Source organism: Fundulus heteroclitus, chromosome 8 (assembly GCF_011125445.2).
Source record: "Fundulus heteroclitus isolate FHET01 chromosome 8, MU-UCD_Fhet_4.1, whole genome shotgun sequence".
Lineage (NCBI taxonomy): Eukaryota > Metazoa > Chordata > Actinopteri > Cyprinodontiformes > Fundulidae > Fundulus > Fundulus heteroclitus.
Window position 1 is genome coordinate 20,672,780 of NC_046368.1, and position 102,035 is coordinate 20,774,814.

General features: G+C 39.9%; 1 protein-coding gene across 1 annotated transcript; it reads left to right on the forward strand.

The window, feature by feature from the left end:
• The first annotated feature begins 27,610 nt into the window (after nt 1-27,610).
• itga1 (integrin, alpha 1) lies at nt 27,611-95,576 on the forward strand. The gene is made up of 30 exons (XM_012879782.3): nt 27,611-27,932; nt 53,729-53,849; nt 57,683-57,792; nt 62,061-62,149; nt 63,258-63,372; nt 68,021-68,154; nt 68,489-68,637; nt 69,419-69,569; nt 69,746-69,920; nt 70,847-70,920; nt 72,817-72,955; nt 73,782-73,927; nt 75,808-75,951; nt 76,039-76,296; nt 76,472-76,596; nt 82,930-83,099; nt 83,221-83,375; nt 85,687-85,797; nt 88,929-89,005; nt 89,272-89,401; nt 89,495-89,572; nt 89,669-89,745; nt 89,869-89,958; nt 91,008-91,107; nt 92,530-92,646; nt 92,733-92,813; nt 92,890-92,994; nt 93,123-93,215; nt 93,329-93,442; nt 94,650-95,576. The coding sequence occupies exons 1-30, from the start codon at nt 27,884-27,886 to the stop codon at nt 94,704-94,706; spliced, it is 3,534 nt and encodes a 1,177-aa protein (XP_012735236.2). The 5' UTR covers nt 27,611-27,883; the 3' UTR covers nt 94,707-95,576.
• The last annotated feature ends 6,459 nt before the right edge of the window (nt 95,577-102,035 follow it).

Sequence of the window (102,035 nt, forward strand, 5' to 3'; positions counted from 1 at the left end):
TTAGCTGTTATATACCTTAAAATAATCAGTATATCTAACTGATTGTTTTAGAAATATATACCTCGCTCTATTTGTACCTTAGCTTTTCAGGTAAATATACTCTAACATTTTAGCTATATATGCCTTAACTTAAAATATACATACCCTAAACTTTAGCTTTATGTGTCCTTAATTTTCTGTTATATATAAACTTTTGCATTTCAGGAATGTAAGCCTCAAACTGTCTGATATGTAAACCTTAGAAATTCAGCAGTAGACACCTCAAATGTTTAACTATGGAAATATACACAAGATTAGACCTCGATGGAAAAACTGCCCAATCATCATTTCGTCTTTATAATGTTAGTTTATTGAAATGCTTTTATCCCCATTCTGCCTGAGGGGAAAAAAGTGATCATGTGTTTTTAAAATGAACAAAGCAAAGATATTTTAGCCTGACATGAAAATATGTTATTTATATATGGACTGTAATTTGTGTCGTTATTATTATTGTAATTTGATTAAGTTGGACTTTGTGTTGACAGGTTTTGCCCGTTGACCATTTTCCTGACGCATTGAAGCAACTTTACAAATGTTTTCAGCTCTCCGCGTCTGCAGCAGTCTTTCCCAGCAGCACCTTCCACCCACCACATTCACACCCAAAAAACATCCATTATTTCTCATATAACCTGAAAACGAGCCCGAGGTTTCAGCCCAATCTCTGAAAGTGGAGCTTTGTGGGATTTTTTATTTATTATTTTACAACTGTGGTTAATGGAGGCAATGTGTGCGTTCACAATAACAAAGCCACTAATGAACTTTCTATTGGCTGTATTCCTGTGGTCTTTGAATGCAGATTTCATTTATTACACGTAATGAGAACACACTGCATCGTTAAACAGAAGGTTGACTATAAAAATGATGTAAACAGTACTCAAATCGTTTTGCTTGGTATAATTACAGCAATCAATTGAATGCCCACAACCTAACCAATGGTGATCAAATCCTGATTGTAGTACATTTGAAATGAATTATGTGTTTTGCATTATAGAGAATGGTTAAGTAACCTCGTCATTCATTTGACTTCCAGTGCCTTAAAAATGTATACACACCCTTAAGCTTTTTTTTTGTGTTATCATGTTGAAATGCAACCTTCAATGCACTCAATAACATAAAGTTGTGGACGATAACGAAGTGGAAGGAAATGATACACGCCATTCAAAATTCTTCAACAAGTGAAAGCCATGCTGAAGAATAAAAGTGTGACTGTATCCAGCTTCCTCTTCTCTGATCCCCCCCCCCCCCAAACCATAAATAAAAAATCCATTATAAAAAGTTGCCTTCAAAGATCACCTAATAAGGTAATAGAGTTCATCTGCGGGTGATTTAATGCGAGTATAAAAACAGATCTTGTCTGAAGGCCTCAGAAGTTGGTTAGAGCATTAGTGAACAAACAGTTGCATATTATTGTGTTACAATTGCCCAGTCAAAGACCAGAACCAAAACCGGACAGAGGATCTGTTGTAAAACTTGAAAATTGATTATCACGGTTGGTCTCCATGCAGACTGACTGGGTTGGAAAATAACGTAATCCCTCTTCCACACACACTTGAACACCAGTTTATGTTCAATTTAATGAAATCCCATTACGTTTCATTGAAGTTTGGGGTTGGAGCGTGACACAATTTAAAATGTTATGGGTGCGCAGATAATTTTGCAAGGCACCAAAGCTCCTTGAAGACAACTCTTAACCCGCCAGGAGGAGCCTGCGACGTAACAACCAGGCCGCTCTTGTGACATGAAAGAGTGTCTCGGAAAGTCCTAGGAGAGACGAATCCTCCAGACGTTTGGAAATATGCTTTGTGTAAACAATAATCTCTACTGCCATCACAGCCAAGACAGTTGTTCGGTGCTGACCATCTATGTAGAATAGTTGCACACAGTCCAAGAGGAGAGAAGCCCAAGTGTTCAGGGATTAAGTCGGGGCAAAACAGTCTCATGGAAAGCTCATGTTAGAGGTTTTAAAGAGGAATAAATATGAGAGGCATAAGGCTTCAATGACTGTATTTTAAAGTCAATATCTAGATTACATTTTAATTTGGTGATGCTAACATGTACAGAAATTAATTTAAAAAGCACATTTTTTTAAAACAGATTCATTTTAGACAGGACATAAATGTTTCTTGACGCATCGGCCAATCATCTGCTGCCCCACTGACACTGTTAATAAACCTCTGGGGCGCTGTGAGGCCCTGACGCCCATCTACGGTTTGCAACGCGGGAGAACAAAACATCTGTATTTTTCACTTTGTCCATTTTGGCTCAGGGATCTCGGAGTTCTGGTCCTGACACGGGGCCCGGATCACTCCCCGGAGCCTTCAAGGAAGCCTCACTCAATCCCATATTGGAGCCATTTCCTGTCTCCGGAGTGGGCAAAAAGGGACGACCCTCGGTGACCCTCTCGTATAAACGTGCACGAGCGCGCTCCCATGCACACATATGGAGACGCTTTTAACACTAGCATTACCAGGGTTTTAGACCTCCCCCCTGAAGTCCCGAAAGAGGGTCAAAAGACCCTGAGTCCAAACTGACGACTCTGGTGGCTCAAATTAGCATCCCTTGTTCAATTGTAAATAGGGCCATTGCCTGAGGAATCAGCAAGGGGGGAGGAGAGCCGAACTCACAAAAGCATTCTTCTGTACTGTCAGGCCAGAAGGTACGTATGAATAGTCCATGTTGGGGGTGGGTGCGATCTATGATGGAGGCAGCTCTACAGTAGAAAACTAACTAAATTAGCAACACGGGTTGGCGTTCAAAGTTACTGCAGGGCTATCATTGGATGGGGTTAAATAATAATAATAATAAAAAAGACACATTTTACTGTAGGCAACCCGTGTTTTCCTTACAAGTTTTCCTTGAAAATTAAGGAGCTGTTTGCTGATTTCATACATCAGAACACCCAAGAAAACAACTTTTATTTCATTAGATTATAATTGCACAGCATTTAACAAGGTCCCCTTTTTTTACTCTGACCAGTTTCCCTGTATCTAATGAATATAGCATCCCCCAAAGAATAAAAGCAACCAACACTATCACTTTACAACTATTACCCTGCAGTGTGGATAAAACTAAATACTATAATAATAAACAATTGTTTGTTATTAGCAAAGTGCAGCATTTTTGGGATACAAAATCTCTAAAACCATCGTGTATGGTTTATTATGTATGTATGTATGTAATCAACTAGCTGCGTGGGAGTCAGGGTAGGAAAAAAAAGCCTACTCTGTTCTACCATCACAAACAAGGTAGTTCTGAAAATTATTTTAAAGAAGGAGATGTTTGTCTGAGTGATACCCTGTCAGTTTAGGCTGATGACCATGTCCTGGTCATGTCTAAGTATGCCCCTCTCTTTCCGATTTCAATCGAACAATAACAAGCTTATTGTTTCAATCGAACAGTAAGTTTTGTGTTGACTAGAATTTAGTAATTAAGCAATTTTTTTTAATCTAGGATTGTCAGGCCCTGAATACAAATGCAGTCCACACTTTTTCAGATTTGCCTTTGAAAACCACTTTTTAAACCACAGATCCTTTTCTATTCACATTACAATTATGCACTAATTTGTACGAGTCAATGTCATAAAATACCAATGAAATACACTGATGTTTGTAATCATAATTTAACAAAATGCATAACAGTTCAAGTAGTACGAATACCAAATTGTCCAAATTGCCATTGCCTCTTATACCTTTGTATATTTCTCATGCTGGAATTTCAGTCCTCTTGACTTAGAAACAAATACTTCTGGTCATTGCTCCCAGCTGTACCTGGCAGTTAGTAGGCAGTTAAGCTTCCCCCTTCCTTTGGTGCACCAGTAATGGCCTTATTTACAGAACAAAAGCACCGATTCACAACTGCTTATAGGATGCTAATTAAAATCCTTCAGGTCAGTCGACCCGTCTCTGGGCTCCAAAGGTAGAAATGTTAAATGACCCTTCTCTGGTAATTCTAGTGTTAAGAGAACACCCCCCCCCAGTGAGAACAAGGGAAGTCGCTCACACTTGAACTGCAGTAAGTGAATTATTAAATCTCTCGGCTGCCTGGTGCACAATACCTCACAAGAGAATAATGGCTGAGAAAATATAATTACATTTAATGACTTGTGATATGGAAAGGCTTCAGTGTTTGTTTGAATACTGAGTAAAAGCAGAAACATCTTTTCCTTTTTTTTTTGGATCATGCAGGGTCTTGAAAATAAATATCCTATCAATTTTAGCACAATTTGTTAGCACTGTTAGAAACCAGAGAGGACATGAGGCCTCAATGTATGGGAATTATTAAGGAACACAAGGTCACATCTGGAGAGTTCTCAGTGAATGCTATTGTTTTTCTGTTGTGGGCTTCCGCAAACTCAAGTAGTGAGTGAAACAGAAGCTCAAATGACAAGACAATTATGATAGCACTACTCCCAAGGCGCTGGCCTTCTGCCCCGATGGCTTAAAAAGAAATAAAGTGGTGAGGGAAGAATAAAGTTGTGACAGAGTTGAAAATGAACGGTGGAAAAGGCCTGCTTGAATAGTCCAGCTCCTCTGCACAATGACGGGAAGTTCAGTGTTTTTGCTCCATTCATAGTGACGCGAACAATGAACATAACAGTGAGCTAATCTACAGCCTGTGATGCAGCTGACAAAAGGTTAACCTTACTGCACAGCATAGACTTGAATAAATGTACTATATAAATCTATTGATTAAGAAAGACTTATATAGTACAATGAGATTAGTCAGAAACGTAGAACGAGAAAGTTGAAATAAGAAATTTTAGCATGTTTGAACGATCTTGTTAGGCAGCTTTTACGCATGAGACAAAAAAATTTAAGTAATTTATTTGCAAGCCTCTACAGATTTACAGACGAGAACAAGGGAGCTCAGCCCCAAAGTTTATTTACTCGTGTATCACATGATCCGTCTCTGCACCAGCATAGGGCTCTGAAAATCCTGCGTCAACATTTTCAGCTCACCACGGAGCACCAATAAAATACATAACAAATTAACATTGGGCAACTTTTCACTAGAACAATTATGTCATTATCCTAAGGATGTGGGGACCAAAAATAAACCCTAAAGAAATTGGTCATAGCCTGTTAGTTGCAACTTCACAAAACAAAACAAAACAACGCCAGAACCAGAGTGGAAAAAAAAAAAAAAGAAGATTGTTGGAGTCAGTTGGATAAATTGTATTGGACAGTTATGCAGCTGCACAATATAGGTAACACATATCCATCCATCCATCCATCCATCCATCCATCCATCCATCCATCCATCCATCCATCCATCCATCCATCCATCCATCCATCCATCCATCCATCCATCCATCCATCCATCCATCCATCCATCCATCCATCCATCCATCCATCCATCCATCCAAAGATAATGAAACAATTAGTTGTAAAAATGGTTTTATACACATTCTATTAAAGAAATTAAAGTCAAAAAACATCCAATAATCAGTGGAAAATGTCTTATTGTCATCACAGCCGTCAAACCTTTATAATTGCTGAATCACTTTTTTCATGTCACTTCACAGTGAACAGTGACACTGGTGGTAGATGATTAAGACTTGAACACTATCGGGTGTTTCCAAGAAGAACGCACCAAAACAAGGAACATTTAGGTCTGCCTGCTTTGTCGGATAAAGGCAAGGCAAGGCAAGTTTATTTATATAGTAAGAAGACGATTCAATGCGCTGAAGCATGCCAGCCTTAATCTTCTGGAGTGGTCCTCAGCTGCCAAGAAGAGTGGTCAAATGATGCCAAAGGCTGTATAATTATTCTACACAGATAACAAAAAAAAATGGTTTCAATTAAATGATTAAAAGTCCTTGACACAAGGAAAGAATGTAAATTCCCTCCTTGAACAAACGGTCTAATTGATTAATAATTAACTTCCACCAGGTGTTTTAGATACACACACACACACACACACACACACACACACACACACACACACACACACACAAACACGCATCCAGTTCCGATTAAATGTAGGTGTTGTTTTGCGAAACAAATAGCATCTCCCTCTTAATATGTGGTCAGACCAACCTGTTCTCAAAGTTTTTCTTGTAAAACTGAAACTGAAATTGTACTTTTCTTTCTTCTTGCGCAGCATCCGTATCTGTGTGTTCCTCCCTTTCCCCTTGCTCTGCCGAGTCAATTTCTGCAGGATGTCTTAACAATAGGAAACCTCCAGGGCTTCTGAAACTTAGCTAAAAAAAAAACAAACAGAACGCGGTCAGACTCATGACCTCATGCAAATGCACACACACACACATGCAAAGAAAAAGTCAGCACTTAGCTGCCCATTTACTTGTACATCAAAAGGAAGCCTTCATTTTTTTTTAAAAGGACAACAACGTCTTGACAGGTGACTCGCCTGGTCCAATCAGGCTGTTCGTTAGCGGGTTCAGGGAATAGACGATGAATAAGCACATTTAGTTCTTCGATCACGGCAGGGAAATATAGAGCTTCTTCAGGCTCTGTTTTCTGTTTTTTTGTTGACCTTAATGAAAGTCATGGAGGTCAGCCTAAATACACACCAAGCTATAAAGGAGGCCAGGTAACATTTGTTTTTATTTTATTTTGTAGCACTATTTGACAGTAGGCCAACAGGAAATAGGCTTAGGGGGAAATGGGAGGGGGGGGGGGGGGTATTTCGAAATCCGGACGGCTGCATCAAGGACTGAGGCCTCTGTACATGGGTTGCACACACTACGCCATGTGCTGCCACCACGCCCCAAGGACAAGTCAGAAGCAGCCCCCAGCTCTCGAGGGATGAGTTGAACTTTTTTTTTTCTAGTTTTATTTCTGTAAATTCCCTTTAGTTAAAAATAGCAAATTTGGTATCCACAGAATATCCAATATTAAAGCAATATTATTTAAGTGGAGTTTGTAAAAACTGAATAAACTCCTCCCCAAGGGGATGGGTTAAATGCAGAAAGCAAATTTCATTGTAATGTATGCTTCAATGACAATAAAGGCAATATTACTATTACTATTACTAAAGCATGATTAGATATGAGCATGATATGTTCAGAATAATGTCCTGGGGGCTTAAAAAACTTTTATTTAATTACCTTATGTGGCAAACTTCAACACAGCATTAACCAAGTTAATCATCTGTCATAGACCCCTCCAAAAAGTTGGGAACCCAGAAAGTAAATGAAAAAAGTAAAGCCCACTGAACTTAACGCAGTGGAGCCAGTGCCATATTGTGGAGCTGCCTTACTGCTTCTGGTAATGCAGCCACTGTATACAGTTGTGGTCAGAAACTCATCATTTGCATGATAGTTAAATGACTCTTTTTTTTTAACTGTGGGATAATTACAAGTTTTCTCCTGAGGCTGAGTTTTTAAAAGTACAAATACATCTGGATCAAATGTATTGGTCCAGATATGTGATGTTTTCACTTGATACAATTTAATGTTTGTTACTGGTCTCACAACCAGAGACCGTTTCGATGGGTTTATGGTGTTTTTATGGTTTCATGATGTAAAGCACTTTGAACCGCCTTGCTGCTGATATGTGCTATACAAATAAACTTGACTGGACTTAACCACTCAATTCTAGCAAGGCACCTTAGCACACAAAGAATTAAACTAAACTAAACTAAATTTATAAAATTAGAGACCCATCCACTAACAAATTAACATTTGATCAAGAAACGATTCAAGCTGTCTTTAAAAACTTCTGTAAATCGCTGTATTTCCCACCTGCTGATACAAATCAGAATTCAAAACTACTTCCAACAATAGACATAAACTTGAGCAAAACATTAACATCTCCAACGACTAAGAAGGAATTGGAAAAAGCTATTATTGAATTCCAGGCTAATAAAAGCCCTAAGAGTGGTGGCCCCCCAAATGGGTGGTATAAGGTTTTTAAAGAGGAAGTCTCCTCTCTGCTGTTGGAGGTCTTTTACCTGAACATGTAAGAACGCTACTATCCTGCCCTCGTTCAGGCCGTCATCTTGTAATTCCAAAAGAAGGAAGAAACAAAGATTGCTGTGAATTATATCGACCAGTTTCAGTACTCTATATTGATAACAACTTAATACTTCAATAATGGCTAAGAGAATGGAAACATTATAATCCTATTTAATAACTGAGAACCAGATAGAATTCATAAAAAGACATCAGACCCAGGATAATTTTATGAGGACTATGCAAATTATAGATACAGTCAACAAACATAAAAAAATAGGTACTGTCTTGTTCAGCCTGAATGCTGAAAAGACTTTTGACAGAATGAATTGGAACTTCTTTCTATTCTCTGTGATGGAGAGGATGGGTTTTAGTAGCCAATTCATAAGCAACGTAGAAGCAAGGAACCAAATGCCAGACTAAAGATTAACAGCACCCCATCGGACAGATTTAATCTGGATAGAGGCACTATAGGCAAGGCTGTTCCTTAAACCCCTTACTCTATGTTTTGTTTGTTGAATTGTTTGCCCTAAGAAATCAGACAAAAATAATTAAATTAAAAGATTAATGACCGCACGACAAGAATACACAATACAAATATGCGCTGATGACATCATCACATACATCCAAAACCCCGATTCATCTCGTCCTAAACATTTTACAAACCTCTATGAATTTGGCCAGAAGTCTGGTTACAAACGTAATATTACAAAAACCCAGGTACTCTTCGTCAGCTACACTCCAAATAAATATATATATATTTTAAAGTACAAATTAAAATGGGATATGTAAGCTATAAAAATATTTAGGAGTCAGGATTGTTAAAGATCTGGACAATCTGTCCAAGGCAAACTACACAAATATCAACCTTCACTAGCTCCAGGATTTGGATGGAAGAATTTGATATATTTTATTACATTCTATGTTAAAAGCAAGCAAATGAAAGCAAAAATAATGTTTGAGAGAATGTGGTCACATTAATCCCAATCACCTACATTTCTTTTGGTCATGTGATAAATTACAACCGTTCTGGTTGGATATTATTGGGCCAATAGATGGACTTCTTCAGTGTAAAGTCCCTAGGGAAGTTTTATAACCTTGTTCTGATTCCAGACAGTACGATTTTAAAAAAAAGAGGATATCTATAGCTTTAAGATAATGATGGAGGCTGTGATAAAAAGGTTTTCACCAAAAAAATGTCTTAAAAGAGCATCACCGCAAGTAAAACAATGGCTGGAAAAGAATGGAGGAGTTTTAAAAAAACGGAGAGACTGACTGCAAATGAAAAATGGATGCCTTTAAACAGAACTAGAGGAGATTGAAAACTATTTAAATACCTTAATGTGATGGATTTTAATGTGTGAGAATTGCCACCCCAATTTTTTTTTTTATGTTTTATCACTGTTTCATCATATTTTTGGTTGACAAAAAGACAAAATAAAGAGTATTAAAACGAATACAAATACATGTTCCAGATTAAAAACTCCTAACAAAATCACACATCATAAGAAACATACAATACAACATTATTATATAATTTTTTTAAATTAAAAATATAAATTTTAATGAATGCTTTAAGCACAAGTACCAGAAAGGTATCTGGAAATTTCACTGCAGATGATGGCAGCAGCAAATCCCGACCAGATGACTTTTTGTGCAGCTCTTTAGTCGTGGTCAAAGGCCAAACAATGTTCTGCCTGAAACATGAGGTATACAGCTGAAAAAGTCAAAGTAAATGGGAACACGAAGAGGGGGCTCCCAGACCTTATGATCTCAGTCATCATCTGGTTGCACGGTGGGAGGGGAAGCATGGCACGGTCAAACACAAAACACGCCCACACGCTTATATAGTATATCCCCACTGAGGAGCACAGAATATACCTGTGGAGTCGTGACCCCCTCAGGGCCAGAAATGTAGCGTTTGTTGACAGAGTTCATCCCAGCGGGCATTTCTTTTAGACCAGGGCCAAGCACATCAAAACTTAACTTTCACACAGTTATGACATCACAATGAATAAACAAAATCCAACACTGCCAACAGTGTCAAAGCCCCTTGCCCTGTAGATCGTGACACAATATTCTTCTCAGACTACCGCAGAGTCTCCAGTTTTACCGATTCTAGTTGATGTCATATTCCTGATGTGGGTGCATCCACCTATGTCTGCTCTGACATTAAACTAGTGAACCGACTTGTCAATTAAAGTCAGTGAAAACTAGGCAGGTAAAATAACATGCAATGAAGTTTCTGCAAAAATCCGTCAACTAAATCTTATGACAGTAAGAAAATCTCATAGTTGTAAGTAAGTAATCCAAAGGTGTGTTACTAGAAAAAAAAAGTAAAAATAATTTACAGATGCTTGTTTATTTATTTAATATGAATTTCTCCATTTCTGTCCACCAGGTAATGCAATCTGGCCATTTTACACAAGAGCGAAGTTGCCTAATTAGTAGAAAAAGCTTTGGCAATGCATGGTTTAATTCTAAAAAACGAAATTCTGGTATCAGACAATCAAATTTTATTTATTTTTTTGCTGGTTTTATTTATTAGTATTAATTTAAAAAAAACTAAATCTGTTTGCATCAAACCCTGAAATGTAAAACAAGACAAGACAAAACAAAACAAAACGAGAAATTCAAAGTTGTATTGAATGTATATAAGCATAATATGAACCTTAAAGCCAAAAACTTGACAACTGTCAAGGAAAACAAAAACAACTCAAAACAAGGAAAACACAACAGCAAAATGTTTGACAAAAAATTCTTATTGAAGGCATCTTATTATTTTATAAACTACTTTGAGCATAAAATATGATGATTCAATATTGATAAGATGACACAACATTTTTGCTAAATAAAACAGAGCTGTTTAAGAGACACAAGAGTTTTACCTTCATGAATTTCATTTTGATCAAATTTTTCACTCACTGCTGTAAAACATCGGTTTTAAGTCTGATGGCCTCTGCTTGGTTGCTAGTTTTTTTCCATCTTGATTGTTGCATCATGCATTGACCTTGTAAAGGGCCATAAGATGACATGGGTTGTGAACTGGCACTACATAAATAAACTGAATTGAATTGCATTGTGGCCATAAAAGAGAGTAAGAAGTAAACTTCTTTGCTGCCACATATTATTTTATAAAGTTACTATATTAAAAACTCTAATTTGGCAATTGGTATTTTCCCATTTGAGCTTTTTACTGGAATGAAAGTTACAAATGGAAAGAGAAGTTTGTATCTCTTTTGACAACAAAGTAATCTATTTTTATGTTTAAGTAATAAATCAAGATATTATTTTGACAGGGACCGCCAGCAAACTCATCTGAACAAGGTAATCCAAGAAAATGCCCCCCCCCCCCCTTTTCTCTTTCTTTTCCCTTATCCTAAAAATCTCAATTGAGCTTTAGAATCTCGGTCACTATGATCCACATTGAGCTCACGTATGAAAGACTGTGAAAGTCCATCTAATTGACTAAATAGATGGGATATTGTATCTTCTTTCCTTTGCAACCACAGGGTCGCACACATGAGTTTAACAACAACTTTCATTCGACATTTTGTGCAGGTCTGGTCTTTTCCGATTTCAGATGATTTCTATGATTCATTGTCAGGCCCGACTTTAGTGTTTTTACTGAAATCTGATTATAAAAGTCCCAGTGATTAATAAAGTTGTTTAGGGCTAGGCACCGATGCATTTCAGAACACTTTAAAGCTATTTTTGATGGAACATCTCTAATAGAAGCACCAGACAGCCATGGTTTTAGTTAATTTCCAGACCTGCATGCAAGTAAACTATCAGGAAGCAAAAGAAACATTTTTTGATCAGTTTATTGAAAATAATGATGCTGTATTCATAATGTCATCTCAGACTTTGGTTCCAGGAAGCATTGGTAAGAAGGAAAAGAGGCTGGAGGAGAAGACTGACTGATGAATGGAATAAAGGTGTGTATGTTGGCTTCCTGGTTTAATGTTGGCTCAGAGGGGATGACGACGGATCTGGAACGGCTGAAGGGTCCCTGTGGGGCAAGTTGAGTTCTGGTGGCGAGGTTTTCCAGGACGTGTTGGAAGACGGGCAGGCAGAGATGGTGGATGGTGGGCCGAGGGAGCTGCTGGGTAACCGTAGAAGTGAGTTTCCAGGTAGGTATCTTGCAGATTGTTTGGTTAGGTGTGCAGAGTTTCTCTAGGGGCAACAGGACTGATCCTTGGAAAAACACAGAGGAAAGGCAAGGTATGTCTCATAGAGTTTACCCAGGGGACTACCACTGGACTACCACTCAGGCTTGACACTCCGGCGCCAAATGGCTCACAGGCTCCTTACATTCAGACTGTTTGATGATCTAAATGAGGATCAGATTTGATCCTCATCTGAAGCAGTCCGCTCGGTTCCACCCTCCAGGTGGAAAGCCTCAGTAGAAAAAAAAAAACAAAACACTGAACACACCTACAATAAAACCAAGAAGCATGACAGACTGATCCAAATGCACCAAAACAGTTTGGAAAAATGGAAGAAGGAACAGTGTTGTGAAAAATTGACCCTAACTGGTAATGAAGACCTATTTGGAAAAAAAAAGAGTACTCATTTGAATGTGAACTGAGAGCTTCTCCTAGGACTTACTTATACGGTTGATTTGGTCCTTCAAGGCTTTTTATGCTCTAGTGGTCTTACTATTTATTAGTAGCTCAACAGGAAGAAGGGTAGAGAAATAAGGGGATGACATGCAATAAATAGCCCAGGGCCACGATTTGCACCGAGGAAGTCGTGGGGAGAGAGAGAGAGCAGGGCGCTTGCCTTCTAGAAAGGCCTCAAGGTTCCTGGTTCAAATCCCACAAACTACCACGCTGGGTCCCTGAGCAAGGTCCCTTAGGCCCAGAATGCTCCCCAGTGACAGCCCACTGCTCTCTAAAGGATGGCTTAAATGCAGAGGACACATTTCATTGGAATGTATGTTGCAATAACACTAAAGGAGATTATTCTAAAAAAAAAAAAAAAAGAAAGGCTGTGTTAAGGACTGTAGTCTTTGCATATGGTGCACATGATTTTCAACTGAGTGCCCTAACGTGGTCTTTATGTCAAATCACCAGTCGCCAGAGGACTTGAAGTCCTTGAAAGACTTGGAAATTACTGATAGTAGGTAAATAAATCAAAATAAAAAAAAAACGCTCTGCTTATCACCAGAGTAAAGTGTGGAGCACACAAGAAAGTCTTACAGTGTTTGTGTTCATATGGTCATACATAACTTTTCTGGATATATAAAATGTTTATGTGTATTCATTTCTGTTTAACGTCTGAGAATTTAATAAATGAATGTCAAACAATGACTGTAACTGGCTCTTGGTCTGTTTGGTATCAGCACTGTGATTTGCCCCACCTTTGCTGCCTGCACTTCCCCAGCCAGCCTGATTCAATCCACCTGCTCACAATCATCTCCTCCTCCTGGATGTATTTAGCCAGTCTGTCGTTGTTGGTTTGTCTTCATTTCTACCTGCAAGCTTTCCCTTTTCTCCAAGCCTTCCAGCCTTTTCAGTGACTTTTTGACCCATTTTGTGTCGTTGACGCTGCCTCCGCCCGGTGTTTTTTGTTACCTCTGCTCTTTTGACTGATTCCCTGTGTACCGACCTTTGGACCGCTATTAAGCCACTGAATTTTTTGGGAACTGTCTAAGTTGTCATTTGAGTTGAGTTCCCAGTTTCTTGTCACAAGCACATGCTCGTCATATACGTTAACATGGCTTCTCCCTAAATCAGGAAACTCGTTCATTTATTGTCACTGTGACAGTATTTGCGTACCTTGTCTTCAGTGTGGTGTTGTCGGTGTGTATGCTCTTTAGTTGCTTATCTTCAGTCTCCCTGTAGGAAGGTGCAACATCATCTCCAGCTGGCATGAGGAATATTATCTTCTGGTCCAAACCCTGACTGATGATGGCTGTATTATTTCTTCATTCCATCATTTCATGGCAGTGGTGGCAAAATGTCAATTTTATGATCTTGAACATGCTGCATCAGGTAGATCATCACCAAATCTTCCCAGGACATATTTGTCTTCACTTTTCATTCGTGGCAGTGCTTTCAGGAGATTTATAAAGTACAAAAGCCCTTAATAATCAAGCTCCATCATATATCAGAGCTCTGATTACCCCGTATGTTCCTAACAGAGCACTTAGGTTACCGGAGGATATCAGGATCTAATTTTCTCACTCTATAGAGTTCTACTGTTCTTCAATTATGCATTATGTGTTGTCATTTCTGCTTTAACTTTCTGTTCTCTCTCTTTTTCTTCATAGTAGGTACATCTGGTCTGGCATTCTGTTATCTGAGACATCATCCAGAGAAGACGGCTCACCCGCTACTACCATCTAATGTAGAACAGATTACTAGATCAATGTGTGCTTCTGTGCTTTTTTTTGTCTCTCTTGTTGTGTCTCTGTTCTGTCTTCTGTAACCCCCAGGCAGTCGAGGCAGATGACCGTTCATACTGAGCCCGGTTCTGCCGGAGGTTTTTCCTTCCCGTTAATGGGGAGTTTTTCTTCCCACTGTCGCTTCATGCTTGCTCAGTATTAGGGATTGCAGCAAAGCCATGTACAATGCAGACGACTCTCCCTGTAGCTCTACGCTTCCCCAGGAGTGAATGCTGCTTGTCGGGACTTTGATGCAATCAACTGGTTTCCTTATATAGGACATTTTTTGACCAATCTGTATAATCTGACCCAATCTGTATAATATGATTGAACTTCACTTTGTAAATTGCTTTGAGATGACATGTTTCATGATTTGGCGCTATATAAACAAAATTGAATTGAATTGAATTGAATTGAATTGAATTGAATTGAATTTGTGTAATTGAAGCATGAGAAGCTGCTCCTCGTATTGATCGTATCAGGATGCTTCACTGTTGGCACCACAATGAAACTTTTTGGCATCATAAACAATTGACTTTGTTGACCTGAGCTGCTTTCTGTCCTTGTTTAAAGCACATGCAGCTTGAAACATGGACCAGGCACAGCACTTTCTTAAACTGTGAGCATAACTTTCAGATTCCCCTCCCTCCCGACACCACCAGCCTCCAGTTGTCCATCCTGTCTTTGCGTCAGAAGTCATGCCAATAAATGACCGCACTCTGAGAAGAATAAGATATAATGGCTGAGAGACATGCCAAGAATGTCAGGATGGAAGCATATGTGCACGTGCAGTTTTGCATGTCTACGCACAAAAAAAAAAGCCTTGTTAAGTTGCTCGAGATTTGCTGTGAGTTGATGCAGCATTAAAGTAGCACTGTGGGTTATGTCTGGGTCTGTACTGGTGCATGGATGTCCAAAAATGCACCGGCGAACTAAACACGACATGGCGTGAAATGTCACACCAGTCACCGAGTGCAGTCACATGTACAGAAAATATGATCAACACAAAGGTTATTGCTCGACAAAAGATCCTCACAATGCTGCCGTTTCCTTGTTGAAGCGCCTGCCAAGAAGCACAGCAGCTCTGTTTTGGCACGCAGCAATCTGAATACAAACCAGTGAAGCCCCACCAAATTTCCTGCAGAGTGACAACTGGGTCTGGGGACGCACTTTGATGGAGATCCCATTCCTGTTATTGTTGGGTAAAAAGATCCAGAAACATAATTGCTTTTAACTTTTGACTCAGTTTTCATCACAATCACACTTCTCATAACATCCCGCTGTATCCATGTTAGCAAAAACTGGCTGTACAAAAGTCGTATGAACAAATCTGCTGCATCAATGACATCTTCAGGATTTGCCTGGAAAAAAAACGCAGCGTGGGATAAAGTTAGAATCCATAAAGTCAGCTTCCAGTGATGCAGAAGAGGCCATGTATGTACAGAGTGTGCAAAGGTTAACGAGATTCAGAGCAAGCAAGCGTGTGCAAGTAACTGTGGTCACCTCATACTCTGTTCCTCTAGAGCTTCTTAGTTCCTGCTTTTTGTTTCTAAATAAAATTATAGGTGTACCAGAAACAGTAATTTCTGTGGCTACTCATTGCAATCTGTTGACGAAGTGTTATGAAAAATTGATTTTATGTCGGAAAATCTATGCAATGTATAGCCCCAATTTGTCTTGAGTTTCTTGAAGTTGCTTTCAGCAAGTGTGAAACCTAAACCCATAACAATAGCTACGGTTGTCGGCATGTGGCCTCAGGACCATTGTGGGTATCCCGTATCGCGCTCAGGGACCTTGGCAGCACATAATGACAATGTAAAAGGAAATCATTCAAAAAGCGATTTTAGACTTAGACAACTTTATTTGTCATTTTGTATGCACAGAGTGTGTACAGAGCGAAATCTTGTTGCATACAGCTTGTAAATTGCAGTAAAAGTGAGTTACAGTATAAGGTGCAGCAGTGATTCAAAAGTAAACAATTTAAATGTAGACAATGCAGGAGAAGTCACAGTGTACAGGTGAGTATTTTTAAATCCATTTGTATGTGCAGAATTGATTGTGCAGAGGGCATTTGTGCTTTTTTCTTTCTTTTATTGGTTCTTACGTTTTATTCAGTGTGTCAAGAAGTTTAAATATCTTTCTCAATAATCATTGGATATTTCTTTATCAACAATTAGCGCAGCAAACCCCTTCTTATAACTGCTTAGCTGCTTTTTGCATGTTGAGAATTTATCTTTGATGAGCTCCACGTCTTTGAGGCTGGACGGCCTCTCCGCCATCACCCTAATCTTTAGCTGCCTCCACAGCGCCGCCAGCAAAATGTTAATATAACTTCCAGTCAGAATGAACATGTTGGTAAAATCAAACGGACCTAAATCTGCCAGAGTTATGACTATCTTCACAATATTATTAAACCAGATGGAAAGGAAGTTTGAAGTTTTATTATATGTTTTCAGATGTGTTTAGTGGGGCATGAAGTGGTTCATGGAAGCATTGCTTTGTGCTCTCTTGTGTTTCTTTGCTCCAAAACCCTCTGCTTTGTGATGAGCTGTGTCTCTTTCTTCCCTCAGGCGGTGGACGCAAGCCGTTGCAGACATTATTATTTTTTATTTTATTTTTCTTTCATCATATGAAGTATCCCGGGGCCCAGGTCCTATGTCCTTAGCTTTGCTTTTTCTTTCCCCATGGAAAGCGCTCAAGTGTCTACTCCTTTGTTTTTTTTTTCTACTCCTTTGTGTCCTCTCATACAGAACCTGTTTCTGGTGGTGGAAGTCTCTTTTTGTTTAAAGGCAGGGGTTCCTCTCCACTGTCACCACCAATGCAATCGGCTGGGGTTACTGTAATAACTTTTTTTTAATAATTGCTACAATATAAAAAGCTAAATTTCACTGTAATGTATTATGTTTAGAGCTGAATGTAAATGTCAATTTCAACTGAAGGAGATGTTTTATAATTAGAAATTGAATTCACCAATTTGTCTTATAATATAGGAAAAACATTTGTTATGAATAGGTGCTATATCAATAAACTAAACTGAACTGAATTGAATAGACCAGCCAAACAAAATAAGCCATTCTTTCCCATCACACCATTTATTATTGAACAATCAATTTCTATCGTGTCAAAGACTGATGATGCAATTTTGTGAATAAGTAAGCACTGATTAAAATCTTTTTTAAGCAATTTTAATCTTTTAAAGCAATTTTGACGTCATTATTCTACTTTAGTTTAATGAAGTTCATATGAGCAGAGGTGACTTTTAAGCACAGGTATGAAGCTGCATGTGTCCAAACCCGTGGGATATTTTAGGGCTGTGTTGTCTGACAGAGATGCAATAAGCATCACTGTAACGGCTGGAAGTGACTCCCGCTGTGTCTGTGTCAGAGACAGAGAGCCAGTTATTGGGGTGTAACTGAAACTTGCTTGTTGTTGACAGAGTCAGAGGGTCCTGACCTTGTGTTGGCCCTGTGTGAAGTAAAGCTCAGAGTCCTGGCTAACACGCAGGGAGAGGAGATTGATTGAGATTGATTGATGCCCTCATATGGGAGACAATTGTTTTTCTCTGCCCAGGGAGGTCACTTTGAAGATACTCATATGATCCTATTTGGGTGTCAGAGCTTCAGTCGGATGCATAACCCTGTTCAGATTGGTCTTGTTCTCAGATCATCTTAATGTGTTGAAGTGGTTCAACTTTGAGGAGTTACTTTTCCAAGAGAAAAATATTATATTTACGTCAATGTTTCAATAGAGAACTGATGCAGGACAGCTAAAAGTTAGCTGCATTTTGCTTTAAAATGTATAATTAATTGAGTGAGATTTTAGGATGAGAGGAACCCAGAGAGAACACAGTAAGCACAGGGATAACATACAAACTCCGTTCAGAAAGGCCCTGGCTGGTTTCCAAACTCAGGACCTTCTCACCACCAGAAACAGGCTCAATCATGCAGCCATCAAAATGATGAATGCTTCTCTATATTTCTTAACAACTAAAGAAGTGAAGATTGTTTTAAGCAGCCTTTACTCTTAAAACCACTTAATTCAATTTTGTAACCAATGGCCTTCAGGAGTCACCTAATCAGAAAAAAAAAAAAAAAATTTTTTTTCCCAGTGTCCTGTCTGGCAATGTGGCAATAAGATGCCACAAAGAGCTCATCAGATTTGACTTTCACAAGTGGACAAGATAAAAGGAAGAGAATGATAAAACAATTTTTGAAAAAAAAAAAACATGTACTTTGTTTAATTGAAAATATGCAGTTCCTATATTGTCCACGAGGGGCGCTGTGTTTTAATTAGCAGATTAAGCTTCAGGTGTGGAAAAATTCAAATAATTTCTTAATTTTTATCTGTTTGATGTATTTTGTCATGCAGGACAGTGTTTTTAAGTTCCAAAAAATGTGAATAAATGTTTTTCAACATTGTACAATCACTGTCATCAGTTCTTATGCATAATGCACAAGTAAATGTTTAACTGAGTAAAAGTATTGTTGAAATTGCACATACTTTTCTTAAAAACGCTGAGGTTATTCATAATATATTGTGTAAAAGTGAAATTAACTTAATATAAAAATCAATAACAAGTCCACATTTATTAGTTCTATTTAATCTTTCAATGAGTTAACTCGTGTGGCCCTCTTGAGATCAGATTGAGCTGTATGCGGCCCCTCAACCAAAATGAGTTTGACACCCCTGCCTTAATCTGACATGTGTTACAGAGAGAACACCAATGAGCAGCCAAGAGGCCCGTGGTGACCCTGGGGGAGTTGTAGAGACCCACAGCTCAAGTAGAATCTGACACTGTGTAGTTGTGTGCTCCGCACGTTATTACTGGACAAAGCCATTGCTAAACCAAAGACATAATAATTCCCTTTTAATGTTTACCACATACTATTCACTTGACCAAGCAAGCATGTGGAAGAAGTCATTCTGGTCAGATAAAACAACAATGAAACAAAATACTATGTGCAACAAAAAAATAATAAAAAAATCTCCTATGGTAAACCATTGTGGTGGGAGCTTCATGCTGTGGGGATGGTTTGTTTCTGCAGGGGAAGGGAAGTTGGTCAATGTTAGATAGGATGGACGAAGCTAAATACAGGGCAGTCCTGGATGCAAAGCAGTTTTAATGTCTGCAAAAAACTTGTGACTGTGGTGAAGGTTAACCTTCCAGCAGGACAACGGCCTGAAACATGAAGCCAGAATATCCACGTGTAAATAGCCAGTCCAGACCTAAAGACAATTGGAATTTGATGCCTCCTATCTAATCTGAGTGAGCTTGAACGATTTGAACAACAGGCAATATTATAAGTCTGTAGATAGAAATATATGCTGAAAGGCTTGCAGCTTGTTCTGTTAGTTCAGAAAATTAACTATTGGCTTCTCAGATATTTTTTATTTATTGTAAAAGATTAAGTCAACTATGTTTCCTTCCCCAGATGACTGAGCAGTTATTTCCTATCTACAAAAGTTAAACGAATCGAAAACAAAAAGGCCAGACAGTGAACGCCGAAGAGGAACAAATATTTAGACATTATTTCCATTTGCTCATCTCTGTCTGGTTAGTGTCGGAGTTGAGAACAAAGTCAAAAGCTGTTCTCATCAAATAGTAATCAGAACGGCAGGGCCTGCTTTCTTTCACCCCGAGCTGCCACACACCATAGCCCTTTTCCCTGAAGTTCATCCTTTGGCGGTGGTATTGCTAAGTCATGCCTGCAAGTTGTGCTTTTAGGAAAGGAAGCTCGGCACTGCAGCATGAGAAACTCGTCTTATATCTCTATTCCGGTGCCATTTGTGTTTTTTTTTTAAGATTAGCCATGTTGAAGTAAAAGGCATTTTCTGCAGCTGCTCAGAACCAACATCCTTATAGTGTTATACAAGAGTTCCTCTGCAAAAAACTAAGAGCTGTTACCTCTTTGAACCCTAAAAATGCTTTTCATCAGCTTTATTCACTATATGTGGTTTGTTTATCAGTGGGCAGAAAACTTCTCAGAAATTCCTAATGAGCATTTCGGATTTCTAAGCACACACACATACAAAAAAAACAAACATCTTATTCACATGTAAATAACAGCAAGGAAGGATTGATGCAGGAATTAATGTACTTTATGATACTTTTCCACATTTTGAAATGAAAATGCATTTTGGTTTCATGTGTTGGTGCGCAACCATTGTTGGGGAGGCTTCATATTTTAACTACATAGTGACAAAAAAATACGTTAAAGCTTACAGTAAATATTTGGTATAATTTTTTATTCTGGCTCCAACATTTTTTCTTGTTTGGACACCGAAATCACTATCCGACTGAATTATAACTGCTGTATTTACTCTAGTTTTATCTTTGTTTACGTCTTTACGATCCCCCGAGAAACCAACCTTGCTCTCAATGGAATTAAAGGAACAAAGTCTCATTCCACTCTTTGCTATTTAGTTGGAAAGATTGCAAAAACCTCTTTGATGGGTGATGGGTTAAAAGCAGAGAACAAATTTCGTTGTAATGTATGTTTCAATGTATGTTGCAATGATAATAAAGATGATATTACTATTACTATTACTATTTACTCTTTGATCCTAGACAGTTAAATATACCACTTTTTGCCCACTCGTTTCTAAGCTGTGTCTTTTAGTTGAGTCCTGCCTCAGTGTTTGCAGTTTTCTGCCATATCTATGTTTGCTTGTGTTCAGCTGATGAAAGCAACAGCTGGTGCAGCTATGTCTTGAAAATAATGAGTCGGAATGGTCGTTAATGCTCCATGGAAGACGGCAGAACATTATATTTGGCAAAAAAAAAGTTGCCAGTGCTTTGAACGTTATCACGTGTTGTCCCTTAACAACCACGAGCTTCAATGTATTTCATTGGGATGTTTTGTAATAGAGGAACACAAATCGGCACACTGATGTGAAATGGAAGGGAAAATGGTACGAGGTTTTAGAAAACTGTGATAGACTGGTGACCTGTCCAGGGCATACCCCGCCTCTCGCCCATTGACAGCTGGAGATAGGCACCAGCACACTTCACGACCCCAGCAGGGATAGGCGTGTTAGAAAATGGATGGATGGATGGATGGATGGATGGATGGATGGATGGATGGATGGATGGATGGATGGATGGATGGATGGATGGTTTTAGAAAACCCTTCACAGAAATAGTTATTTCTCTAGCACCTACTAGCATCTAGAGACGGATATTTTTTACCCATCTCGCAAAACAGTCGGTCTTGATAGAGAACACCCGTAAAAGTCAGTTTTTCAAAATAAAATGTATGCCAAAGGAAAACATCTGCACAGCATGGTGCTGCCATCACCGTAGGTTTACACTGGTGGTTGTGATGTAGACCCTGTGCACACAACAACTAGTTTTCTTGTGCTTCTACTGTTCAACGGCGCCTTCTCTGAAAAAGGCCTCCAGAGTGGAAGAGTTTGAAAGCATCCCGGTCCCCGTTGTCGTGTACACAGGACAAAACTGCATCTGGCTGTGTGGGGAGGCCCTGACAAATGCACTGTGTGACTGCAATTAGTAGAAATTAAGCAGGGAGGGTTAGTATGCATGTGGTTGAGCCTCAAATACAGTTCTGCCCACTAGTAGTGTGACAAGGAAATTAACCTGTTTTTAGCGTCGCTAATCGTGTGTTGTGCACGGACAATAACAAAACGTCATGTAGATCTGTTGACCGAAATGGAAAAACAGTTCACACCTAGTGTCTTGCATGCCAGCCAAAATGTTACTTTTAGTCTCCTCTAATCAGAGCATCTTCTTCCATGTCTGCTTCGCCCCTTGTGACAAACTGAAAAGGGGATATTTTTAAACATGTAATTTGATTGATTAGGAGCCAGTTCTCATTTACAGAAAGAGCAAAAGCATCAGTATGGGGAAAAGAGTGCTGAATACAAATTAGTAGTATGTATTTTTATTCCATGTAACATTTTCTTTTCAATTCACAATTAAGCACTTGCCTCGGCCAACTCATTCGGGGCAGAACATCTCATCTCATGTTGTTTCGGCCAAGTGTGACGTGCCTTTCCTCTACCAGTTCCTGTGTGTTCAGCCAGCTGGACTCGTCCGATAAAGTTGCCTGTGTCTGCGTGCTGCGCAAGTCTGCCTGTTTCCCCGTGAGTTCCAGCTGTCCGTTCTGGTGGTTCCCTGGTCCACATCGCCTGTTCTGGTCTGTTGCACCTGCATCTTCTGGTCTCCTGCTCATCCCTGCCCGCCTGCACCTTCAGACATAACTCATCTCTCTAGTCTGGTTCTGCTTGCCTGCTTCACCTGCCGCTACTGATCCCCTTCAATAAACCATTTAAATCGTAACTATGTGTTTGGCTGAATACCGGGTTCCCCAGCGTCATCCATTACAGCACTACTTTGTGGTGGTCTATCACAAAATCCCAATGAAATCCATTATATAAATACAATACACATTGACCTTGGCCACCCATCCATTTAAAAAAAAAAGTTGGGTTCTTTGCTGCCAAAAATTGTGTAAAAGATTAAAAGGGAATGAATGCTTCTGCAAGTCAGTCAGTGGCTCCATAACATTGTTTGACATGAACTGGTAACATTCTCCTTTAAGGGGAAAATGTGTGAAGATGTACTGCTAAATATGTTTTAAAATACCTCGCTATCAGTTCTGCATCAGACATCAAGCCAGTGAACACCAAACTTAGTATATATTTACTCTGAGCTGTCACTAACACAGCTGCACTGTCCCCCTGTATACACTGCACATTTCTCAGATCATCTCTGTATATGGCCTCCTCTGAAACAGAGGCATTGTTTCTACAAGAAGTTTGAGTTTAGCATCATTCAGTGAATTCATTATTAAATAAAATAATCATTTTATTTCCATTTACAGTAATTTACTGCATCTAGGAAGAGCAGTTTCCTTTGACGAGCTGTGTGGAAGCGATTTAAAAAAAAAAGGCAGTACGAAGCATGACTGCATGATACGAACCTCCATTTAAAGAAAGCATAGCTGAAACTGAAAGAAGAAACTTTAGAGGCTGGTATCTGTCAAGTCTTAATGCTCTCTTCCTGTCTCTCTGCATAGAGGAAGTTAAAAAGATAGAGAGAAAAATACATTAGCATAGACTCCCACTGCCGATATGCAGCTAGGTAAAAAAAAGAAAGCCAGGGCAACAAGGGGGGGAAACCATGTAGGAGGTAAAATTGAAAACATTGATTATCATCAGGACGGTGTTCTATACGTTGTTACCAGAGGAGCAAATCAAATGAGTAAGCCGAGGTGTGTTAAGAGGATGAGGAAAGGGTGGGTGGATGGGTGGGGAGGGAGGGAGTATTTTGTGCTTTGAAAGTAATCAGAGTCTTCCTGCGTCTCAGCCAGGGATGTCTGAGGGGGCTGAGGAGGACAGGAAAGACTCCTGTAAACTGTCTCATTTGTTGGGTGTTTCTGAGATCCTGTCTCAAGCAGACGTGCTTCTTTGTTTACATTAAAAACCAGCGCATGTTGTGTTTGCTGTTCACACCTGATGCATAATCTTTATACATTCTGCCGTTTTATATTTCTGGAAAACAAAGGGTGCATTGTATTGCTGTGGGATTGTTCATTTTTTTTCCCTATGCGTCAAAAGATCATAATATTTAGTCACAAGCGTTGGGATTGGTGACTTTGTTGATAGTAGTCATAGAAAAGATACAGGAGTGAAGGTGTGTGTGAGTACACTGTGTGGTTTTAATACGCTGTGATCACCTTAAAATACTTCTGCTGTGAACCTGATTTTTGGCTTTTGATGTTGTGTGTGTATGTTTTTATGCTTTTAACTTACTTTCTTAATCTATTCTTGTTCTAATGTACAGCACTTTGACTTTGCCCACACCTGCATTTAAAAACAGTGTTATAGAAATAAAGCTGATTCAATTAATTTTTATCTATATAGCGCCAATTTGCAACACATGTAATCTCAAGGCACTTTACAAAGTCAATTTCAATCAAATCATACAGACAAATTGGTCAAAAAGTTTCCTGTCTGGGGAAACCCAGCAGATTGCATCAATTCTTGACAAACTATTCACTCCTCCTGAAAGAGCGTAGAGCCACAGTGGACAGTCGTCTGCACTGTCCATGGCTTTGCAGCAATCCCTCATGACGAGCATGCATGGAACGACAGTGGAGAGAAAAACTCTCCACTGTTGAGTGGAGAAAAACTCTCCACTGTTGCTATATATTATTTATAAGAAAGTAATATATATTATAAGACAATACTAAAGATAACACTTGTTTCATCAGATGTTGCTGTGTAAAATCATCTTTAAAGCTGACACTTGTGACACTGTCAAAATATCATAAGTAGATCTTCTGCATTCACAGTCACAGATGTTCAGGATCTGATATTCCCATGAAATTCAATTTGAAATGAATGTGAGTCATTTTTGACCCACTTATGGAAGCTTACAGTAGTAATGCAAAAAACAAAGAATTTTGTCAGATCAATGAGAGGTAAGTTGAAATTTCAAATGGCATGGTTTCAATAACACATTTAATAGGAATAGCGTAATTATGAAATTAAAACAATTTATGTTTAAAAGACACTGAATGATAACAACATCACTGGATATGAACAACTTCAGACTAAGAGCTCTTTGACTAAGGGTTATAGGATCCTTTAATAGCAGTATATTTGGTGTCTGCATAATTATTCTCAAACGGCTGAGAGTTGATTGGCAGCAAGCAAAGTAAACACTGGTCATTCTAAAGCTGCAAAGATTGGACTAAGCTGAGAAGAGGAGTTGAAATAAGCTAAATCTGGTTCAAATTCCCTCAGTGAATTTAAACCACCCTATGATAAAGAAGCTTTATTATAGGATTATGGAAAAACTGAGCTCCTATCTGTGGGTCCTTGTTATTGAATCTCTGCAATCCGTGGAAATCTTCGGGACAGCTGTTGTATGCATTATAAGATAACACTACAAGTAAATGAATGATAATCAAGGATCCAATCCCATATGTTGTAAACGGATCTTCTTCGCCAGTATCCCTGTTATTATCCTTTAATAATCTGACTGATTTTAGGGAATTCTCTCTAACTCCTAACAGGAATGTGAAACCATATGCCTGGAGAGTTGATAAGTTTACAGCTTGTTGATTTTCAAATAATGTGCAAAAGTTCTGCACAAAAAAATACAAAACAACCCAGCCCTATAGATGTACAATGCCTTGCAAAAGTAATTGCACACCTTGAACTTTTGTCTCTTACACAAGTATTTTACTGGGATTTTATGCAAAAGACCAACAGAAAGTAGCACATAAATGTAAATTAGAAGGAAATTAATGCTGACAAGTACCTGTACACCTACCTATCCTTCCCTGTTGTTCTGATTAAATCTGCAAGTGATCCAGGGTATATCTCCTATGTCAATACCTGCTTTGCACATCTGGAGGCAGAATTTTTCTCTCAGTTTTCTTTGCCAAAATGCTTAAGTTGGATTGGACAGAGAGCTTCTATAAACACCAATTTACAAGTCATCTAGTGCTGGTCTGATTGTCCATTTGACACACCTGTGCAGCTCCACCCCGTTCACATTAGTCTTCACCAGATCCACCTGTATGTCTGACTATATAACCAGCTCTCAGACCAGTCACTAGTGCCAGATTATTTTGAGCCATCGGTAAATTAAATCCAGCGTCCTGAATCCGATCTGCCTGTTTCCTGATCTGTTTCTGTCTTCTGACCCTCTGAGCCTGCAAAGCCCGTCAGACCCGATAATTGTGCTGTGTGGATTTCTGACCTGTTTCTGTGCCCTGACTACCCACGGATTCTGCTTTGGACTGGTTTTGGATTTCCGATCACCCGGCTCTGACTCTGGACCTGCTCTCGTATTTGGACTCTGGTAATTCTACCTGATCATCCCACCTGACTCTGCTTTCTCGGTTCTGACCCTGTGCCTGCCTATCGACCACTGAGCACCTGCCAGTCCCAGGAATAAAACCCTAAGAGCTTCCCTGACCGGACTACAGATCGCATTAAGGCATCTCCAGCAACACACCCCACCAAGAGGAGCCTGCACTCACCATCCCAGCCAGCTCCTGGAGTATGAGAGTGGTTCCTATCCCTGATGCTGGCGATTCACCTGCAGCTGTTAACTCCTCAATAAACTGTTTTCTTACATTACCTGATTTTTTTTCTGGCTCAATTCTGGTTCCTCTGTTTCTGTTCATTACACACTCAGCTTATATTGCGCCCAATCCCGATGTTCTCCTTGCAGGTGGTGGGTCTACATATAGAGAAGGGAGCAGTGGAGGTGGCTTGGGCATCTGATCACGAGGCCCCTTGGGCGCCTGCCTTTGGGGGTTTGCCGGGAACATCCCGTTGTGAGGTGACCCCGTGGAAGAACTGGCTGAAGAGACGATGTATCCAGTCTGGTAACACCTTGGGATCCAATGAGCTGGTGGATGACGCTGGGGAGAGGGATGTCTGGTTTTCTCTCCCAGACCTGTTGCCCCCTGACCCAATCTAGGATAGGCAGAAGAGGATGGGTGGATATTTAATAAAATCCCAATAAAACCCTTCAATTTTTTTTCTGCAACTTACTGTATTTAAATTATTAGGACCTTTCTGCAAACGGTTAACTGAAACATATTTGAAGACAGCTTTGCTGCAGCCATGTAGAATTTAAGTTGCTAGTGAAATCAAATAGGAAATTTTCTTTTTACAAAATACTGAGTCTTGATTAGAGGAGAAAATACAAAAATAGGTATCCATGGCAAGTTTCCTCTGTCTACAAAGTACAGCTTGCAGTGTAAAGTGATTTATGCTTCAGATGAGTGATAAGAAACCTATCTCAACAGGTCCACGATAAAATGCTGAGTTTTCAGACCTCGTTTTGATATATTATAGCTGGGTGACCCCAAACCTCAAAAGCAACATAGAACTGGTGAGTGAGCACGGATCCCTGGGGGATATTTCCCCCTGGATGGTTGAGTGGCATGCCAGAGAGCAATTTCACTCATTTTATGTTGCAGCAGTGTTGTTTTTTTATGTGTTCTTATTAGATTTTCACTTTTTTCACTTTAATTTGCTAATCATAAAATCATGTTTTCCTTTTCAATTACAATCATTTAGAATTTAGCCACATTTTCAGGCGCCGTTCCTCAATAGCACACCGGTCATAAAGCAATGACTGCTTTGCGTCTCCAGACAGCCCCGGCGGTGACGCACAAGTTGCCCTCCCGCTTCTATTATATCCAGGTCTGTCTTCTCTGACCTGTGGCTAAATTGTGGATTTGTTCCAAGATTACATTGTGCAGCTGCTGTTTCTTCTTCTTCTCGGGAGGCAGACCAACCAAACTCCAAAGCGCCTCTGCGAGTGAGAGAAACAAACTCTAAACCCACGCCCCTCCTGCTATTTCCAGAACCGCTGTGCCGAGCGGACGCGGACAAGAGAAGCAGCATCTTCTTGTCAGCTCGAACAAGGGACCTGACTCTTGAAAGCCGAGGTGCAGGGCAAACCTCATGGACTCCTGTTAGTGCTTTAACAGTTTTCGCTTCTTGGAGGATCTGTGGAGGGAAACAACGAGGCGTGGTGCGCCAGGATGCTGCGGCTCAGTCCGATTTTCACTTTGACAGCAGCGGCGGTTGTTGGTGAGTAACGCCTGGAAGGGAGGAGCGGGGCATTTTTGACTGGGAAACGCATGAAATAACGTGACAGGTGGGAAAGATCGCACATGGCTGCAGCGGACCGAAGCGAACATCTTGCGGACTGAAGGAGTCTTATATGTGTGTGCCATTCTCTTTGCGCGCACTCCCACTGAGTGGTTCAAGCGCAGAGCAAACTATGCCGGTTTATTCTGCCTCTGTTGTCCAAATGCGATTATTCCGAGAGCAGCTGGGTCTTTTGACTATACAGTACAGAGGCAAATCAGTTATCACACCTTGAATTTAGACTCTGGACAAGTTCCAAACTGCTCAGGTGGGAGAATCTCTCCACAAGACAGCTAATAGTTATGAGCTATACAGACCTGGCTTCTAGAAATGTGGAAGAGTGCCCAGAATTTAGTCACTTTTGAAAGAAATTCTCAAGAAATTCTGTCAGCAGTTGCTCATTGGGCATGTGTGTGTGTGTGTGTGTGTGTGTGTGTGTGTGTGTGTGTGTGTGTGTGGGGGGGGGGGGGGGGGGGTATGACTCAAACTTCTTGTATGATTTCTTCTGTGGAAGAAGGCGATCCGGTCAAGTGGGAGCAAAATGGGGCTTTTGTAGCCACATTAAAAATGCCATGCACATCAGCAAGATCAAATCATCACCACGGCAAAGCATGGTGGTGGTAGAGTAAAGCTGGGGGGGGGGGGGGGGTTAGAAGATTTTCTTGAAAGGTAGCTGTTCAGAGTTGAGGGGGAAATTAATGCCTGGACGAAAGAAGCTAAATAGAGGGCAATCCGACAAGAAAATCTGTTAAAAGTGGCAAATGGGCTCCAAGAAACCCAAATTATCACAGTTTGTATTGCAGTAAAATGTGGTTCTGCTGGCATTGATCCACAATACAAATGTGTTTGTCACATTGAAAAAATTGTTTATAAAACTATAATAGTCTTTCCGTCTCACAATAGGGTTAGTGTTTACCAAGTCACTTCTTGTCCTAAAAACTACATAAATAAATGCCCAGACTCTCATTGACTGTAACTCGATGTGATTGGCTTTGGGGCGTTCTCTGTCTCAGATTCAGAGCAGCAGCCGTTACTAAGCTCTAGGTCATGTCTAAGTTTTTAAAACTCAGAGCAGGGTTGCTTGTAGCGCAAATAAGGACGCTGGCCCTTTAATTCTTGGATTCCTTTGCTTTCATGTGATACTGGCTTGTGATGGTCATTAGAGAATTGAGTTAAGGATACATGTGTGTTTGTGACTGTGAAGGGATCAGTCAAAGATCACATAGCAAATAACTTGTGTCACATTCAGATGGATGATTAATTAGGAATCCACACATGCCACCTTCTTTATGTATTACTCTTTTAGCTATCTGTGAATGAATTGAGTGACTTGAGTTCTGTTGTTCACTTTTAAGACATGACTCAGTTGGATGCATGGTGCACCGGTTCTTTTTGACACCAGGTATGCTCTCTATTTTGCCTTATATTTCTCAATCCATGCTGTTTTATAATAATAAAGGTACAAATATTTACCTAGGAACACTTTACTTTATTAAAAAGCCAAATGTGCTTTTAGTTTTGGTCACACGTTTACATGCTGTCATTGTCAGCATTTATGACAATTTATGAAGCATTCTTTTAGGGGTGGTATGATTAAATTACACACAACTTTGATTTATTGCATATTTTCTCTAATCCAACAAGTGGTCAAATTATAAATGCAAGCTCATTTGATCTACCTTTAAAAGTTGCAGCTCAGCTTTACAGACCATCAGCATGATGCTAACCAATATCCCTTTCTCTTGGGGAGACGGTTTGGGTCAGAAGGCTGAAACAATGGGGTGGTATAAACAGGACTTTGATCCTAAACACACATTAAAAATGAGTTTGTAATGGATAAATCAGATTAACATTAAGCAGTTCATTTTAACTGATGTAATAGATTCTTCCATGGCCTGCACACTGGTGCAGTTGGCAGCTCTGTTACCCTGTAGCAAGAAGGTCCTGGGCTCAAACCCTGGCATGCATGGGGTTTGTATGTTCTCTTTGTGCATGTATGGATTCTCTCTGGGTACTCTGGCATCTTCCCAGAGTCTAAAAACATAACTGTTAGGTTAATTTATCTCTCTAAATTGCCCTAAGATATGACTGTGTGTGTGTGTGCATGCATGGTTGTTTGTCCTCTGTGTCTGCGTTGCTCTTTGATGGACTGGTGACCTGTCCAGGGTGTACCGTGCCTCTTGCCCCATGAATGCTGGGAATAGGCACATATCCCCACACATCCCACCCACTGAGCTATATAATACACTGGAGTGCTAATCACCGTCTGTTTGAACGAGTCACTTTGAAGCCACCAGCCGCCATATTGGTACTCCCTATTTCCCCCCAGTAACTAAGGAATATGTGCGCTACAGCATCGAATAACGAGGATTTTCTCATGTTCAGGGGGGGGGCTTAAAACTTTTAAAATGTCAAATGCCATATAGTTTTATGTTATGTTCTAAAAATATCAAGTACTGAAAAAGTCATGTGCTGAAATATTTTGCATTTTATTCATTTAAATATATATGTTTAACATTTATAAATATATAAATAACAATATACAAAAACATATATTTACATATGTGTATACATATATATACATATATACATATACACATACTTATATATACATATATATATCTAATATGAATAACATGTAAAATATTTCAGCACCTAATTTTCTAGTAGTTGATAGTGTTAGTACATCCACTGACTGTAGAATTACCTGTGAAACGTTTTCACTCAGCCAGAAAACTGCTTGTTGTTGCAACCAAATCCTATGGGATTCTGTGAGAGTAGGGAGGAGCAAGATGGCGGCCAGTGACTTCAGTTTTTCGGCAAAATCAGCACTCCAGTGTATTATATAGCTCAGTGATCCCACCCCACTCATCGCATCTCTGCATGGATAAGTGGATATAGATAATGGATGGATTTTTTCTTGAAAAGGGTATTAGAAATTAAACATTGTTAAAAGTCAGAATCAAGAAGTTAATAAACTCCAGAAATTCGATATTTGACAGAGCATCTGTATAATTTAATGTCTTAAAATGTCTGTTTCCTGTCCCACAGTTTTTTTTTGTTTTTCTTTTTTTTGTCACTATGAGGGCTTGTTTCGCTTTGCAGCAGATATATTTTTAGCTTTCATGTATGACGCGTGTTAAGTTCAGAAGCTTCAAGAAGTTACTCAGAATTTGGTGCATACTATACACGTTGAACAGGATGCATTTAGATCACATCTTACAAGTTAAAGGCAGATGGTATGTCCTGGTTTTCAGGTTACTGCTGGTTGCCTAATGCAAATACTATTTTCTAACCAGTCTTGTTGCAATGCTTGGGTAGTTTACTCAAGCATTGGTTATTGCTTATTGGTTCACTCTTGGTTCACACATTATTGAAGAAAAAAAGATGGAGCCACAATTGTTTAGCGAACTAGTGTTGCATTCTCCAGGTGTCTCTTGTGTGTTTTCTCCATTCTCCTTTTGTTTATGTTCTCTAAGGTGTTGCCTTACTAATTCATTTTGTTGAGTTTCTTTGTTTATTCTTTTTATGTTCTTTGTACATTTCCCCTGTGGTTTGCTAGACACTGTGCCTCAGTTCAGCTGTATTCTTGTTAATTAGTCTCCCTCCCTCAGCTCCCCTGCCTTCATTCTGCCTCAGCTGCTCCAAATATTCTCCGATTAGGTCTTCTGGCTTTTTTGTCATCCTCCACCTCTACCTCAGAATGTAAGCTCACTGGTTCTATTTGTTCTTCACTGGATTCTTCCATTACCGGGTCTTTTGCTCCCTTACACTGCTTCTTCTTCCATGACCTGGTCTCCCCTCTGAAAGGTTTTCCATTTTTCATGCCAAAGTACTCTGTTTTCACGTCAGTCAGTTTCTGCTCATGGGTCCTTTTTTCGACCACAGAAATTAACAACTGGATTGTTTGGGCCTTTTAACATAAATCATCTATTGACAAGCAGATCGCTATGAGGTTTTACAGTTGAGTGGACTTTCTTTTGATGGCCTGGGATGTCCAATTTACCTTAAATCAACTTAATAAAAAAAATCTTGTTTGTACCCACTTGAAGGCAGAATCTGCAGAATTCACAGTAGAGCTAATGTGAGATAGGCCAATTGAAACAGATTTAATCTATATCCATAAAACAACTATTGTAAGAATTTGTCTTACAATAGTCTGATCTAAACATCTGAATGTACAGTAGCTTTTTTATATAACAACAAGGTCCTAATTGTAGCTAGTCTGTCTCTAGAAAGCTCAGTACTGGCCCATATCCCATCATTCATAGCCCTGCAGTTCAAGTATAATGTGAGCTCTCTGAATATATGACCTCAGGCTATATGACCACTGGCATATGGAGCGTCGGGTTTGAGATCATGACCTTAAATTCTCACACTTTACAAGCTAGATTCATAACTGTTAATGGTTTAACTTTTGCTTTAGCATACTAACAATTAACACCTTTGAGCTTCTTGGTATTCCTGTCAGACTTTGTGAAAGCTGAATCTATTTTAGTATGCTGCATGTCTCACAGAAATGTATTATAATGGGATGTTTGTCTTTGGGATGAAAGAAGCAGCCAAGTGACGTTTAGAAGCCTATACAATGAACATCATTTTTTTTTCTTGTGAAACCTCAAAAAGCAGTACACTATACGGTACACAGACCCACTGAATAAATTAGAATATTATTGATAAGTTGTATTTTATTTTACGTTATATAGATTTATTACCCACAAACGGATGTTTTTAAGCCCTGATTTCTGTTAATTATGAAAATTTTCCGTTTATAGCTGATGCAAACATTATTAGAGTATTTCATTACTCTAAAAATACACATTTATGATACAGAAATGTGGGATTAATAACACTTGATGTTTATTACCTGCTTAAATGTTGTTATTAGGAAGAGATGCTTTTAGTCTTACAAGAAAGCTTTACTGAAATGCAGATTTTAATTTAATGAATAAGACTGTAGGCTTCTTGACCTGTAAAGATTTACCAAGGTCTTTTCTAGCTCAGCTTGCCAGATGTTCATCTTTTGTTCTGTAGCAGCATGTTTGATTTAAACACAGAGAGAAAAGGTGAAAGGTTAGCCGAGACCATCCAAATTTAGAAAACACAGAAATCTCTCGGAGGACTGGAATGTTTCTTTTCCTTGTAGATTCTCGCTTGAATCTGGGAATTTGTCTTTTTCACATATATCCACTGAGCACATGGACTACTGCAGCAGACAGCTGGAGAGGAGGGTTATTTCACTGAAAGCTGCGAGGTCAGGGGATGGAGCTCTTCAGACATTAAAGCTTTAGATTGAATTTATGAGCTTGGCGAGACTTTTTGTGAACCCAGCCATCTCAGTCATTAGCAGTATGTCTTTGCATCCCCCCCCCCCTCCTCCTCCTTGTGGTGACCGTATCTTTCATTAGAGTGAGCTCTCTGCCTGGGTTGCAGTGCTCCGCACTAATCTGAGAGAGTCTGCCTGCCGGTGCCAGCAGACAGATTCCCTGGACGACTGAATAATTAGGTCATTCAATGCCAACTTATCTAACTCTTCCAGGTTATATCATTCATTGTCAAGGTATGGCGCAAAAGCCTTTTCATGATCATGGGACATTTTAGTATTCAAAAGCTCACAGCTCAAGCTACATTTTGCATGGCTTTTGCGATCCAGTGCATATTTAATATAGAGTGAATGTATGTGTCAAACTTATCTTGCTTTATCTCTATTGCACTGCATTCTTTGGACCTGAGAGGAGAGGAAGCGTCTGGCTGGTTATCAGCGGTGCATTAGGGTGAATGCTGAGAAAAACCATTAAGAGTGATCGGTATTATACTGTACACTGCTTTGGAAAGATATCAATTAACCTTGCATTCTTTCTTTTTTTTTTTTTTTTTAAAGATGCCGCTATTTTAAAACAATATATTTAACTATTTTGTAATGGGATTTTGTGTGTTACAAATAAAAATCAGAAAAACTGTCAGATATTTGTATTCAGTCAGCACGTTGGAGAAGGAGCTTTTGCTGCAGTGACAGTCTTTTAAGGGGTATGTCCCACAGGCTTTAAACATTTTGAGACTGAAAGTTTCAGGTTTAATGGAGAACCTCTGTGCACGTCAATGCTCAGTTGGATTTTGGAGTCTGGACTTTGACTAGGTTATTATGTCACACACAACTCCACATCCCCTCTTCATGTTGCTGTCTTGTTCACTAACTTGCTTTAAAGTGAGGATGGTGGGTTCAGCATAACGTGGAATATTAGCTTTCCACCACTCATAGCATTTTGTGTGTTGGCCAAAAGGTTCGGTTTGAACTCTCAGCTGATCAGACCACATTCTTCTGTATCTGCTTTTTGTATATTTTACAAATAGGACTTCTCATAACTTTCCTTCAACAGTGGTTATCTTCTTGCAAGCCTTACATAAAGTTCAGATTTGTAGAGAACATGACTAATAGGGCTCCTGTTGACAGATTATCCCACCTGAGCCGTGGATCTCTGCCGTTCATCCAAAGTTACATTGGGACTGTTCTGCAGTTGTGTTTAAATTGAGGTAAAGTTACAGAGAGAATAAATCATATGAGATTTTTAAGGGCAGTAGTTGCACTGGATTTTATCTGAGACTTAAAATTGATGTGCATTTTTACTTTATGTTACAATTAGAAACTAATCTGTGCTTTGCCTGTCACATAAAATCCCCATAGAACAAATTCAAGTTTGCATTTGTAATGTTACAGCACCTTTACATAAACTGGAAAGTTATTCTAAGTGGTATGAAATGTCTCTATTGATATCTTTGTGTCCTATTTCTCAACATTCTGAACACAAGACAAGATTTTAAACCTTTTATGTCTTAATGTATTATCATCGCGTCTTTGGCAGTTATGCTGTAAATAATCCCGACTTTATATTAAAAAAGAGATTGTTCTACAACAAACTTTTTGTTTCTGACAGGCAAATCCATTCATTCAAACTCAGTACAAGCCAACTTTATTTGTAAAAGCACTGTGAAAACAGCAGGCACTGACCAAAGTGCTAAACAAAATGAATTATTAAAATAAATAAAAAATGTTGAAATACAGAACAAATAAGATAATCATTAAAAACAGAAATACATAATCAAAATAAAAGTAGCAACAATGTTGTCATTGTTGAAATACAGCACTGACAAGAAGAGAAAAACTTATTAACATTTCATATTAGTTTGAAAGGTCAAAACAACAAACAACCAGGATGAAGAAATCTTGTAACAACTAGAATAAAATACAATCGTTCGCTAAATCTTTGCTAAGACACAGACATGCTCAGCAGATCTCGCATGTTTCAGCCTTGCACTGATGTCTCAAGCACGATTTCCTATTTTTGTAGAAGTGCAACCTTTTCACAGAAAGAGTGCTGTTCACACTTCATGGCTTATACTTCAGAGTTTACGCGCTCAGTATAGTGCAGACCACAACACACTGATGATGAGGTAATGTTGTCAGGGTGCAGATGGTTTAATGGAATAAAAGGTGTTTCAGTCATACATGTGCATCACACGCCTAAACATTTGAGAAAAAAGGTTCACCTTGTGTGGTGCAATGATATTCATCAGTTCTGTCATTTGTTGTAGGTCCTTTTCAATCAGATACCCCAAATAAAAATTCTGTGAACCCAGTGAGAAGACACCTAGTTAGTACATAGAATATACCAGCTTGTAAGTGAGGTTTCATAGAGAACATTAGAGAACAAACAGCATCATGAAGACCAATTTTTTTAAGAAGGGTGAGGTTATACAACATCCCAAGGTCCCAAAATGAAGAGGTAAAAGCAAAAACAAATGGCACAACTATAAACCTACAAAGACATCATCACCCACCTAAACTGACGGGCCAAGTGATGAGAGCATTAATTAGAGACTCTGGAGGAGCCGCAGAGATCCGTAGCTCAGATGGGAGAAAATATTCATTTTACACTCTTTAAATATTACCTTTATGAAAGAGTGGCAGGAAGAAAGCCGTTATTGAAAGCATGGGCGTAGGTTTGTATAGGGACCATAGGGACATGTCCCTACCAATAATTCGATGTGAATAACATGTTTATAATTTACAATACATCGTTGTTACAGCAGTCGCTTATTTTCCTCTCGCAGCTCCGCTGCTTGGCGGCTGCTGCTGCTGCAGCTCCGTCTGCTAGCCTGCGTGTCCAGTCGGTCTTTCCTGTCGCTTTAACTTAGCAGCGCACGTAACTGTGCTGTGTGCTGTTTAACTCCACTCTCATTGGTTGTTTTGCCTTAAGTCCCGCCTTCTCTCTCCCTGATTGGTTGTTTTCTAGTGCGTGCATGTGCGTGCATGCTTGCAGCGCGAAATTTAAATTTAATTCACACTAGAATACTGCGGTTACTACAACGATTAAAAAAAATATATTATCCACGCTATAACACGCGATAGAAGAAGCAGGAGAGAGTAGTTTTCATTTGTGGAACTTAAGAAATGTAAGTAACCAATGTTAGCATCTTAAAATAATATTTAATTCTGAAGTATAATACATTTTATCAACAAAAATATTCAGTGTCAGGCAGGAGTTCTGAAGACTGCTGGAAAAATCGACAAGCAAAGAATGTAAGCTTTCAAAAAATCCCTTTAAGGCGGTTCAGATATAAATAGCAGGTGTTATTAGTTTTATAGAGTATAACAATACGAGATGGTGCCTAAACATTGCTATTTTTTGTTTAGAAAGCATAATTAGGGTTCAACATAATAATAGTGCTATTTAATTATTTCTACTTTTGGAAATAGGATAAAGTACAAACAGAGGAACACATTGGTTTGATTTTACATAGATTTCCACACAGTCCATAAGTAAATTAGTACAAATATTAGTGTCCGGTAAAAATGCTTGAATCTGGCTGTTTATTTTGGAGATTATTACATTACGGATAAGATAGTGTTATATTTTCTTTTAATAATTGTTAAAAGCGATTTTATATTTGAATAAACTTAGGCTCATGCTTAGTGTTGTGATTGTAGATGATGCCACCAAAAATGAAAAGAGACATAAGGAGCTATTTTAACACTCAGACAGTAAGTATCATAGGATGATATAAAAGGTTGTGTTACATTTAATCCTTTAATACTAAAAACACACTTGTATAATAGTAACATTATATGATTATAGGAAACACAGATATCCAGTAATAATGATGCAGGGCAGCTTGGATGTGAAGCAGCTGGCCCTTCAGTGCTTCAGGTGATGTCTAATTTATTTTAATTACAAATTAAGGAGCAGCTTTTTATTTATATACAATATATATAGTGCTTATAAAATTTGTATTAATGTAGCAAAAAATACTGCTTTTCTCTTTAAACGAAATGTCCCCTGATGCTCATGTCAAGTATAAAAAAATAGGGGCATGCATACTGCGTAGGACCAATGACATCAAACCAATGAAACTTGAGACCAGTAGTGTCCCTACCAAAGTTGAAATCAAACCTACGCCCATGATTGAAAGTGGTCCATGATATCCTGTTTGCTACAAATGATGTAGGGGAGACGCGGCATACAAGTAAATTAAGGTGCTCTGGACAGATGAGACCAAAATATGAAACTTTTTTTCACATACGTCCAAAATGCCATGCAGATCACACTGGACACACAATTTAAATTGTGAAAGGTGGTGGTGGCAGTAGCAAGGTGTGAGGATGCTTTTCTTCAAAAGGGATAGAGAAGCTGGTTAGATTTGATCTGAAAACAGAAAAAAGAGCTAAGACCGAAGCAAAAGCTCAACTTCTAACAGGATAATGACAATAAACGTACGGCTGGTGGTAGAAAGGAGCAGTTTTCATTTGTTAGAATAACCAAAGTCCAGGACTTGACCTTTACTTTCCACTTTCGTCTCAATTCAATTTGACTGAGTTTCATCTATTTTGCAAAGAAGATTGAGCAAACATGTCTATCTTTAGATCCGTAACTGCAGCCAAAGGTGGTTCTGCAAAGTATTGACTCCAGGAAGGCTGAATACAAGTGCTCGGAAAATTTTATTTTTTTGTAAAGAAAAAAGAAAACGAAAAAAGCACATTTCTGAATCCATTTCCCTTCGCTTCACAACTTTGTGCTACTTTTTGTTGGTCAATCACATAAAATCCTATTAAAGTTAATGTTTGTGGTTGTAATTCAACAAAATTTGAAAAAAAGTCCATGGGTATTTATACTTTTGCAAGGTACTCCATCTCGCTTGTTGTACAAGTATATCCTGTCGACATCTTTGCCGATGTTTAACTGTTGTCTTTACTGTGCAAGTTATAATTTAGGCTAGTTACAAAAGGCTCGTATTACAAATAGAAAATACACTCAGACCTGTTGCTAAAATAATTTGACAGTTTTAATTCTGCAACTTGCCTTTTATCTTTTAGAGGATTTGGATTTTCACTTAGCTATTCTTTCTATAAGGCTTTGTTTATGAAATGAAACAAACTTGAGCCTTTCATGGGATGCAAAAGGCAATGTCTAAGTGCTTCTTTCTCTTTGCAAAGAAATACAATTTTAAATGTTCAAACGCAATGAAAAGTTGCAGACCAATAAGTGCGCTTACATGAGATGCATGCATAGAATAACCCAATTTGTATGTTATGTGTCTTTTTAAAGGCAGATCAACCTTTTAATTTTCCTAAGTGATACTTATCAGAGTAGAATCACATGAAAACCCTTCTGATAATGAGATGATTGTGGAGTACGGGTGCACGTAGAGTTGAACGATGCTGGAAAAGGGCTAATTCGGCATACGGTTGCCTGCTGTGGATAAACAAAACAAAGGAGCATATATTGAATGAATGCACCGTTAGTCTTAAGGAAGATTCAAACCATCTTAGCCCAAAGCTTTTGAAACCCACAAAGCTCACCCGCATGACTCAGTTTCACACTCTGCTGCTTGAAAAAAAACGGCTGCGGATGTGCATCTGAAGCGACGACGTTACCGACCCTGCGGTCTGTGCAGGATGTGGCGTGCAAGAAGCCCATGGGAGGTGAGAGATGCTAACAGTATGCTAGGGCTGATACAAGATCTACAGTTTCAGGCTCAAATCAAAAGTGACAGCAGTGCAGATTTTAATCTTTGTGATTTTATTTAACATTATTGATGTTTGGGACAAATTAAAGAGTTTTAAAATAATCAAATGCCTTTATTAGAATGCACACAGAATAAAACCAATAGAGATAGGACGCTGGACCACAGCAGGGGAGGTTTAAGGCAAAGTGGTTTAACCACCAAACCACTTCTGTCTATCTTTTTTTAACACTTAACCATGGCTGTTGTTGGGTTAATGTATACATGAAGGTTATTACACTTTGACTTTTTTACAAAATTCCAATTTGCAAAGTCAGGAATGGAGGAGCAGCTTTTCTTTTCTTTTTTTTTTTTTACCACTGTTTTTTACCACTGTCTCATCTATTGGTTTAAACCCTCTTAATTAGTGGAGACTTTTTATGTGAAAAACCTGCGACCTGTTGTAAGCATATTCTAGCTTCAAGTACCTCCCAAGCATGTAATCCGGGGCTTTTTAACCTTCTAAGTCTCAGCATGCCTGGTTGTTTGCCCTGTTTATCTCTTTGTGGGATGGACGATCTGTTTATGGTCTCACCTCGACAGCTGGGATAAACTCCTGCCCTCTTGCAGTCCTGAAAAGGATAAAAGCTGACACCGAAAGCTGGTTAGAAATGTTTGCTACTCGGTCGTTGCACAAACAAGTTATAAATAAAAAAAGGCAAAAATAAATCTGCACCTTTAAAATAAATAAAACATGCAATCTTTCACAAACTGCATCAGTATGTCCACACTTTGAATCATACACAGGATGCGCAGTTGTGGATGACTCAGTCCTTCAAATTAGATTGCTTTACGTATTTATTGTGGATATTTTAAACTGGACTGTGTTGAAAATGCCTCCCCCACCCACCTCCCGCCCCAGATTTCATGTAATTCATTGACTCTAATTAGTCTGGATAGTGTTACAAAAGCATTTCTAAGGCTTTGAGACTCCACTGAACCAAACTGGGAGCCATTAACCACAACTGGGGGAAACGTGGTGAATCTTCCCACCAAAATCACTGTCAAAACAAAGCATGAACTGATAAGGCAAGAGCTTAAGAACATCACATTAAGGAATTAATAAAAACACAAAAGAGAGACACTGATAGATAGCGTTGAAAGAGAAAGTTATCGGCTGCGTTAAAATTCTCACATGTAAAAAGTCTGAAAGCGTAATCATCCCATAAGCAGCCTTTACATTCAAACAGGAACCAACAACCCCCCCACCCCCAAGCATGTTTGAAGTCACTCTGATATCTGGAATAAATGTGCAAAACAACCGTGAAGCATAACACTTTGCCTCATCTTACAAAGGTCTTAACCTGCAAATGGGGTCAGGCCGAAGCCATGCAGAAGGACACTAACAGACACTCAGCACGTGCATGTGTTTTCACGACTCATTGCCAATCATCACCTCCTCTCCGTATGTTACAAATACAACCAACTCAGGAGCATCCTTTCAGCTGCTCTGAGCGGTGGTTTAATCGTTCCCATCTTGAAACGAGGACACAAGAAAACATCCTCCTCCAAAAATTATATTTTACAGTGGATCCTAACTTTTAAAATCTGGATGGCGAAGGTAATCTCTTACTTCCAGGAATCTGTGCCTATCTGTTCAGTCATGCCAGCATGCAAAGTGTTAGCACTGAGCTATTTTTTTTTGGTCACATGACCTTTGGCACGGCACAGTTGTTGTGAGGAATCAGGCGCAAAGAGGCGGGATGTGGGGGGGGGGCAAGAGAGACACAGAGGCAAAGGGTGAGCAGAGGGTGCTGGGAGGGGTAAACTACGGCTGTAGATGATAGAGGGCTGCAGAAGAAGTCCATTTTAGAAAATGTTGTGTTGGGAGGAGATTTCTTTATCTTGAGTGCTAACAAAACAATAGATGTGCAGAAATTATTATTTTTTTTACAAAAAGACAACCACTGCTTCTGGTATTTAGATAGAAGGTGTTGGCTGCTTTTCTTTTCTCTGCAGCTTCTTTTGGTTTAGTCATAAAATCTCATGAACAAATGTTGGTATACATACCACAGCTAAGACAAATGTGCGTTTCAGTCCTTTGACAAACTCTTCTCGTTTCCCGGTAGTGATGTTAATTTCAAAATTTCTTCTAAGTGATGCAGTTTGTGATAAAGGGGTTTTCTTTTTTTTTAACAGTGGTTAAATCTAAAGCCATTTCCTTTTCCCTTTTTGCTAGAGTGCCCAAGCCAGGACCCTATAGCGTTATTCATGCCAAACACACACCCTTGTTTTAAGTACTTACTGAGGACCTTGCCTTGACTTCCATTGCATTCATTTTCAACCCATTCTTTGGCCTTACCCTAACACCAACCCTAAACCTAACCATTACCAGTATATACCTAAGTTTAACTCTAACCTAAACTTAATATACCACCCAGAAGTGAAGACCAGAAGAAGGTCCTCTCTTTACTTTAGGGTTGTCACTTTGGTGGTAAAATACAAAATATGTTTTTACTCAGCAGAATTACAAGCACGCACGCACGCACACACGCACGCACGCACACACACTTTATTCCCACAGGGGGGTCTCAGTACCCGCTAGGTGTTGATAGCCTTAGATCCTAGATATATGTGTTTGTGAGAGTTTTTGCTGCCAGATCAGGTCTGCATCTGTGGGCCAGGCCTGTCCGGACCTCCGCCTCTCCATTTTTCTCTCCCATGCCAGCAGCGATCCGGAGCTATCCATCAAACTGGCACTGAACAGGGAGCTGCCGAGCTGCAGCGTCTGCTGGGAGCAGTGTGTTCACATTAACTTCTCCGACAAGAGGCCAAAAGGACCAGCTGGTCAGGATGGACTCCTTCGAAACATGATTTTAAATGGAATTCAATAAAATGCTTAAATCTATGAGAGGTTCCACTAAGATTCAGCTTCTAATTATCATGATATCAGCATTTTTGTCCAACATTGAAAAGTGGAGTGAAATATTTCGCAAGTTTGTGGTAGAAATGCCAAAAAGACATTGTCAAATCGCTGTAAATAACAGCTGATAAAAAACAGATAATAATTGTTCATTTGGGCTGTCCTGACATTGTTCACATTGAAGAGTTAAAAGCCTCTCTTAGATCGTATTCTTAATCTGCAACCTGTATACGTTCTTTATACTTCACTAGAAAGGTATTTAAGTGAACGTGGGGGTTGAAGTCGATCCACACTTCTCATCCACCTTTGTAGGTAGTTGGAGCTTTAAGATTTATGACAGGATTGCATGTGATGTACTAGATCAATAAAAAACAGCAAAACCACCGCCATGCATTTTATAATCTTCTTGTGTCCATCTTGCCCTAAAAAATATATTGATCAGCTGAATCCCATCTAGATTATAACACGTTGCTGTTGTTGCACACAAAGCTTGGTTTTGTGCTAAACATTGAATGGCTTTGGACAGGATGCATGAGGAAAACAACACAAGGCATATATGGATAATTTAAGTTTAGTTAAAATGCCTAACACTCTTTCATGCATATTGCTAAAATAAATGCTGCCGAGTAGTAGCTACACCCTAGTAGTAGCTGCACCATCTGCTACCATGACTCCAGCTGCATGCTGTGAAAGCACACAGCCTGCGATCTCTCCATATTAGCTTGTATTGTGTGGATGACTCAAGGAATTCATAAAGGGGGATTAATACTGCTGACACCAGACCTGAAATTTGTTTTATGTGGACTAAAATAAACATTTTTGTTGATTCGCTTGAAATATCCACTGCCCATGACAGTGTTAGCTTTCAAAAATGTCTTTTGTTTTTATTATAAAGCTTGAAAACTTTTCTATTTGCTAACATTAGCTATTGCACGTTCTGCTAAACACAAAATGAATAGATGCTTCTAAAAGTTTGGTTATTGTTATGATCCACTTACGATCATAATATAACATTGTTCGCAAGGATTGTAATGCTTTTGAGAAGCCCTTCAGTGAGATTTAAAAATGTAAAACCCAAAGAGTTGTGACTTTCCTTCAACAAATGTGCTTGTTTCACTGAGAGAGGGATTCATGCCTTCCTGTCACTGGTGCACTGAAGAACTTTTATCTTTTGATCTTCTCTGCAATAAACTCCATAAATCAAGGCAATTTCATTCTGAAAAAGCGGGTATAAACAATGGATGGATGTATGTTTTTTTTTTCCTTCTAACAGATCACATGGTGATACAGTTTTACTCACCCAACATATTTTTTTTTTTATAAAATAAGAAGTCTAAAATAGCATTGAACAAAACTGAAAAAAGCCAATATTTCATGATTCATGCCTCTCAAAGTTGAATGTGGTTTTATAACACAACAACATTTTTATATAGAGTAACTAGAAAAAAAGAGAAGCCCTTAATAAGCATATAAGGTTCTTCTGTATCTCTTATTGACTAAGACTATAGAACAGACGAGAATATCTTTACTGTCACTGATACAAAAATAATGAAAAACGATTGGGCACTTCTCAGTAGCAGGGTGGAAAACTAAAAATAACAATAGTCTAAAAGAAAAAAGAACATATATATAAATATACAATGTGATGTAGAGCCAGGAATCAACATTAAAATCAAATGTAAAGTGCAGTCAGCTATGTACATTACACAAGTTAAATGGACCAGAGTTTATTGCTGCTTACGTCTGCTGTGGGTAGAGGCTATTGCTTAGTCTAGTGTTTTTTTTTTGTCCTGAGTGATCTTAAGTGTCGATCGGAAGTGAGGGTGGAAAAAGGGAGTGTCCAGGGTGCAAGGGGTCATTGATAATCCTGTTGACCTCCTGCTGGAGTCTTTTTGTGTGAAAATGGTCTCTAGCTCTACTGTCCTCACCACCTGGTGGAGTGTGTTCCTTTGAAAACTTATCTATCATCCAAGAAGCTAGCTCCAAGCTGCTAAAGTTAATGACTCAGATACCCGAGTTATCGGGGAAACCTATGGCTCCTTGATCCGCTGAAAATGACCACCTGATGGACTTCTTTAATCCGTTTGTAGATTTTTCTACAAAATGTTTAGTAAAGACATACCCTCAACGTCTCTAGAGTTTGACAGGGCCTAAGAACTTGCATTAGCATTGAAGTATAAAGTCCTTCTGGCTGAACATTGGTTGGTGTATGTTCCTTTCCTGTTATGCTGCCAAGACGGCTTCTGTTTATGTTAGTTTGCTTCCTAGTGCCGTCCTTCCTGCTTTTGAGAAATCTTTCAGTAACAGTAGAATGACACAAAACTTAAAGAGTTATAACTATCCTTAATCTGTGTGCTTCTGTGTGAGTGTGTTTCACAGAAGGAGGAAACAGTCTTGCAGGATCCATTCCTGACTTTCATCAATATATTCTACTGTGTACATATAGATATGTGTGTGTGTGTGTGTGTGTGTTCAACTTTTGTGTAAGCAAGGCTCTAAGTTCCTATATACTATGAAAGAATGGGATGGAAACTGAACAAAATATGAATATTTAATTATAATATTGTTAGCTTCACCATAAAGAAAAATAAAGACAACAGTTTTGATCTGGATATTTCTTCTTTTCAGTTTTAATGCCTTACAAAACATTCATTTTTGGTTCTAGTAATTCCATCGAACTTCTAACACAAGACCATGAATATGCATTGTTCTTTTAACTATTTGCAAACGCAGCACCTTTTTCTAGAAATGCCAAGAGAAACAGGGGTCATTCACTCTTGACTTTCCTGCCTCTGACCTTAACAGCAGACTGCAAGATAACCCCTGGTATCGTGGCAATAATGATAATTTAGCCGTCATTCGTGGTCAGTCCGGATCCCCGCAGTGTGGGAAGTGGGAGTCTGGGTGAGAGCCTCGGTTTACTTTTAGTTATTAAAAATTGCCTTAAAAATAACTAAATAAACTCAACTGTGCAATCCAAATATACTGTTACATTTCCTGCTTCAAAAACTTTTTGTTTGTTTTTGAAGCAGGAAATTTTTTTCTTTCATGTAAGAATTGCTGTATAGAGATCAAACAGCTCAACATAAAATTGTTCTATCAATCTGATCTTTTCATCCTTTTCAATTAGCTCTGTTTCCTTTTTATTTGCTTTTATTGGCTTACAGTAAATGTCACTAAAAATGGAAAAGAGCTAATCATTTCCAGCTGATTTTCTCACACTCTTTCCCCATAAGATGCAAGATTGTCTTGCATGATGCTTATTGATTCTGGAAGGAGGTCGGCCTTTGAACCCCTGTCAGCGTGTATTTTTAGCCTGACGCAACCCTGTAGTGCTCGTTCTTCCAGCTGCTCCATCAGCTTTAAAGCTGTTTTGCTCAGCAGATTTGGACAAACAGACAGTACGTACAGTATGTCTGCTGAAGGGGTGTGGTTAGGAGATTTCCAGCCACCCCCTACGTTGTTGGAGGAAGAGATTCTTGCAGGGATGAAAGCTTTGACAGACATCAGGGGGTGGAGGTGGGGGGTGATGATGTCATCCTGTAGGGCTGCATGTTTTCTGCACTGGTGGGAAAACAAAGCTCCAGAGAGTACATCTGGATATTTCACAGCGTAATCTGACACCAGCAGGCATGTTCTAGTCAATATAGGAAGGGACACAATTTCGTATATGATGGAACGGGGTGGTGAATGGAGAGGAGAAAAAAAAACTGAATGAACGATGATGAATGTTCTTGGGGGACGCAGGGACGGTCAAATGAATTAATGATTGGACGGGGGAGAGGAAACAGTCTGAGGAGGCTGACGGTAATGATTTTGGCCTGGCCAGAAAACCGACCGGAGGGGCCACCTGTGATGTCTGCCCAGGCTGAATTATTTCAGAGACCTCTTACGGAGTTGATGTAAAGTCCTACACAGATGTTTCAGATTACAAAAAAAAACAGTCCTTATGATCATGATGTCCTTGTCGGTTATTTTCAGGATGGAGAGCTAAATATGGCCAAATTTTATCCGGTACTTCCTTTAAGATTTACTGCAAATAGGTGTCACGAGTTGGTTATTGAGCCCGAATTTAGCCACACACAGAGTTTTGCCTTTAACAGTTTTATTGAAGTTTGTGGAGTATGGATGAGGAGAACCAGAGTTCTGTACCAGACTGAATGAGGGGGAGATGACAGCTGGAGAAGGCAGACGTGAGGGAACACAGACAGGTAGGCAGACACAGGCGAAGCTGGAGGACTGCAAGCCGACACGAGGAAGGGAAGAGCAGCTGGCTTGAGGTGGAGGAAGGACTGAGGAGTCCTTAAGTAGGTTGACTGATAGGTGAATAGAGTCCGGGTTGATTAGTGACGGCGGGTGGAGAAGATCTACGGTGAGTGGAATCAAGGCTGAATGGGAGACCTATTTACCGTGCCGCCAATATAATATCCAAGCCAAATAACCAGAGTAAATACCAAGTGCAATTTTGAGAGACAACTGGTTTCCGAATCTAGTAATTACCCCCTTAGGCTTTATAACACCAACTAAGTATTTTAAATCACTCGGGAGGAGTATTACACGCTTGGGTTAAATACTGATGGTCGCACTTGCTGTGCCTATTGCACAGAATATTACACCATACCTTATTATACCCATTAAACAGCTGAAGTTTTTATTGTTAAGAAGGCAATGCCCTGCCTCCACTCAGGAAGACATTTTTTTTGTATCCCCACTTCATGTAGTTTTATGGAAATGCGTGACAAACAACAAAAGTCCGACTTCACAGGCTCTCTCCAAAAGGGCAGGGATTGTATGTTGATGCCTGGGTAATGATGGATGCAGACGTCCCACAGATCAGCGTTGTTGCTAAATGCCCACTGTGTAAAAAACACAGGCAGCACCAGCTTCTGCTGCTCTGGTAATGGTTTTCTGCTGTGCAGAAACATAGAGAGGTTTACAGAGCTGCTGCTGCTGCTGCTGTTGCTGCTGTTTCCACTCATACTGTCAGCCTGGGTTATTTATCCTGTCCTCCTTTGCTCGGAGACATTTGCTCTGAAACTCAGAATTCAGCCCCTTGTTCACAAGTGCATGCAAAGATACGAACACACCCACATTCATAACCCCTCGTGTCAACCGTACACCCACGCCTTGTGAATTTGCCCGGACGCTGAGTCCCGAGTCGGCGTCCACAGGAGAAAATGAAGTGGATGTGAGAAGGACTAAAACCTATGCAACTCAGCATAATTATTCCCAGAGTGGTTACATCAGAAATCACTAACGCTATTGTTAAAAAAATAATAAAAAAGAAAACACGAAGAAACTGTGGAGTGGAGAAGCACTTGGGAAAGTATGAGAAGGAAGATAAGCAGGGGAGAACCAATAAAGATAAAAGAATAAAGGAGGAAATCTGTAGCATATTTCAGCGTTATAAGTTTCATGGCTTGAAGCTGACCCTGACCATGCCAGACGTCTCTCTCTCTCTCTCTCTCTCTCTCTCTCTCTCTCTCTCTCTCTCTCTCTCTCTCTCTTGCCAGGACTGTCTGCTGCTAAATGCCAGCAGATGGTAAAGAGAGGTTCCAGGTCCCACCCAACCCCCTTCTGACATTTCTCTTCCGTGGACACTGTCTTGTTTGGGCCCTGATCTGACTATCCCCCCCCCCCCCCCATTTGACTGTTTTGGGTGACGTCTGCTCACACCTTTCATTATCACAGCTAATAAAAGGTCAGGTTTTAGGGTGCCTGATGACTCTGTTTCTCAAAGGTGCTGATTTGTGTTAAGCTTTAAAGCTGTTTATAGCTGGTTGGATATGCTGCAAACGAGCAGGTGCCAGTTGGGCGTTAGCTTTTTTTTACGTTGCTGATTCAGACTTTGAAGCCTACAGGTGCTGAGCAGGGTGACTTTTATGACAGGTGGGAAGTATTAACAGGCCGACGGGTGCCGACCTGTGCATACCACATGGGACTGTGGCTGCCAGGCCTGATGTACAACAGAGTTGTTTAGGGCTGAATTTGAGTTAATACTGACTGTAAGAAGGCAAAGGTCTACAGAACATAAGGTCTTTATTTTTTTTTTGTTGGTAAGTGGGGCTGAAAACCATACTGAGCTCAATCTTGGTGACATGGAGCTTGACTGAAAGCAGAATCCTTGTTACACGTATTCTCCCAGCTACACAAGAACAATAAACATAGCACACATTAGTGCTGTGGCTGCTTAAGTCGCCTGTGTATACTCAAGGTGCCTTTGATTGCAATACTTGCTATGAGATTCTAATGATCAGGCGCTACAGAATTGACTAGAAGATAAAATATGCTTTGAACCGCGTTAATTGCAGAAACATTACACTAATGTTTCTGCCTGTTCAGGCTGGGGGACTGATTAACCAGTTTTTCAGTGCAACTGTTTGTAATTGATATATACCATAGCTCCACACGCCTCTATGTAACGCTGCAGAAGCACAGCGATGTTTAGTTAAATGTAATGTTCCCATCATTCTAAAGCCGGCATGAAAATGACATCATCATGTTGCATTGCTACATTTTTTTTTCTCTGTTTACACGGTCACAACCAAAGACCCTATAATACCAATTCTGGGCCTAGCAGGTGCCCATAAATTTGAACTAAAACAATATTTATAATGAAAAAGTTTCTGAATGTGGGTAAAGCAGTTCATTGAAGTCTTGATTGTATATGCGATCAGCTCATATGACAGAACTCCGACTCCTCTAAGTTAAAAATCACATATGTGCATCTGTTATTTCATCCAGTTTCAGAAATGTTCTCTCCTTTTTTACGTGGTGTCAGCATGTTGAGATCTAGGTTCATGCAGCATGATGCTCTCCTGTGACGCAATCATAACTGCTTACGTTTTCAGTCTTGATGGTTGAAACACAGACTTTTAGTTTGTGGTGCAATACTTGCATCTGATACCAGATCCTGTCCTTGTGGGGAAACTTTTCGAGTTTCTTTTTGACGTGAAGCACCACTGACCTAATCCCTTTTAGTTAACATCAGACGCTTTCTCACGAATCGAGAACTGATTTATTTCCCTGCAGAAATTGCTCTGCTGAAATGCCTTTATTAAACAGACATATTGCTCTAAATTCAAAGAAAGTAACTAAAAATGTCCTAAAAATTAAATGAATGGACATTTCTTTTCAAATCAAGAACATTTTTTTCTTACAAAAGAATTACAAGACAAGTAACCACCATCCTCTCAGCATCAAGAATATCTGTACAAACCAAGCAGGCCAAGTGTGATTAGCATGGGACTCATTTTACATTTTCTTCCTACGCTCAAGCCTAATCTAGTTTATAGCCTGGGAAAACAAATTGACTGGCAGCTAATAAGAATTGTACGAAACAAAGAAGTTGTGATTCACACATTGGAATAACAAAAAAACGCAACTGCAAGGTCTTCTGAGTAATCGACAAATTACCCTTAAAGAAAAAGTGGAACTGACGCTAGCGGAAACCGATTTATAGATACAATGGAAACGGAGCAACTAAACTGCAAGACATGAAAACGAACAAGACAATGTCATTATCAAAACAAGTTAGGTAAGAACAACAGGATTGCATTTTCATCCATCCATCCATCCATCCATCCATCCATCCATCCATCCATCCATCCATCCATCCATCCATCCATCCATCCATCCATCCATCCATCCATCCATCCATCCATCCATCCATCCAATAATCCACTAACTGTGATCGGAATGAGGGGGTACTAGGTTCAGGAAGGAAACATGGACATCCCTCTCCCCAGAAACCCTCTCCAGCTCTTTCGGAGGGATCCCATTGTGTTCCCATCATTAGAATGGATATACATTTTCAACAGGATGTTCTGGCTCTGTCCTGGGATCTTCTCACAGTGCGTGGCGAGAGTAAAGTTTGAGATAAATTCAGAATCTGCCTTCCAGAGATATTGAAGGCACATTTTTTTATCTGCCCCGCGATGGACTGGCGACCTGTCCAGGGTGTACCCCGCCTCTTACCCATTGACAGCTGGAGATAGGCACCAGCAACTCTAGTGACCCCAGCAGGGATAAGCGTGTCGGAAAATGGATGGATTTCTTTATCTTTAATATTTGTGCAAAGTTTATGGAAATGAGTCAGTTTCTGAGAGAAAAGATTTCAGACCAACCGATACAGAGACCTATAGAACAGCAATTGCGGTATCAGAACTATATTTGCTTCAAAGACCATTTCCATCTTCAAATAGCCTTTTGGGGAAAGGAAGCTGGGGTATTGGATACTTGGGAAGAGGTTGGAGTAACTTTCAACAAAAGCTGGTTCTAATTTGATTGGACATAGTCAGGTGGCACCAAGGATGGCAAAAGGAAAAAGGATGACGCCTGAAGTGTGTCAGTCGACAGAGGACATTTTTCTGTAATTTACTTTTTAGGACCGTTTGACTCCGATTTGTACTTGAGCTCAGTGATTCAATTAAAGAAAAAACCTGACTTGCCTGGGGTCATTTTAAATCAGCTAGATTAGCCTTGAGTCTTGTAATATCCATTTGTGTATGTGTGTGCCTTTAGAGTTTAGGGGATCTCCATAATTAAGTTAATAGGGAGAGGAAATGGAGCTTCTCTGGGAGAGCGTCACAGAGGAAGAGCAGATAGGATGCAGGATAGAAACCGTGGAGGAAATTAATCTGGGCAGAGATTCCTTCATGTCTCTTCCTAAAAACCAAGAATGGAGAAACTGCAATTTTACATGAAATCTTTGTGATCGAGAGATTTACACATGACTGATGCCAGTGTTTTTCCAACCTTTCTGGTTGTAAACTAGGGAGGCCGTATCCCAGTAATTAAATATAATTTAGGCCACGGAGTCGCCTTGGACCATGAAGAGAGGTCATGGTTCAAGGAGACTCAGCATGCAAAGATTTGTGTTTGGATCATTCTCCCTGTCTGTTTGCAACACCTAAAATCGTTCTCACTTAAAAAATACTACGTACACCATACTCTCTGATTCCAATTTCTAACAACGATCTAAATTAAAATCAAGAACACATTTAGACATTTGTTTGATATGAATGGATACGCATTGTTTTTCGCTCGCTGTGACAAAACGAATAAGAAATTACTCACATATATTCGGGCAGCTGAATATCACCATTTTATCTTAAAGGATATCCTTTAGGATGAACTTGGATCTGTGAGCCAAGTTTCGCCACAATCCTAACATGCTCCAGTTGCGTGGCTTCCTTTCGGCTGCACATAATTGATGTTAACTCAAACACCGTCAGCTCTGGACGGCATTTATTCAGTTTGATTAGCTCAGACTCGGATCAATCACTCATTGTTCTGGCATTAAATCTCATGACTCAAAAAATAAAGCTACAGTGGAACCTCTGAATTCAAATTAAATTCGGTCAAACAGGTTATTTGTATCTTAAAACGTTTGCATATGGAAACAGGGTTCCCTGTTGAAATCAGTGGAAAGCGACCTAATTCCATCCAACATGCAAACCCTACCCACACATCCTCCTGCACTCTATCAATCTAAATCACAGAATCCTTCAACACAATAGTCAACAATCTTGTATAAAAACGTTTCTAGAAGCAAGTGAAATATTGAAACAACAAATTAAAAAAGACAGTGATGGAGATAGTTGAGAGGTATCAGACCTCCTCCTTCTGCCTTTTGCTGACTTTGTAGCATGCACTAGAAAAGGGGAAATTCAACACAGGGCACACAGGAAGCAGTGACTCATGAACCCTTGTTGGCAAAAGAAGTTCTTGTTTCACCAGAGGGTTCAGCAGGTTGTCTCATGCACTTCAGCCATCCAGCACATTGTTGAATAAAAAGGAATAAACACATTTGGAGGGTAAAATTCTTGTTCAAGACCTGGTTTCTGAGGGTTTTACTGTATAATTTTGGGATGGGGGGTGCTCTGGGATTATAGGGGTTCTGGGGTAACTTTTAAAGGCTATCTGACTCTTTTATAACCAAACCAAGAGCTGTGTCCTCATACTCAGCTTAATATTAAGCTTGTTCTCTGTTGGACTGCACCACTAAATATGGGACTTGTAACAAGGATCTGTGCTGGTGGACTCCAGATCCTTGTTGCAAGTCCCATTTGTGATCATCATTGAAAGGATTTCGAGGCATAGTCAAAAAGAGGAGGATGTTTGGGGACCTCGGCGTCTCATCATTGTTGTTTTTTTTTTGTAGATAACGAGTGCGTCTTTAAACTGTGACCTTAATGTATGCACCGGAGGGGGTTGTATCCAAAGTAGTGAATCTGTAAGCTGAGAGGGGTGAGAAATCTATTTAGGACGCCCGCTTTTGGAGGTTTTACACCATAATGGGAGGCTTGATGGATTGAGTAGTTGTCTTGCAATCAGAAGGTTGATTCCAGCTTCCCCTTGTCACATGTCGATGTGCCCCTGGGCAAGGCACTTAACCCCAAATTGCCTACTGAGCTGCGTATTGGTGTATGTATGTTAGTGAGAGCGACTGAGGTGAATGTGTCTCTAGTGTACAGCGCTTTGAGCGGTCAGTATGACTGGAAAAGCGCTATATAAGTTCAGTCCATTTACCATAATGCACAGGGAGGAGACACTGTGGCAGACCTACAACTTGCCGGGAGGACTATGTCTCCATCCTTTTGGCCCAGTGAATACCTTGGGATCCTCCAGAACACACCTCAAAGAGGGAGAGAGGTGGATATCTGGCTCTTCATCCTCAATCTCTTATTTCCATGACTTCATTTTGGATTAGATAGAGACATTTAATTGTTGGAATAGTTTTGTAGTGGATTAAAACTTTCAGACTCTGCAAAAGTTACCCCCAAATTACTTAACGGTTTGACTTCAAAAGCAATATTGTTTCTTGTCATCTTTTAAAGAGATCCTATCTTTAATGCAATGCAGACAAAACAGATAGTTCCTTTAAAAGGGATTTGATTTGTTTTATTAAGCTAAGATTTATTTTTAGATTTCAGTCCAGGATAAATTGGCGGATCAACTGACCAAACGACCACCATCATCATCATCAAACTGCTGAAAGACTTGTAATTGGCCTGACCCAGACATCACATCACTCTTTTCTCTGATGTTTGGGTCAAACGCATAAACAACAAAGGATACCCATCAAAGGACAAACAGCTGCTTGTTTTTGTGTCTCTGTGTAATGTGGTCCATGTTTTCACGTTCTGCTTGTAATCCCTCTGTTCTTCCTGCTTTTTCACAAGTTTCAGAATTTAATCAATTATCCTGGAGGAATTCACTGGCATAGCGAGTATAAAGAGTGTCATTGTAGCAGGGGCCCAAAGAGACATAGAGGGATTTATATAGAGCTTCTGTGATATGTTCAGATGGAGCCAGACAGAGCCGAGTGCAGAGAATAAGTCATTGTCCCTTACGTCCGCCTGAACTCTGACCAATCTGCTTCACTCTGGTGTATGAAATTCCTCCAGTGTCCTCCAGAATGATTCAATGTGGACATATGTGTGTGTGTGTGTGTGTGGCTTTTAGCCTCACTATCCCTATCTCACAATTTGTTTGCTGCCATGTCCCGAACATCTAAATTGTTTTGAATTACTCCAAGATAATATTTTAGTGTTTGCTTTTCATTTCCGAGTTGCATCTTGTGTGATTTAGAAACATGTCCTGTGACTGTTTATTGTTCTCTGAACGGTAAAAAAAAAACAAAAAAACTCATGCACACTTCTCCTGTTTCTGGATTTCAGTCAGTTTATTTAATATAAACTCACTCCGGAGAGCTCTGCAGTAGACTGAAATAACCAATTATGTCCTTCAGCTGTAAACAGTCTTATTAGGTCTGACCTTTTGTCTTCCTTTTTTTTTCCTGTCCTTGCAGGGCTGCTGACTTGTGTGCTGTCCTTCAACGTGGACCAGAAGAATAGCTTGTCCTTTAGCGGCCCGCTGGATGACATGTTTGGCTACACTGTCCAGCAGTTTGAGAACAACGAGGGAAAATGGTAGGCTTGGTTTTTGGTAACCTTTGATTCAGGTCAAGGTATCTCCAGTGTTCAGACAAACTCCATGCATGCAACCCTGAGTGTCTAGATCTCCTCGTTAGGGTAATTATAATAATCTTGTCATGAAGCACATTCAGTCAAAGGCAATGCTTTGCGTATTTGGTTCAGCTTTGCTGCTCTAACAAGTCTCTTTCATAGACGTTCTCCATTGCAAGCATCCTACGAGTCTGAATGAGGGACCTCTTTAGTTAATGTAGCCATGCTAAAACACCTTTTTTGACAAACTAATATGACTTCCAGTTTCTCAGTAAAATCTCTGTGACATGCATTTTTTTAATCTACAACAGAACTAAAGCCGTAAAGCCATGATGTTTATAGACTGGTTTAGCGTCTTTAAAGGTGCATAGTGCAGGTTTTGATGTTTAATACTATTTTATTTCCCATACATGCCTTTACAATTGCCTGATGTATAAAATTACTTTCCCTCTATTTTACCTCAGTTGCCTCTATAGGCTCCATTAGTCAGTGTAATGCAGACAGGATATAGAACGCTGGATTAAACTCACCGGTGGCTTGTAATAATCTGGCACTAGTGACTGGTCTGAGGGCTGGTTATATAGTCAGTGGGGCAGGTGGATCTGATGAGAGTTGATGAGAGACGGGGTGGAGATGAACAGGTGTGTCAGATGATAATCAGACCAGCACTAGTGCCGAGATCATGACAGTCAGTTCATGAGAGAGTAATTTGGGTCGTATTGTCTGGGTGTGCGCGTGGGTATGCACGCTCTCATTCACCTGGCTACTTTGTTGAGTGTCCGCCGTGATCGATGCATCAGTGGGAGAACACGGGCTAACTTCAAAATGTATAGCTTTCTTACCTCAGAAGACATCGTGCCTCCAAACAAAAAACCTGTGCAGTCATAGGATCAGATGCTTTTCCTCTTCTGCATTTCAACTTGTCGCCAGAGGGGGCAGACGCTATAACCATATTACAAACTTTGGATACCCTACGGCAGCCTGTGTGTTTTTTTCAAACATATTTGAGCTTATGGACTTTTAATAGTGTTTTGAACAGTATTGAGTACCTTTCACTTTTTCTGTAAAATCTAATAAAAATGCAATTTATTGTGAGCAATTTATTGGGAATCCCCCCATAGCATTGTGTGAGATTTGAAGAGAATCCTGAGGCCTTCAGAAGGAAGGCTGTAGCTGTTTACAAGTCTGGTAAGGGATTTAAAAAGATCCAAAAATTATTTGAAGTCAACCATTCAATTGTACTACAACTAATCTTCAGGTGGAGAACATTCAACACAACTGCTGACAAGCCCAAGTCTGGCTGCCCAAGTAAATGCAACTGTAAACGCAGATTGGAAGAGGTTAAAATAATTATCCAAAACCCTTAAAATATCAGCAGTGGACTTGGTATTGATCTTCAAGAAGCATGTTTGCATCTGAAAACCATATGAAGTTTGCAAGTCTGAAGCTACTGACTCTGCATAAAGCTGGTGATCTCTGTGCATTATGTGCCACAGCATCTATAACTTTGCAGATGAGGTCACATGTGGTCTTGGATGTGATTGGAACATCTTGATTTAATGATGTGATAGGTATATTTATGCAAAATAGTATTGAATACAGTTACTGTGTGATATTTAGATGCAAAATTGTGAGGAACTTTATATACTTCTTATCACTTTTATTGCCGTCACAATAGATGATGCAATAACATGTAGTCTGTATCGCCCATTAGTAGCAAAATACAAGCAGTTGCTGGTAATTAAACTTTACCAACAAACTATAAAACATACTCTTTTAGACTAAGACAAACAATGAGTCTGAGTCTTTTTATATTGTTTTGTTTTTTTAAACCACTGACTCAGAAGTTAATCTTTTTTTCTTTTTGAACAGATACCAAATCTGTAATAAATTATCGTTAACAAACAACAGCACTGATGGTCCCAATTATGCCTGTTAGCCTTATTGTTTATCTGTTGATTTTAATCTGGTTATTGTATTTCTTTTTGAAAAACTTAAAGGGATCTGCACACAATTCTCAGGGGTAGCGTATTATTTTACCAGGGTATTGCCTTAGTGTAATTAAATTCACCTCTGGAACAGTTAAGTCCGTAAAATACTCTCATTAACGTGTAAAAAGGAGTGAGAGGGAGCTCCCCAGCTGCTGCTGTAATAGAGATTCTGGCCTTTATTGGCCAAAACCGTAAAATGCTCATTAGAGTGTCTTCACCACCAGCCTGTAAATACACTCAAAGCAAGCATCCCTGCTAGATTAACCTGTGACCACACTTTTAAAATCTTGTTAATACTCATCAGAGTGTTGTAAATGGCTCCTTGTTTCCACGGCTCGTCTTTAGTTACACCAGGCTTTAATGGTTCATTTTGCTTCTCGCCAACCTGTCGCAAAGCCACATCTGATTCACCATCAGATCTGCTGTACATGGTGCTGTTGTGCAACACTGAGCTTGCTAAAGCTCATGTGATATAAATTACTGTAATTCCCTCACTGTTAATCTGTGGAGTCAGCTATGACTGCAAAAGCATCATATTTTTGGTACTGGACCAGTGGGGGGAAAGAATCAGCCAAAGTCCAAGTGAAAAGAAGTTGAACCTGAGAGAAAAAGCGGGGGTAAAGCGAAGACGTGAGAGACGCTGGATGATTGAGACGAGAACTACAAACACGTAGAAGAGTACTGTGTTTAACAAACTCCATAATCACACAGTGATTTAACGCAAATATTGCCATGACTGGGAGGCTACTAACGAGCTCCAGATGTATCCACCAGTTCTCCACCCTCAGTGGTGTCGAAAACTAAATCATCTGCACAAATAAAGGATGACGGGGCATGATCATCATTCAAGTTTGCTCCAGCTTTGGTTCGCCATGGGTTTCATATTGTTCAAGAGTGGTGCAATAAATCTACGAAAAATGTTACGTTGTTGAGCCGACCACAAACGTTGCAAGATAATGTCTCCCTATGCAGAAACTCGTTTTGCAATTTTTGTGGAGAAATTGTATGTCGTCAAATTAACTTCAGCTGCTGAAAAAAAAATAACAACCTGACTAAAAAGATTGTCAGTTTTGATGGGATAATCGTTTCCTCAATTTGTGTTGACAGCTGGACTAAAAGAATACCTGTTGAGTGGTCTAATTCATTATGTCATGGTGTTTCTCACAAGCAGCTGATGGCGGTCTGAGTCCCTTGTTGTTGCGCTCCGTTCCAGCTTTTAAATGACCCCATTAAAGCTGAGGAATGTTAATAGGCCTAAGTGTTCAGGGGAAGGCAGATGACCGCCTGTTTTTAGCATCAGTTTACTGATTGGCTGGCAGGATTTCATGTAACACACACATACACCCGGATGGTTGACACAGTTGGGCACACTGACCTTAAGGACCTAAAACAGGCCCGCAGACAAAGCAACACAGCTCCAGTCAGCAAACAGCTGCAACGCTGTAACTGAATTTAGCGATCGCAGAACTAAATGGATTTTATTTATTTTTTGTTAGCTTAATGGGATAATAGAGCTAATTAATGTAAGTCATGTAATGTAATCATGGTAAGCTCTAACAGATTTCCCAGTCAACCCAACCCTAATATTTACGGTTAATTTAACAATAAAGCTAAACTATATGCAGATTTAAATCGTTGATAGCGGTGGACCTCACAGTCGCTCCTTCCAACCTGCCAACTCTTGATTGCTGTAATCATACGTGTGTTCTGCTTGTTAACATAACTGTAACAACCATCAAGGTTTTGCCGCAGGTTTTGGCCGCAGGTTCGTCCAGCAGCGTAAAACTCTTCATTCCCTCTCCTCAGGGTTCTGATCGGATCGCCTCATTCGGGCCAGCCAGCGAAAAGGACCGGAGACGTTTACAAATGTCCTGTTGGACGGAACAACAACACCTGCATCAAGCTGGAGCTCCCAAGTAAGAATAAAATATGTGTGTGTCTGGGTTAGGGATGGGTTGCAAAGTATACCAAGGTTTATAAAGTTAAAGCCTCAGCGCTCCTAAAATGTTGCCATCACACTTTTCCTTACGTTGAAAGTTTAAATGAGATCTAAGAGAAAGAGCCTTAATGAGGTATTTCTCAGGATTTGTAGAGCATAGACTAACACATGATGGCCCCTCCTCCACCTATTGCTGTGCACTGCTTGTCAGTGGGATGAAAGAACCCTGCAAAAAAGTTTCTTGCTAGCAGGGCAGTAAAATTGTTTGGAAAAAAAAACTAAATAAGCAAGAGAAAACTAAATAACAGCTACCCATCACTATTATTAAAGGTATGCAGTTTTGAAACCGCAGTTGTTAATATTCTATGCATAAATCACGTATACCTGAAAACTTAGTCAGCCTAGTCAATGTATGCATTTTTTATTTAATTTCATGTGTACAGACTAGGAATGCATCGAATAATACCAGCTGATACCGGGTAGTCCATATTTGCACCAACATGCTGTGTATTAATTTTTTACTGTGGGCTTGAAGTGGTCAAGCCGACAGTATAAACTGTGGGTAAAGCAGGTCACGTGACAGGTCACATGACAAGACAGGAATTGAACTTTGTTGTAAAGGATAAAAAAAAAAACAAATTACAAATGAAAACTCAGATTTCTTAGCTCAAAAAAATAACGTGCACTCGAACACAATTTAGCAAGCGCTCAGCTTGCTAAATTAAGTCATGATTATTAAAAGTTGTCTACGTAAATTGTTGCCGCATGGTTTACAGGGTGATGTGGCAACAACAACCGCTATCAAGACTTGACCCCGGTCAGGGAGTCTAAAACTTAATGTTTAAACTGTCCCGATCTGATTATAAGTAATGGATCAGATTTCCCATGAAGACATGCCAATTAGAAAAAGGAAAACTGCTGCATTTTCACCCAAAGTTGTTATACTATCAATACTGGTCCAAGCCTAGCATGGTTGTATGTTTATATTGATTATAATGAAGTAAATTAAGGGGTTATTACATGAGTTGCCATACGGTTAAAAACATCATTATATGGGGGGGAGGGGGGTGGGTGGGTTGGATCTGGAAATAGCTTGAGTGAGCCTATTAACGTTTGGATAAAATAATAATAACAAAAAAAGAAAAAGAGTCAAGCTATAAACTAACATGAGCTTCAGGGCTTTTCCCTGTTTCCTCTCATTATCCCTTGTTCATCAAACAATGTCCACTACTCCTTACTGAGGATACAAATCTGTAAACAAAAAAAAAAAAAAATTAGGAAAGGCAGTAACATTTTTTAGCAATCGATGCAACGCTCGTTAACTAACTGACACTTAATCATATAGCTCCTAGATATGGGAGACTATAATGCAGTCTGCTTAGAGTAACTGTTCCTCTTATTTGGTATCTGCTGGAGGATGCTGCTTCTTGTTAACAGGAAGACAGACAATAAACAATGTTTTAATGTTTCATCCTTCCAATTTATCCTAATTATGCAGATAAGCAAAACACATCTGCTACTCAGCCCACAGGAAAAGCCTTTCCAAGTTGTCCATCCTTGTGCTGACATGACAACCAAAACATGATTTACACAGCAGATATGCAACTCTCTGGTTAGGGATGAATATCTGTAACACAATATAACCTAGAAGGATCTAACAACATGAAACAAGTAACCTGCAGGAGTTTGGGGTGCAGGTGGTGCTCGGGCCAGGATTAGTCTTCTGGTCATGATTAGCCTTGTCCATAAGGTGCCTGGGTTCATCCACAGTGGTTTGAGTGGTCAGTATGACTGGAAAAGTGCTTATAAGTTCAGTCTATTTTCCATTTTACCATTATCCTTAAGGAGAAGGTGACGAGCTGCGCATTGAAATTGGTCACTGAAGTGGCTCAGGTCTGTGATCGGACTGTGCCTTTGGCTTTGGATGTCTTTTTGGCATTTGCCCCTCGGAGGAGACCCGATATCAGACCCTCATCCTGAAACACTAAAGGGCCAATATATATATTGTTTTGGGATCCCCTAGAACAGGGACCACCAACATTTGAAACAGAGAGCTACTTTATTGGTACTGTTTCATACGAAGGGCTATGTACTGCCTGTACTGACCTTTGAACTAAAGAGTCAGAGCTCACCTTTGCTTCGTGTAATGTAAACAAGTTTTTTATGCTTTTAAATCTATGTAAATACAAGTATGATTAAACAGGAAGAGAAACTTAATAAAATAGCATTTTAAATGCAGCTCACTTGAGGATTTAGCTATTTTTTGAACAGCTTTTAGGGCACCACATATGGTCCTGGGGGCTACCTGATGCCCATGGGCACCATGTTGGTGACCCCTGGTCTAGAATGACTGGAAGAGTGTCGCTGAGGAGAGGGATCTCTGTGTTTCTCCTCTTGTACATGTTGCCCCCACAACCCAAATGTTGGTTTTGGTCTTGAATGAATCAGATCTGCTTATATATCAAAAACCAATGTCAAATGTTAAAAATCAATTATTTACAAATGAATAACAGTAGCATGGTAATTTCAGGCAGACAAACAAGAAATGTTATTTTCCGTTTCTGCATCAACAGCAGGGCTGTATTCTGAACATCCATTGAAAGTGAGCATGACACATCAGCCCCAGCTTGGATCTCTGCTGGGATTTCTTCAGCGTCCCTGTCCATCATAACCAGCTGTCAGTCAGTCTGTCGCTCTGCGTTTACTGACTAATGACACACCCCGGGCCCTGCTTTGCCAGCTCTGTCTCCACGCTGGGTTTACAGTTTTCCCAGCACAGATGAGCGAGCCCAAACCATAATGAGCAAGGTTAAACTGTGCGGTCTGTGTGTTGTAAACTTGAACCACCCTTCCATTCAGTCTAACTGGAAAGTGGTCGATGATTATGCATGATGATATACTGGCAAAATACAACCCAACACTGTGGTTTTCTTTTTTTTCTTTTTTATTTGGATGCTCGGTGGTGTTGCATTATGGTCAATTTATGTTTGAAAAGGGCATTTGATTTAAATTTTCTGTTGTGTATTTATTCATAAACGCTTATGTCATTATTTGGGATTATTATTAACTACACTGAAATGAACAGACAAGACACCCTCTGAGCGTAAAACTACTGCCTCTGACAAACATTCATGCAAGGGAAATTTAAGGCAACATCACCGCGGGACAAGAGGTTGCTTGGCTGAACTGGAAGCTCTCGAAGAAAATCATTTCTTGTGGGTGAAAGGTCAGGTATTTCAGTGAACACCTGATTAAAACATTTTCAAATAAACTAAAGTCACATTGGTTGGCATTCTTTAAAGATATAAAGTGCCCAGAAATGTGTGATGTTCTTACATTATTTAATTCAACTTTGTTAAATCATTATTTTAATAAAGATATCTGCTCATTGGTATATCTGTATCGCATTTAGTTAGTGAGTGTTCAATTGGAAATCTCAAGATTATAAACATAATCTGTGGTTATGTTGGTTTATTGTACAATAGAGAGGATATTTCAGAAAGCCTGTTTGAGTCAGATTTGTTGCGTCTATTTCTGATTTTTATCAGGGATCACTGGTGCGAAGCTCCCATCTTCCTCTGCACAGCTTCCTGTTGCGTGTAATGAGCCACAGGATGTTCATCTATGTCATTCCTCTTGTGAAATAATTATGAATTTAGGAACAGATGGCTGATAAACATTTTTTTCCCCTTACTGTCTACTATATTGTCAAATCCAAAGTATTCCTCATGGGGCTTTTTTTTTTTACACATTTGAATAAACTGTAGGATGTTAAATAAAAGCAGGATACACATTTCTTCTCATGGAAATGGCCTCCTGGGGAGCATCATTCAGAGTTAAATAGCATGAAAATGTGTTTGTGAGAGTATGTGACTCTCTCTGAGGGGAAAAAATAGAATCAGATCCAGATCCTTCCCAAGTCAAGGAATTAGTAGCTAATTTTAGCCACATGTTGTGATTGCTTAATGATTCAACCCCCACCGCCCACCATATCATCTGTTTTAACAGCACTAAGCGACATTTAGAGAGACATCATGGTACAAAGCTAACATAAACAGTGTTAAGCATACATGTCTGTGACTGTTATGTCTTCTGGAGAGAGAATCAAGGAAAAAACAGGGAAGATGCAGCCTTCCTGTGGGAAAATCCAGGAGAGGAATTTGTTCAGCTGTTCGTTTTCTTTGCTGAGTTCTGTTTGTTTCATTGTGTTTATTCAGTCAATTTTTTTTTTTTGCTCTTCTATAGAAAACACAACTGTTCCCAACATCCATGAAGTGAAGGAAAACATGACCATGGGAACCACGCTGGTGACCAATCCCACTGGAGGATTTCTGGTAAGCCGGAAGTGTATATATTCCACACCAAAAATGATCTTATTCCCTACTAAAAAACGGTGCAGAAGTTCAGCAGAGCTCTGAGCGGGACAGTTTACTCTATAGTTCCCATCGAGACTTGCTGTCCTGGGAATGTAATGGGAAACTGTAGACCAACTGTACAGATGAAGGAAAGTTGGAACTTGTGTAAAAGTGGAAACCACTTTATTCAAACCTGATGATGGGAGTGACAAGGAGTGAAAACCACAGGCCTATAGATGAGATCGTAAGGCTTGCATACATTTCATTTCATTTAGAGGCCAATGATATGAGCAGATAACGTGGAGCTGCATCACTAATTAAAACCAGAAAACTGAACGTGATTATAATGTGTTAGCATAACTTTTAAGCCACTTTTTTTATCAAACATGTTAGCATTCATACATACATACATACATACATACATACATACATACATACATATATAAATGCACTTTTTTCCTGCAATTTCTGGTAAATATTATGTGACTGGTCAGGAATGTAAAGTGGGGGTGTTTATTCCACTGACAGATGCTGCAGTGGGAGGGGGACTACTGTAGGATGACATCTCAGTAGTTTTGCTCTTAGGTTTCTTGTAAATTATGAAATCTCCTGGCTAGAAAGAGCATTTTCTGTGTTTCTGGTGGGTATGTACAGGGCTTCGGCAGTCAGCTAGCCAAACTTCACTGCTTCACAGAACAGTGAAGCAGCTATTGACAGCTCATTTGTTGTTTTTGGAATATTTGTCAGAATTGGACTGCTGTAAATGATTATTAATGTTTTTTAAATAGTTTTTTTTTTTTTTTTTTTTTTTTTTACATTTAGAACCCTGCATCTTCACATGCTCCCTTTCCTTGACGTCTGTTGAGAATTCTCTGGCACTTTGAGACAGCCTCATTGTTGCCCTCGTTTTTGAGTAGCTCTTTCCTCTAGGGATCTTTGTTTTTACTCTCCAGTAGCCTTGAACCTCTGTTCACCCATGACCTCCTACTGGTGGAAAGCTAACCAGCCACAGGCCTGTGAGATCCTCTTTCTCTCTGTCTGAGTTTATTTGTGTGTGTGTGTGTGTGTGTGTCTCATGTCTCCGCAGGCGTGTGGTCCCCAGTATGGCTACATGTGCGGCCAGCAGCAGTACATCTCAGGAGTTTGTGCAAACGTCAGCTCATCGTTCCAGATCCTAAACTCCGTAGCCCCTGGAGTACAAAGTAAGAAGCTCGCCTGAGTAATACGTGCAGTGCAATTATACACTGTTTAAAGTTACTTAATGTTTATTATATAACTCTCTGTCTGTTAAGAATTGTCTTGTGATAATCAGCTCTTAATTTAAGCTGATATCAAGACAATGGTTGAAAGGGATGAATTCGAGCACTAGCGATCTTTTAACAGCAAACTATGCACACACATAGAATAAAGCAGTGACAACTTCTTTTCAACTTCAAGAATTTAATAACAGAAATGAAATGAACATCCAGAGAACATCACTATGTAATGCTGTTGATCTGAATTAACACAATATTTTGATTAGCAAATCCTCTCTACTAGGCTAGTGAAACTTAACTAAACTACTAAGCAAAATTAAGATAAGCTAAGGAACTATTTACATGCAAAAACAAACAAAAGATAAAAACAAAAGTGGTTGATCATAATCAGAATAATTCAGTGAATCCTGGTTCACTGCAGATCTGATTCCAAAAGCATGGAATGGAGTTAAAAAAAAAACATTTGGCATGGTTTTCAATCCATTCACAATGCGAATCCTGAGTTAAACAAAACATTATTTGATGAAATAATGATTTGTTTAAATTAAAGAACCAAAGTTCACCTTAAAGAATGTGAATCATGGTTAAATTGGCTTAACTACTTCAGAACAATATGTGTTTCAACCCATTCACAAAACATTATTTGAGGGAATAATGTTTTGAGGAATGATTTGCTCAGTAAAATGATTACCTCAGGATCGCTTGCCTTTGTTTATGCGATTCTACCTCCAGGCGCTAGGGGTCGCTGTAGCGATCAGTCGCTAAATCGGGTAAAGTCTAAAGTTATCAAAATTGCCTTTAAACCGGCATTAATATTCCATATGAATGCGGTAATAAGGCTCATAGCATTATCTAACGACAGCGGAGAAGAACGATTAAGCTTTATGCTTTAAAACGAGCTCCTTCAGAATGTCCAGGACCAGATGTTAACAGAAGGTAATAGCATTTTGGCTAGCAGGTTTTTGGCATTAACTTTAAAGAGTTTAGCTTTATTTTAGTCATAGTGAGTGGGCTTGAAAACGTAAACAATAATGTCCCATCAATGTATGAAACCCTTGTGGAGATAACCTTTGTTATAACCATAAAAACACACTCGACAATGACATGGTACCGAATGCTAGCAATGAGCTATACCGTTAGCCCTTTGTTTTAAAGGCACCATTTGCACAACAATTTACAAAACATTTCCCAATAAACCTTTTAACTTTTCCCTCAGGTTTGTCTGTCCAAACTGTGTATTTTGTCTCGTGTGCGTTATGTCCACTTTGGCCATCCGAGGAAGGAGCACTGAAAAGCAGGGAGAATCATTGGTTTGTTCTTGGCAGGCTGGCGTTTAGCTCTGCAGCAGCATGTGGAGGCGGGATCGGAGGCCTGGTCTCTGCCACGTTCTCTGAGCCGGTTGCAGTCCGATTTAAGCAGGTTCTCCTCAGCACTCGCCAGCGGGTCCTTCTGCTGGCTTTTCAGCTCCGTCTTGGTTTTGCTTCCCTGTAAAGGCTAACACAAATTGACAAAGCTGTTTTTGGCAGGCAGGACTTCTTCCTCCTGCTACTGATGATGAGGTTAAGACAGCAGACTTATTTGCCCGGACATGTCCTCCGGGCGATGAGAAGTTTCTCCCAGGTGTTATTTTGTGTGTCGGTCAGGCCCAGCCAGGGCACATGGTCTGATCCAGGGAGAGGTGGTCTGAGCAGCTTGGAGTCTGAAGTGAAGTCTGAAGAGGAGAGTGGTCAGAAGCACTCTGACCCTTTTTTCTGTGGGGTGTTTACAGAAGTACCCTGCTGAGAGAGAGGGGCCGTCCTTGCTGGCTCTCTCTCCTTTGTGGCTATGTGGTCAGAATTTAATCTGACCTCAATTATTTTTCATGGCGGTAATATAGCACAACATACGCAGCCAGGACAGGACATGATGCATTTGTACAAACTGTCTGAGATAAGAGATAAGAAGTCATAGCAGCACCACCCAAGACCCCGACATCAAACTGCAGGAGAGGAGAATTAGAGCATTCTTCTAAACATAAACTTGTCTGCTGGCCCTTAGTCCTCGCCGGCTTGGCCCAGCCCACTACGTCTGCTGCGTTGTATGCCCAAGTTAGGAGACAGTTTACTGGGAGTGTACTATGATTCCCTGGAAGAAATCAAGAAAAAAAACGTGTAGGCTAAACAGACTCCAGTCATAGCCTCTTTCTGTTTCTCTCATTGCTTAAGCATTACTTGATTTTTTTTGTTAATTTACCATAAACAGTAATACAGATGCATCATGTAGTGTCTAAAATTATATTCACTAATCAATGGATTACATCTTTTGATAGACTTTTCTGCAATATTGAACAATGGAAGAGTTCCTTTACTTACTTTTACTGAGTATTTCTGTTTTTTTCCCTCCACATTATCAGCCTTTATATTTATTATGTTCAATATAATTTAGCCAGGATTCTCTAGGGAAAAGTTGTGGGTGTGATTCATATAACTAGCCAATTTTCTGTGTCTTGGGCCTTTTTATACAACAGCTTAGTGATGAGAACTGGATTTGTAACAAAATCCAGGTACACTCTGGGTAATTTTATCAGGTACACCTTGCTGGGACAAATTGGACTCCATTTTGCTGTCAGAACTGTTCAGTTTTTAGATATAGCAGGATTTCTCAAACATTCCTCAGTGATTTACCAGAGATGACTGTGGAGGCCATTGGAGTGCCGTGAACTCAATGTTTGTTCAAAAATTATGTTTCAGGGAATTTGAGCTTTGTAACATGGTGCATTATCCTGTTGGATGTAGCTATTAGAAGACTGATACACTGTGATGGCTATTAACCAGCAGCAATCCTCAGGTTGACATTCAAATGATCCTTACTTGCTACTATGGAGCCCAAAGTGTGCCAAGAATTTATCTCCTAAACCATGATACCACCACGAGCATAAACCAAGGAGGGTTACACATGTAGACATTTAAATAACATGTTTTCATGTAATTTATGCCAAAGTCCAACCCTAAATTCTGAACTCATGATCAGTAGGGCAGTCATTTTTTTTCCATGAACTTTCAATGAAGTTCTGGGTTTTCTGTTGCTGCTATTGCACATTTGTTGCACATTTTCTTCAAGGTTGTAACAAATGATTTTAGCTATAGTTGCCTTTCTACTCTCTTGAAACAGTCTGCACTGTCCTGGATGTTTTCTCTTTTTTAAAACCAATCTCTGTGAACCTGAGAGATGGCTATTCTCAACATCAGTAGTTTCTGAGACCATAACCTTGTTTCCATCAACATCTTTCTATTCACATTTTGAAATATTGTATTAGAAAAGGATGAGGGATATGGCAAAGTTTATAACAAGTTCTTCAATTTTGCAAAAAAGTTTTTTTCGCTGGCTTGCTGTGGTTTTTGGATTTGATGAAAAAGAGTTGAGTAGAACGGGAAATGGGAACACATTTGCTGAATGCGTTCTGACGAATACTTTTTCCCCACATGACTGATCAGCTGTTCCCGACACTCCTGTTCAAGGTAGTCCTGGCAAAGATAGGTAGCAATAATACAAATCAGTTACATAGTTACACAAACACAAACTCCCATGGTAGTTGGTTAATTTAGGCTGTTTTTACATTTTCCCTCACCTTTTTCTGTGTAGTGACATGCACACAGGCGCAGATTGGGTCAAGGTAGCAGAAAGGCAATTGTAGCTAAAATAACTTGTTACAACCTTGAAGCAAATGTGCAACAGCAACACAGACCACACACGACCTCATGGAAGGCGGACAGATTGTAAAAACACTGCTTGCCCTAATGGTCATGATTTCAGCTGTGGCGTTTGGATTACACACCTTGAAACCTCCACCTCGTGGTGGTCCCATTTTTCTGTGTAGTGGCATCCACAGAGGAGCTCAACTAGGAGCTGTTGGAGGCCAACCAGTGTGGCAATTTTACTGACTGACACGTACAGCACACCCAGACAGATCCAATAAGTGTTCAGCTGGGTTGACATGTGTACTCCTGTTAGACCATTGCATCCTTTACATCCCCACATTCTGGTGGTATACTGTGATGCTCCTGGCTTTGTAGATACAGCCTGATGCTTTATTATTGCCCTCCTGGAGGATGGAGTTTGGTCATTCTGATAGCTCACTGCATTTGAGGTTACTTTCAATGATAGCGAGTTATGCCCGTGAGAAAGCTACGGCCCCACATTGTTACACTGCCTCACCCAGAAGGCGTTAAGGGATCCGTGCGACAATCTGCATAGTGTACTCCATGGCATACCCATACTTTTATTCTGCCATCTGGCTTCCGAGAATAGAGCCATGACTTATTAATAACCATGACAGAGGGATTTATTGATAAGGGGCAGTCACGTCAGGCATATTTCAGTGCTCAATTGTCAAGAGGAAGGAAAAGGATACATAATTCACGAAATTGTTGGCTGCGTTTCTCATTGCACAGATGTACGATCCTGACATGTTGCACCTCATCGTAAAGGTGCCTAATCAGACTTTCAAATAATCTAAACTACAACACCAGTAGCCATTATTACAGAGGAGGAATGGCTGATATAAGTAACATTTCCAAACTTTCTTGACATGTTTATATTTTGTGGCTTTTTCCAGATTGTTCGGCAAACCTGGACATTGTCTTTGTGCTAGACGGATCAAACAGCATCTACCCATGGGAGAGCATTGTTAACTTTCTTGTCCGCTTCTTGGATAAAAAAGGGATACAAATTGGGCCTTCCCACTCACAGGTCAGTATTTTGTCTGGTCCTTTATAGCTCCATGGCTTAAACCATGGAGCTATAAGCCAGCTTAATGTTACATGCAGTTTACTTTTTGCTGAGCTTTCCATTTTTTATATGATTGTCTTGATATAGTCTGGAGCATACAGTTTTCCATGTGCAGGAAAGACATTTTTGCTCTGCAGCCTTGTTGTTGAAAGTCACATTATTTTTAGATTTTGAGGTCCACTGTATTCCAAACTACATATACAGGTTGCCTTGAAAAAGGAGTCCAGGAAAGAAAATGTAATAATGGAAATGCAAAAAAAAAAAAGACATTTACCACAATATCTGTATTTTCCAGGTGGGTATAGTATCCTATGGTATGGACGTGACTCACCGTGTCAACCTCAGCCAGTTTGACAACAACGAAGATCTGCTTAAATTTGTCAAAGACCTTCCTCGACACGGAGGGACAAAGACTCATACTTTCTTGGCCATCGATACTGCCAGGTTCTCCACCTTAGTCTCACTTTTCTTCTCACTTTTCCAGTCTGTGTTTCGGGTGCTCCCATTAAAGGTTGAATTGGAACTTTAGAACAGACTGGCATTAAAAGGCACATCTGTCCCTTCAAAATGTCCGGCGCACGCGATAATTGGGACTAAACTTTACAAGAAGCGTTAGTTCTGATCCAAAATCCAAATAGGCTGCTTGAATTTTGAAGACAAAATATTTCATACACATAGTAAGTTCCTCCAGAAGCAGGTTGTTGTCCTTGCAGCAATAAGCAATAAGATGGGAGTGACTCTAAAAAATTGCAGAACACGATTTTAAGAGAGATTTACATTGCATTTAGATTATGTTGATCCAGAAAATTAATTCACAACTATTTGTTTGAGTGATGAGCACAGAAGTGAGTAATGGCATATATAAAAGAACCACAGGTAGAGCACAAAGTGAAGAGTTCCCAGGGATCATGAATTAATACAAAATGTTCGTTGTCCGTAAGTGGAGTCACATTGCATTGATCAGTCGCAATATCTAGTTTTGCCAGAAACGTATATTAATATTATTAATTATCATATACATACTTTCCTTTAGTGTTTAATCCAGGAATGTAACTTATCTTTTCTCGTGTAGTAAAAACTGAGCTTTACCTATCTAATGTGTTTCCATGAATTTGTCCATTTAATGTTAAAAATGACTTGGTAAACTTAAACTCTTAAATGACCTGTTTAATGTCTCTAGAATTCTCATCTCACTATTTTTATGTTTGATTTTGTACTAATTTAGGAAGGAGGCCTTCTTGCCAGAAAGAGGTGCGCGGCCGGATACAAAGAAAGTCATGGTGATTTTGACTGATGGAGAGTCACATGACTTCCACAAAGAAAATCAAGTCATCAGTGACTGTGAAGCAGATAACATCGAGAGGTTTGGCATTGCTGTGGGTACAAAAATTACATTTGTCAACCATTTCTTAACATTTAGTCAAAACATGTTTTAAATTTAATACAAAAAAATAACCACTAATAGCTTTTTGGTCATCTAAATTATTTTGCTCCTCATTGATTCCTTTCATGAAAGCTGATGATGTAATCATAGTTTCTTTTACGTTGACAGGTTTTGGGATACTATAGGCGTGAAAATAAAACTGAAAAAGAAGTGGAAAAGTTTATCAATGAGATCAAGTCAGTATCCAGTAAACCGGTACAAGATCACTTCTTCAATGTTTCCGACGAGCTGGTTTTGGAGAACTTTGCAGAAACACTGGGAAATAAGATTTTTGCCCTGGAAGGTAAAAAGTAAAAACATGTCTCTATCAAGCTTTACACGTTGTGCACACATTATATATACACAATAACTTTAAAGCAGTAGATTGACAAATTTGAGAAATATACCCATAAAAGTTGTCTGAAGCTACATCTCCAGCATCTATAATATAATCACCGTTAAACTGGGCAAATGTCTGTATTTTCTATGGATCGCTGTTAGTCATTTAGTAACGATTGAAGAAGGAAAACTTCCCATGCAAAACTTTACAAATATTAACACTGGAGATTTGTCAAAATTGGATTCATGCTGTTTCTAGAGATAGGACTGTGGATGGTATATACAGACTGTGCAAGAACACAGTTATTGTAGTGAACAGAAAAAAAGCAGCAGTTAATGCATTCACCTTTTTGTCGTTTCACGAGGAGTTATCAAAGCATTCATGTGCATACTCCCAATCATATGTCCAGGCAACTACAACAGGCTTAAACAGGCTGAAGCCAGCTGGATGGATGTAGACTTTGTGAATACCTTTCGACAGGAGTCTTTGTCAATTAGTTCCTTTATGGGAGCAAAGCGTTTCGAGACAGAGAGGATTTTTCTGACCTGAGATGATGGCTGGGTTTTCAAGGACAATCTTTTCAGAACGGAGGTGCAATACAGCAGAAACATGAAGTTCCTGCACCTGTACAGCTGCTGACCAGACATGGGTTACTATATCAACAGAGTCCCTTTAAAGGGGGCTGGCAGAATGAGTGGGACTGTGCCAGTCAGCAAGTTTTAGTCATGAAACCTCTTTTGTCCCGATAAGATACATTCAAGTTTGAAATTGAAGTATAAAATCCATTAAATTAGAATATTTTTTTGTAAGGCTGCAATATAACCACAATATAGTTTTATTTTGCGCCATTCACTATTATGTGTCGTTTAACCCGATATGTCCTTCCTCAGCTACATCTGGAAATTTTACCTCCTCCTTTGAGATGGAGATGTCCCAAGCTGGATTCAGTGCCCATGCTTCTAAAGTAAGTTCAATCTGAGTATCTGTGTGAAATATATATATATATATATATATAAGCAACATAACACAATACTGTCTCTGTAAATAGTCAGTAATTGTGTAACTATTATTTCTCTGAATCAGAAAGAGCCAAGGGGAGGAGTGAAAAAGCACTGATGTCTTTAGATCACAGTTTACGTGATAAAACAAGAGCATGTCTGGTCATGCTCTTATTTTATCTTCGATGGATCTTCACCCCTTCTGTGATTCACCTCACTCAGTAGACGACTGCATACATAGACCTGCTTTCCCCCTCTGAGCTCATTCTGCCTCAGACCAATGCTGTTTGGAGTATTAAAGAAACACAGACCATACACAGCACAAGAGATGCTTTGGGAAGCTGACTCAGATGATTTGTTGATTTTGCCCCCCCTCACACACTGCTACAATCCATCCAATAGGTATTTCCTGCATTGGTTTAGAACAAACAGGATCCTCTCTTACGTCTCGTCTTCCTGTTCCTGACTCGTGCTTATTACGTCCTCTGCTGCTGTGTACAGTGATTGTGCCTGAGGTGGCTTTTATCTTAACAAAGCCAGACAAAATGAGTTGTGAACATGTGACAACAAACCTCAACAGTCATGGTGTGACTCACTAAGGATCTTCGTAAATATAGTTTGATGTGACCAATCGTCCAAATAAGGACTTGTTTGACCCCACCTAATCTGATGACAAAGGTTTATTTTATTGTCCTGGAATGTTTTATTTTATTTTCTCTTCAGTGCCATGTTCTAACAGTTCTAACATAAAGAAAGTGTAAAGTGCCTTGAGATGACATGTGTTGTGAATAGGCGCTATAGAAATAAATCTGAATTGAAGACAAAAAAACAATCCCTGCTACTCATAGAAATCTTACCGGAAAAGTATGTCAAGAGATAACCTCGCCTTCTGCTGGTATTTGTGCATTCACAAACACACGAGAATCTTGTACCGCTCCGGCTTCAACTGTTTGTGTCCCAACCAAAAACGGTTCAGGCCAATCACGTTGCAGTATTGAGGCTAAAGGTGGGACATACTAGTGCAACGAAAGCAAGAGCGGTTGAGTCCACAGCTCCTTCTTTGAAGGAAGAACAGCAAGAAGTAGAAAACCAACCTTTGGTAGGCGGGCACTAGGTGTCGCTTTGCCCAATCAGCTTGGAGAGTTCTGCTGAATGTCCCTCCTTTCCCCAAACGGATTTAATGGGAGCAGTCCCAGATTGATAATATGCAAAATGGAGAGTGCTCCACATTATCAATCTGGTCGGTCAGATTGATCAAGAGATGGCCACTAAAAGACCTAAACAGGAAAATGCTCTGCAGAGGCCAAGTCAAAGTAAAGATCTCAATCCTACCCCTATTCCTTTATCCCTGGTGTGCACATTGATCTTCACTGAGCTGTTTGTTCACTAATGTTCTCAACCCTCAGTGGCTTTCACAGAACAGTCGTTTTTATATTGGCATGCCATTACACACAGGTGGACCCTGTTGTTGATCTCAATTGTATTTTGGGGTATCGGTTTTGGGGGTCTAACCCAAATACGCGCCATACTTTTCATATTTTTACTTGTATGAAAAATTGAAAAGCATGCATCATTTTCTTTTCACCTCACAACCATGAATCCATTTGTGTTGGATGATCACAGACAGACGTAAAAATGCATTGTAGTGTGTGGGTTCACTAGGAAATATGAAAAGGTTGAAGGGGTATGAATACATTTGTAAAGCACAGTGTACTTTTAATCTACATTTCTCTATTCTCTTTATTGTTACCCTGGTTTGATTTAGGTATGTAATTCTAAAGGCTTCAAAATCTGTTTAGAAGTCATTATGCATCATATAGCCTGTGCTGTTCTTCTGACATCGCCTGGGTTGTTTCCTATAGGATGGTTTGTTACTTGGAGCAGTTGGAGCATATGACTGGAATGGGACAGTGGTCGTGCAAACTGCCCATACTACAATTACACCTAAAAGAGATGAGTTTTCCAATCCAAAGATAAACTCAGGACTGGCAGCATACTTTGGTGAGTCAAACATCAGATCACATAGTATCAACCTATACTTCACATATGTAGAGATAATGAATCCAAAACCCTTATGGGTAGTAGAGTAATATTACAGAAACAGTAGGTAAGTTTGTATTTACTTTTAAGCTTTGGGAGATTATGTCTAAAATTTCTGCTTAGACGATAACAATGGACTCTAAAATACAATGTAGATTTTTTTTGTACATTTTGTTGTTGCTTTTCTAGGTAATTTTATTCCAATCTAAACCATTCTTTGAGCCCTATAGTGCCTTTGTTGATGAGAAACGAGAAACAACTTAAACTGACAAAATGAAGGAAAATATTTCAAGGTATTTAGTGAAATATTACAGCTGCAGAGCAAATATAGAGTTAAGAGGAGAAAGATATGTAATTTGATGCTGACAGCAGATGCTCCCCTGTGTTTTTTCAGATGAGATAAAGTACACAGACTCTTATTCTTTCTGCCCTTCTGGCCTTTTATGGCTTTTATATGAACCATAGTCTCTAAATATGAAATTATATAATCAACATGTCATTAGACGAAGCACCGCTTGGTCCGGTCTTTAAACTTAGCCGTTGGCACCATGCTCTTACCCAAAGGCTGGGCTGCAGCTTGCAGAGACGTTGTGTTCCTTTCTCAAGGAGGTGTCCTTGCTTGCCAGTTTCCACTGGTGTTTTACAGTTTCCTCTACGCATGGCGACATAAACAGTGGCTTGTAGAGGCATTTATAGAAAATAAAAAAAGGCAGACAGAGTGTGTTGATACTTGGATAAAATTGTATTTTTTGTGACTTCAACACTGTGTGTGAATTTGTTTTTGCAGGGTATGACGTTCAGTCTGCATCCACGCCTGGGGGAGTGCTATACATCACTGGGGCGCCACGATACAACCACACAGGCCGTGTAGTGATCTACCGCCTGAAGGAAGACAACAGGGTCGACATTTTGCAGACACTGGATGGGGAGCAGGTCAGCTCGTATCTGTTGTCCTCTGTAAATACAGCAGTTGGTGAACTATTTTTTTTTACCAGATCACCCCTAGCTAGGTTGAAACACAAGATATAGATGGTGGCACTATATTCATACATGCATATGAACCATGAGTGCAATTTGAGGTTATAGATGTCCATATACATCTCTGTGAGTTTCCCCTCGCAGTCTTTCAGCACAGGTCAAGGTATGTTGTCAGGGCTAGGAGCTTTGAGAGATTTCATCTTACTGAATGCCCTCTTTGGGGACAGCATCATATCTGTTTGTGCCGGGACTTTTATGTTTTGGCTGATCTTTTAAGATGTTAGTTTAATATCTCCACAAGATCTTGTGTCCATATCCCATTTATTTTGTGAAGCACACCAGTCTTTCCTGCAACAAAACCCCTACACAGCATGATGCTGCCATCACCTGTGGCATCTCTGCATTTGGGGCCAGTGGGGCCTGGCCCTACCAGATGTAGCTGTGGAGCTCTATCTTCGCAATAATCAGTGGGACAAGATTGTTTCTTTATAATATTGTAATATAGTAATATTCTAAAATTAGATTCCCTTGCCAATAAAATTCTGTTAGAAACATTTATGTCTACGTATCTAAGTCTGCCCGAAAACTGACAGCCGCCTTGATATTGGGGCCGTCCCGCCATGTTTGTTTAAATAATGAACATTTGAAATTGCAGTGCGCATGCCCAACACGCTCAGAGTAGACAGCCATGGGGCACAAATCCTCTGGCCCCAAGCTAGGATCGTCGAATCAAAATATTGGTATTACGTTTACGTTCTGCCAGATAGTGTGCGACCATCTAGTGCTGGTTGTCCTTGCTAGCTCACTGAAGGATCGATGTGAATCTTTTCTGTTCAATAAATGAACAATTTGAGTGCGCCTTTATTTATAATTTTATGTATAAAAATTAGATTAAATTTAGCTTATATAAAATGGCATTTCTTGTGTGTTGGTTTATGCTAATTTATCTGTTTAATTTAAAATTGATCAAAGTCAGGTTGCATGCGTCACAAAAAATGTGTTGTTGTTATTATGTGTTGAGTTTTTGTGCCCCACTTAATTTACCATATCAGAGACGCCACTGGCCTTCACCATACTTGGCACTTGGGATGGAGTACTTGTTTCTTTTATTATAATGATGGTCATTATGACCAAACACTTCAATTACAGTTTCATCAGACCAAAGGACATATCTCCAAAAATTAAGGTTGTTGTCCTTAAGTCTCAATTGAAACTCTTTTTATCTATATTTTGGAATAATGGCTTCTTTTATTGCTGAGTGGCCTTTCAACCAATGTCTGTACAGGACATGTTTAATTGTGGATAATGGAAGTTGTACAACTAGCCTAAATCACTATTTTTTTTACAAGGTCTACTGCTTTGGTTCTGGTGCTGAACTACAATTTTTGCGTCAAACATTTATCTCTGGGTCACCAGAACCTGTCTCATTCCTTAACGCCATGATGGCTAGATGTTTGCATGATGTTCACACTAGCATATAATTGTTTGAACAGATAAACTTTCAGGAATGTGCAATTTGCACTCAAGGATAATAGGACAAAATGAATCGTCCTTGTGTTTTGACCCTAAACTGTTTAAAGCAAAATAAAAGTCATCTATATAATCCTAACTGACCTAAATAAATGTTTTTCTTGATTTCACATCAGATAGTGAGGAAAAGATTTGTTCATGCTGTGTATGTAAATTACTGGTTTCAATTGTGTGTGTGTCACACTACATAATTAATTTGTCTTAATAAAGGTCAACTGTGTGTGAGTCTTTTCCAGTAACTCAGAACAATAATAAATAAACCCAAAAATTCTTCTAAGCAGATAATCTCCTGCTTCTTTCTTCAGATTGGCTCCTACTTTGGCAGCGTGCTGCAGACTGTTGATATCGACAGGGATTCCTACACTGACCTCCTTTTAGTTGGAGCTCCAATGTACATGGGTCCAGAAAGAGATGAGCAGGGTCAAGTCTACGTGTACAAACTTAATGAGGTATAAAACAACAAAAACATTGCCGCAGGTTAATCATTTTGCTACCGAACGTTCTAATGAGAATCATCTCGAAACCTTTATTTCCAGAGGGGCACAAAGTTTGTCCACAAGTTTAACTTAACGCCTGTCAACCAGTCCTGTTGTACGGCTCACTCAGACAGCTGTGCCATTAAAAACGAGCCCTGTGGTGCTCGGTTTGGTACAGCCATAGCTGCGGTGTCCGATCTTAACCTCGATGGGTTCAACGACGTGGTGATCGGCGCCCCTTTTGAGAATGACCACAGAGGAGGCGTCTACATCTACCATGGGAGCAACGATAGGTTGCTGAAGGAGAAATATGTACAGGTTAGACCCACACAAGCAAAATACAACAATATATATTTGTGGTTGATTTTTATTGTTTATTTATCTTAAGACAGAAAAAAAATCATAGTTTGTCAAAGAGGTCTAGCGATATCCGACAGCTGATTAGAATAATCCCGTCAATAAGCTGTGCTTTTGTCTCTACTTGTCTGCGCAGCACATCCCTGCAGGCGGAGATAAGGTGAAGTTCTTTGGCCAGTCCATACATGGAATCATGGATCTAAATGGAGACGGAATCACCGACGTTACCATAGGAGGTCTAGGAGGGGCTTCCCTGTTCTGGTGAGCGGATGCATCCTCATATTTAAACGTTTAGCCCTTGTGATATACATTCCACTTCAGTCATGACTAGCGGCAGCCGCCCTCGTTTCCCAAAGGCATCATCTTACACGTCTGCTGTACATTGTCTTATTCTGGGTTTTTATAGCTGTGCTTGTCCCATTGGGTGACCAGATGTCCCCGATTAATGGGGACAGTCTCAGTTTTGGATGACCTGTCCCCAGAAACGTCCCAGATTTCAGTGTATCATGATGGAGTAAAAAGGTTTAACGCAGCAAGAGGCATCCCTGGTTTTCATTAGAGATATCTGGTGACCTTATTCCTTAATGATCTCCATGTTTAACCCCCTGCTTCATACAGTATTTCACTGCTGAACACCAGTATGCTGAATCCACCCACATTATGACTAAGCTTCCCAGGCAGAAACTTAGTCCCACAGCGTCTCCTAGAAGGAGGCCAACAAAGCTGTGTGAAAACTTCATTTCCCATGTGGTTTAGGGCCTAAATAGCATTTTTCTGTGTGTTTTTGACATCTCAGTACTAGGGTGACTAGATCTCAAATGACTAAGTGTGCGAGAATAGGATGCTTGTGAGGGAGATTGCGGGACACATAACCAACACTATGATGAATCATACATTTTATTTTTAACAAAGATCGAACATTACAATAATCTCTGCTTTGCCTGTTATTGCTCAACAATTAATTATTACAACTTACGAGTTTATAAAAAGGCATTGTTTAACTTTTTTGAAGCATAATGAAACAGTTAAATTTTAGCCCTGTGACTGGCGACCTGTCCAGGATGTACCCCACTGCCCCACCTCTGGCATCCAAAAGCCTCACTGCTGGAGATAGTCACCACTCCCCCTGCGTTACGTCAAGCCGCATTTTCCCATCAGATACGCCTTGAAGTAACACCTGCATGGAAAAGCGGTTATAGAAAATCGATGGAGGACATGTGGAACTTTAAAAAAAATTAATAAAATTCTTCTAAGTTTATCAGGAAAAAAAAACTTAAGTAGCCTTTAAAGATGAACACTTTTTAATTAGATACATTTTATTAAACTTTTGCGTAAAACTAAATATTGTTGAAGTTAATCTTGGCTGCTGTAGCTTCTCTGTCTGGCAGATGTTTTTGGGTTTGAGTAAAAATTAGTCCATAGATCCACAGACAGGAGGCTTTTTCAGCTGTGTTTCTTATGCGACTCGCTTCTACAGAGTCGCTTTACATTGTGCTCCACTCCGTGTAAAAAGGAGTGAAGCACATTTTTGCAAACTTCATAAAAGGCTCTCTGAGAATCACCTTTCTCTGGCCTCACCCAGTTAGAAACTGTTATCTGCAGCTCTTTTTTTTTTACCTGGTTTCCTTAGTAATCTTTATGATTCAAAATCCTTGTCATTTTATTTTATGAGCATCCTGGTGTGCAGCTGCTCATGACATGGAGCATGAGCATGCTGCATTATTGATTGACAGTCGACACAGCTCTCAATGATGGTTATTGCAGCTCTGCATTCTTTGTTTCAGAAAAGCACTAGTGGGTTAATTTTTTAAAACTTTTTTTCCGAAACTGACACGGTCAATTGTGTCAGTTTGCGTGACAGCGGTGAGAAATGCGGGACAGTCCCGCACAAATCGGGACATCTGGTCACCCTGCTCAATACCTCTTGCTCCATTTTGTGTTGTTCTCTGGTAGGATGTTGTGGCTGGCCAAAATTATATGTTTGAATTATTGGCAAGGTGTACTGTGTCTTGGAAAAATATGTTTTAATAAGCAAAAATCAGACTAAGTATGCATTGCATTGTTATTAACCTGCAAATCTCTTGGCGAAGGCTTCCGTCACCTTTGCACATTACAAGATTAATTTTATTTTGCCAATTCTACTTGCAAAAATAGTTTGGATGGTGTATATACAATTTTAAGTCTTCCCAATTGGATTTAGGTCTGGACTTCGACTGGGATAAATAAGCCTCCATCAAAACCAATGTCATGTAGCTCCATCTGCATGTTCGTTCATATCATTGCCTTAGAAGAGCTTTCCCACCACTTGATGCTGCCACTTTCTCCATGGGCATGGTGTCTTCAGTGTGATGTTCAGTCTTGTATGTAGATCAATACATTTTCGCTTCTATGTGGCTGGAGCTGTCATGGTTTAGGTTTTTTGTTTGTTTTACTTTGGACATTTCTGGACTTTTCTTATTTAGCCTGTCACCTTCCAGCCATCAGCCACTATCCAATCAGCTTAGTCTCTCTTCAGCCACCACCCTATTCAAGATCATCTCCACCTGTTACCACTAATTAAGTCTACTCAGCTCACCTGTTCACCAGCCTACATATACCCTCATCAGCCAACTCATCGCTGCCAGAACATTCCTCTCTCTCTATTTCTCTCTTCGCTCCTTGTTTTTAGTCTCTACCGTATCCTGCGTGCCCTGCCAGCTGGACTCTCCAAGTTGCCTGTGTCTCCGTGCTGCAGTGCTACCTGTTCCTCCGTGAGTCCCAGCCGCTTGCTCTGCCCGTTTTCACCGCCTGTTCCGCTCTGTTTTGATCTGCATCCCTGCTGCTTATCCCCGACTGCCTGCACCTGCTGCCATTATTCACCTACTGAAGTCTGGTACTATTCATCTGTCTCGTCCGCCATTATCCATCCTTTTCAATAAACTTCTTAAACGTAACTCTGTGTTCGGCTGAATTTCGGGTTTGCCACCCTCATCTCTTGACAGTACGTTCTGGCTTGTAACGAACCTGTCGCCTGCACAGAGTTCATGTTTAGGATCCAGCCAAATGGACTTAGCCCCGATCACCCTGAGAAGCAGGGTGGAATCCACATTTAAGGAAATACGGGACAGTTTGGATACCATCGCTACATTTAGCACGCCTTGGGTGCGAGTGAGTGCAGCTGCTAAGATGCGAGACTTCTGGAAGGATCGGAGTTCAGACTTGGCGCTCCTCAGAATAACTGACCTCTTTGAGGAAATTGATTGGAACCATCAAGCAGCGATTTCTCAGCTCTTCAACAGGCCACCTCCACTCAGACCACCACTCACCTGCTTTTCTGCCTCGCCTGCTGTATCTGCCGCTACCGCTTACTCAACGGCAACGACAGTTTCCTCATTGCCGACTAACTCCTCCCAGCGCAAACGCCATCCTTGCCGGCGCAACAACACCTCCGTTGTCCCTGACAAGGCTCAGCCTGACGTCACCACAGCTCCCCCAATGAATCGGACCGACACAGTCACTCTGGTGAGTCGGCCTGGCATCATCAGGCTAGACGCCCCTCAGTTCCCCATCGTTTCTGTCATCATCTCCATGATTCTTAGCTTGCCCCACATGTGAGATCTTCCGGATCGGTCCTGAAGACCACTCCTCCTCCAGCCAGAGCCCCTCATATCGAGGAGTCACTTCTGTTCTCGGGTTCTGTTCCTGCCACCAAGGGTCCGGCTGACGGCTGCGCTCAAGTTTTCGTGGGTCTGGTGTTCGCCTCTGCTCCAGGCTGCGAGGAGAGGGTCCAGGTGGATGTGGATCCGCCTCCAGTCCTTGTTCCAGAGTCCTTAGAAGTGGGGGCCCAAGTGGCTCATTCCCCAATATTGCTCCCTGATATGGTTGATGTCAACACTCTGGCTGGTCTGCCAGCCGTCGCTGAGGTCCACGAGGAACTCATCCACCGACCTCAGCACTCAGGGCCTCGCCTTCTGCCAAAAGCCGTACACCGTCATTGACACCCTCTGTCGAGGGTCCTGCACCGTCGCCGGGTGCCAGGGGTCCTGTCCCACTTAGAGGGTCGCCTGACTTTTCTTATTTACAAAGTCACCTTCCAGCCATCAGCCACTATCCAATCAGCTCAGTCTCCCTCCACCCACCACCATATTCTAGATCATCTCTACCTGTTACCACTAATTAAGTCTACTGAGCTCACCTGTTCACCAGCCTACATATACCCTCCTCCGCCAACCCATCGCTGCCAGAATGTTGCTCTCTCTCTCTATCTCTCTCTTCACTCCTTGTTGTCAGCCTTTACCGAATCCTGCGTGCCCTGCCAGCTGAACTCTCTAAGTTGCCTGTGTAGTGCAGTGCTACCTGTTCCTCCATGAGTCCCAGTCGCTTGCTCTGCCCGTTCTCACCGCCTGTTCCGCTGTTTTGATCTGCATCCTTCGGCCTCCTGCTCATCCTCTACTGCCTGTTCCTGCTGCCGTTATTCACCTACTCAAGTCCGGTACTAGTCATCTGTCTCATCTGCCATTATTCGTCCTTTTCAATAAACTTCTTAAATGTAACTCTGTGTCCGGCTGAATTTCGGATTCGCCAGCCTCATCTCCTGACAGGAGCATCTTCTTTCCTCTCATTTCCTGTGCTTGGAATTGGACTGGCTCTCCCTCTCTTCCTTAAAAGCCAGATATTGGGAGTGCACAACTAAACTTAACATAACACTCATAATTAGTCAAGAAAATTTGCACACAAGTAGAGTTTTGTTACTTATTAGATAGGCCTATACTTATGGTTGCACAAGTAACAAGTTGTTACACTGCATTTCCATTTTGAGGTATCAGAGTAAAGAAGCCTAAAAAATGCATACTGCCCTATTGTTTTAAGTAAGTAAATTTTGTTTATCTAGCACCATCCACACATAAAAATCACAAAGTACTTTACAGAGTGTAATAAATACCAAATAGAAATATCACAAGAACAACTTACAAGGATAACATCAAAAATACGTGCATTTAAGTAAATGCTTGTCTAAATAAAAGTGTATTCAGCTGCTTTTTAAAAGATTCAACAGAGTTGGCCACACGGAGAGACAGGGACAGGGTGTTCCACAGTCTGGGGGCTAAAGCTTGGGAGGACAGGTCCCCTCAAGTTTTAAACTGTGTCTTAAGGACCTTCACAAGGTTTTGGCCTGAGGACCGGAGAGTGTGGACAGAAAAGTAACGTATTTAAAGGTCTGAGATTTATTTGGGGGGCCTGTCCATTAGAAGCTCTAAAAGTCAAAACTAAAATTTTGAAATCAATTCTAAATTCAATTAAACCATTGTTAAAACCATGTATTAGCAGTATGTACTGTCCACTTCACAATTGTTCACTACTTTGTGTTGGTCTGTCACATAAAATCCCAATAAAATACTTTGAAGTTAGTTCTTCTAAGAAGGTTTTAGGGGTCTGTTGTAGAAGATTTCAGTCAACTGCAGCAGAAAACTGGAACTAGAAGTGCAACCAAATGAGGTACTGGTTTTGGGGACACAAAGAGTGATAAGACTACTTAGAACCAATACTGCATCATGTAGATGTAACTGAGGTTAACCAATGAGGGTTTGATAAATGAACAAATAGCAGCGGGTTTGCTTACGAGAATGGAGAGAAGGACAACTCATCAAGGAGTAAAGCTGGTCATGGTTTGTGTAAAATGAGGCTACAATAACGAAGCAGATAGCAGCGTGGTAAATGACATCCAGTGTTTAGAGGAAGGTTTTGGGGCTGACCTGTAGATTACGTCACTGTAATCCAGGATTTGGAGCTGTGACATTTTGAGCAGTAGATGTTTTGCAGGATGTGTTAAGGGGGATTTGTTATAATAGAGAAAACCAATACGGAATAGGACCTTTGTGAGCAGTACATTTCTGAGTTTCAAATGAAGGTTCAGTCAAGGCAGATGCCCAGATATTTGTATGTCTCAACATCAATCACTGAGCCATCTAAAGAGAATTCTTTTAGGTAGGATATTTGGTAGTGGAATGTGTCTGTTTAAAAATTGTACATTTAGTTTTATTTGTGTTTAAAACAAAGTGAAGGCTGGACATGGCACATTGAATGCTGTGAAGACTAATTTGCTATATAATGCGGTAGTCAGCCAGGCATTGGTGGTATAACGGATAATGGTGTCATCAGCATATACATGTGCATGGGAACCATCTGTGGCAAGAGGAATGTCACAACATAAATATTTAACAGTGTGGGACCCAGTGTGATTCCTTGGGGGCAGCCTTTGGTTAGGCAAGGGGGATAAGAGAGAGGACCCTCTATCCTCACCGGTCCAGATACATCTTCAAGAGTCTTACATCTTTCAGTCTACAAAGCAGCATTTTGTGGTGCACAGAGTCCAAAGCCTTTGCCAGATCAATAAATATAGCATCACGATGCTCTTTGTCAGCAGTGACACAAATCACATTCAGTGCTTTGGATGTAGTGGCGATGAAGTCCAGATCTAAGCCAGGCTGAACTGGGTTAAGAATATTATAAGTATCCAATTGGTATATGAGCTCATTCTAATTTTAATTAAAAAGTGTCTAGTTTGAATCTGTCAAAAGTATCAATAGTTTTGTTTCTCTTTGTTTATTTCAAAAGGTCGAGAGATGTTGCAGAGCTGCGTGCCAGCATGAAATTCGACCCTAATAAAATCAACCTGCAGCAGGCCCAGTGTGAACACAGGGGGCGTAAATCTGCTTGTGTGAACATCAGTGTGTGTTTTCACTATCATGTTAAGTCTGACAAGAAAGATGTCGATTTAAATGCAGGTGAGTTATGAAGCTTCATAGCGCATATGCTTTCGCTTCTGTGGGCTCAGTAAACTCCACAAGATTTTTTTGTGTTCCTTCTGATTGTTGATTTTGTTTTTGTTGTTTGTTTGTCCCTTAGAAATCCGCTATAGTATAACTCTGGATGGTCTGCGTGCCAAAGCCAGGGCTTCGTTCACCAACACGGACTCAGATAAAAGTGATCGTAAGACGACGAAGACATTCCACATCAAAGACCAAGAAGAAAAATGCATGAAGGAAACATTCATCATGTCGGCAAGTACTCTGACTTTTTTTTTTTTTTTTTTTTTTTACAATGTCCAGTTATGTGTTGGTACTTTTTTGAACAAAAGCAAGCCACAGACTTTGTTTTTATTCACCGTTAAAACTAATCAGCTATACTTGATCACTAGATTTGCCGACAGTTAATTTTGCAACTTTAATTTCAGGGTTTTGCTGCAGGTAAATGGTGAGCAGATGTTAGTTGTAGAGGAGACAGGATAAACCTGTGAAAGGTCCCTCGGAGAGCAGAAAGAGCTCAATTCTAACATGAAACTGACCTGTAATGATCAAAGGATGCCGAGTTTAGCTCAATGCTCCACAGAGTGATAAATCATCAGATCTGAACACTCATGGAGGCATGTCGAAGGAATGTGAATGAGCAAAATAAGTTAAAAAGGAGGCGCATAATCTGTTTTATTGGTACAACAAAGGGACATTCCCAATTAAAGGTCTTTTTTTGCAATGACTACATCTCTTGTTGCTCATTACAGCAGATGCCTTTTAAAGTCAGCACTTTAGCAACTGTAAATCTCCCCTATTTCCAGTGTTCCTTTAGTACCAGCTCTGTATTGCAACAAAAGAAGTCACTGATTAGCTGTCCTTAAGTAACAGAAAGAGGAACTAATCAGTGGAAACAGCTGCTGCTGCTTTTTTGTTTGGATCACGAATGTTTTCACTGTGCCAGTCTGTGCCGAAATTCCCCGCATATTTCAAGCCAGCACTCTGAAAATTTGTTCCGGATATAAACGCTGCCGCTGTTCTTCCACTAGCGGCTGCTCCTGCAGAGGGCAATCGCAGATTATGACTTTGTGGTAAAAAAAAAGACAACATACCATGAAGCAAGCGGAATCCGTCTCAGGACAAATGCCTAAACAGCAAACAACAGTAAATGAATGCCACATCATTTACTGAAGTTACAAAAGTTTACAGAATGTGTCATTTGTATCTCCGCACAGACAGATCCCAGTTAGCCAAAAGCCTCAATCCTAGAATGACTTAATGTGCCGACATGACCGCTGTTGTCTCGTCAGAATCCAAAATGTTGTCTGAGAGCAACCATATGGAAATGATTGCTGATCAAGCACTATCGCAGCAAAAGAATTTTAGTCTAAGTTTATCCTAAAACATTGCATTTTTGAAATGCAATGTTTGAAATGCAATGGATCCTCTAAAGTAGTATGGGGCCTTAAACACTTTTCCACATTTTTAAGTATTTTGATGTACTTTGTAGTGTATTCTATGAGGGCTTTGATGTGATAGACCAATAACAATGTAGTGCATGTTAATACAGTACAATACAGCTATGATTGTGGTAAAGTGACAAAAGTTAAAATGGTCTGAAGACTTTTGCGAGGTGGGAACCTCAGACCAACCTCACTTATTCTGGGACTGAGAAAGTACCGTTTCTCATTTGGAGTTTTTATTTTACAAATGGCAAAAAATCTGCACCTTTTATGATTTATTTTATACAGCTTGATAGACTTTCCTTCGTTTAATATTATGTTGTCACCAGTTAATGGAAAACCTGCATGAACAAGAATTCAAGATTCATTTTTATAACTAAAAGGTCAATATGATGTCATAGCTTTTTTTTTTTGTTTCTCATTAACTGCCTACCACATTGGTAACCATATGTTCTCCTCAAGCTTAACAAGTAAATACATCATCTCAACATCTGCTGTATGGACTGGCACATAAATCAGACATTCATAGTTCCCTGAGGATAAATCCGGATTGTCTGACCTTTGCTCTGTGATCGGTTCGGTGTTTTTGTTTAGAATAAAGGATTGGGTTGGTTTACCCGTGCAGTTTTCTGTGTAAACTCAGTTGAAACAGTTTGCTAACATAGACCTGGGGTTATGCTTGCTCTCAAAACACTATTAAATCTATGTGCCGTAGGTCTCACAAGTGACTGGAAGGTTTCTTTAGAGCTGTAGATCCACCCAGTGACACGGTAGCATCAGTTCTCAACATTTCACACTTGTATGATCAATACAGTTCCAGATTTGACAAGTAGAAATTGAATTATAAGTGCTGAGAGGCTGACTGGTTGTAAATTGCATATTAAACATTCCCCATAGTGTCAATATATCAGCATCAGGTTTATGCAGAATTGTGGGCTACCATCTGAAAAAATGGCATATGTTCAGTAAGATTCAGTAAAGATGCTGCAGCATGAGAAATCTTCCAATTGTCTACAGAGTTTTGATTATACAAGGCGAGGAAGGTAGCTCTGTGTTTTTGTTTTCTTACTTTCTCCTCCTGTTCTCATTGTTTTCTTCCCGGCCCATCTTCTCTTGTTCAGGCCCGACTGGACTTCAGAGACCCGCTCTTGGTGTCTTTGGACTTTGGACTTGTTAACGAGGACCAAGGCCCCGTCCTGGATGAAAGCCTACCCAAATCTATCAATAAGACAGTAAGAACACTCTGTGTCATTCAGCTGTCTGTTTCACTTATCCAGACACTACAAAGCACTAGGCTGAAGATTTTGAAGGGACTTGCAATGCACGTTATTTTCACAAGTAACCAAATTATCTGTGGTGATAAATAACTAGATGTAAGGAAACCTGTTCAATCAAGGCAGAATTGTGTATAGCACATCTTATTAGTATTTGGCCCCTTACAGAGTTTGTCTCTTTTTGCTTTTTTGCCCCACTTAAATGTTTTAGTTCAAACTACTTTTAATATCTGTCAAATATTAAAAATGGTATATACAAACACACACACGCATATATATATATATATATATATATATATATATATATATATATATATATATAGCTATATATATATATATATATATATATATATATATATATATATATATATAGATAGATAGATAGCTCTGGTTTTTCTAAAAGTAACCTGTGGTCTATTAAATCAAAGTCTATTAGGACTGCTCCACAAGTCCTTTGATTATCCAGCTCTTTGTACCATTTGTCACTCATTTGTGTCGATGCGGTACAAGTGGAGTATCCTTTTCTGTAAGCATGTTAAAGACTTGATTATATATATATATTTGAAAATAAGACAGTATCTGATCAAACATTACTTTTTCACAAATCTTGCTTAAAGCAGGTGGCAGGCTTATTGACCAACTATTATTGCTGCGTGAATGTTTCATGCATTTCTCATGGGAACTTATATTATGAGAGCAGGTATATAGTCTAATAAGATTTAACTTGAAAATACTTATCTTATTAATTAAACAAAAAGTTTGTGCTCTGAGAAACATAATGGATTCAGAATGGCTTGATTTTCCCTTCCTCTTTTCCCCGGGGTTGATTTTGTTTTTTTAAAAGGTGAACCTCTAAGATTGGTGGTGTCTTTGCCGCAAACGTCCACAAAATATACTAGACAATGACTTGTAGGAAAATATTAAAGAAAGAGATGGGTCTTTTTTAATGGTTTTTCCTTTCTGTGAGCGTCCTGTCTGTTCTATTCAATAACAATAACAGGAAAAGTCCTAAAAGTGTCCCCTTTGCTTGACTTAGTGTAGCACTGTGAATTGCTGCTTTCAGCCCACCCAACAATGATGGAGGTCAGGCCCTTAACTTTCACACAGGAGGGTCTGCACGGTAATTTTTTTGCCAAACAAAAGGCAGACTCTAGTGGTGGACAAATAAAGTGGACGACTTCTGTAAGACTTCTCGCCTTTATCTGGAAACATCGCTTAGCGCAGTAGCTATCTGCACGCCTTCTTGTTAGGGCAAATATGCATGTGGGAGTGTGGGAAGACTGCACTGGCCATTAAAACACACAGAGGCAGACTTGTGAGAAACAGTGAAGGATGGTAGTCAGCTGTTGCAGATATTAATGCATTGGTACACTGTAAAAAAAAAATCTGTTGTTTTTACTGAAAAACTTTGGCAGCCCTTGTTTTTCAGTAAATAAAATACAGTGAAAATGTAAACCAGTTTACCAATCCACTTGTATATTTTACTGTGAAAATGTAAACCAGTTTACAGAACCACTTGTATATTTTATCTTATAAAACTGTGCACTGCTTGTTATGTGGCCCTTTTTTTATTGAAAGCAAGCTGAGAGGAAGGGGGGAGACATTTAGCAAAGGACCGCAGGCCGGAATTGAACCTGGGTCAGCCAAGCTGAGGACTGAGGGCTCCTTTCATGGGCTGCGCGTGTTAGTCTGCGCCAGCAGCGCACCCTGATTGTTACTTTTAAATACATAAATTACTTTATTTTTAGTTCAACAGAAGAATGGAATGCCTTGCCACTAAAACTGATCAACATAGGACAAATGTCTATATTCAAAAGACAACCGTGGAGATATATTGCTGTCTACTATTTGTATAGTAATTAAACTATTTGTGAATGAAATGCAGGTTGTGGACATATATGTGTAGACAGAACATTGTTAATATTTTTGTATATGTATGTTTTTCATGTGGACCCCAGGATAATTAGCTGGTTGTAATGCCGAGCTCATGGGGATTCGAATAACAGAATAAATAGCAACACACAACTATAAGCTAATTTGCTCTCACCAATATACATAAAAAGTGTTAAACTCCCTAGTGTTGAATTATATATTTCATTTACCACATCTTTAAAACAGCAGCAAGAAAAGGATCCCCCTTTTAGCCATTTGGTTTTTGAGTCCAGTTTCATTCTGTATCCGCCACTGGATGTAGGTCTGGACTTTGACTAGGCCATTTTCAACAAATGAATGCAGCTCGTGCCAAAAAGACACTTTTCTGTAGCTCTGGTGGTGTGTTTTTGGGTGGGTCCCTAGCTAGACTGTGAACTTGATTTCTGTTCCCAGGTCTTTTGAAACCTCTAAGAGATTTTCTATCCATCTTACCATCACTCTGACCAGCTTCCCTGTACCTGCTGGGGCAGAAAATCAACCCCCGCATCATGACGCTACCCCCTCCTTGCTGTACAGTGCTTTCTTTGTGCTACACATGGAGCTATAGGCTGCAGGCTAAAAATGTTAATTTCGATCACTAACCAGAGCACATTCCTCGACATTTAACTGTGCCCCCCCACTCCCACATGCCTTGTAGCAAACAGCAACTCCTTGTAAGGGGGGCTTTTGAACAAATACTTTCTTCTTGCAACTCTTCCATGATGACCAGCTCTTCTGATGAATTCGAAGAACAGCTGGATTTGTGCTGAGAATAACTTACACACATGTGGAATCTTTGCAATTAATTTAGGACTTTTGAAGGCAGTTTGTTTTACATTATTTTATTAAAATGTATCAGAGTAAAGGGGTTTGGTATGCAAATCTTTGTCACCGATCATATTTATCTTTGTAAAAGTCTTGACAAGCACTCACTCTCTTGTGTTAGTCTGTCACATGAAAAAAACAAAAGATATATAAGACTGATATGACAAAAGGTGAAAAATGTTTCAAGGTTATGCAAACTTTTGCAAGGCACTGTATGTTGCTTTAGGCCTAAATTGGTTCCTTTGTTTAAGACATGCATTATGAATTAATTTAAGCAAATGAATCTTTTAAATAACGATAAACCTTTTAAGGTTCACCTATTTTTGTCCCTCTGGATTGTTTCTATCTTGAAGATTCCTTTGGTGGACTGCGGAGATCATAAAAAGTGCATCACTGACCTGTCCCTCAAAGCAGAGCCAAGTGAGAAAAGGTATTGCTCTCTAGGACTGAAATGTTTTCAGGTTTTTCAAGTTTCCTGACATCCTCATACATTGTAGACCGTAAAAAGGGAACAACTTTTTTCAAATACATTTAATTCAAAGTAATTGGAAGGGAAAAAGTATGAGAGACATCAACTGCAAAGTCGGAAACTGTCTAGTTTTATTTAGAAGACAAGTAACCCAGAGCATGACTGCCCCCCTGTGGGGAAACATCAACACTCCAGTCAGTCATGCTGACACTGTTGTTCTTCTTCAGCATGCTGATCAAAGTCAACACAAAAGATAAGCTCGAAGTGAGCATTGACATCAAGAACAGAAAAGACAGCGCCTACAACACCAAGGTTATTCTCAGCTTCTCACCGAACATCAACTATGTTAAAGTCGAGGTAAGGGTTCTGCTTCCCTGACCGTTTCACCCTTTTTGACTTGATCAGTCGCTATAAATGACACATAACGATGTGACAATTTTGGATTATCAGCCAGAGAAAGAGTGCACACCGAATCACACAAGGGTGGAGTGCGCTGTTGGATATCCCTTCCTGGGAAGCAATGCTGAGGTAAGATTCGGTAGCGTTAGACACCTACTGTTCTCTGCACTCCTTGTTCACTTCACTGCTGCTTATTGAAGTCGACGTGTACTCCCACATCTACAGGATCATTTTAAAGTGAAATTTGAGACGGACTCATCTCACATTCAGGAAAACATTTACATCAACGTGACAGCTGTGAGGTGAGTCAGTGTCATTTTTTTTTTTTTTTTTTTTGTGCTGCACATGGCTGATTGCAACGTGGATGGTTTTGTCAAAGTGACTTTTTGAGTCAAAAGAATGATAAAAGTGTATATTTCTTACAGTGACAGTGAAGAGCATCATAGCACCCTTAGTGACAACAACGTGCAAATCTCCATCCCTGTGAAATATCAACCTGGAGTCATACTCAATGTGTAAGTAGCTGCGGAAGTCTAGGCAAATCCTATGTGCAGATGGAAGCATGAGTGGAAATGATCCTGATATCAGGGAAGAATCCTGTTTCCGATCTAGATCAGGAAGGGATGTGGATGTTTGTCTTTTATTAATACATAGTGGCAGATTACGGAAGACTATTGCACAGTCCACCCCTTCAACTGACTTAGACAAAAGGCAGTGAATTATTTAATTATCAGTTTAGTAATTTGTTAAATATCGACATAATAAAGTCAATACATTTGAAAAATAACGTGTGTCTTGTACTAAAATACATTGATTGCTACCTCCCTAGGCCATTTTTCCCAGCTACCACTTTCCTAGTGTGTTAGTACAGTAAAAACGACAAATGTTCACAGAAAAGGAGCATTCAAAACCAGGGAAGGATAAAAATGAAATAATTAAACAAATTCATTTAGCATGTTTTTATTAAAATAGATCCTAATATGTGCAGTGTAATTTCTTGCATTGGGCACGCCTTCAGTTAACATCCCCATTTCTAATTAATATTTAGTTGTTTTTTTTTTTTCTCCAAGCTCCTGGATTTTAAGTGTCTTCATCCTTAACCTGTGATGTAATATGCCAAGGGCCTGAAACACAGGAATATGGGTGTATATTGACATTAAACTGACATCAGTGTCATTTCATAGGCTTTTTGTTATTTGATTGTGTCAGTCCGTATTTAACTTGTGATATTGTCAGTGGTTCTTGGTGTATTAAGTTAAAAGATTTTCTCAACAATATGATTTCAGTATTAAAGCAGGTTTCATCTCTCAGCTGTTTCAACAAACAGCAGATATTAAAGTCAGAGATTAGTTAATGAGTATAAGACTTATTACTTTTCTTAGAAATGTTAAACTTAAAATCTAAAATGAGAGAATATTGTGTAAATGTTCAACACCCAGGCAGACAAAAGACCTGACCTTACTCTGGTTTATGTAGTTTGCTACCCCCTTGTGGCCAAGCTATCCCATAGCTGGTTTAATTTCTTGGAACACATTGTAATAATTTCAAAATGTGCTTCTTTCAGGTACCCTACAGATACACACGTAACAATTGAAGATGATGAAGAGTACTCCTTGAAAGACAACGACTGGATGTCGTTCGAGGAGGTCAACATCAGCTACACGGTAACACCTGCAAACTACAAACCCCCCTTTATTTAATACACATATCAATACAATTCAATTCAGTTTTATTTATATAGCGCCAATTCATGAAACATATCATCTCAAGGCACTTTCCAAAGTAAAATTCAATCAGATTATACAATTGGGTCAGATTATACAGATTGGTTAAAAAAAAAGTCCTATTTTAGGAAACCCAGTAGGTTGCATCAAAGTTTGGACAAGCAGCATTCACTCCTCATGAAAGAGCGTAGAGCCACAGGGAGAGTCGTCTGCATTGTCCATGGCTTTGCAGCAATCCCTCATACTGAGCAAGCATGAAGCGACAGTGGAAAGAAAAACTCCCCTTTAACGGGAAGGAAAAACCTCCAGCGGAACCAGGCTCTGTGTGAACGGTCATCTGCCTCGACCGACTGGGGGTTAGAGAAGACAGAGCAGAGACACAATAAGAGAGACAAACAAGCACAGAAGCACACATTGATCCAGGAAACATTTCTACGTTATATGGCAATAGCAGATGATCTGTCTTTTTTTTTTTTTTTTTTTTTTTTTATTGCAAAAAAGAACATACAAGAACTATATAGAACAATAGTAATTACAAACAGATACAATATCAAAGGGCTTTACAGAACAGAGCAATTATTTTACAATGTCAAAATCAAATCTGTGCTCGAGGGTTGCAATTCTTTAAGGGCAGTTATGATTTGAATGGCTTTAGCATTTGAACTGAATTTTAAGGATTCTATATAGATATTAATAGAAGATAATAAAATCTGGAAATTAGGTTTTTGTTGTAAATATTTGGAGGTGTGTATATGATATTTACCATAAATAATAAAAAAATTAACAACATATAAGGATTCTGTTTTGACAAGTTAACATTTTTCCATCCCAAATAAAACATCCTTATCTGTTAAAGTAATATTGAGATTTCTGGTATGATCTGTCTTCCCTGGATGATGTCACAGCTAACAGAACGCCAGACCAGGTGTACCTACTATGAAAAAAAAGAGAGAGAAAGTTAAAAGCTGAAATGACGACAACCAATGCAAATTGGAGAACAGTAGGAGAACTCAGCAGAGTGAGAGAAATAGGCCCTGATGTCCTCCAGTAGCCTAAGCCTATAGCAGCATAACTATAGAGGTAGCTCAGGATAAACTAAGCCACTCTAACTATAAGCTTTCTCAAAAAGGAAAGTTTTAAGATTAGTCTTAAAAGTAGACAGGGTGTCTGCCTCACGGACCAAAACTGGGAGTTGGTTCCACAGGAGAGGAGCCTGATAGCTAAAGGATCTGCCTCCCATTCTACTTTTAGAGACTCTAGGAACCACCATCATACCTGCAGTCTGAGAGCAAAGTGCTCTGTTATATATCAGGAGTTTTAGTTGTGAGGTTGATTCAGTTTCCCCATGTCTCCTCCTCTCAGGTGGAGAAGGCAGGCAATACCCTCACCCCGCCTCTTCACCTCACTGTGACGTACCCTCATCGGTCTCCCCTGGCCAACACCTTGCTCTTCCTGACGCGTGTTACCTCCAGCATCGGGGTACCTACGCACACAGAGGCACTGGTCTGAAAAGGTATCTGAACGGGCCAAAGCGATGCTCATGTCAGCTTCTCACTGCTCCGCAGGTGAAATGTAACCACGATAAACTCCCAAAGGCCGTCGACAGACGCACACCAAAAAAGGAAACCCTCACTTTCTTCCTTCTGGTGAGTGGTCAGATGTTGTCATCAGCGGCTGCTGGGTTGCTCCTGTTCTTGTCTGACCAGCTGATTTTCTTTGCAGCAATGTGGACAAACAGCGTGTGAATCATTTCGCTGCTCCATCCCCCAAACCAACAAGAGTCAGGTCGACCTCACCTTCAAAGTGTGGAAGCCCACGTTCATTAAGGTACGATCGGATGACATGCGGGTACTCCTCTGGACCTCCTTCAACGTGTTGCTAGTTGAGATTAGATGGTACGATATGAGCGATGGATGTAAATGAAAATAACTATTTAAAGGCGCTTTGTCTTCCAGGCTGAGTTTTCTAGTTTAACCATGGTGGTGAATGCCTCGTTGACGTTCGACCAGATTCATCTGTTTGAACTGGGCAGCAATGAAAAGAGCAGTGTAAGTCCGTTTTCAGGGACAGAAATGCCTGAAGTGGTCATTTTAAGCACTTAATACGCCTGTCTGTAGAGCCGTACGTTGGCGTTAAGATTGTGTCCACTTGTGCCTGCCAGGCGAGGATCCAAGTTTCGAAGGAGACGGTCGGAGGCATCCCCTTTTGGATCATCATCGTCAGTATCTTGATAGGATTGTTGATCTTAGCGCTTGTCATCTTCATCCTCTGGAAGGTAACATTTCCCGTCTCGTGTCTCTAATTCTGCAATATCTCCTCACCAGGGTGTGTTGCACATTTTCAGCGCAGAAAAAAATAAAAGTCTCCTAAGGAGTCGACTGGACGTCTAAACAAAATTATCTAAACACAGAGAATCAAAGCAGTGACAGATGGGCTTTTCAGGTCTAATCACAAACAGAGTTCTACGCTCGTCTGTATCTCCTGCCCATAAGCAAGTATAGAAACCGGAGTGCAGAAGCAAAATTCTGTTTAAGCCGTCAGCCTTGTGGGCTTTTACATGAGCTCCCGGTTATTATCCTTAATAATAAAGTGAAGCCAAAGGCAGGATAGTCGAGTTAAAAGAGAGGTGAGATGCACAAGCTGACACCATCGGCATGGGTTCTCACAGAGATCGCCCACATGTGCGCTACAGCTGAACTACGTCTCCACACTGCAGACACATGCACACACGGACTCTCAGCGGTCCCCTCAGCGTGGGCACTGAAGGAAAATCCTGCCGCTCTTTGAGCATGAAATATCCAGAGTTTAGCCCCTGAAAAACAAGAGTGTAACGCTGTGGTTCACTCCTGAAGGGGACACCATTAAATGATGTCCCTTTTTGAGATGTAAAAACGATATTTTGAAGTATTCTTAAAATCCCCCCCCTGTGGCAACTTCCTGCCCACCGCTGACTGTTGGTAATGGCGCTCTGTTTACCAGCATCGGCACATGGTGTGTTGCTGTTCTTCTGGGGTTCATATGCGCATTTTGCACCAAGATCTTTGTCTAGGGTGCATAACTTGTCCCTGCAACGAACGATGAGATGGCTGGACATTCCCAGGTGGTCCTCCGTTTAACTCACATGTTGCAATGTAGCCTGTGAAAAGCTTGCGAGGCCATGACATCGTCGTCTTGCCTCTCCCAATTTGCAGGCAGAGTAAACTTAGTGTATGCGAACTCCTAAAATCAAAGGAGGTAATAACAGACAACCCTGTCTCTCATTATTCTGCCGTTAGGCAAATGGAAATTATTGTCGGAATTTGAAATACCCTAAATCAGGAAGACCTTTGTCTGATCAAGTGTCTGAATGCAAAAAAATAAAATAAAAACTGCTACGTATCTTATTTTAAAGTATGTGAATTTCTGGTTTCGACTTTGATGACGTGTGTGTGTAGAAAACCTACACGTCAACGCTCATCTAACACAGCTCTCTGTTTCTGCAGCTTGGCTTCTTTAAGAGAAAATCCCGGGACTTTTCAAAGGAGGAGATGTCGGACTGAGGCAGCAACGCGAAGCTGCACTGAGTGATGTAAATTGACCCAAGAAAATGGAAGAGTTGCCATAAAACCACGAGACACCTCAGAGCTGCGACATATGGACTATCAGGAGGGGGGGAAAAAAGTTAGCGTCACTATTTCCTACATCGTCGTATGCCACATAGTGATGGAGAATACCCTTAAGCTCCTTTTCAAGAACTGCTTTAAGCAGCTGGTTGTAATATTTTGGGCTCCTCCGATGGGGTGCACAGAAGAGCCAAAGACACTCACTGTAAATCACTGTAAATGTGGTGTATTTGATTACTGTTTTCACTTATATTCTTTTCTTTCTTACCAGCCTATTTACAAAGTAGCATCTTTGAAAAAGAAAAACTACATACTAATAGTTGTTGTGAAAACAAAAAAAAAAAAACTACTCAGGTTTTTTCACCATAAAGATCCAAAGTTGCCTATGTCACCGAAAATACTTAACATTGCAGCGATGACAGCAAAAGATGGAAAGGAAGAAAGACGCTTTTTTTTTTTATCAATTTTACTTTTAAGTGTTCGAACATGTTGGCTTCATTAATTTTTTTGAAACACTGTACTTTTAAGCGTTTCTTTAGCATTTTGTGGTTGTTGCTTGATCGTAACTAAACAACATGGCACATCTTTTGTTTCTAGTCAGCTCCAGAGATAAACGGGCGTAGTTAGCGCCCAGGAGAGCCTTCCCTAATTCAGATCTACTGTAAATAGAAGAGCTAATGGATGTAAAGCTGTAAAATGTACAGAGGTATTTTGCATTTAATTTAATGTTTCTGGAACAGGTGATTTTGCTCAGGTGCTCAAAGAATAAAAGACTATGTTTGCTTTTGACATGTATGGAAAAAAAAACTATCTGGCTTCAGAATTTAGAGCTTATGCACACATGTAAATAAGGTTATATTTTTGATGAAAAAAATTATTTGATACTATTATCTGCTTAAGCATAGACAAAAGTGATAATTTCTTTTAATCAAGCGGTTTCTTTTACCTATTGGAAAAACTATATTTTAAACGGTGTGGTTTGAAAGATGATGTTTCAGGTCTCGCTTCAATTTCTTGGCGTTTTTATTCGATTTTCTAAATCTGGAACACATCGTTGCCAAATCTCACCTTTATCGCAGTGAGACGCCTTGTTTCATCCCCAGGCTCTCCTCGGCTATTCTTTCTGTGTTGATGAGTAATTAATTTTTTGGAGCAAAAGTATCATTAACGGCACCACAGTAGCTGAGAATGTGTGCGCGCTGTGTTGTAAATGATTAATGAAAGCTGTTGTGACACCCCGTCTTGAATTTGTGTGTCACGTTGAGGAGTTGTTGAGTAACTCTGATGTCAGGGGTCTTCCTCACTGGTTCTACTCTACCAACATGCCCCCTTATTTTTTTGGTACAAACTACTTATTTTATTCAAGTTCACCTTTATTTCTAGTCAGCACACAGCTAAAAGGCACGTTTGGCAAGAACCTGCTATTTCCCCCTCACTAGTAAAAAATAAAGCTGAGGGTGAGAAATGACAGCTTTCGAATATTTTTTTATACTCTGCAGCCCACACCCCCTGCAGTAGACACACGAAGCACAGGTATTAAACTGCATATACGGAATGTATGGCCACGTCGGGTTTATGCAAGATTGTGGAAGCGAAAGGCGGCCCCCGAAGTGAAAGTCGTGAGCTCACGGCCAGCTTTCTACACTGCTGTGAAGTCTTCATTGTAATGCACTGGTTTGTCAGAGTATAGGCTATGTACGTCATCATCTGCACAAAAATGATCTGAACAGTATCTACCAAATAAAGAGCTTTTATGCAACAAATGTTCACCGAAGGTTCTTAATTTTTTTCTTCATTGTTTTTTTTTTTTCTGGAGGGAGGCTTTAAATCTATTACTTTTGGAAGTTTACGTTTTATATATTTATCTACCAAAACAAGTGGCCTGTTAAAGCTTATTAAACATGATAGGTGAATAAGCACTTCCTGGTAATAACAGAGGAACACACAACGTGCTTACTTATGCAATGATGCAATAATGCAGTAATAAAATCAAAAACAGGCTGCGGCATACAGAACACATATATACACACACTATAAACAAAATATGTTATTATGCAATGAACGGAACAGAATGCAAAGGATGCAGGAGTGAATTATTATTATTACCATTGTAGTTGTTCTTATGCACATGTCAGAGGTGGAAGTGATGTACAGGCGCACATTCACATGCAAACATACACGTCCGAAGTGTGATGAGTGCAAAGAACGCTGGAGTAAATAAGAATAGCATGCTGTGTTATGTACATAAGGTATGTGGATTTGGTGTACAGTATATACAAGACTGAAATAGGGAATAATGAATGAATAACTGATACGTGGTAGCCAGCAAACAGGTGGCTGAATAGAGGCAGGATTACTGGATTATTGCTCAGGAGTTGTTCCTGACACTGTGAGTCAGAGTCCGCTGTTCATTAGTGATGGCTTGTGGGAGAAAAAAATGTTCCTTAGTCTGTTGGTTTTGGCGTACAGTGCTCTCTAGCGTCTACCAGAGGTAATATTAAATAAACCCTATACTTTGCAAAGAAATGCAAGAACAGAATAGTAAAGGGTGCATTTTGTTAAATAAAAATGCAGTCAAAAGGTATTTTATCTAAACTTTTAATTCAGTAGATTGATGCAAGGTGATATATTTCAAGTGTTACATTATTATTTTGGATGGTTATTTGTTACAGCTTTCAAAAACCCAAAATTTAGAAATTAAGAGTACTAAACTAACACTACTACCAAATTATGTGGAAGTCTGATGACTTTCCAGTTGTCCAGCAGAAGACTAAAGGTCTGCCAATGCTCTGCCCAAGCATATTAATGGAAAGCAGGGTGAAAGGAAAAAGTGTGGCAGAAATTAGGGTCCCAGCATCTGGAGGAAGAGTGAAGTGTCATGGAACCCAAGTTCCTCAAGGTCCGTCGATGAGTTTCCAGTCAGTGATAATATGGGGAGCCATGTCATCTGCTGGTCTTGGTCTGCTCATTCACTGTCAAGTCCAAAGCCAGCACAACCATGCGCTGGGGAAATTCACAGCATTTCATGCTTCTTTGCGATTATAAACTTTTTGGAGATACTGGTCTCCTTTTCCCGTAAGGCAAAAGAACCAATACCTGCTTTAATGAGCATGATATCAATGTGATTTATTCAGCAGCAAATATGTCAGGCCTAAACCCCAAAGAGAAGCAATGAGGTATTGTCAAAAAAAAAAAGAAAAAAAAGAAAAGACAATCAAAGCCAGCAATGTAGTTGTGTTGAAGGGTGCCATTAAAGCAGCACGGGTTTCCTTAGCCCTCTTGCATGCAAAAGGAACACCTAATCAAATATTAAGTCCAAATAGTGTGTATAATATAGAACAAGGAGATATTTTTTAGCAGGGGAGGGGTAGCATAAATTTGAAGTTTTGAATAGAATTACTGAAGCACATTTTCCATTACGTTTAAAGGTATTCATATGGATCTTGTTAATATTCTATATGTGAAAAATATGAGTTGTCTCATATTGTACATTACTGTACGGTTTCTGGTCATGCATTAAATTAGTATACTAGTTGCTAAAGTACCTGGTTTCTGTAAGCAGTATCTGACCACTCAGTTCCTCCATTTTCTTTATAAGTTTTTTTTATATATATAATGAACATTAGAAAGAACACTTAAACTACATTTTAAATATGCAATACGGTTCTGCGTTACATTTTGAGTACCTTAAGTAAAGTCTGTTAACAGTGAAATGCAGGTTTCTGCAAGTCAAGGTTCAGGGCCGATTCGCGCTCAGTGGTCAGAGAGCGCCCCCTGGTGTCCACCCGTCGTAACATTCAGCCATAAAGTGACACTCTGGGACTGGGAAGCAGAACAAACTGTGTAAGCCTGCTGGGGGATCCATCTTGCTCGGAAAAGAGACCGAGGTTTGAGGGATTTGCCAGCTAAGAGTCGCAAAAAACTGTACCGTCCCTCGCTGAGCGCGCTGGGGAGCCCGAGGAGGGGCTGTGTCGCTGTTTGTATGATGTCCCGACATGAGGGTGAGTAATAACAGCTCCACGGTGCCCGGGATGGGGACTACTTTACCTGATCAGGCTAGCTCCAGGGCTAGCTTCGCTGGGGTGCTTTTTCGCGTCAGGAGGGTGGCTGCGCTTTTCTTGGCGGCTTCAAGCTTGTCCCTGGACTCGTTTTATTTGCTGTCAGCAGCGCCGGTGGTCATGTGCCCTGTTCCATGTAAAAGGAGCAGCAGCCGAAGCGTCGCTCAACCTGTTCGCAATGAGACAGCAGCAGCTAGCTAGCTAGCTGCTAGCCGCGGCTAGCTGCTACATTACCTTATTATATAGCCGGCTAGCGAGCAGGCTAATCTATGCTAATATCAGGAGCCTTCGGTTTAGTAATGACTTCCTAGCATTTTTATACCTCCGCAAATCAGTTTACGTCGAGACACATGTTTCGAAAATGTTAAAGTCCGTCTTCTACGTGTTTATAAGAGCCGGGGCTGCTGTTTTTTAAGCGTTATAGTGTAAGTGTAAGTGCACTGTCACCAAAAAAAAAAAAAGCTGAAAGTCTGAGGCCTCTCATTATAAACCAGTATATTCAGACTTAAGTGTTTTTCGCCGGAGTTAGCGGAGTAATAGTTTTTTTTCTCCTGTTGAATTAACTGTTGAGTCACCTTTAAAGTTGAAAAGTAAGACATAGCAGAGTTTTTTTTTTTCTTGTTAATGAGCATGTAAATATTTCGCTCTTAAGATTTCTATAATAGTCTTTCAGTGTAGAAGCTATTTATAATGAACATTGTGGAGTTTTCTTCTCCAGCCTGTGCAGTTCTTCTGTACTGATAAGAAAGAAGCACACGTCTGGTTCCTCCTCTTTATTTAACTCCCAAACTTGTGATTTATTCCCCAAATAAACCTGATATCTGCAGTCATGTTCGGGTTAACAAGTCTGTTCCCCTTTCAAATCATCCGTAGTTTTTTGTGAGATGCTTGACCCGTCACAGGATCGTACCCTTTAATACTTGTTTACATTGCTTGCAGGCCAAATAAGGCATTTCTTAACCCTCCCAATGTAATGTCTGTGCGATGCCTCACTATAATCAGCTGGTTGAGTCATTGTTTTTATTGACCTTTATGCAGAAAAAAAAGGGAAAGGGGGATGAGTTTCAACGGTATGGCAAATAACTTAGTAGTCAGGCTATCTGCTCCTGCAGCCAGTCTTTGCGTTTTAGGTGTGATTCTCACAGTTTTAGTCGATTGTAGTTCTGCCCGTGCTTTTCCACAGCCAGAAACGTGTCCAGCGCACGTCATGCAAGGAAAAACATCCCTGCAATCAGTAAGCTTGGTGTTATACTTCTAAGAAGTCCAGCTGCGCCCATATTACTCATACCCTGGGCCTTAATTTGCATTTGGTTATTTTATTTTTCTCAGAAATAAATGGGTGGTGTTCATTTTTGGTGATTTGTAGATGTTATTATTATGCTGTAGCAGCATTACAGGCAACACGGTTCAGAGCTCCAGACGGTGCTGTCAGGAGTTTATCCTTGGCTAATTTTTTTTTTCTTTGTTTCAAAAGTACGCGATTTAGCTATTATTATGCACACACAGGGAAAAAGTCACTTTAGCCTTCCCCATGAACTAGTTTCTTTATGTTTGTGGTGGGATGAAATAGTTCGCAAAAGTTTTTCAATAGCTGTACTCTCTGAATTATGACTGAAACTACATATCTGAGATGTAAAAGCACCGGCTACACATTCCAGAGCTGAAATCACACCAATTTGATTTGACAGAGTTATGTTTAACCTGCTTAAGTTATAAAGTAAGGCAAAAAAAAAGCTGCTTTTTACTCTGTTAATGATTTCAGTTACTAGGTCTTGCAGAAAGTAGCCAAATCATGTTTTTTTTTTTCTTTTTTCTATCTGTTGGGCTACAGAAACGTGTGGCGTTCTTTCAGCCAGCTGGCTGGAAGTGTGCAGGCAGAGGTGAAGGGGGGCAGCTCTGCGTCAATCGACTCTTCTCACTTGGGCACTTTTGATAGAATTTGACTTTTGAAAGTGCTTTGAGACGATAGGTGTCATGAATTGGCGCTATATGAATAAAATTGAATTGAAAATCTGAACGAGTCGACGGAAAATGTTTTCAGCGTGAAACCGTAGCGGTTGCAAACTATGCGATACTTTGATGGCAGTAAGTGGTCCATCCCTAGGCTCTCTTCAACTCTTCTTTCTGTGTTTTATGAATCCGTGTTTTTGAGCAAACCTCTAACTAACAGCGCCACATTAACCTGTAATATTTTTATTTTATTCTGTTTTATTTTCCTATATTTTAATCATGTAAAGCACTTTGCATTGTCTCTGTACTGAATTGTGCTATATAAATAAATTTGCCTTGCCTAATATGTGTGTGTGCTCTGTTATAGACGATTAATGAAAGCGGTTGTGGGATTTTTGTGCCACGTAACGTTTAAGAGTTATTTGCCGGGCGACTCGCTGGCTGTGGTTCCCAACGTGCTCCTATAACTGAGACTGGAGCTGCGATGGCGGTCGCCCGTCTCAAAGGGAACCTTTTTGTGAGGAATTTGTGACGCGATTGTCAGCAAGACGAGTCTGACCTGTGCCGCCTCTGTTCTTTTTTTTTTTTCTTTTGCAGGTGTGAGCTGTGAGATGCATGTTTTAAGGGCAACTTTCGAGGAAGACGATTCAAGTGTCTAATCTGCTACGACTACTACGACCTGTGCGCGTCGTGCTACGAGAGCGGGCCACCACAACGCGACAACACACCCAGAGCACACCCCATGCAGTGTATATTAAACCAGAGTAAGACTATGGTAGGAGAAACACGAGTCGCCTATCGAGCCCATTCAGGTGGGATGTTTCCAACGTCCCCGGCCGTCGCTAACGATGTATTCTGTTGGATGTTTTGGTGGCAAGATTTGTATTACGGAGAGAAGATACGGTTTTCAGTGGAACAGCCTCAGTCGTTCACGTGTCCTTATACTGTGGCAAGATGGGCTTCACGGAGACCTCCCTACAGGAGCACGTCACATCAGAGCATTCAGAGACCACTCCACGAGGTGGTGAGTAGATCCTGAGCGTTTCTTTCATCTCAGCAGTTCAAGCTCCAACCGGTCGACCCGTCATGTGGAGACATCTGGACCCATTTTTTTTTTTTTTTCCTCCTGGTTTTGCTTCCAGTGAATCAGACTTTCTTGTAATGTTTTTAAGGAGTCAACAGTTTTTCTAACTTTTTTTTTAATTTTATTTTTTCTGGATCTTAAAAGTTTTTATGAGAGATTTCAGTCCATTTCTTC

Excerpts from the sequence above, each read along its gene's own strand:
- itga1 (XM_012879782.3), top strand. The coding sequence starts at position 27,884 with ATGCTGCGGCTCAGTCCGATTTTCACTTTGACAGCAGCGGCGGTTGTT. Across the intron at positions 69,570-69,745 it reads TCGAGAGGTTTGGCATTGCT|GTTTTGGGATACTATAGGCG; the intron begins GTGGGTACAAAA and ends TTACGTTGACAG. Across the intron at positions 70,921-72,816 it reads TCAGTGCCCATGCTTCTAAA|GATGGTTTGTTACTTGGAGC; the intron begins GTAAGTTCAATC and ends TGTTTCCTATAG.